Genomic DNA, 129,349 nt, shown 5'->3' with positions numbered 1-129,349 from the left:
AAAACATATAAAAAACATGATCTTTAACATCCCACATTTTGATGTTTTAATTTTTTTAAGGATATAAATGTACATATTTTGATTCCTTGTGAATAAAATATTTTTTAAAAGGCTACACAACTTGTCGGTTTAAAGGTAGAACAATTGAAACTCTTTCTCACAACATATATTCTCAATTGTAAAAGTAAAATTTACTCCAAGTGCTCCACTTACTATACAAGTTGTTTTTGCTATAACAATACAATACCACTCCGAAATAACAAATAAGTGCATCCTCCAAGATTGATAAACAATATTAATTAAACATGTCTACTTTAAATCTTGAAAAAAAAAATGTAAGAGTATTATTTTAAGAAATTGCAGGAGGGTGGATGTAATTTTCGCACACATAAATCATCCACTTTTTATTTATAAAAAAAGTGTTAAACTTTATTTTTTTTTTGTTTTTATAAGGTTTAATTAAATTTTACTAGGACCATAAAAAACCAATGCATGTATTTAAAGATGACTTAGAAGTGGATTTGAAAGAGATGACTAAATAGGAGAACTTTTAGACAGCTTGAGTTTGTTTACGATTTTACATTGCGAATTAGGAATATTAGTTGAATTAGTACAATTACATAACAGCTATTAAAAATGATTGAATTAGTGACTAATTATTAAACCATGACAATACTTTATTCTCATATAGACTCACTAATTTCATTTTTATATGAAAATTACTTATAAATTTTATTTTTTTCTACCAGTGAAAAAACAAATAAATTTACTTTTCAAAGTATATAAATATTTCAACCTCATATATGTTTGTTATTTACCGAAAGTTAACCAGAACAAAATGTAGTTTACTTTCATTCCCAAGCTACATAAAATACACTACAACACTAAAAAGAAAAGTTACTTATAGCAGTGGGTTTTTGTTGTCATCATTGGAACGCAAATTGTAAGAGAAAAAATATAAAGAGTTTGATAAAAATGAGTCATATATTGCTAAGAGTTTATATAAGGCCTTGTAACATCTAATGCTAAGAGTCGAATCCCACGCGATATATAAATAAATAAGAATGTATAAAATTTATTGACTCAAAGAAAATGTTTAAAGTATCTTTATTTATTTGCTTGTTTGATTATTTAGAAAAAAAAATATTTTAAATTATATTATTTTACATATCTAATCTGTAGAATCTGGTTAGGATATACTTTAATTATGACAATAATATTATGATAAAGAGTGGATTTTAAATCTAATTTAATCATGCAAAAATGATTTGTAAAGTGAGGTTTGTACCCACTTATATATTATAAAATTATCTTATCTTTAGTCAATAATTTTAGGGTTAAATATTAACTTTCAGTGAATTCTGGACTTAGTCCATTTCGAAATTTTGGACCAATTTAGTCTTTCAACTATCGAAATACGTGAATTTAGTACTTTTAATCAAATTTTGTTAAGTTTATTTAACATTTCAAGCAAGTCTCATAATAGTATTTGACTTAACATTAAAGCAAAAATGTGTCAAACAATATAAACAACTCAAATACAATCCTGAAAAGCATACGAAACATCAAATAAACTTAACAAAATTTGATTAAAAGACTAAATCCACGTATTTCAAAGAATGAAAAACTAAATTTGTTTAAAGTTTTGAAATAGACTAATTTCAAAATTTAGTGAAAATTAAGAGACAAAAACATATTTATCTCATAATTTTAACATGTAACAACTCTGGAACTTGATCAATTTCACAAACCACTCCTATATTATGTTTTTGTTTTTCATAATTTTTCTTAATAAAGTGACGATTCCTTTTACTTTATTTATGATTTATGTTGGTCATTCGGTCTCATTTGGTTTCGGTTGTGACAACATGGCATGATTCCAACATTAACTATTATTAATTTTTACATTTTAACCTAGTTATTGACACACTTAACCTAATTAACCTAGTCACATTGACACACGTTAGTCCAAGCCACAAGATACTAAATATGTTGCATACTTTCTAAGGCAGCCAATTGTGTGGTAGACACTTGGTGAGTTATGATTGGCCATGGCAAAAGGGTACCTTGGTTCTTGCCATATAGGGAAGAGTAAGTACACTGTAAATTCATGTTTGCTTCTTTTAATTGGATCCCTCTTACTCCTTCATCCAAAATAATAATATTTATATATTATATGCTCTTCATAGCTTCCCATTATAAAACTTTCAACCTACAATATATTATATTATAAATATATATAATTAAACATAATAAACTTCATACTATTATTCTTTCCCTTTATGTTTATGAGGAGATGGTTTTCAGTTATGTTAACATACCACATAATTTTAACAAATAGAATAGTAATCAAGTGGGGGTAGAATTCGTGGCCCCAACTTTAAGAATTATGAGTTAATGAAACCCTAACCTTAGTCTAAAGTAAATTAAACACGCATGAATGTACTAATTAATATATTCGCTATGTGAGGAAACCCTAAAAAGTAACTTCGGCGACGACAATGCTGACTTGTACTATAAAGATTAGCACAAAATAATCAACCACAAAGGTAAAATCAAACACAAAACATGATTATACATAACATAACTCACAAATGTTTGAAAATTCATGGAAATTAATCAGCCAAAACTGAAAAAGTTAGCCAGTTCTGAGACTCTGAACTCAGATCAAACAGGTGCTTATTGCTTCAAAGATGAATATTCCTATTCTTGAATCAAGGGAGAATGCTTAGTTTGGTGTTGGTGTTTGATTTGCAGGGAGAAGTTAACTTCAAAAACTGTAATTTCTCAACTTGCAAGAAACCACATAGACCTGAAGTATGTATATATGAAAGACAAGAAAAAAAAGTCTGTGTTTAAGGCACAATGAAATCAAGTATTATAAGACAACAAAGTTATTACATATTTCATATCAGGAAAACCTTAATTTGGATTCTTGATAGATTTTTTTTACTGTTCTTCTGTTCTTATTGATTTTGTTGTTTTAAAATACATAGAAAAGACTTTTAAAACATCATCGTGGGTATATTTTTAATGTTCGACAGAAGAACAACACAGAAAAATTCCATGGACTCTAATCTGTTACTGCTTCACTGTGTAAGCATAATTTCTGTATGCAGTTTGCAGAGTTGATCATTGTCTTTGATGATGATTATGGTGTAGCTGAAGGTTTCTATATCTATGCAAGTACCTTGTGATTGGTGCAGCATAGTCATCAAATCCTAGCGTAGCCAATGCCCAGCAAATGTCATCACCATTCACTGTCTTTCTCCTCTCCTTTCTGCACTTCTCCGAAGCTTCACTTGTCACAAAGCTTATGAACTCCGACACACATTCTTGCATTGTCTCTTTTGCTTCCTTCGAGATCTTCGCATTCTGCGGCAAAATCTGCTTCATCAGCCGACCAACATTGGCTATTGGCAGCAACTGGTCTTGTTCCTTCATGCTGCACTTGTCATGTTCCTTCGAGGAACTGCCTCCAAAGCTATCTTCCATTTTTTTTTTCTTTCTTTTTTGATTTCTCGATGCCCCAGAAACTGTTTTCACTGTAACACACCACTCAGAATCAAGGACCAGATCGAATATATATAGACGAATACGCATACATGTGTTAGGCACACACACATGAAAGTTAAAGTTGTGATCTGTGTCTTGTTATTATTTGTTTATTCAGACATGTATCATGTGAAACTGTGATGCTTTTAGGAATGAAAGAGAGATGTTCCTGTTCAACTGTTTGATAAAATTCACTTCATGCATATCGAGAATTTTTTTTTATGTTTAATTATGAATAGAATAAGTGAAAAAGACTAGAAAAAAAATAAAAAAAAGGACCCTTAATCCTGATCTTCTAAGTTTTATTTATATTCGTATCTGTTCTTAAAAAATAAAGTACTTGTATATATCCTCAAAACAAACAATTTAATGGATTTTATGGGGTCAAACTTATTTATGTTCTTGGGTTAAATATTGATTTGTAAAAGAAATACCATAAAGTCCATTTACTAAATGATATTGCCATTTATGAGATAACTCTGTAAACTTTTTTCATAAAAACTTACATTTTACTAATTTAATGAATATGTATTAATGTGAAAATATCACACGGCTAATTAATTAATGGTTAAATATATCTTTAGTACTAAACTTTTATGTAAAATTAAAATTTGTTCAAACTTTGATATATTTGTGTTTCGGTACACTCAATAAGTTTCACAACGTTTATGAGTCGAGGTCAAACGAAGTTTAAATACTCCCTTCACCTTTCGATGCACCTTTTAAGGACAAAACCGTAACGAAGCTAAAACGCTCCAAAACGGACAATACCTCAAAAACATGGTAATTGTTCCTAACGTGGTGGTTCTAAAACTTAAAAAATGAGTAGATAAAGTCTTTATAACCTAATAACTATGAAACATATACAATGACATTTGAGATTAATAGTCAAATTATTTACATTATTTGACATATTATCGTGTTGTATATAAACCATTAATTAAAAGTGAAGTTTATTTAATATTAGCAAATGGTAACCGTATGAGTAAGTTAATGGGGGGTTGAGATGGTGCTGCTCTGAACCAATTGAGGCATTTTCCATTTTAATTGGAAAGTAAATGTACACAAAGTCCAAGCCAAGAATCTTTGATTTGATTGGTTTGCAAGTACTGTTAGTGATGGTTTTGGGAGTGTTTGAAACAGTGAAAAGATGAATAAGAATTAAGAATTAGGCCTTGCAAGGGCCAAGATACAAGACAATTTGATGAGTAGTGTTGGCATGAAAGATAAACAATTATAAAGGATCAATTCCACCCAACTCAATCACCAATCACCACACACTAACGTGGTTTAATAAATGATTAGGAGTTTTTAGTGTGAGGCTTTTATTATTGCCCTTTCTCTATAAAGTTGATTCAATCTAACTCAATTCTGAAAAGAAAAAATTGAAAAATATTTATTTTCATAGAATAAGGTACACAGGTTATTTTACTATATTTTGTTTTATATGTTTTGATGGAGTTTACGTCACTCCATGCGTAAGAAATTTAGAATTTAAATAAGTGTCCGAGGTTATAATAATGATATACATTGTTAAAAGAAAATAAAAGTTTAATTAATTGTTTTAACATTTAACCAAAACTAATATATTTTGTGTAGATTATAATTAAATATCATTATATTGATTTCATAGTAATAGTAATAATTACTTTTTGATAAACTAATGATACATTGTTAACTTGTAATTTGATATGGGTGGGTAGTTCAACACAAGTTTGACAATAAGTTATACAACAATTTTAATTAACTATGTTAAAATAGGTTTGAGTTCGTCTTAATAAATTTATATCTATTTCAATCTTATAAAAGTTGATTTATAAAATAAAATTTAGGGTTAAGTATGTTTTTAGTTCTTGAAATTTCATCTAAAATTAGAATTCGTTCATGTCTGAAACTTCAATACATTTTGGTTCCTAAACTTTAAAAAGAATGAGTATAGTCATTTTTAACCCGTTAATTTTTTTTCAATGTGTTTGAACACGTTTCATGTTAATATTGAAATTGTTTACACCGTTTGACACATTTCCGATTCAGTATCTGCTGGAAAATGCGTTTGACACCTCAAAAAAAGTTAACGAAATTGGGTTAAAAAGACTATATTCATTGATTTTTAAAGTTTATGGATCAAAATTTATCAAGGTTTTGACCCTGGATGGATTGCAATTTTGGGTTAAAGTTCAAGGACTAAAAACATTCTTAAACCTAAAATTCATTATTCACTCATATAGTATAATTGATGACTTGTGCTAATTGATCTCTTTTTTTTTTATTAAAAATAATACAATTATTATTATACTTAGATGTTGAGAAATTAGAGAGGATTATTCTGATATCCAGTTTAGGAAAGGATATTAACATCACTCTAAAAAAATATGATAAGGTCAATAATAAGTCATCGATTAATTGTCACAAGTTATTCATTCTAAAAAGATCAAAATTTAATTCTTATAACTCAGAACTCCTGTAGGTAGGTTCTCATAAAGAAAAATCTATTTTTTTGTCAAATTCATAGAAATTACTTAGTAAATTTCACATATTTCAACAAATTTTAACTTACAACTTTGATACTACCATTTTAAACATAAAAAAAAAAACTTTAAAAGTCTGTTCTTTTATCAAACTAATAATCCATTTAAGTTTCCATAAGTAAATTTAACAAAATAAAATCTTTATAATATTGTAAAAAACGTTGTTACATTGTTTTGTAGTAATCCTAAATAAGAACCTTTATAGTAAGCCTCAACATGTCCTCTTAGTGTTGTGCATCTTCCTTAACATCTTCATTAACATTTACTCCCGTATAAAGATAAAGTCATCGCATTAAGGGTGAGCTAACAAAAGAAAGACAAACATCATAATCACAAACATACGTCAATAATAAAATAAAATCACTCACCCGACCATACATAATAACAATGCCTTTAGACATCATGCAATCTACTAGTTGTATCAACCTACCACTCACGAAATTACTATTTTACACAATAAATCATATCATCATCAACAATCCAAATCACACAATCCACCGGTGAACTCAACATTAGGAACAATTTTCATATAACTTTGTAACCCTTACATGCAGCTTACTAGTAACTACTTATCATTAGAACAATCATCCTTCCCTGCTCCTCACAAGCATTACGGACAAGGTTTCACTTTCCCTTCTTCCCAAGAGCTTTATGTGTGAAGTCCTCCCTTTCTGCATCTCAAGTCTTACGGATAAGATTCACTTTCCCTACTCCTCTAAAGCCTTACGAGAAAAGTAAACAGGTGTTATTTCCTCAACAAAGTCCACCATCATTATTACTACGCAGAGTTACCGTTCTCACTGTTCTCCTAAAGAGACTTCCAAACGAAGTCAACACTCAATCTCACTACTAGAAACTATCAGAGTGCCTCACCTTTTGTTGAGTCACCACACACATTCACAATTCCAAACAAAGATATATAACTTTATAACGTAACCAACAATACACTACTATTTTAACAATAAACAAATTTCCAACTTTTCAACAATATTTATTGAATGTAATAATATAAATTCGATTATCAAGTAACACATAAACCCATAAATAAAGCAACCACGAGATTAACGTCAATTAACTAAAATAATATTATTTAATTTATTATACATAATCTAACTAAAGAAAAAAACATGAATACTTTTTTATTACAAAACAAAAGTAAAATAAAAGTGATCAGGTGACTTAGTAGTTAGATTAAAGGAAATAGAGAAAAAAATCATGGGTTATATGAATCAATATTTTCTATATTTAATTAAAAGATAAAAATTATAAAAAAAACTTAAAGAAGACCCCTTAAATATTATATATATATATATATATATATATATATATATATATATTTAAAACTTATTTAATGGTTGTAGTCATATATAATGAATAAATGTTATACCCAAATGAAAAGTTTAATAATTAAAAAAAAGAATTAAATTATTATATTATTATGCTGTAACATATGTTAAAATATTTGTATATTTAGAGTTTTTGATAATAAAAATTATATAATAAAAATTAGATAGGTGTATAATTATGGATCTAAAGAATTATTTTAGGTAATGTTTAGATAGATGAATATGTGTTGAAATAAAAATTAAATATCAATGAAATGTAATAGTTGTCATAAGGATAAAAATTAGTACAATTGTTATAATGAATAATTGAATCATTAAAACAAATACAAATCGTAAAATAATTCCAAGAAAACGCCTAATCAATTACAAGAAAATGTCTTAAAAACATATATGTTTATCACTTGTTAATTAAATTCAATCATAATTATAATCATATAACTATTGTTTGAAACACTCTCAAACCAAGTTATAACAAAATTACTAAATAATATAACTATATAAAACAGATTTATGCATGAAGTACAGTATGTATAAGTCTCATATACATACTTGCTTTCTTGAAATCATTTGTAAATGTACATTTTCTTACATTAATTTAAGAGTCTTATCTCTTTAGTCAGATAAATATTTTAGAGATACTACCTTTGATTTTGCTCTAAGAAAGTTCAAACCTAAAATACCGACATGGCGTTGCTCAAAAAGTTCTCTAGTGAAGAGATTTTTTTAATCATAAACGAAAAAAAAAATGATTTCATTTAACCCTCGGAATAAAGTACATTAGGATTAAGAAGCTAGTTTCACATGATGCAAGATAAATTTATCGCGTTAAGAAAAACAACAAATTGCAAAACTAAATAGAATCGTAATGGTTAGTACTAACTAAAAAACACGTTTACATGAGCTGAATTAACAATCTCAGAGAAAAGCACACAAAAAAATAACACTATTTTTAGAATTTCTTTTTTAACAAAGGCACACAATAAGGAATGTAAAAACAGTTCACTTTGAGCTGATATTTATTTATTTTGTTCAATTTGATCTTAAGCCGATATCTGTTTTGAAATGCAGTTGTCAGCAGTTTTCTTCCCTTGTCACAAACTTGCTAGATGAAATTTCTGCTATGCATCTTATTATGAGAAGCACCAACATTTACTGCATGAAATGAGTTTTCGAAAGTTCCTGGAACATAATTCAGAATGAATTTCATGAAAGGGATAATTTAAGGGAAAATGTAAAAAAAAATATGTAAAAGGGAGATATTTTAAGAATATGTGTTAGAGAGAAATTCATTCTGAAAGTGTTATAGTAACGGCATCAGCAGTGTAAAGGACTCTTGGTGCACCAATTCTTCATCTTTTTACTCATTCTTCCATCCTTTATATGTGGTTCTGATGTAACGTTGTTCGGATACGGACACCGGTACAGATACGATACAGACACAAATATAGAGATACGAAATACAACTAAATTGAGAAAACATAGAACATGGGATACGACGTGTATATACATATTAAGTTTGCAACTGTCAACTAACACATTGTCAACTAACATAAAAAATAAATCTAATTTATCTATCTAATATCTAATATTCAAAAAGTAGTAATAGAATAAGATTTGTTCTTTATTTTAATCATCAAAATCATGTCAAAGATAAAAAAATATCTTTCAAATTAGACATAGTGTGTTTTACAAGTATCGTACGAGTGTCGGTGTCCGATACGTGTCGGACACGGAACGTCAGTTATGAGGCGTGTCGGAGCATCATAGGATGTAACAGAGTTCTCCTGGAAACAAATAAGTACCAAGGATCTCAATGATGAGTTGAGATGAATAACTAGTCGAGATAGTAAGTCAACTCCTCCTCATTTGACTAGACAATGCTGTGAGCATGAAGGGCTTGATTTTCCACTTGAAATCACTACTCCCAACTCAAATGTTTGTGCTAAGCTTCTTATGCTTCAAACATTTATAGCACCAAGTAGTTGAACTTAGATATAGCAAGCAGGAAGCAGATAAATTTTAACTCATGAGTTAACAATCTGAGAACTGCCTCATGCTGCACCAACCTCCTCTTTTCTTTGAACACTAACTTTTTCCTGGTACAGCTTTAATAGTTCACATGATTCCTCCTCAAAACATGTCACAAACCTTTCAAGAAATACCTGTTCAGAAACAGAAATTGGGGTAACAAAGCTGACCCTTTTCTTCAAGCCTTTAGCAAGTAAATGCTGGACAACAAGAGCCCTAGGAATGACTGTCTTTTCCATACTCAACCCGAAAATCTTCGGAAAATGGACAAGTTCCAAAGCATCCCGACCCAACTGATTGACCCAGAAGTTCATCACAACATTTATTTTTTTAATGGATGTCAACATAACGTGAGGGTGCCTCTTAAACGCTTCAGACAAGGCTTCATCCGACCAACCCCATTTCTTGAAGGTATCAACTTTCTCCTTCCACAGGGGAGGACTAATTCTTTTCATGGCCATCATCGCTACAGCAAATATTGCTTTTGAAGGATCAAACCCCAAATCCTTTACTTCCTTCACCAACTTAACCATATCATTTGAGGCAAACACCGCATGACTACGGTTCCCAAGCAATCTTGCAATGTTCGATTCTCTCACTCCATTCTCTTGCAGCAATCTGATGTTGTGTGCCAGAAGATTGCAGCGAGAGAACAATAAATTACCAAACATACAACCAATAGTCTTCACATCAGATTGCAAGAACTTATATATCAATTCATAGGTTGGAACTATCTGATTCTCCAGGCTTGGACCCAGTACTGCAGGGTACTTATTCACTAGGTTAACAATTTCAGAGCTAGATACACCCTTTGAGCTTAAAAATTCAAACTTTGGCAATACCCTTTTGCATGGGTCACAGGAAAGCAACCATGGTAACCTTCTAACCATAGATTTTATTTGCATATTAGAGAAACCGTGATTTCTGAAGAACCTGATCACTGCCTCGGGCTTTTCTGGGGTCTGAAAACAAATATTGTAGGAGCTAGATGTTTTGGAAGCAGATTCAGGGGAGAACCCAAAATTGTCAATGAGGTAGGATACAGCGAATGAGCGTGATTTTGAAGTGATCGTGCGGTAACTAAGAGAAAAGAGGAACGGGTAGTGGTGGATAAAAGGGTAAGGTAGTGTTGCTGTGGAAGTGACACATTTCAAGTACAGAAGTTTATTCAACATGGTGATGAGGTGAAAAAAAAAAAAAAAACCTAAACTTTTCAAATTGAAGAAAATTACTCAAGGTTGAAAAGGCAAAGAATTGAAGGACGATGATGTTACCTGAGAGCTTGGTATTTTTCTCCAAACCCTTTTTGAGACAGATACAAGCATTTGCACCAAACCTGATTCCCTCCTATTTTTTTCAGCTAGGGTTCCGATGGATTTCTGATCTTGGAGAGAGAGACAAAATAAGAGGTGTGTAGAGGTAAAAACTGAGGAACCCTAATTAAAAAAAAAGGTTAAATTATTCAATTGGTCCCAAATTTCGTATGAAAATTTGAATTTGGTCCCTCAATTTGAAAAAGTGTTAAATAGATCCATAATTTTGATAAGTTGTCTCAATGAAGCCCCTTCCGTTAAAATGGCAGAAACGACGTTAAGAGCACAGTGATGTGGAAATGGTAGACGGAACTGAACAGTGAAGTGGCATATTAAATGTGGTACACGTGGAATTTTGAAATGCTTTAATAAATAATTATTTTGTGAAAACTGTGTGGAAAGTTATTAAATGATGTAATAATGGGTGGTGGGAAGCTGAAAATTGAAGAAATGGGTGGTGGGAAGCTGAGTATAAAGAATGTTGAACAAATGGGTTGTGGTGGGAATAAGAATGTAGAAAAGACTACTGTAATGAGGTCTGTGGTGGCAGAAGAAATGAAGAAATGTATGAAGTCAATTGAAAACACTGCTGCTGAGGTCTGTGGTGGAATTGCCCTGTAATTCCAGTATTTGAAAGGTCTAAAAATCGGAGATGCATTAGATCGCCCATAGTTTCAGGTACCTCTTTAAGGTTAACACAACCACAAAAAGATAAAACGTGTAAGCACTTCAACTTAAATATCAACTCAAGCGTCAAAGTCTCACAATACCAAGACCAAAAAGATATCCTAGTTACAGGCAAAAATGTCCGTAGCCTTATTGCATCATATAAATTCTCGTACGTACTCATTACATGATACTCTGTAGTCATCATTAACAAATGAAATGTGGCGTGTTTCCTTCAATGTTCTCTTTGCTCTATCAACTCCAAACCTGAAACATATGTCACCAGAAATATATTTTGCCAAATCATTAAGAAGGTCGTGCATGACAAAACATGATTTCAAGCCTCCGCTGGATTGTTGAAAGAAGCACCTTGATAATAGAACACTATGATTCCACTACAAACACTATGATTTCAGTTGTTCGAAAGCCAACTTTCCAGCACAAAGATCCCACACCCTCACGATGCTTCTGCGAACCACTCCTTCGTCCAATTTCAAAAAACGCAGGAAAACCCTAGACGAACTCTGAAGCCCCAATTTCGCCAATGCCCTTTCTGTTTTATTACATCTTGATTACAGCATTTAGTAAATTCCAACAGCGTTTTTGGAAAAAAAAATTACTACAGCATTTAATAACTTTCCACACAGTTTTCATAAAATAATTATTTATTAAAGCATTTCAAAATTCCACGTGTACCACATTTAATATGCCACTTCACTGTTCAGTTCCGTCTACCATTTCCATGTCACTGTGCTCTTAACGCCGTTTCTGTCATTTTAACGAAAGGGGCTTCATTGAGACAACTTATCAAAATTAGGGACCTATTTAACACTTTTTCAAATTGAGGGACCAAATTCAAATTTTCATACGAAATTTGGGACCAATTGAATAATTTAACCTAAAAAAAAGAAAACATTATTTAATTATTTTATAATTTTCCAATCCATCAATAAATCTTTAACATGTTCCTCCTCTCTTTATTAAAAACTTATTATACAGAAATAAATATAACAATTATTATAAAATTACATGCAATCAAACTCCAATTTTTTTAATCATAAACAAAAAAGTTGGTTTTATTCAATGCTAGGAAAAATTATATTAGTTTGAAGCATCAAAATGGAATAATTATTTTTTTTAAATTAGAAAATGGCACAAGTCTTAAAAACATTTACAAAAATCGATAAGTTCTGCAAATTTACTATAACTTTATTTACAATAATTTTTTTAGTAAGATTAAAGTTGTACCAGATTAAAGTCATATAAGTTTAGTGTCAGATTTCAATTTATTATGATATAAATTGATTATGATATAAATTGAAGACTTGATACTTACAAACACAGTATAACTTTATTTAAAAGAAGTTTTTAACAAAATTGAAAGTAAACCAGCTTGGTACGACTTCGATTGCGTTATAATTTTATTTTTTTAAATTTTAATTAAAGTCATATAAATTTGGTATAGAATTTCATTTTATCGTGATATAAATTAAACTTGATACGATTTTAGTATATTATAACTTTTCAAAAATTTTAATTGAAATTGTATCACCTAGACATAATAAAATTGTATTAAAGTCACACAGCTTCTTCGTAATGAAGTAATATTTGACGTGACTTATCCATTTTTTGCATATTTTTAAAAACTTGCATCGTTTAGTAATTTAAAAACAAAAGGCTGTGTTTAACAAAGGCACACAATTAGGAATGTAAAAACAGTTTACATTAAGCTGATATTTATTTATTTTGTTCGATTTCATCTTAAGTGATATTCGTTTGAAATGCAGTAGTCAGCAGTTTTATTCACTTGTCACCAACTTGCTAGATGAAATTTCTGCTATGCCTCTTACTAAATTTCATAGTTTTAAACAGTCCAAAGAGGATTATGAGAAGCACCAAAATTTACTTTATGAAGTGAGTTTTCGAAAGTTCCAGAATGAATTTCAGGAAAGGGATAATTTAAAGGAAAATATAAAAAATGTAAAAGGGAGATATTTTTTGAGTGTGTTAAAGAAAACTCCATTCTGAAATGTGTTCTAGTAACAGCATCAGTGTAACAACATAATCGCTGGTGCATCAATTCTTTATCTTTTTACTCATTCTTTAATCTTTTATCTGTGTTCTGAAAATAGTGGACAAATGCAGCTAATAAAATAGAGTTCAGCTGCAAACAAAGAAGACAAGTACCAAGGATAGAGAGATGAATAAAAGTTGGAGTCTAAAATGCAGGGAAAAAAGTGGTATCACATACACAAACTTTCCAAACTAAGCATTCAAACCTATATCTAACCTGAATAAAACCAGAAAGATGACATCTTTGCACTTAACAGGCAACTCCTCGTGTAACTAGTTATTCTGATCTTAAGAGGAGAAAACACCCTCAACCATACAGGGACTAAGATGTCACCAAGTTTTTTTTTTCAAGGACCTACTTGTCTGAAAATAAGTGTTTATTCAATCTGAAAATCATACACACATATAAGAGAAACAACAAACTAACTAGTACATGTACAAGTAAATAGCAAAGTGATTATAATACAGTGCACAAAATTGACAATGAGTTTGCAGTTTAACTGACACTGTTATAAATCTCTGAGACAATGCTGTCAGCACCAGAGGTTTTAGTTTCCACTTGAAAATTGAAATCACTAGTCCTTACTCTTATGTTTGTCTTATTTTAAATGATGGGCCACTGTTTTGGGAGGCTTGGAGAGAGTCAATATATGAAATCATGTCCCTATGATCATAGAGTCTGTTTCTTTACCAAAACTGGATATGTGAAATTAAATCCAAAACTGAAGCAACAGGCTATGAGAACTTAAGTTATTACTCAATTCAACATCTCAACCATGCAAAGTTAGAAAGTATATTCATATGATTTGATGCACCTATCGTAATCCAACACTTCAATATTCATTAATCTTCTTCATCAAACTACAAAAGTAAAGTTCACCTAACCTACAATGCAGTAACCAGAAGAAATCAACATATTCCCAGCTAAATATTAGAGAAACATCTTCTCAATCACTCAAACTTTGTCTTCAATTGACTCTCCAACAGTAATGAATAAATGAAACATGGACCTTCATAATTTTCAAATATCACAAAGGTGAAGGACCTCTGATTTATATCTTTGTCTATCTCTCTCTTTTAAGCCCTATATAAAATTAGAACAGGAGGGTAGTGAATTCATATTTTTGTGAAAAGAACAACAATAGCATGCCCATGTTACTACGTTATATATAACAAAGACATATTCACCATCAAAATACAAAAAATATATATTTCTTACCAAGGGAACAACAGCATCATGCAGTGTGAGCAACGCTTCTAATGAGAATTCCATAAAGAATCTGTCCTTGTTTTTTCAGTCATTTATAAAGCATAGCAATTGACTACATCACTACTGTATTGTGAATTGAAGAATATACGTCATATATGATAAAAAAAACAACAGTTTCGACCCGGCAAAATGGAACAACTCAGTTAAATCTGTTGCTACTTCGACAAGAATAACAAAAGTACTTGGATGAGATGAAAACATACAACATGGTTAAATTTGTTCTCTTAAGTAACTCACTTGCTAACTGGCAGATTCTACACCGTCCTCCCTGTTTTCTTGGAAACTTTCTTTTCCTGATAAAGCTTCAACAGTTGAGAAGCTTCCTCCTTAAAACGCATAACATAATTTTTAAGAAACAACTCTTCAGAAACATCAAACGGGGTGGACAAGTTGGCACTCTTCTCTCTCAAACCCTTGACAAGCAAATACCGGACAACCAAACACCTCGGAACAATCCTTCTCTCCAAACTGAATCCAAAAATCTTGGGCATTTTGGCAAGTGCCAAAGGGTCCCAACCTAATTCAACAACCCAAAATCTCATGATCTCATTGATTTTATCTTTGGATGTCAACATTAAGAGGGGATGCTTCCTGAAAGAATCAATAACCATTTCCTCAGACCAACCCCACATCTTAAAGGCATCAACTTTCGCGTCCCACCGCGATTTCGACACAACCCTTTTGGCGTGCAAGGCAATGGCGAAAGTAATCTTGGAAGTGTCGAACCCCATTTCCATAACTTCATCAATTGCCTCACTCAAGTTAGTAGACAAGAGTATCGAGGGCCTCCTTCCGAACAAATAGCCGATGCCGGAGTCCTTGACTCCAACATCAAGCAACATGTCCACATTCTGCGCTCCAACGCTATATTGAAGGAAAGGTCTATTACCGAAAACACAATCAATGGTTTTCTGGTCAGATTGGAGGAACCTTTTCACCAATTCGAAGGAGGGGATCACGTTGTTCTTGAGGCTGGATCCCAGGATTCTGGGGCACCTATTAACGAGGCGAACGATATCGGAAGCTGAAGCACCTTTTGAGAGTAAAAATTGGAACTTTGGCGAAAGCCTCTTGTCGGCGTTGCATGCGAGTATGTTGGGTAACCTTTTGACAATGTTGTTGATGTGGGCTTGGGTGAATCCATTTTTGTTGAAGAAAGCGATGACTGAGTCGGGCTTTTGAGGGGTATCGAAGCTAACTCTCTGGGAAGCCTTGAGAGCGGTTTGTGGTGAGAAGCCAAGGGTGTCTATGAGGTAGGAAACGGTGAATGAGTGTTGTTGCGAAGTGAGGGAGAAGAGTTTCAGAGAGAGTGTTGAGGGAAAAGGGGTTGTGAGTCCCTTGGAATAGAGAAAAAGGGGTTTCAAGCTTTGGGAGCGAAACATCTGAAACAATGGTGGCGTTGAAGGAGGAATTTCTGATCTTCAAAGTGTGAAAATACATGGTACTGTAGGAGCTGATTAACATAGTGATTAGAGATAACTCTGGTGGTTTAGATAAATTACTTTCTGAGGAAAAGAGAAGTGTAAGAAGTTTCTTCAAAGAAAGAAGGTGTAAAGTTTAACAAATAATTCATAATTAAATTTTTTAGATTAATAATTAAAATAAAAAGTATTCAAATTAGAAAAGTAATAATTTCAACCTTAATAATTTTAAGGTGGCTTATTTTAATATATTATTGTATTAAGAAACTCTTTTTTATTTATTAAATTTTATATTATTTTTTATTTAATTTATCATTTATTTTAACTCTAATTTATATTTTGAAATTTTATTTCATGATTTATTTTCTAAATGTATTAATATATATAAAGATGATTTTAGTACAACAATTATATCTATAAACAAATGTTTCACTCAATCTAAATAACCTAATTTTCTACTATATTTTTCTTTTATTTCCTTTGACACTCTACCTCTAATTCAAACAAACCATCGTTTATGGATTCAGTGTACATTATTAGATTTGATAGATAATCAATTAACATAATGTTGAGATTATAGGATACCCATTCATCTTTTTTCTTTTTCTTTTATATAATAATAATGTTATATTTAAAAAAAAAAGTTTCAAATAATAAATAAAATAATTTCATTTTTTATTATTTTAAATAAAATTACTTTCCATTTTATTTTTCATCTCTTTTCTATGGTCTCGTATAAATAAAAGATAAGTAACAGGTGATTAATCTAAGAGAATAAAGTAATAATTAAGATAGTAAATTAAAATAACAATATGTATTTAATTTAGTAAAAAAATTATTTGAAATGTGTCATGTAAAATATTTTTAAAAATTTAACTAAAGGGTGTAGAAAAATTACACATTTTAAAAGACTTATCATTATTTTCATATCTTTAATATGATACTAAATTTCATTCTTTTTATTGTAAAGTAGTTTCTTTTTTACCTATTTTTTGTATTGTAAATTAATGAAGAAATTTAAATATAATTTTTAATAATTACCATAAAAAATCAACACATCAAATTATACAAGACCTGAATTTTATATTGAAATAAATTCTAACAAATAAAAGTTTGAAAACTTATAAATAAAAGTTAAATATTTTTTGTTCTTATTGTTTTCGAACTTTTTTACTTAAACTTTCTTTTATTTGAGAGGAGGTGAATGGATAGAGATTTTTATAGGTATATTAGATTTAAGTTTTGTTAAGTACATCATTTCTTGTCAAGGACATAATAAAAACTTATCTCACACCTGTTTTATGTTACCACTATGCAGCAAAAAAAGGACAAAACTCTTTTTCACGTAAACTGAATCACATTGAAGCTGTTCTTGCAAAGCACCATTAAATTATCAGAGACAGCAACATACTAAACCAGAACCAGCTAAGTTTTTTCTTCATCAAACCTAGTGAAGGAACTGCAAAACTGAAGAATGAGGTAAGCTATTCAGAAACACTTATCCATCCATAGTAAAACCATACAGACTAGAAAACTCAGAAATTAAATAGCCTACAATGCTATTCAGAAGCTGTCATTCAATATATTCCCCTGCTAACTGTCTGAGATACATTGTTGAATTGCCCTAACAAGGAAAAACGAATAATGGACCCAGATTTTTTTTAAATTACAAGGAGCTTTCATCAATAAGCCCCCTTAACCAAAAAGTTAGAAAATTTCTGGCGACAAGCCAAACCTAAAAAGGAGATCAATAAAAACTAGTAGCTAAAAGATCCATGGCAGTCCATACTCAAAATACACGGATGGCAAATGCATCTTTCTAACAAAGGGAACAACAAAACATGCTATTGTATGCTAGGTTACGCAAAAACATGGAATGTTACTATTGTAAAGAATTTGTGCTAAGCTTCTCCTGCTTCAATCATTTATAACCCACCAAGTAGTTGAACTTGGACAGCAAGCTTGAACCAGAGAAATTTGTAGTCATGAGTTAACAATTTGAGAACTGCTCCATGCTGCACCAACCTCCTCTTATCCTTGAACACTAACATTTTCCTGGTACAGCTTTAATAGTTCACATGATTCCTCCTTAAAACATGCCACAAACCTCTCAAGAAACACCTTTTCAGAAACACAAATCGGGGTAATAAAGCTGGCACTGCTTTTCCTCAAACCTTTAGCAAGTAAATGTTGGACAACACGAGCCCTTGGAATGATTCTCTTTTCCATACTCAACCCGAAAATCTTTGGACCTTGGACGAGTTCCAAAGCATCCCTGCCCAACTCATTGACCCAGAGATTCATCAAAACATTTATTTTTTTGATGGATGTCAACATACAGTGAGGGTGCCTCCTAAATGCTTCAGACAAGGCTTCATCAGACCAACCCCATTTCTTGAAGGTATCAACTTTCTCCTTCCACAGGGAAGGACTCGTCCTTTTTATGGCAATCATCGCTACAACAAAAATTGCTTTTGAAGGATCAAACCCCAAATCCTTTACTTCCTTCACCAACTTAACTATATCATTTGAGGCGAACACCTCCTTACTATGGTTCCCAAGCAATCTTGCAATGTTCGATTCTCTCACTTCATTCTCTAGCAGCAATCTGATGTTGCGTGCCAGACGATCCCCGCGAGAGAAAAATGAATTACCAAACATACAACGAGTAGTCTTCACATGTGATTGCAAGAACTTATATATCAATTCATAGGTAGGGAGTATATGATTCTTCAGGCTTGGACGCAGAAATCTAGGGTACTTACTCACTAGGTTAACAATTTCAGAGCTAGAAACACCCTTTGAGAGAAAAAATTCAAACTTTGGCAATACCCTTTTGGAGGGGTCACAAGAAAGCAACCATGGTGCCTTTCTAACCATATAGTTTATTTGGATATTAGAGAAACCGTGGTTTCTGAAAAACCTGATCACCGTCTCGGGTTTTTCTGGGGTCTGGAAAGAAATACAGTAGGAGTTAGATGTTTTGGAAGCAGACTCAGGGGAGAACCCAAAGTTGTCAATGAGGTAGGATACTGCAAATGGGCGTGAATTTGAAGTGGCTGTGCTAAAACGAAGAGAAAAGACGAATGGGTAGTGGTGGATAAAAGGGTAACACAATGTTGCTGTGGAAGTGACACATTTCAAGTACAGAAGTTTATTCAACATGGTGATGACGGAAAAAAAAAAAAAAAAAAAAAACTAAGCTTTTCCAATCGAAGAAAATTCCTGAAAATTGACAAGGCAGAGGATTGAAGGAAAATGATGTTACCTGAGCTTTGGTACTGAGTAACTCAGATTTTGAGACAGATACTGCTTCAAACCTCACTCCCTCGTATTTTTCTATTAGGGTTCCATTCAATTTCTGATCTCAAAAGAGAAACACGATAACAAGTTAACAACTGTGTATAGTTAAAGACCTAGAACCGAAATTTAAAAAATAAAATAAATAAATAAAAAAGACAAAATGATCGCACAAATGAATTAGAACATTTTTCTATAACATAACTTAAGGATTCAAGTAATGTATTAACCTAATTCTAAATAAAAATAACTATAACTAAATTTACACGGATTAGAAGGGTTCGTTACGTCTTATTTAATTTAATTTGTGAAAAATAAGAAATAAAAAAAAGGAAGACTTGAATTATGCTTTTAATTTTTTTTATTATATTGTCGTAATATTTATGTCATAATAGATTTGAGATGATGTATTAAATATATTCGTAAGTTTGGTTTAATTTTTTATCAGTTAAATAAATAGTTATAACATGCAATGTAATATCAAGAAATTAAAGACAATTAGTATTTTTTTTTACTAGTTTGATTGATTTATATATTGTATTCAATTATTATAAACCACTTAAACTCTAATAAAGATATTAATACTATAAATTACAAATAAATTTACTAATTTACCTTCATTGTTAATTTTACCGAATATTATATTAATCCATCCTTTTACAATTCTCGTCCACAAAACGCACCCTAAGGCATGAATTGGCTAGACTGCACAAAAACTAGCAAATTTATTATTCGAATTTTATTTTAACTGTCCATTTTATTTTATTTTTAGTTTGTGCGTTTTGTGTTTTATCTTAGTTTTGTAAGATACCATAAATTATAATAAGCTGGTCTCGTCTCATAATTTTACATTATATTTTTAAAATTCCAAGCTAAATCATGGATAAAGCAAGACATACGAAATTGAAATTTATCATTATTCCAATATATAATTCTTAAATAATTTCCCGTGACCGAAAAATATATAATTGTTAAACAACAATTAGATTACAAAAGTATTATATGACACAAGATACGTACAGTATGTTAGATATCTACGTAACATTGTTGTTTCGGTGACGGAAGAAAAAGACAAGATTCTTGTGATTGTACGGTGAATACTGGTATTTTTGACACTACTTTTTTTTTTTACTATCATTTGTTATTATTCTTCGTAACTATTTCCTTTCTCTTTTTTCTAAAAACATAAAAATTAAATTTTATTAAAACTATTTTATCTTTATACAAGTTGTTAAATGGTGTCGAACAACTTTTTTCTTGTACGTACAAATATTGTGATGAATCTGAGTGACCTGGCTGTTTACATCTTCCACCTGATCTAGGTGTTTCCTCCTTTGGTTTGTGATTCCTAAGTCGTTATAATTTGCTTCAGTTTTCCATGGAGGTGGGGTTAAACAATAAGAAACTCCCGGTACCCTTTGGGAATCAAAATGGCCCAATCTCAGTTTCTGAAGTGTTGCAAATGACTCTCTTGTGGCAGACATGGCTTCAAAGAACCGAGTGCAAGATGCCAAAGCTACAGGAATGAGTCGAAGCATTTCCTGGGCAGCAAACAAAATCATGTATGGCCAAAATTACTAAACATGATGTACTCAATGCTACAGAAAAATAGTTTGTTTTGCTCAAAATAAGAAATACTAATTGATCGGACTTGTAATTACTCATATTCTTGATGTACTCACGCCACACTTATATGGATGCATATTGTTTTAAGAATTAAGACAAAATGGAAAGAGAATGACCAAACATCTAATCGTGATTAGCTTATAACAAGAAAAGGAATGTAGAAGCCTACCCCCAAAACTGAAGGAGGTTCTTTGAAATTCTGACTCCACTGAAAATCTGCAACTGAAGCTGTCAAAGCACCGTAATCACTAGCTGCCTTCATCAGTAGTTCAGAGAATTGTTTCTGCAGAAATTAGAGAAATATATGACGAAAATTACAACGCCTGTCTTTGATTCATTAAAATTTTCACTAAAAAATAATTGAACATTTACATCAATCAATGGGAAAAGTAACATAGCCCCTCAATGAGTAATTTATAATGAATACCAGAGTCTTTTATTTCATATCTAACAGCTTCAAATGAAGTCACCATATCACGTTTTTCCGACAATGCTGCATTTTATAACAAGCTTTATTTAAGAGAAGTAGTGAAACTATCACATTATAGACTTCATCTAGCAAACTCAGAAATTAAACAAAATAAGATAATGTATAGTAGCACAACGGTTAAAAAAACAGACAAATACACGCACATGTGCCTATGCATGCCACTGGATGGCCAATCACTGATCAAATTAACTTTGTACAGAGTTATAGTGCATTAGTTTAATATTAATTTAACCTGATACTCTGCTTCAACAGGAATGCAATCAAGGGAATATGGCTGCTGCAAGCGAGCTATAATGCGGTCCTGTCAAATTTTGATAATGAAGTCATGTCAGAGAGCATATAATAGGTTGTCTAATTATAGCTAGATAACTTAAGCCCTAACTCTAACTGTTCATCAGGAAAGCAAACAAGAGGATAAGAAAGCATAAAGTGAGACTTGTGAAGAAATTTTCTTATTATTGTCTAAATGTTACTAAGTAAGCCTCTCAGGGAAGTTCATGGAATTTCGTCACTCATGCCCTTGCTCCTCTCAATTGATAAATGTGAAGAATGATGGACTAAACCTAGAAAATATGATTCTGATACACTAAGGCAGTGGTAGCTATAGGGGACGAATCTTATATTACCTTGTTCTGAATAACATCTTTGAGTATAGTAGTAATCGTGTCCAATGTCTCAGTCTTCTTTTCCATTTCACTCACATGAGTCAAATGTGCAACATTTTTGTCATCCTACAAATTTTACAAATATCAAGATGAGTATACATATATAAGTTAGAATAAAACGTCAAAAGAAGCCATTGGTTTTACTATGTAAACAATCAGAATGTCTAAGGCTAACCTTTCGACCTTGAAGTTCAACTTGCAAGTCTGCGATTTTTCTTTGGACAGTAGTTAGTTCTCTCAAAACCCTGATCAAGTCCTCGCCCTTTTCCCCAGTTGTAGGAGATGAATTCTGAAGTTCTTCCTGGAAAGAAAGAGAATGATGTGCCACAATTTGTCAAACAAATACTGAGAATTGAACAAAAAAAAATAGAGGATTGCTAGCAATGCACCCTTCTATTGGTCTATTGGTTAGAGTTTACTGAAAACTACAGAAGCATCAGTAAGGTTCATTTGATTAGTAAGACCCACAGAATTTTATGATTTTCAATAAATTCAAACTATTAGAGTGTTTGCTAACATTTTGAAAAGACAATATGGTACCTGGGATGGGGGAGGGGACATGGAGAAACCAAGATCAGCAGCAAATGATAGAGCATCGGGCATTCCCCCAATGCGTTTCACCGGCTTCCTCCCCACCCAACTTGATTCGCTTGCCATTGACATTTTCAAAAACTAACACAAACAGAAACATTTTTTTTTTAATAAAAAGCAGTAAAATAAACAGGCATTGAAAATTAATTTTGGGGAATTATAAAAGCCTCTAACAATGGTTTCTACAAACATAATATAAAATACGTGGTGGGTAAGACACAGTATGCAATATGGTACCTAAACCTAGCTTCAATTTGATGAAATCCTAACCAACGTGTTAAATGCAAGCTCAGTTGCAATCAATATTTGGAAAATAATCACTTCACTTAACAGCTCTTCCAGAAAACTGTGAGATGACAAGTAATGTTCCAGCACTTTTGTATTGAACTATATTGTCATGTTCAAACTATAATAAACCTTTTTTCTGTACATGCTCGGTTGGAAGCAGCACCAGATAAGGGCTTCCACCGAACCAGTTGTAAACACCATAGAAGATATTACTCTTTCTAAGATACCGGAGAAATCTCTGGACTCTATTAAAAAAGGCGAAATTCAATCATAGTTCCAATTGGCTCTGTGCATTATGGTGTATGGTGATGACGTGAAAAAAACTTAGGCTTTTCAAATCGAAGAAAAATCCTCAAAATTGACAAGGCAAAGGATTGAAGGAAAATGATGTTACCTGAGACAGATACAAGCTTCTGCTTCAAACCTCACTCCCTCCATTTTTCTGCTACGGTTCCATTCCATTTCTGATCTCAAAGAGAAAAACACAATAACAACTGTGTGTAGAATTAAAGACCTAGAACCGAAATTAAAAAATAAATAAATAAAAAGAAAAAATAATCGCACAAATGAATTAGAACATTTTTCTATAACATAACTTAAGGATCCAAGTAATGTATTAACCCAATTCTAAATAAAAATAACTATAATTAAATTTACACGGATTAGAACGGTTGATTACATCTTATTTAATTTGTGAAAAAAAAAGAAACAATGCAAAAAAGAATAATTGAATTATGTTTTTAATTTTTTATCATATTGTCTTAATATGTATGTACAGATTGTATCAAATATATTTGTAAGTTTAGTTTTAATTTTTTTTCTTTTTCAGCGGGATAAATAATTATAATATGTAATATAAAATATCAAGAAAATAAAAGACACTTAGTATTTTTTATATTAATTTGACTGATCATATATATTATGTTCAATTTTTTTATTTAACTTAAGTTATTTTTATTAGTTTAACTATAATATTATATTAAATATTTTTTGTCCATATACATAGTCTATCAGGCTCTCCTTACTAACTTTTTGGGATGAAACAAACACAATATTCTTAGAAAGTTTTCATGACAAAGAGAAAATTCAGTGGAGTTTTTTGACACATGAAAAATGGTTGTTGTTCTTGTTCTTCTTCAGGGTGGTCTTTATATAGGTTAAGAAGAAGTTACAATTGCAAATTATATGCTAGTCTTGGATAAACTTAGGGGACATTTCAGTTTTAACTTGAATTCCAATAAATATTTTAATGAAGTTCAAACTTCGTGCAATTCTCTTGAAGATGAAGCTTTAGAAATATTCTGAGTTCATGACAATTTTGCATTGTTCTTATCATTGAATTGATCAAGGATTACCCCAAGCCTGCACTTCTACAGTAAACAAAAGAAAGCATAACCAGAATCAAATATTAAAAGAAAAAAATCTAGAAGTTAGAAACCTAAGCAACAACTAAACTCGAATTACCCATGTTTGTTCAATCACAAAGTTAAAAGAGTAACAAGTTCTTGCAGCAAGATGATTCTATCATCTAAAATTCATATATTTTCCTCATCTTTCTCCAAGCAAAGAACTTGTCTCACATATGCCCTATCAGATTGACATGACCAGTTGACAACTGTGCCGCAAATAAGCACAAATTTTTTTTCACATCAATTGAAAGCTTTGAAAGCACCATTTTCAGAAGATAAGTTTTCTCCATATCAAACCTGATGATTGAAATTCATACTAAAGCAGGAAGTAAGTTACTGATCCCTAGTTAGTATGATCTCACTCAGACACACTTATTACAAGTGACCATACAAACTACAATATTCAATCACCAAAATAGTTAAAATATTCAATCCAGAAACCAAACCTAGAATGATTGGTATGTATACAAACTAATAACTAAACGGTCCTTGCCTGTGCATACTTAAATACAAGGATGACATATACACTTTTATTCCAAAGGCAATGACAAAAAATAAATCTTGTGTAAGCTAGGTTGCAGATAAGCATTGGATATTAAAGAATTTGAGCTAAACCTATCATGCTACAGTTACATTTATATAACGTCAAGTAATTGATAAAAATGACAAATGTGGTGGGAATTGCAGAAAGCAGCAGTCAACAAAGGGTCCATTCCAACCCATCAAAATGAAACAATTCATTTAAATCAGTTGAATTTAAACATGACTAACCCCAAGTTATAAGGGTTGAAGAAATACAAACTTCTAGAATCAGAGAAATTAGTTCTCGTAAGTTAACCATTTGATCATCCTCTTTTAGTCTTTGACTTGGTACAGCTTTAATAGTTCACTTGTCTCCTCCTTAAAACGCATGACATAGTTTTCAATAAACACCTTTTCAGAAACAGAAAATGGCGTAACCAAGCTGCCACTCTTACTCCTCAAACCTTTCTTGAGTAAATACTGGACAACAAGTGCCCTTGGAATGATCCTTCTCTCCAAACTAAATCCAAAAATCTCTGGCTTCTTGGTAAGAGCCAAATAGTCCCAACCTAATTGCTTAACCCAAAATCTCATAATCCTATCAATCTTATCTTGGGACACCAACATCACGAGGGGTTGCCTCTTAAACACTCTAAGAACCAATTCTTCAGACCAACCCCATCTCTTAAAGGCCTCAACTTTCCTCTCCCATCGCGATTTCGGAATGGTCGTTTTCGCCAGCAGCGCGATGGCAAAGCTCAACTTGGAAGGATCAAACCCCATTTCCTTAACCTCATCCAAAGTCCTCTTCAAGGCAGAACACAAGATTATAGAAACTCTCCTGCGCAACAAAAAGGCTATCACAGGATCGGTGACTCCATCATCAACCAAAAGTTTCACATTCTGCACCACACGATCAGTACCAAAGAAATGCCCACAAGAGCGTATGCAGTCCATAGTTTTCTCATCAGTTTGAAGAAACTTCCTCATCAGTTCATACGAAGGGACAATGTTATTCTCGAGGCTGGAGTAAAGGATTCTGGGGCTCCTACTCACCAGTTCCACAATGTCAGAGCGTGAGGCCCCTTTGGAGAGTAAAAACTCGAACTTTGGAAAAATCCTTTTGTGGGGGTCGCAAGTGAGCACATTGGGTGCTCTTCTAACGATGCTGTTTATCTGGGTGTTGCTGAATCCGTTGTCTCTGAAGAAGGCGATGACTGAGTCCGGCTTTTCCGAGGTTTCGAATTGAATGAATTTGGAGGCCTTGAGAGCGGTTTCCGGGGAGAACCCGCGATCGTTTACGAGGTAGGAAACCGTGAAAGAGTGTTGCTGTGAAGCATTTGAGGTGTGTTTCAGAGAGAGTATCGAGGGGAAAAGATTCTTGGGTTGTGGGGTTTGAAGAGGTGTTCTTGAGAGTGACTTCAGATAGAGAAGAAGGGGTTTGAAGCGTTGGGAATGAAACATATCCGAGTTTAGGAATTACCGAAGAATCTGTGATTCGAAGGGAGAATTCATTCAGCATCGCAGTTTTGTTCGCTGTGATTTGTAATCTTCATAATCCCAAATCACCATCAAAGTGATGTGTTTTAGGGTTTGTCTGTCTTTAGTCATATTTAAAATAAATAAATAAATAAATAAATAAAAAACGTCGATTGGCAGAATAAAGGAAATAAGTAAAAAAGAAGGGTAAAAGTATAAATTGCTTATTATAAAGAGATGGAAGCAAATATGAGAAAAAAAATATTGAGATTTTAAAGTGAACAAATATATTGAATGAAAAATATAATTGTATATTCTTTGAAAATAATTAAAATGTAATTATGATTGAACGTGCAAAAAGAATAAGAGTATTCAAGTGAAGCAAATACATTGTTTTCTTATTGTATAGTCTTTATTATTATTGAAATTAACTTATGAAGGAAATGTACAATTTTATATAAATCACACTAAATTATGGGACAAAATCTTATGTTTTGTTGAAAAACTTTACATTGTAATAAACTTTACATAATACTATAGAATGGTTATAAAGAGTATTAGTTGAGTCTCTATAAAACATCTGCACCAAAACAAGCCACGAAAACATCTTCAACATTAGGCTTACGCTATAAGAGGCATCACAAGGCCGCGTTTGGCGTCACAACACAACGATGGGTCAGGCATTTCGTCGAGCATCTGGAAGAATCCGGGCAGCATCCGAGGCTGACACCTCATCTTTCTCCAAGCCAAAGATCGCCGTTGATCGCCGACCGCCGCCCACGGTTGCCACCGACAAGACGGCGCAGATCTCGAAAGCCGCCGAACAAGACGTACTTCACGCCGGTAATTATGCCTCTCCCTTCCCGTAGGTTCAAAGTTTTTGGTTGGGAAATTAGAGCTAAAGGATTACGAAAAAATTGTTCCTTTAACATGATTTCGTTCTGGGAAAGCCGAAAAAGTTGGAAGGTGCCTTGGAAATTAAGGTAGCTAATGTGGGTTATCCCGAGACTGGGTTCTACTCTGTTGTGATGTTCTAGTACAAGGCTGAGACGGTGGGGGTTTCTGAATGTTATTTTTCAGTTTAAGGTATCCCTTTAGAGTTTTTTTGCATCCACGTGGGTTGGGTTATGCGTTATGGTGTACAAGCTTAGTTCAGCTGAAAATGGTGTAATGAAAAATGGTGTGTGTGTGTGGTGGTGGACGGTAAAATTTAGGAAAAGAAGTTTAACTGGATGTAGATTTTTTATTCTTCACCCATTTCTACTCCTCTATATACCAATAACCAGTGAAACATCTAAGGGGTCACTTTGTTTCAGAAAATGTTTTCTGTTTTCTGTTCTGGTATTTAAAAGTTTTAGTAAGAAATTGTGGAAATGGAAAATGAATTCAGAACACTAGTGCAAGTTGTTTTCTTTTAAAACAGGTAACAAAATCAAAACAATGTTACATTATTGTGATTAAAAGTGATGGTAGAAAATGAAATTGAAATACACTTTCTCAAACTAAACGACCCAGGTCTTCCATCCCACTCCATTTCCATTCTGTAATTTCCTCCTTGCCGCTGCTGATGCCATTAGATTTTTTGTGGTTTTACTTGTACCAATTATTTATCGATCAAAAACAAAAAAGAATTTGCTTCATGTTAATTTGAGTCTTTTTGAAATGTTCCACATATATATTGCTTATAATTTTGATGTTCTTGTGAAGTTTTATAATGCTACAGTGCTATTTCATAATGGTTGATTTCACTGTTATTTGGTCTTGGCTTAAGATGATCATCCTAGAGTTAATACGGACAACATCCTGGAAGAAAGAGATCCCAAATTTGATGCTATGCTTGGTCAAATGGTTGGTAGAATTAAATCAAAGCCTGGGGGGAAATCTGAGATGGGTGAGGTAATTTTATATCAAATTGTTTTTACTCTTTCTGTAGAATTGTAGTTGATGCAGAACTGTCATTACGGTGTATGTATTAACAGATAACTCCAACTTTTCAAATTGATTTATTGTTCACTCTTCCTATGAAATTCTTCTAATGCCGGATGTTGAGTATTATTAAAGTTTGTCACTGTATGTGAAGCACAAAAATGGTACTATTGGCATTGAACATCAAGGAAACCCATTTTTTCTATATTAGCGTGTTCATCTGCGGTAAAAAAAAAGGAAATCTGCCAACACAATCCTGCCTTTGACTGTATTTTATATGCCAATATTTGCATAAGATACTGCTATGTATACCTTTTTCATTATCAATCAATGTTGAGTATGGTTTCTGTCATTTGTTTACTCATGGTATTAGCATGGTAACATGGGAACTTGACAAATTTGATTAACTTTTGGAATGTGTTTGGACGAACTTATTTTAGAGAAGTAATAAACATTTTTAGTATAGACATCCAAAAGAATCATTTCTCAAAAATAATATTGCAAATGCAGTTTCAATGGTCAAAGTTTTACTTTTGACCTTTTAGTGCATATTTACAAAGACAAATTCACCTTACATCTAGACAATATTGTTACAGGCATTCGTGGTTGAGAAGTACAACAGGCCAATGCCCAAATTGCGAAACACAAAACCAGATTCTGGGCGCTATGAGGAAAGGCAGGTTCCTACTGGCACTTTGAATATTGCTCAGTTGCGCCATATCATCCTTTTGCACGAAGGCAAGGCTGATGATTACAATGGACGTATGAATGCTCACCAAATTGCTGAAAAATTTCAAGTCGATCTTGTTCAGGTTCAGAGGATCTTGCAATTCTTATCACAACCTCCAGAAGGTAGCAGTAAAGACAAGAACGAAGCACCTAGATAGATAATAGCTTTACTCACATTACTCACCGGTTCTTTCTTGTCTTAAAATGGCTCTTCTAAATGGATTTCAAGTGTGGACGAAGTCTTGGGCATTAAAAAATGTTCGAAAGAAAGGACAATGCCAAAAGGCCATAACATCAGGTTGCTTGTAATAGACTATATTAGCTGGTGCTTGTGCAGCCCCTATACTTAGATTTTAATGACATCGTCATATCAACAATTGAATTTGTACTTCTGACCGGAAAAATTAACCTGGAGAGCGTGAGTTGCAATAAGGGTTTTGAAACCCTACAGCTGAGATATTGTTTGTTGTTTTTGCATTACTTCACGACAATTAATAAAAACATGAGCAAATTCAGTTTTGTTCTTCCAAGATGCATATATTTGTAAACTCTAATATTTAGATTACTTACTATTAGACTTATTCCATGCAGAGATTGGTGTCCCTGCGTCATTAGCCTCGAATTTAATCATCTTGATCCTAGTCCCTGAGCATAGTTAATTTGAATTGGTTGCAAAAACAGTGCATATAAAACCCTCAAATTGTGGAAGATGAAGTCCGAATAAAGACAGATTCTGAACCATTTAGAATAAATTTGTAAGTAAAAATCACCTTAACAAGAATAATCCCACCAACAGCTAAAGCGCACCATTTGGTAAAAGGAAAATTGATGTCACCCTGCTAAATCTTAGCTTTTACTTGGCTGAAGATTCATCTTAAAACTGAACTAGAATCGTATCCACTATCTCAAAATTAGCATATACCTATTCCTATCCATGCGACGATTAAATGGATTAAAAAGAATGAGATAATGAAAATTTAAAAAAAAAAATCCCCTTCTCCTCCCCCTTAGTAAAAAATATCAAGTCAAAAGAGATTCCAGCCAATCTGATATCAATTCATACGCCACAAATGTTACAGCATTAGCTGGTGCAGCTTTAACAGTTGATGGAACTATCCCCTTATATAGACCAGCCCAACCCTCCATTTGTAATATTCGCTTTATGGCATCAAGCATATTGTTGTATGCACGGTGTTCAACCCGAGCTCCATATCTTGGATGCCTTTGTAGACCTTCAATCTGCAGAAAAAGAATGAAGATTCATAATTTGCTTTAGGGAGGAATGAGGGGTTCAAAATTTCATCATCTACCTGAAATCTTTTCTTGACTACATCAAGTGGATGAGTGGCGAGCTTGGCACATTTTCCTGCACTCACTCCACAGAGGAAAAGCTGAAAACTAGAGATGTTTTCTGTAGTAGAATTCGAATGTTGACGTTGATTCCACGCCTACATTTATTAAAAAACAGGTATCAAATAATTGCTCACTATAAAGTATGAGTAAAGCATATATCAGTTTTGTAAAGGAATCTTAATATAATGTACACCATATTTGTATACTGACATTTTACATAGTGAGTTATGATGATACTTATTGAAACAAAAAATCTCTACTTCTGTCAGTGGCCACTAGCAGTTATATTTAGTCTAGCAGAGATGCAAAGCTGAGACTAGGTATGAGGCATAAACAACATTTTTCTCGGACCAAAATTTAAAGTAACACAAACTGCTGCATATCTTCCTTGTCGTTGCAAATAGCCAGTGGGAAAATAAAACCAAACGAACGTTCAATACGGGCATGCCTACAAATAAATGAAATGTTGAATAGAAGAACTGAAATTTTACCATGGCCCAACGTTTAAATGTATCATAGGTGCCAAATTGTAGGGCTGCATATGGTATAATCTCAACTAGGGTTGGGGACAATCCAGCATACAAGCCTTGGAAGCCACGAGTCTGGACAATATCAACAAATGCTGTTCTCATGTTTGGATAAACCTGAACAATGGGAAAATATTAGCAAGCCATTGTCCCAAAATTGATTTCATGAGACATAAAGGATCACAACAGCCTCAAGCTATGCACTCAAAGCTAAAGTTATATAATCAAAGGCCACAAGTGGAAGTTTTCCTTTTTCCATGCCAAAGCTCTTGAGAAGCAAAGGTGGACACTCCCTCACCACAATTGGAAAAATGAATGATCACGAAGGAACTAATCTAAAAGCTTCAGCTGTTAGGTAAAGACACATAAATGAATTATATTACATCTCGCAAATTCCCCCTTAAACAAGAGTCTTTTAAGGTTTGAAGCAAGGACATGCCAAGCAAGGTTTGAAATTCAACCTTTTTATCGGAAGAATGGGGGTAACAGGGATAAAAATCTAGACCACTTGATCATAGAGATTGTAATACGATGTCATTGACCAACTATACCAAAACCTTAAATTATCAAGTGAATACACAAGGAATGGTATTATATCTTACATTTCTAGAAGGAATTAATATAAAAAGCACACATAAATATAAAAGTTTCAAGTAGAATGAACCGAGAAAGAAGAAGAAGTAAATGGACAGTGGAGGGTCTTTAAAAGCATGCCAGCAATTTTCTTCATTAACCTTCACAGTTCACAACTAGTATACATTACAGTAATTCAGTTCAAAACCATCTTGTAACATTGGACGTTTTAAAATGCTTATACCTTTGGTTCACCCTGGGAAGCTAATATGGTTCGGAGAAGATCAAAGGGATATGAACCTACAGTAGCAGCACTCCCAGCTATTGCCCCACTCATATAGGACAGATAAGGACTCAAATTCATGTGATTCTCTGCAGCAACAGAAAGCAAAGCAATGAACATAATAGACCTACAACAGGAAATGACCAAGTAATTAATAACTCTAGATTGCAGATTGACACGGCTTTAACCTGCCATAAAAATAATGAATAGACCTTGAACTATATATTCAAAGTTTTAACAACATCAACAAAAAAAAGTATGGGCAGACATACACCTATGAGTAAATTGCAAATTCATGTGTAGACACAGACACCAAGTAGGCATACCTGTTTTGGAAGAACCAGAGGCAAGAGTCTTCAACTTGTGTAGAACAGTAAATTGTATACTTGTATATGGCATAACCATGAGCAAAGCTGGCACATTTCCCCGCCAAAAACCCTGTAACATGACAGAATTGAGAAAGAGTAATACAGAAACTTTTCCCAAAAAAAAGTTGACAGGAAACTACCAAAAGATAGCAAGAACTCAAGCATTATATAATACACTGATCTCACCAACAGCTTTTTGGTACCCTCTTAAGGTAAATAGGAATCAGCTGCGGATTACTACAGAGAGAAGTGAATTAGGAGGAAGATTAAACAAAAAGTAATAGAAGCTGGGTTGTCCTACCCGCATCCCTTCTTCTCTGAAAATATCTTTGGTTGCTTGAAGCATGCCGGTATATTTTGAAGGAGTAGACAAATCCTTGCGTAGTAAAGTCCATGAAGATGTGGGTTCTAGTTGAACCTAACAATGAATGCGAATAACAACTTAATTCAGCTCAGGCTGCAATGACCAACCATGATGATGAACCCAAGTTCCCTAAGTCTCGCTTAAAAATTAAAAGATTAACCAGTGCAAACAAATCTTATTGTGCAATCCCACGTTAATGCAAACATTCCCGAGGCCACATATATTTTAAATAAAATGATGCCAACAACTCAGTAATACCAGATATATTAACTACACAAAATTCCAACCAGATATGACAACCATTGTTAGAGTATGTTTTGATAGGATCTTAAGTCTAACTCAATCCCAAAATTCATCTTGTGAGATAAAGGTTGTCCCCCCTTATATACACGATTTTGTCCCTGGATGTGGGGGAACTCCACTATGCTGTTCATTAATTAAACACCAAAAAATACTTTAAAGTGTCTTATTTTCGAGTGTCCTAAAGGACTTAGTTAAGAAGTTCGTAGGATATTTCTATTGAAATTCACAATATTGGAAATCCGAGTAGATATGCATCAATGTAATTTTTTTAAAGAAAATTTTCTATTTCAAACTCCCTCCTGTGTATCATCTTTTCAAAGATTTGTGTTCATGTTTAATTGTCATTTTTAAAGTTTAAGACAACATTAGTTACTCTTTTGTTATTTACACTCCTACCTTTTAATTAACCTGTAATCAGTTTATGTATGCATGGATTTATTGTGTTGTAGAAATGACAATGGTAACATAAAAAATCTTACAAATATAAATATTTTATGGAAATCAAGAAAAAGGATTGTAAAAAACCCTTAAAAGGACACTTAAAAAGGAACCCCTTAACAGCTAAGTTCACTGATTACCGTTTATCCATTTTAAAACCAAAAAGAGTTCGACTTAAAACACTTTCCAAAGCAGGGCAAGTATCCGGCAAATGAAAATCACACAGCAAATACACAATTGGTAAAAGAAACACAAGTCAAGGAAACCATAAATGCCCTCACTTCTAAAAAATAACTGACTTCAATTAAGGAGATATTTATATCAAAATTTACTAATATACTAACCTTCCAACTTTTTTAAAACATTGTTGTCATCAATCTCGTAAAACGAGCAATTAAAGATACAAAATGCAATTAAGTTAGAGACTTCCAGGAAAAAAGTTCAGTAAAAATAATTAAAAAGTGCTTACATTATAAAAAAAATACAATCTTTGAATTGTACAAACAAAAAATGGAACATTGATGATCAGAAAGTCTAACCTGAAACCTAATCTTGATAACATCGAGAGGCGACGTGACGGTCCTGGATACAGCACCGGAAAGAGCTCCGGCGGTGGCATCAATCGCAGCCCGTTTCAGCTGGCTCGGTTCCCCCTCCATTGCAAGAACACCCTCCAATCCCAACTACACCCTGCATCATCACAAAGCAAAATCCACTCACAAATAAACCATATAGTATAATAACGATCGTTAGGGAAAACGTTAGAATTTCCCTTGAATTTGGAAAAAGAGAAAGAAAGAGAGAGAGAAGGAGCGTGCCGGAGAGAGAGGAAGGGAAAGGAGGCAATGGAGACGGGAGCGGACATCGGAGACAGGAAAGCGACGGGAAATTCGTTGGTTGCCGCCTTATTTGAGTGGAAGATTCTTTATGGCGGCGACTTCTCCGCCTCTGTCTGAGGCGTTGCAAGAATTTTACAGAGTCTCAGACACAAACACGACAACTAAGATTAATGTTGTCGATAATAAGAAAAGGAAAAGGAAAAGAGAAAGAAAGAGAAGACCGTGGAGGTTTTTTTTGCATGCAGTGATTGGATCGAACACAGTGATTTCAGGATGATAAAATAATAATAATATTAATTTAGTTTTTGTTTTGTCTGGGCTTAGTTCAGATTTTTCTTTTCCATTTGTAGCTTCAATAGTTATTACTATTAGTGGAACAGTTACAAGATTTTTTCCTAACATAGATTTAGGATAATCTTATAATGAAGAATTAATCATGTAGGTATATAGAACACTATTTTTTAATTGTTATAATTAAAGGATATCTATTGACATTTAAGCAGAATATTTAAACTCAAAATTTTGATTAAGTTTTACCTACTCAATATCTGCAGGATTATCTGGCCACGTGTTCCACGAGTTCTGGTATGCTTTAAGTTCTTTTTTTTTTTATCATTTTAATACTCTTTTTAGTATTTTATATTAATTTGTATTTTTAATATTTTATGTTGTTTTGTTTAAATTTTAAATATTATTAAATATTTTAATTTAAACTTCAAACTTTCAAGTTTGGAAAATAAAAAATAGAAAACTTGAAATTCAACAATTGAACTTAAAAATCCAAGGTTTAATTATGTTTGAAGAATCTCATAAATTTAAAATTTTTTAATTTTGGAGAAATTTTCAATCACATTTATAGTAAAAATAAAATTAAAAAATTCAACGATTTTACATGTATCTCGTACGTACTTAACTCTAATTTTAAAAAAATGACAAAATTAAATTATTTTAAATAATTAAGATACTAAATTAAACTAATAAAAAATATAGAAATCAAATTAAACTAAACTAAAATTTAAGAAATCCAAATCAGTAATTATATAATTTTTTTCTATTGTTAAAAACTTTATTTCATTATAAAGTTTTCTTATTTTCTTAATGTTTGTTTTTATTTTAAAAATATTTTAATTTGTTTACATATATATATTTATATATTTAAAATTAGTTGTCTACCAAACATAAAAATTATTATTATTATTATTATTATTATTATTTTATTAATATTTAGTTATTATTATTTAATTGATTTTTTACTATTTATAAAAGGTAAAAATAAGAGACATGATTAAATATAATAATATTTAATTTTAGTTAATATAAATTAACTCAAGAGTTACTTTTATTAATTTAAAATTTTAACAAATCAATAACTATAATCTTTAGAATGCTATTAACCTATTTCTTTATTATTTTTATCTAATTTGATCTTTTTCCAATTATATTTTTTCTGTCATTTACTTTTTATTTTTATTAATTTAATTTATATTTATATTTATATTTTATTTGACTAACTTTACATAATTTTTAAAAAAAATTGTTAAAATTTAATTTCGTATTTATTTAAAAATAATATTATCTAATTTAATTGAAAAAAAAATACTTTTTAAATAAAAATATTCAAACATAAATCATATTATAATCGACTTACCTTTTACTAAACCTAAAGTTGTACTAAACTTAAAGTAGAAAAAGTTAATTTCAACTTAAATTCAAAAACAGACTAAGTGGTCACGGGACTTGTTACAATTTGTTTAGATTTGCATAATTTGCATTTGTTTTTTTCATATATATATATATATATATATATATATATATTTATTTTTTTATTCATTTTATTTTATTTTTAATAAAATATAAATTTATTTTATATATAAATTTAATAATATTACTAATATAATATTATTCATATTTAAAAAATATATATACACTAGTAACTACGTTTTATTTATTTATTTATATATATATATATATATATATATATATATAATATGAAAATTTTCATATAAGAAATCTCATGCATCGAACGGATGAAACCACTCATTAAAAAAAAGAGGAGCATTTTGTTTTTTTTTTTCTTTTGTAATTTTCACTAAACTTAAAAGGAATAGTTGGTGTCAAATGTAGAATTTTGTGGGATATTTTCTAAAAGCTATATTTCACACAAAGTTTTTTTTGTCACAAATAATTTTTAGTTCTGTTTCTGAGTATTTATTTCCCATAATATTGAAATTTGTGACATCAAAATATATCACAATATGTGTTGATAATATAAACTCAAAATATTAACATATTAATAATTTTCACCTCAATATCTATCACAGTATACATATGTTAGTACTATACATCATCCACAAAATTAACTCCTTTTTTTTCATATTTTATTTGTTTTATAACAATCTAACCATGTGTAAGATAGATTTCTTTATTTGAGTACACACTTTTTGAAATTTGTTCTTATACATAATTACTTTCTTCATTTATAAAATACATAACGGTAAACTTTATTGCAATAACCCATTATATTTAATTGTTATTTTGTAATATTTTATAGGATTAATACCTATTTTGTTTATCTAATTTTTTGAATTTCAAAAGATCCTTAATTGTTTATTTTTCCAATTCAATCTTTGAATTTTTTACAAATATTTAATTTAGTTGCTTTCGTGTTATATATATATATATATATATATATATATATATATATATATATATATATATATATATATATATCTGATTTCGGCCGAATTTGTAACAGATATGGGCCAAACAATTTTTTAATAAGATAATAATAAATCAAATATAATTGATGTTTATTAAAAAATAAAGTAAATAAAAAGGAAAAGGCAAATTGGATATTCACAAAATATGCTTCTGAGTGCAAGTTATTGTCAAATGGAAGCAAATGGAAGCTTGACAAGGATCCCAGTAACTTAAAACATGTCCACTATTCGTATATATCAAGAGAAAATAAAATGAAATTTAATAAATTAGAAAATAAAATCTGAAAAAGAATAAACGCTAAAATTCATATGAATTAATTGATTAGTTTCTTTTATATATAAAATAAATCTTTAAAACTTTTTATCTAATTAAATATAAATCCTTTTGGGCCTAACTTGAAATTCCGCGTCGAAGCCGTAGCCCAACCCGTGTATGGACATGCGCGCATGATGACATGACTCTACACACGCATGATACGTTAACTCTTCATGCCCGTTCCAGAATTAAGGAAAGGGCAAAAAAGTCTTTTAAAAAAAAATCAGATTAACCCTTTCTGTCTATTTAATTTGAGTAATAGACAGAGAATGAAATTGTAGATAAATATGTCATGCTATATTTAAATTCCCAAAAGTTTCTCTAAATATTTCGAACAATATTTCTCATCCATATCTCACTCATTAATGAAATATGAAACATATAATTTCATATTTCCAAACTACTTTGGTAGAGAAATTAAGTTGTGACTGAATGCACCAAATCAGTATCAAAAAATATTACTAAACAAAAAACAACAAAGCGACAGAAATGCGACATAAAAGGCCATACTTGTCGTTTTTTCTAATTTTAAATTTCTCTTATTTAGCAAAATATCTTAAACATTAAGCAAGAATTAAAAACTACACAAAAACGCTGAACCGCCTTGGAATAATAATAAAAATATTAATATTAATAACCCAACCCAAAAATAGCAAAACGCGTGATGATAAATAATAAATTTAAATCATAAAAAATTATAATTTAAAATTTTATCCACCTGGAAGGTTCCTGCATATCATTCTTGAAGCTTGTATATATATATATTTTCATCGTTTCAGTTGTGAAGAACAATACATAGCATTTCAGATTTTGCACCAAACAAAACTCAGATTTTGCACCAAACAAAACTTATCAGAAACTCTTGTTCTTCATCTTCTTCTTCTTCATCTTCATCTTGAAATCCATGGAATACAGAACCTTAGAACTCAACATCATATCAGCAAAAGACATAAAGAATGTTAATCTTTTCTCGAAGATGGACGTTTACGTCGTCATGTCGCTCACCGGTGACCCTTATCATCTTCAAACGGCAACCACCCACGTGGACAAAGACGGCGGTTGCAACCCCAAATGGAACTATCCGGTGAAATTCTCCGTCAACGAAGCGCTGGCAAAGGAGAACCGTTTGACCCTCGAGGCCAAACTCGTCTCCGATCGCACCCTCGGCGACACCATCATCGGCACCGTCCATGTTCCTCTCAGGGAGCTCGTCGACAACCCCGGCGAAGACGACGGCTTCCGAGACGTCAGCTACAAGGTCGTCAAATCTTCAGGAAAATCCAAGGGGTCATTCAATTTCTCTTACAAATTCGCCGAAAAGGTCTCTAATTCCTTCTCCGCCGGAAGGCTCTCCGCCGCCGCCGCCGCGTCAAAAACAGAAACGGAGCCAGTGATGGCTTACCCTCCTCAGACCTCCGCGGGAACAAGTGCAATTCCTTTCGGAACATCACATCCTCCGCCGCCGCCCAACCCGGCTCCACAATATGGATACCCACCCCAACAACCGTCTTACACCGGATACCCACCGGCTCAACCCGGATACGGGTATCCACCTCAACAGAGCTACGGTGGATACCCCCCACAACAAAACGGATACGGTGGATACCCACAGCAAAACGGTTATGGTTATGGATATCAAGGGTACCCCCAACAAGGTGGATATGGATATCCACCGGCCCAGAAACCAAAGAAGAACAATTTCGGAATGGGGTTGGGAGCTGGATTGCTCGGCGGTGCCTTGGGTGGTATGTTGATCGGAGATATGGTATCTGATGCTGCGGATTATGATGCTGGATACGATGCTGGATTTGATGATGCCGGTGGATTTGATTTTTAAATCTTTTCTTTATAGTTAGACGTGTGTTTTTATGGATTCCAGATTTCATTGTTGTTTTTTTTAAGGTTGAGTGACGATGTTTCATGATGCTGTTTTATCAGTATTTGTTTCATATCTACCTCGTTATTTGACTTTGTATTTATCTGGTATGACATAACATACGTACAGCTTTGTGATTTCCTCACTGTTCATTTCTATTCTATTCACAGATGAGATCAAGAAGAGGTTAATTATACGTATAGTTTGGGATATGATAGATATGATATTATGATATGATATGATGATAAAGGTGAACATTGTTTTCTGATGTTTTTGTTGGTATAACAAAAGATTGATGGTTTTGTTCGTACCAGTCTTTTCAAATTGATTTCTACGAAAGTGCAGAACATCAAATTTCATCTTTGATTTCTAGGAAACTTCCTTAATCTTGTTTCTAGTGTTCCTTCTACAAAACTAGGTGAAAAAAACGACAGAATTGAGAAAAACCATACTGAAAAACGATTCTGCAAGCATAATATTTGCAACCAATGTATTGAATTAGCATAACATTAGTTGGGTTCTGAATTTGTTATTGTTAGCAGAGAACAAAATCTTATAAAGCCAATATGGAAGATACATCTTTTTGATGGTATATATGAACTATAATAATGGTGCAGAGAATTGATTCCTTATCATCTTGAATACAAATTTAGAGTGAGGGAATGATTATCCCACTCCAGTGTTATGCTGACCCCAAGTTAGGTAAACAATAACCAGCACAGTACCTTATATTCAAATCAAAGCTATACTATGCTTCATAAAGAAGAATACATAGTTAACTTTGAGGAAAAACAATAGATGGGGCATGTTACTGTTACAATAATTGATGATAATGATGGATATTCAATTATTTGTATCAGAACATTGACAGTGTTTTCTTTTTCTTCTCACTGGGCAAAAAGATAAAATCTGTGTGAGTTTTGATTTACCTCTAGAGGTGCTAAACAACGAAATTCCATATCTTGGAATTGAAGCAGACGCATTCAAAATTCTGTGATCTAATAATGGTGATGGTGTTCCAATTTCCACCTCTTGTTATGCTCTGTCGATGTGAGAACATAGCATACGAGATTGTCTGAAAAGACTTGTCTGCTCCTCGTACAGGAACCTCATCAGTTTCCAATTGCCTAGGGGTGAATTTTTTTCTCCGACTAGAATCAATCATACAAGAATCATGGGAAAAATTAACATAAATGTCATACCCACACACACATAGAAGTCCATAAAAAGTTTCAGCTCAAATCCTATTGAAATTTTGATTCTAATGTTATGGAATGTCATGGTGTGTGATTCGTAAGTAGTAGGAAGTGTTTCTGCCGCGGTTATTTTGATAATTTGGTTCAATTTAAAAATTGATTGTATATTTAGTCGAGATAAAGAATAGTGTCTTTATGTTTCAGTTATGAACCGAGGTATATTTAACTTTTGATTTCGAAGTGAGCTGAGGTATAATATGTCTTAAAAATTAAGAAAAAAAAAAAACTGAATGGTCACCAACATTTAGCTACTGTGAGCAAAATATCACCATTGACTTTGACAACCATGTCACCAAAAAATGTTTCACCAACCATTATGTCCACGCATATGGAAAAACTCACACCAATCACTATTACAACCATTGCGTCCATGTACATGGAGAAACTCCGCACCTAAGATGAACCACCACAACACGTTTCTTCCACACGAGTAATATCTGAAAAACGAAACAAGTCTAAGTTTATGCACCATACCTTCTCGTTGCATATCTGCAACCAGCCACCACGCATGAACAAGAACGATGCAGTAGCAAACCACAATGTAACTTCACCATTAAACACAAACCCTAACTCATGCATAAACAAAGACAATGGAGGCAACGTCTGAGCTCCACACGTTTTGCAACAATAAAGAAGGGATGCGTGCTATGTAACAATGGAAGAAGGGAATCTACGCGTTTTGCAACAATTGGAGGCGAAATGTAATAATGGAGACGCTAATGCTACACCATGCGAAGAAGACGATCCAACAGTGCACGATTTTGTTTTTAACCTATATACCTCGGTTAAGTAGCACCTGCTGCATAAATGTAATCACATATGCCTTGGTTAAAATTGGACTGAGGCCTAAAAGACTACATGTCTTGGTTAAATGTCCACCAGAGACACAAAACTCTGTTTTTAATTTTAAAAATTGAAAATAGTAGGAAAGCATAAAAATTTTAGGACATATATGCCTCGGTTGTCTATAAAACCGAGGCATAAACATGTATATGCTTTGGTTGTCTATAGAAACGAGACATAAACTTCCTCAAATATTATAAAAAATGTACAAACTGCACAAACTGCATTAGTGTGTAGGTATCTCGCTTAGTGAATTTTTTTTTTTTGTTGACAAATGTTTGAAAAAAGTTAAATTTCAAATTAGTTTATTTATTTTTTCTTTGATCGACATGAAATCCAACACACTTTATGCATATAAATCTTGAATAAAGGAATAAACATAGTAGCGGTGAGATAATAAGGGAGATAATAAATTTAACAAATAACAAACATGAAACACTCTAATATTATTTTAAGAAATGAATTTATAAATACAATTCAATTTTATAAAATTTATATATTTAAATTTATCTTATTTTTAATTAATTTTAATAAAATAAAAGACCTGATATTTCATTAAAATAAATGAAAGAAATGTTTGAGTATGTTAAATATAAGATAAGTTACACTATTATAATTGGAGTACATGGAAGAAACATTCGTACATAAGGTGAAGAAAATGGAATTATAAAAAGGACGTTTGAAGAAATTATTAATCAAGTCATTTAAGTTCATTTTTTTAACTATAAGATAAGTTACACTATTTTAAGTTTTAATCTGTTTTTATCTCTTAATAGTTTTAATAGAAGTTGACCAGTGTTTCTCTCAATAGGATAAAATACAACAAAGAAGACTAGAAAAACAAAAACAAATACATAGCTTCTAACATTATTTTGATTTGTAAAAAAAAAAAATCAATGAAGAGAAGTGTCAACCATTTAAAATTAATTTAGTTAAAAGAAGCACATTTGCAAATAATAAAAAATGTTACATGAAATCATCACTAGGTATTTCTGCTATGTCCAACAAGCTATTCCAATATCACAAAAGTAAGTTTTAAACGTTGATTATAAACTAATAGGTCAATGTTGTGTTAATTATTTATTTTCAATCATCGTAAAATTAGCCATATTTAACATTATTAAACGCACACAAAATAAAAAATGAACTAATAAATTCATTTAAAATATAATGGAGTAAAAATAAAAACATATAAAATTGTGAGTTTTTTTTTTAAATTATTAAAACTGATACCTTTTAAACAAATAAAAATAGATGCCACACGATTTTTCTTCGCAAAAAACATGAAGAAAAGCTTCATATACCAATATGTAAAATAAAAGTGCTTTTAGGGAAAAAGCACTTTCCAAATATTAATTATCAAAAATATATTGCGCATCCGGGGAATCGAACCCCGGTCAGTACCGTGGGAGGGTACTATGATACCACTACACCAGATGCGCTTTTGTTTACCTTGATGATTTGATGTAATTTAGTATTTCAAATACATTATATTTTTAAGTTAATTAAATTAATGTTTTAAATCCAACGGATAACTAATTTAAGGAAATATAAACAATATTTTCTATTAATATATTAATTTTTTTAATATATATAGCATAAACACATACGCGATACCTATCGGGTCTGTGTGTATCCATTTTTTAAATATGCGTGTTATTATATTAATAGATGATAATATTGTAATGTTATTAAGTTAACATATAAATTAAAATTATATTTATTAAAAATAAAGTGAAATATATAAGAACAGACAAAAGAATAATCATCGATAAATAAAGAAGAAGAGAAGAAATAAAGACATCCGATTTTATAAAAAAGCTTGTTAAAGTAACTGTCAATTTTTAAAAATTTAATAAATTATTATATTTAAAGGATAAAATTGGTATTTTGAAATGTGGATAAAAAAAGGGAATCCATTTATATATTGTTATAGATAAATATAATTTAGAAAAAGTTGTTTTTCTTTTACAAAATACGTCTAATATTTTTTATCTCTTTTTTTATTTCTATATTACAATATGTATAGAGAGATATCAATCAAATGTTTGAAAAAAATAATACAGATATAATTAACATAATAATAATCGACGATCTTTTGAAATTTGTAAATGATAGTTAAGTAAAAGCAAAATAATTTCGAATAGTTGTCAGTAAAAAAAAAACAAAAGAAATATTATAATACCTTCTGTAAATTTGTCTTTTGTTATATTGAATAGCTTGAACTATGTAAAAGTCACCCATATAAAATAACTAAGAAATAAATTTATATCTTATTTAAAATTTTTATAATAAAATATATTTTCTTAAATGATTTATTCATCTTACATATAAGGTCGTGGGTTTAATTTTTATGCAAAGTCCAACCTTTAAAAATTTCTACAACACGGAAACAAATCATATGTTATCTTTTTAAGGATATACAAGAACAATTAACAGACTTGAATGCGGTGGAAGAACAATTAACAACCGTTAAATTAGTTTTAGGATTTAGGATTAAATATATTTTTATTCTGTTATAATAAAATTTGTAATTAGTCTATTCTTATAATTTTGTATCAATTTAGTCTTTCAATTTTTAAAATACGTGAATTTAATTCTTTTAACTAAATTTTGTTAAGTTTATCTGACATTTCAATTATATTTCATGATACTATTTTAATTGCTTACATCATTTGACACATTTAAGTTTCAATGTTAACTCAAATATTATCATAAAATATGTTTGAAACGTCAACTAAACATAAAAAAAATTAATCAAAATTACTAAATTCACGCATCTCTAAAGATAAATGACTAAATTGGTCAAAATTTTTAAAGAGAGACTAATTTTAAATTTTGCTGAAACTTGAGGGACAAAAACATATTTAATCCTTAGTTTTATTAAGATAAATTTATGATAATATAAGGATTGTTTGGGAAATCAAATCCTTGTTTTGGCCTTGGTTTGGTATTTTATTATTTTAAACAAAGGTATTAATATTTAAATTGTTTTTATTTTTAAGAAAAAAAAGTCTCAGAAAAAAGCTTTAATATGAAGAGATTAGTGATTCTTTTAGGTTAGGGACTTTATTCTGAATAGCATTAAAAACTCCCTCGTGGCTTCAATCCATCTTTGTTTATTCAAAGTTCATCATAAGATATAATTTATGGAACCAAATATTCTCCATTCAATAATTCTCTTTTCTTTTCAATCGCACAAACTCTCACCCATTCTTTTTCTTATTCCAAATTTAAAATATTAATTTATATGTATATTTGTAAAAGGATAACCAATAAAACGTTTTTATTTCAAGAGATGAGAATAATATGAATTTTAGTGTATATTATGTACTTCAGATATAATCTCAACTGCTATTCAATATATAATTAGTTATTTTCTTATTAATTTGAGTAATTTGTTTAATAATAATTATTATTATTATTATCAGAGTTAAATATATTTTAATCTTTGAATTTTAATAAAAAATTGAAATTTGTTTCTATCTAATATATTTTAATCTTCAAATTTTAAAAAAATAGATATAATTTTTCTATTCTAATTTCAATTATATTAAATTTTAATGTATTAAATGATATTTTAAATTGATATTTTAATAATTTAAAATTCATATTTTTGAATTACAAAAATTATATTTATTTAATTTTAAAGTTTAAGATAAAAATATATTAAAATTTAAAATGGAGACAAATTTTAATTTCATATTCAAAGAAATGCAGGATATTTAACTGTTATTATATAATCACGTATTGTTGCATTTATATATACATTTTTATTTCATTTAATTCGATATGCTTTATAGTGTTATTTCCTATTATGTATTGTTATATAATAATTGTTTTAAGAGAAAACGAATATAAAAGAAAAAAATGCTTGATAGTTATTAAAAAAATATAATAAATTTAAAAGTTGTATCTTTGCGGATTCTCAAAAAAGTTCTATTTGGAATTATATATACAACCAAAAATATTTAGAAAGAATTAAAAAAACAAAATTATTTAAGGAAAAATTACAATAAAGGTAATTACAAAAAATATATTCCCTTCTATTAAAATATAAAATTGAGTAATAAAAATATGATGGAAAAATGTAAATTCCTTCTACACAGTGTTATAAATATACTTAAAATAATTATCTAAAAATAATATAAAATTAAGAAGTCCTGTGAACTTTTCTTTTAGAAAAAAATATAAAATAAATTAAAAAAACGTTATGTAAAGTGATATCTACTTTATATCTAATTATATTATAAAGTCATTCCTAAAAAATTCATATTTTTTTGTCAATTTTGTTTTTCAAGAAATACTTATAATTTATGTTATGAAAAAAAAATTACAGAATAATTACTGTGAATTCTTTTACAAAATATTTTGTATAAAACACTTTTCGTAATAAATTTTGTAAAAAATAATTATCTATAAATGAATTACTTGTCAATTAATATTCCTAGAAAAAATAATAAGAAAATGTTTTTTTTTTCAAAATTTTCTTTAACAAATTTGCAAGAAAATTCTCATGTAATATGAGAATTTTTAGTAGTGAGCATAGACAACTTATATCTTAATGAATTTAATTCTAATTTATAATGTAATTTATACTATATTTAATTATCTTATTATTGGAATGTATAATTTAATTGTATTTAATTAAATAATTTAATTTGTATTATAGATAATTTTACTACTACTATTAAGAACAAAGCTTAAGAAAACTTGTATATAAGATGAATTACGCAACAAATTGAACTTTTAATAGCAATTTGAGGGGTTTAAATATCAATCTCTTTGAACATATGTAACATGGCCCAAATGGATACGGTCCAGTTTTGATTTTTGCTGCAACAGATACATGCTTAATGTTCTATAGTATATATAATTAATATATAATTAATGTTGAATATGTACCAACGAATCTTCATTACGTGTTTGGTTATTTTAAACTTTATCATTGGAGAATCTTTTGTATGTCTTCTATACTTTAATTTTTTTTTTCAAGTGTATGAGAATCATCCATAGTTTTGGTTCAAGATTTTTCTCGTATAAATATAAATTAATTTTCTTTAATCCTATTTTATTCTTCTAATATTTTCTCAAACATTTTTTTATAAGTTTATAATGCAACTCATAAAATCTATCTGTCTATAATTTATGTAATTATAAACATATGTGTTGTATTATCATATAAAAATTCAATATATTTAATATCTTACACGTTTCACAATTACTATTTAAAAACCAGCAGCTTTTTATTTTGTACGACAAAATTCGATTCGAAGAAGCTTGTGCAAAGAGATAGTGCTCATATTTTATTTGGTGAAGATACAATAAATGAAAAAAGAATGTCAATAAAAATATTTAGAATATTAAAAATAACCTTTTTAATAGAAAAATGTTGATGTCGTATTTTCATGTGTCTTTTAATACAATTTGTTATTAATTATTTTTAATATTTATTTAATATCATTGAAATTCCCTTTAGTAAATATGTAGCAGGATCTAAATATATTCTTTACTCAGAATTTAAAAAATAAAAAGGTAAGCATTTATGGTAGGTTGGTCCTTTTTTTATTCATAGGATTCTGCAGCAACTATTGTTTGTCATGTCATTCATCCATCACTGTAAGAAGAAGCATTCATTCTAACACAATTACCTTACACCTACATTCATGGCATGGAATAAAGAAATTTTAATTGTGATTAATTTATTAAGTTAGATTACTGTAGTAATTATATAAAAAAATTTATATTCTTCATCAATTAAAAAATTAATTATATCGTTTTTTACTTGAATGCTTATCTTGTTACTTAATTATCAATAGTTTGTTAATTTTATCATTTAATTATTTGCTTCCACCTTTGAATATCGAGTGTTTCAATTTTTATATATTTTACTGAGTTGATAAATGTGTTGGGATTTTCCTATAAAGTCACATCTTTGTATAATAAATTTTTACGAAATGGCTTTATTTCATTAGCTAGTGAAAAATTGTGAAGTTTTTATTCACACATGAATCTTAAAATAATTAAAGGACAAAATCTTCTATATAGGTTATAAATATTTACTTTATCTTTCACTAACAAGTTTCATTCTCTCTAATTTTGTTTTATAATTTTGAGGTTTGAAATTATTTTTTTATAAGGAGGTGATGGATAATAGAATTTTTTTTATTAGGGAAAATAATGTTATGTTTTTTATTATATATTGACTTAATTTCCGTTTGTTTCTTTATTTGAATTTTCTTATTAGAGGGAGACGTACAAGTATTTTAAGTTTCTGAAAATACAATTCAGTTTTTTAAAGTATATAAAAAATGTTTTATTAATAGGCATGCTATCTCCAAGTGAGAAGAATTAATTTCAAAATTTTCTTTAATTCGAATATTGTAATAGAGATGTTGAAATGTATTATTTTATTTATGAATGCTCGGATAATAAGATTATGATTATACAAACATGTGTATAATTGTTGGAAGTTCCTTAAAAGTTATATAAGATAAGATAATTATGTATTAAAATTGAAATATATTTTCTACTTCATAAAATTGGGTTTTTTAAACGATATGGCTCAAACAATGAACTACAATTCAAAAAGACAGAGTATATTATTAAAGCTATGGTTTATCGATTGTTAGTGTTATTATGTTTGTTTTGTGTAAGTGGAGAAAGTTGAAAACACAATTTCTTTCATCTTTATTTCACCTTTTACCCCAAACAAATCTTATAACTTTAAATTAAATATTAATTATTTGATAGTTTCTTTATTGCACAAATGGAAGAATATGAAACGAAAATCTTTCCTTAGAATGTGCTTGGATTTATATATATTTTTATCATATGGGTTATAGGGTTATTCGAGAGATTATGGTTCTATATATATAAAATATTAGTCTTACACATATAAGATATTTAACACTACTTCTATCCAAAATTTTAAGACAATGGTGTTATGAATATTTATTCTTGTATAGTGTTTAACTTTATTTTTTTTATTCAATGTGAACTTTTAACTCACACTTGAACTATTTCCAACCGTCCTTTATGAAAAAATTGATCCTGTCGTTCCTTATGTTTATCACTTTATTCTCAAAATAAATATATGCAAAGAACCCCTCATTCCATCTTTTTTATTTTCATCAAAGTCAATCTCAAACCTAATGAATTATAACAACATATATTAACAACCTAATGAATCTTATTCTTTTTTTGGAAAATTCCCCACCCTTCCTTTCACTCCCCCATTTAGAAAAATTCTGATATTTGACCCATAATTAAAAAAATAATAATAAAAGCAATAAGGTATTTTTGTGAGTTATTATAAGTCCTAGTAGAATGCAGAATAAGTTCAATTAGGGTGGGGTTTCGCACGACATGCAACTTGATTCTATTTGCTGCTAAGATATATGATAACTATCATTTTTTGTTATTTGTTGTAATTAAATTTTTTTTATACACCAACAGATATTGATTTTTTTAACATATAAATTAAATTATATGTATGTTAACATTAATTAATCAGTCAACGTGCAATATTATGAGTGTATAAATTAATTATATTTGAAGATAATATAGCGATTATATGTTATCATATATCATATAATTGCGATAACAAAGTTTAGGAATAACGTTATAAAGATAAACGAATTTGTTAAGCATCATCTCTCATTTGTTTTACTTGAATAATTTTTCAGCAATAATTTATGTAATATAATTTGAGTATATCAAACGTAAATCTGCAAACATGGTTACTCAAATACTTTATAATCTCCGATACTAAAACATTGAAATGTGACAATTAAATGTAAAATACTAATATTTCGGACAAGAAGAATTCAACTATTAAATATGAAAATAAAAACTGGTACGAGGTAAAAAAATAATAATAAACTACAGGAACTACATTTATTTAATACGAAAAAGGAGGATTGAAAGACCATAACTTTAGTTAAAGCCACAGTCCAGATTTTATGAGATCAAACACTCCTATGTTATGTCGCACCCTCTTTTTCTGATGATTTTCCTGCATATGAATCACGATGAGACAAACCAAATTAACCATAACACTCTTTTACATTTTCTCCTGCGATGGGAAGACAATGCTATATAAAATGGAAGCAAGTGTTCTTGTATAATGTTCTTAATATCTGTTAATCCAAAAATTTAGGACAATAAGGTTGTTGGATTTTTTTTTATGTTTGTTAAACATTGAACTTAAGTCTAATTCAATCTTAACATGTATTAAGTTATGAGTTAGAGTCTATCCTAACAAAATATGTTGTTTGTTGGATTTATAGTGTCACTCACTATTGAATCACCCATTAAATATGGTGTGTTAGAGATCTCACATAAACTATAAATAAGACTATTTCATATTATATAAGTGGATGCAAACCCTAACTTATAAGTTGATTTTGTGGAATTGAATTAAACTTAAAGTCTATTTCCTAACAATGTTACTCTTGAATTCCTAAAACGTAAACTATTATATGACATACAACCCTAAATAGCAAGTATTTTTAGAGAGTAGAACCTTTCTTTTAAAAGGAGAGGCTAATATGGAAGGATATATGTAAAGGATGCGATACATGGAAGTATCTTGTTTTTGTTAGATATAGGAGTAGGATTTTGGCTTTTCTACAGGACAATCACATGGGTTTGTTGTAAACATGTGTTGTGGGAGGATGTTTTCCATCTGCTGTGGAGCCGACCCTTTGTGATTCTCAATGTTACATTACATGGGATATATGTATACAAAGGTTGTTTTCAGGCTAAGCATATGTTCTCCAATAACTTTATTGTACAAAATCAATATGGGAAAATCACAAAAGTAATAATGCCAAATGTTGACACTAGCTTTTCAAGAAAGCTCAAAAGGGAAAACTTTGGGTCTGCTTCAAATTATCAAGTTTTGTTGCCACGTCACTCCTTACATCATTGCCCGCAATTGGTTTTATTTATGTTCAAGCTAGGTTGTTCAAAATAATAAAACAAGACATGGTTTTGAAATCTCGGAGTTGTGTCTCAAATGAATAAAAATGTTGCACTGTTTGGTGACTATGAGGTGCACTCATTGAGAATTGAGAGGATTACATTGTTACATGTTGCACATTTGTATTGTTACTTAAGTTAGGTGGACCAAGTCACAGTCAAATAGGTGATATCAATTATCTTATGACGATGACTAGGTGTACTAAGTCACAATCGAATCGTGATACATAGACTTCAATATTCTTAGTTAGAAAGATTTGTACGTCCTGACTATAAGTTAGCTTTTGACATAATGATAAATACCTTATCTGACAATAGATATGAGAACCAAAATATGAGATAAATTCCATAAAAAATTGTTACGGGTTATCAACTAATTGATAGAACATTAGAAACTAAAAACTCTTACATGGTCCTATTGGTGCCCAAGGGAATTTAAGGTAAATTGGCTAAAGGCGAAGCCCCCATCAAATTTGTGTCACTATATATGACAAATTAATAAGAATTTGGTCTTAAACATCGTAGTCATAGGACCGTGTGACACGAGGAGGAGATGGTTCATTGATGCATAGTCACGACCAAGATGTTGAATTCAATACAATGTGTGTCCTAAAGTCTTACAACTTTGATGGCTCAACTTTTGATTTGGTTGGAATCTAGCTCCACCTTTATTCATTCTCAACTTGTGTCCATGCATACTTTTTCAAAAAAAATTATTAATAGAAAAATATATACACTATTTATAATCCACACATAATTTATTGTCATGCTATACATACTATAATGCATGGTTAAATTAGAGCCATGATTTCAATAAATTTATAAATTATTTTCGTTGTTATATATTATATATCTTTTTATTCTTGTGGTAGAATATTATACATTGTTTCCATGAAATGAATTACAATAGTTGTAAACCAACAACTTCCTAATCCATTCCCTATAAAGAAAGTTGAAAATGGATATTGTTCATATATAGTCATTTTCAAAACCATTTCAACACAAGATTTGGCTTGATGGGTAGAAAAAGATTATTATTCCTTGTTATTGTCCATTGACCTCTTGCACCATAAATTATGTATTTTTTCTTCCACACTTCAAAAATTTGATAATATTTTTTCTTACTTTGTTTTACCTCACATTTTTATTTCTTTCTTTTTATCTATTTCTTTATTCCATGAACTATATGACACGATTTGAAGGACAACAATTGAACAATCAACATTATAATTAGGCAAACAAAAATATTAATTTACAGAAAGTAAAAATTGGACACCAAAAATAAATGCATGGAAAATCTCCCACACACATGCTTGTTCACACTTAATGATTAAAATCAATAGTCATCAATTTCTTTCATCTTTGGTCCCCACTCCCACTATGTTCTTCATATCCTCCCCCACAAACCATAGAAAAACTTTTTCAAAAGAGCATAATGTTGATTCTACTAGCATCCTCCTTTCTTTCTTATAAAGAAATTTATTCCATAGCCACATTGAACTCCAAATGACATTTTCTCACATTCTATCCAACATAAAATTTTCTTCACCAACACTTAATGATACAAATTAGTGATGGTAAATTATTTTTTGCCCCATTTAATTAATAAAGTGCTTAATTTTCTATATATCATGTGAATATGTTCTCCAAACTATCTTTGTATAAATTGTTCTCACACCAAGTTCTTATATTATTATAATTGTGATATTGTTTCTAGAATAATTTTCTCTTATAAAACAAAAAGATTCTCTTAAGTAGGGTAACAAAATTTTGGACTCAACAAATGGTTAAGGGAATCAAGATTCTCCCAATCCAATTAAGACCAAGGGTGATGAAATGAACTCCCAAACACCTCCTTCTTCCAAGCTTACAAAGCTTATAGCTATGTAGGACCCACCTTAGCTGTACTCACATCCAAACATTCATATACTCTATATAGTGTCCTTATCACCACCATGGAATATTTATTGCATATTTTCACATTATATTATATTAAAAAAAACAAAAAAAACAAAAAGCAAAATCTCATCTTACCCATTACTTCATTTCACCACTATATATATTTCAATACCTCATACTCCTATCCTCATCTTGCATTGCACACTCCTAAATACTAAGAGAGAAAAAACTCTTTGTTTGTTCTTGTTCAAGTTGTTCTTTTTGCGTCGAAGAATGTCTGGGGTTTGGGTTTTCAACAAAGGTGTGGTTAGACTAGTGGAGAACCCTAGCTCTGAGCGTAAGGTGTTGGTTCACTCTGCAAGCAATGAAATAATCACTTCCTACGCAGTGTTGGAGCACAAGCTGAGTTCATTGGGGTGGGAACGTTACTACGATGACCCTGATTTGCTTCAGTTCCACAAACGTGCCACTGTTCACCTAATCTCCCTCCCAAGGGATTTCAACAGGTTCAGGTCCATGCACATGTATGACATAGTTGTCAAGAACAAGAACTACTTCGAAGTTAGAGACATGTGAACTTGGTTTCTGTACCCTACAAAGTTCAATTCTTCATTTTCTGATTGATGTGTATTGTTGGTTTGGTTTTGGATTTGTGTCTAAAGAATGGGGACATTAATTTGTGTATTCTGTATATGAGTTTGTTCATGGCATAGAGTTATGGTTTGATATACGAGAATGATGAAGTCTGAGAAGTGGATTTGTGTATCATGATGTAAATCTATATTAATCATTCTAATCAAATTTTAGTTTTCATATACTTTCAATGTTGAATAGTCACATCAAGATATACTCTTTTCGATTTCATTTATGAGAATTACGTTTTTTTATTGAATTTTTCGTGTTCTTCATCATCAAGAAACTTGATAGATGTTTGAGTTTTTGATGGGATGGTATTTCTTAATCAAGTTTTTGTGACTTTTTGTTCTAATTTGATTTCTTCGTCGGTTAAATATCATAAACAAGTTTATTATATCTAAATTAGTTATTTGAATTATAAATTAGTATCTTATTTTATTACGTATATTATTAGGTGAAAAATATTGTAGCCATAAAACTTATGGTAGTGATGAAGGTCTTTTTCTATATAAATCTGAAAATATATATCTCACTCTATGTTGAGAGATAAGTGGCTTATTTTTATTATTTTTAGTGGCCAACATTTATCAATGGTAGATAATTGATTTTTTTAATTTTGGGATATTATAAAACTATTAAATATGATGTGAAACACTTGGGGAGAATCTGAATAAACCATTATCGACTTGAAAATTGTTTTGCATGACTATGCATGCCATGACATGGGAGTATGGAAGAATGAAAAGTGTCACGTGTGGGTGGAAAGGTTTTATGCATGTCAAGTTGACTTTTCCCTATTCATCAAGCCGCAATCCATGTAAGCATGGTATGTGCATGACATGTGTATGGAAAAGAATACCTATTTTTTTCTCTCTTCTTTTTCCTTTTTCAGAAAAAAACCAAAAAAATAAAAAAATAGAATGATTTTCCCCCTTTCTAATGTGACATAAGGAATAGTTTTGGGTAGGCATGGCATATCTCATCTCGTAAAGTTTTCCTTTTAAAATATCGTAAGAATTATTATAGGGTTTTGAACATTAATTAACAAGTTCAACTTAATCATGACCTAATTATTATATATTTAGTTTAAAAAAATTAAGGACAAATCAAATTTATTTTTACTATTAACTTTCTTTTTTAACATATGTTACTATCATCTTTTGTGCATTTGACCGATTTGGTAAATTTTTCTAGAGAAAAAAGAATGTGTCATGCATAATTTTTGTTGAAGTCAATACAATATCGTTTAGTAAAAATTGATAAAAAAAATGTCGTGGATATAATTTTTTTTTCTTTTAAACTATTCAATTTGAAATAGTTCAAAATATATTTATTATTTTTTTCTCTAATTAGAATTGTACATATATTTAAGTTATAGGTATTCGCAAATATGTTTATAAAGTTATTAATTTAAAAAAAATTGTAACTACATATAATTGGTTATATACTAATATCCATAATTATCTATTTTTGTGAAAATACATTAAAATGTATGTATACCTATTGTCTAAAAATTAAAATTATATATATATATATATATATATATATATATATATATAGATGATATAGATATAGATAGATAGATAGATATATAAACTTTAAAAAAATATAAGTGAAGGAATTTGGGTTGAGAATTTTGAATTTAAGGTGAATAATTGAGAACCATAGACATACATGAAGAAAAAAAAGATAAATAGGGATGAGAATAGCATTAAAGAGGATCAATCTCGACATGCACATCGCACCAACACGTGAATGCATTGCTTTTCAATTTAAGTTTAGAGCATGCTTCATTCATAGTTCTAGTATCTTATCATATTGCTTTTCTTTTTAAAAGTGTAAAAAGCATCAAATTTTAAGATTGATTAAGTTAATAAAGGCAAAAACATAATTGAAACATTATTTAGTATGTGTTTTTATAATAAAAAATACTCAAAAGTTTTGGTAAAAAAACATAAAATATACCCAATACCGATTTTTTTTTTTTTTGCTTACTTTAAAATTATGTTTGGTACTAGAAAGGTTTTTTTTTTCTTTTTTTGTTTCATGTATAATGACTTTTAGACATTATGGTTTCTTTAGTTTGTTAAAAATATTAATCATTTTTTGCCTTACATTGAATTATTTAATAAACAATAAAACATTTGTTAAACTCAAAAGGGTTAAATTCAAAAAATTTCTGAGAACAATTTTAGTGGGAGAAATGTTTAGAAATTTTACTTTTGAAACATGAAAACAAACATTTTCAACTTAGATATCGAATTATGTATATAAAGAAATGCAAACCTTATTTACAAATTGATCTTATACAATTGAGTAAAACTTAAAACAAACCATTATAGAAGAAAATACAAAAATTATTAATGAGACAATTTATTTAATTTATTTTTATTCGATATGAAACTTTTTAATTTATAATCGGTTTTTAATTCAAATATTTAAGGGAAAAAATCTCATACTTTTTTCTTTCACTTTCTAAAAAAAAGGCATCTTAATCTTCTAAGCTTTCCTTTTTACTTGTAAAGCATTATCAAGGCCATTAATGTACAATTAAATGATAATTAAACTCAAAGAAAAAATACTAAAAAAATGATATCAATTTAAAAAGTATATTATACTTTCGACTGCTATATTTCTGATTTCATCTAAATTTCAAAAGAACCAGAAAAATCATTTTTTAGATCATCCAATTAAGTCAATATTAACAAATCTATTCTGTTTTTTGTTATTAAATATGTTTTTGTCCCTTAACTTTTAGTAAATTTTGGAATTAGTCCATTTCGAAACTTTGAACTAATTTAGTCCTTCATTTTTCAAAATACATGAATTTAGTCATTTTAATCAAATTTTGTTAGATTTATTTGATGTTTCGTATGTATTTCAGGATTGTATTTGAGTTGTTTATATTGTTTGACACATTTTTGTTCTAATATTAAGTTAAATACTATTATGAGACGTGCTTGAAATGTCAAATAAACTCAACAAAATTTAATTAAAATGACTAAATTCATGTATTTCGAGAGATGAATGACTAAATTGGTGCAAAGTTTCGAAATTGACTTATTCCAAAATTCACTGAAAGTTAAGGGACCAAAAACATATTTAATTTTTTTTTTTACCAGATATGATTTAAAGTTATGATCTCCTGTTATCTTTATTGAGAATGGATGGAAGCATTTGTGATGAACATATATAGTATCGAATCCATCCATCAGAAATGATTTGAAATGTTACATTGATAAGAATATTTGGTTTGTATGTATTTGGAAACCTGCCATACCTGAAACTGCTTTTGCATGTATAATCATCATCATCATCATCATCTCCATGCCTCCATCAACCTATTCAAAAAAGCTTGAAAGATTCCATAGGAGATATGGTATAATTGAAGACCACAAAAGAATGGAAGCAATAAGATAATAAATTCCACATTGAGTCTCATCAATCATGCCAAAACCCTAAACACCATTCTCTTCATGCATGGGCAAGGTGCTTTTTTCTTTGAGTGGTCACTTTTCATGCTCAGAAAGGATCTTCCAATGAAAATGAAGAAGAAGAGAGAAGAAAGAAGAAAGAAGAAGAAGCAGAAGAAGCTCCATGCATGTAAAACTTCTACTTCTGTCATATCCATTAAGAATGGGCTGAGATTATTAGTTCCTTCTGTCTTCTACTCGCTTTGCCTTTTTGACTGAATCTCTTCAACATTGTTCTTCTTCTTTTCCAAACTTTGTGCTTTCAAAAGCTTCATTAATTATGCTTTCGATTCATGGAAGAGTGTGAAGTTAAGTTTTACTTCTCAGATTAAAAGCCAAAATCATTCAAACTGAAAAAAAAAAAAAGGATTTTTTAGTGTTTAAATGGTAAATTTGACAGATAAAATTTCATTAGATTTTCTCTCATGGACTAAAATGTAATTTTTTAATATATTTCACTACAAGAAAATGTTTCATTAATAACTAATTTTAATAATAAGAAATTAGTTAATGATATTAATTTAGAAAATAAAATATTATTAATTATTAAAATAATTATTATTATAAATAAAAAATTATAATTAATTATTAAATTGGTTACAAATTATTAATTAAAAACTAATTTAAAAATCATTATTTTTTGGTAACAAAAGTCTTGATAACTAATGTCTAGTGTCAATTGTTTTTATATCTAAAATTTTAGGAATTAAATTTTATAAATAATTTAGAGACCAATTATAAATTTTATTCATAATAATTAATAATTTTGTATTTTGTAAATTGTAATCTAAAAAAATATTCCTGTTGTTGAAGGATAACATTATTCAAATATAAAATTATATCAAAAGCAACTAAAATGATTATTCTTGTCTATGAATTATTATCGAAGATTTTACATAATTAAAACTAAGATTAACTTACAGTATTATACTAAATAAACAATGTAATAAAGATGTTGATTTTGTTAGACGAATTAATTAGAAGATATTTTACGCCCATATTATTTTTTTAACTTTTATTTTTTTTATAGCATTAGATCACGTGGCACATTTAATAATATTTTTATATATTAATATGAAATTGATTAATTATCCTTTTCCTAGTATGAATTTGTTTTGAGTTTTTCAATCCTAGAGTCCGGCTTAAGGCTATTTAATGTGATTTTTTATATGAATTTTTTCTATTACTCGAATGATTTTTTTTTTCTACAATAATCTTTTTTGCAATATTTTCTATAATTTTGGCAAATATAAAACCACTTACTCAACTATGATGAAAATTTATTCTTTTATATCATCTCACAATTTTTACAACAGTATTTAATATAATCTTTCCGGTTATTTACTTCATTAACGAACACTAGACGTACTAATAAATTTTTGGTTAAATATGTTTTTTTTCCTCAGGTTTCAGTGAAATTTGGTCTCTTCAAAATTTTTGATCAATTTAGTCCTTCATCTTTAAAAATGTGTGAATTTAATCCTTTTGACCAAATTTTGTTAATTTTATATGATGTTTCAAGCGCATTTCATGATAATATTTGAATTGTTTACATCATTTGACACAATTTTGCTTCAATATTAACTCAAATATTATCATAAGATGTGTTTAAAATGTCAAATAAACTTAACAAAATTGAGTAAGAAGACAAAATCCACACATTTCTAAAAATAAAGGACTAAATTAGTATAAGGTTTCGAAGATGGACTAATTTCAAAATTCACTTACTTGGAGGACCAAAAACATATTTAATCCTAAATTTTTTAACAGCTTTATCAATAAAATAAAAATATTTAAATGCTACCAACTTAATTAAGAAAATAATTAATATTTAAAAGATATTGTCAAACTTACATCATTCACTAAATAAGCATCCATTATTTAAAGAGAATCTTTTGTGTGTCTCCACCAATATAAACATATTCAAAGAATGACACATGAACAATTAACCTTCAACAGCCTTTTTAGAAAGTCTTCTGTGACACTTCTCTTCTATACTTTAATTTTTTTTTTCAAGTGTCTGAGAATCATCCATAGTTTTGGTTCAAGATTTTTCTCGTATAAATGTAAATTAATTTTCTTTAATCCTAATTTATTCTTCTAATATTGTCTCAAACATCTTTTTTATAAGTCTATAATGTAACTCATAAAATCTATCTGTCTATAATTTATGTAATTCTAAACATATGTGTTGTATTATCATATAAAAATTCAATATATTTAATATCTTACACGTTTCACTATTAATATTTAAAAACCATTAGCTTTTTATTTTGTACGACAAAATTCGATTCGAAGAAGCTTGTGCAAAGATATAGTGCTTATTAAAATAAATGAAAGTCTTTAGAATGTCAATAAAAGTCTTTAGAATATTAAAATAACCTTTTTTAATAAAAAATTCGATGTCGCATTTTATGTGTTTTCCAATTCAATTTATTATGATTTTTAATATTTATTTAATATCATTAAAATTCCCTTTAGTAAATATATGGCAGGATCTAAATATATTCTTTACTTATAGAATTTTAAAAGTAAAATGGTAGGCATTTATGGTAGGTTGGTCCTTTTTTATTCATAGGATTCTGCAGCAACTTTGTTTGTCATGTCATTCATCCATCACCGTAAAACAAGAAGGATTCATTCTAACACAATTACCTTGCAGCTACATTCATGGCATGGAATAAAGAAATTTTATTGTGATTAATTTATTAAGTTAAATTACTATAGTAATTGTATAAAAACTTATATTCTTAATCAATTAAAAAATTAATCAAAATCCTTTTGATTTAAATGCTCATCTTGTCACATAATTATCAATAGTTTGTTAATTCTATCATAATTGTTTTGCCTCCACCTTAAAATATTACATTTAGGGATGTCAACAGAACGAATAGAGTACAAGTAGTAGATCTTCCATATCCTATCAATTGGATCAATATCTGTCTCGCACTCCGTTATGCAGGTATCCATTTTTTAATATCTACGGATATTTACGGGTACCCGCGAATATTTACAAAAAAATAAAAAATAATATTTAATAACGTTTTTTAATCGTAAATTCAAATAGAATACAATACATAACATTCATAAATTTCAAACAAAATCCAAATAACTTATTTAAATAGTATTTACATAGTATTGAATACAATTTACAAATAAATGATTTTTTTAAAACTAATTGATAAAACAATAACCCATTCAAATTCAATATGTTAAATTTTTAACCATATTTTATATTTATTTTTTTAATTTAAATTAGAGTACAATGGGTACAAGTATCCATGGGTACGGATACTATGATACTTATATTTGTCCTGTTAACACGCAAGTATAAAAAATACTCGTACCGTTTATCCGTGGGTATCCATTTTCAATATTCATTTCTTATCCATTGCGGATTTTATCCACAGATACCCGCGAGGAGGGATATTTTTGACATCCCTAATCACGTCATTCAATTTTCATGTATTTTACGGAGTTGATAAATGCGTTGAGATTTTCCTCTAAAGTCACATCATTGTACAATAACATTTTACCATTGTATAATAACATTTTACTAGATGGCCTTTTTTCTTTTAGCTAGCGTAAAACTTGAAATTTTTATTCACACATGAATCTTAAAATAATAATTGGAGAAATTTTGTGGTGTGTCGGAAATCTCACATCGACAATAAATAAGACGATTTCATAATATATATAAGTGAATACAAAGTTCACTTTACAAGTTAGTTTTGTGGAATTGAATTAGACTTAAAATCTACTTCATAACCATGTTACTCTTGAATTCCTAGAAAGAAAACTATTATAAGACGTAAAGCTCATAACAAGTATGTTCAGTGAGTAAAACTCTTCTTTTAAAAAGAGAGGCTAATATGGAAGGATATATGTGAAGGATGTGATACATGGAAGTATCTTGTTTTTGTTAGAAATAGGAGTAGGATTTTGGCTTTTCTATGGGACAATCACATGGGTTTGTTGTGAACATGTGTTGTGGGGGGATGTTTTCCATCTGTTGTGGAGCCAACCCTTTGTGATTCTCAAGGTTACATTACATGGGATACATGTATACAAAAGTTGTTGTTTTCGGACTAAGCATATGTTCTTCCAATAACTTTATTGCACCAAACCATTATGAGAAAATCTAAAAAGTAATAATGTCAAATGTTGACACTAGCTTCTCAAGAAAGCTCAAACGAAAAAAATTTATGTCTGCTTCAAATCATCAAGTTTTGTTGCCACCTCACTCTCTACCTCATTGCTCACAACTGCTTTTATTTATGTTTAGGCTAGTTTGTTCAAAATAACAAAACAAGACATGGTTTGAAATCTCGAAGTCTTGTTTCAAATGAATAAAAAAGTTGCATTGTTTCAAGTTGCACATTTTTGTATCGTGACATAGGTTAGGTGAACCAAATCACAATCGAAGAATGTGATTCTTAGAGAAATGATTGTCATGAGAGATTGTTGCATGTGATATTAACTATATAATGACAGAGGTCAAGTGGACCGAGTCACAATCAAATTACAATGTTTAAATTGTTACGCTCTTAACTAAAGAGGGAAAATTATAACTATTGATCTATAAATAAGTACTCAGTGTAATAATTGACATAAGAACCAAAATCACGAGTTCAATTCTATGAAAAATTGTTGGAAGGTTAATCAACTAATTGACAAAACATTAGATATTGAAAACTCTCACGTGATCCTATTGGCACCCAAGGAAATTTAAGGTAAATTGACTAAAGGAGAAAATCCCATCAAATTTGTGTCACAATATATGGCAAATTTGGTCTTAAACATCGTAGTCACAGGACCATGTGACACGAGGAGGGGATGGTTCATTGAAGCATAGTCATGACCAAGATGTTGGGTTCAATATAATGTATGTCCTAAAGTCTTACAACTTTGATGGCTGAACTTTTGATTTGGTTGGAATCTAGCTCCACCTTTATTCACTCTCAACTTGTTTTCATGAAATGAATTACAATAGTTGTAAACCAACAACTTCCTAATCCATTCCTTATAAAGAAAGTTGAAAATGGATATTGTTCATATATAGTCATTTTCAAAACCATTTCAATAGAAGAATTTGGCTTGATGGGGAGAAAAATATTATTATTCCTTGTTAGTGTCCATTGACCTCTTGCACCATAAATTATGTATTTTTCCTTCCACACTCCAATAACTTGATAATATTTTTTTCTTACATCGTTTTATCTCACATTTTTCTTTCTTTCTTTTTATCTATTTCTTAATTCCATGAACTATAAGACACGATTTGAAGGACAACAATTGAACAATCAACATTATAATTAGGTAAACAAAAATATTAATTTACAGAAAGTAAAAATTAGACACCAAAAATAAATGCATGGAAAATCTCCCACACACATGCTTGTTCACACTTAACAATTAAAATCAATAGACATCAATTTCTTTCATCTTTGGTCCCCACTCCCACTATGTTCTTCATATCCTCCCCCACAAACCATAGAATTTTTTTTTTCAGAAGAGCATAATGTTCACTTGATTCTACTAGCATCCTCCTTTCTTTCTTATAAAGAAATTTATTCCATAGTCACATTCAACTCCGAATGACATTTTCTCACATTCTACCAACATAAAATTTTCTTCACCAACACTTAATGATACAAATTTGTGATGGTAGATTATTTTTGGCCCAATTTAATTAATAAAGAGCTTAATTTTCTATATTTCATGTGAATATGTGCTCCTAACAATCTTTGCATAAATTATACTCACAAAGTTCTTATATTATTATAATTGTGATATTGTTTCTAGAATAATTTTCCCTTCTTATCAAACAAAAAGATTATCTTAAGTGGGGTAATAAAAATTTGGACTCCACAAATGGTTAAGGGAATCAAGATTCTCCCAATCCAATTAAGACCAAGGGTGATGAAATAAACTCTCAAACACCCCTTTCTTCCAAACTTACAAAGCTTATAGCTATGTATGTCCCACCTTAGCTGTACTTACATCCAAACATCCCTATACTCTATATAGTGTCCTTATCACCACCATGGAACTTTTATTGCACATTTTCACATTATATTATATAAAAAAAACAAAAAGCAAAAAGCAATAAACAAAACAAAAAAAAGCAAAATCCCATCTTACCCATTACTTCATTTCACCACTATATATATTTCAATACCCCATACTCCTATCCTCATCTTGCATTGCACACTCCTAAATACTGAGAGGAAAAAAACACTTTGTTTGTTGTTGTTCAAGTTGTTCTTATTTGAGCCGAAGAATGTCTGGGGTTTGGGTTTTCAACAAAGGTGTGGTGAGACTAGTGGAGAACCCTAGCTCTGAGCGTAAGGTGTTGGTTCACTCTGCAAGCAATGAAATAATCACTTCCTACGCATTGTTGGAGCACAAGTTGAGTTCTCTAGGGTGGGAACGTTACTACGATGACCCTGATTTGCTTCAATTCCACAAACGTGCCACCGTTCACTTAATCTCCCTCCCAAGGGATTTCAACAGGTTCAGGTCCATGCACATGTATGACATAGTTGTCAAGAACAAGAACTACTTCGAAGTTAGAGACATGTGAACTTGGATTTTGTACCCTACAAAGTTCAATTCTTCATTTTCTTATTTATATGTATTGTTGGTTTGGTTTTGGATTTGTGTCTAAAGAATGGGGACATTAATTTGTGTATTCTGTATATGAGTTTGTTCATGGTATAAAGTTATGGTCTGATATACAAAAATGATGAAGTCCGAGGAGTGGATTTGTGTTTCATGATGTAAATCTTTATAATTATTCTAATCAAACTGTATTTTTCTTGTACTTTGGGTGTTGAATATTCACAATGAGATAAAAACTTTTATGAGGTTATTTATCATAATCACATTCTTTATTAAATTCTTCGTGTTATTCTTCTTTGAGAAATTCGATAAATGTTTAATTTCTTGATGGGGAGATTTTTTTATATCAAGTTTTGGTGACTTTATGTTTTAATTTGGTTTTTTGTATGGTAGAATATCATAAACAAGTTTATATGTTTATATGTGTATAAATTAGTATATTATTTTATTACATGAATAACACTGTATTATTAGGTGAAAAATATTGCAGCAATGAAACTTATGGTGGTAAAAAAGGTCTTTTTCTATATAAATCTTATAATATATATACCTCTCTCTACATGGAGATACTACAAATGGCTTATTTTTATTATTTTTAGTGGCCAACATTTATGGATGATAGATAATTGATTTTTTTTTTGGAAAATTATAAAACTATTAAATATGATGTGGAGATGGGGAGAATCTGAATAAACCATTATCCACTTGAAAATTGTTTTGCATGATTATGCATGTCATGACATGGGAGTATGGGAGAATGAAAAGTGTCACGTGAGGGTGGAGAGGTTTTATGCATGTCAAGTTGACTTTCCCCATGTAAGCATGGTATGTGGATGCCATGTGGATGGAAAAAAAATACCTATTTTTCTCTCTTCTTTTTCCTTTTTCCTTTTTCAGAAAAAAACTGAAATAAAGAAATCATAATGCTCTAATAAAAAATAATAACAAATTATTCTCTCAATTTCTGAATTTTACTTGGAGATAAAGAATTTGTGAATTTACTATAATGCTCTAATTCCTGACCACTAAAACTAAAAAAATCATAATAGAATCCTTAATTAAAAAATTAATTTTAGATTATAGAGCCATATTCATAACACATTATTTTTCTATTTTTTAAAGATAATTTGATGTGATATTTACTAAATTACTCGAACACTTGGTGAATTACGTAGAATTACGGTTAAGACCTGTTTTTACATAAAAAGAAAACTATGAATATCTTTTTTAAGAAGTTTTAGGAATATTTTCTTTAAGCTAGAAAATTCTGGTTTATCCCCTTCTTTCTATATATTTATTGATATAATTACAACGAAATTTGCGTGAAAAAGATACAAAAGGCACTAAATGATATCAAAAAGATCCATTTTATTTTGATCAACTTAAAATATTTTATTTTATTTATAAAATATTAAATCCTGAAAATCAATATTTTGTAATTTGTTCTAAAGTTTGGCTCTAATGATAGATTAAGCTATTTATCGACCAAATTCTCGCCCCCCCAAAAAAAAAATTATAGTTAATTATCTAAATCATTTTAAAGAAACCAGTTAATATTTCAAAGGACTTACTTATTAATTGTTAAAACACATAAAACCACTATTTTAATTTTAGCATTTTATTAAGTTTTGGGCCTAAAATAGTACATGGGCCCATTAGGCTTTTGACCAAGTTTTTGAGCACCAATGTTTATGAAACTTTTTTGTTATATGCACAACCACATAAGCTACAGTTCAAGACTCCCCAAAACAGGCTCAAGTACCAAAAGGCTTAAACTCCACAATAATCACAATTGAAGGTAATTTTTTGAAGGAAAAAATACCTCATTTATGGCTCCAAAATTTAACATAATCATACAATAACTTAAGAACCAATTCTAACTAGCACCATTAATTAAAAAATAACTAAGTGATAAATAGGTGCTACACTAATATTTATATTTATATTTAACACTTCTCTTGCTTATTAAGACATAATTGTTGTTGTTATATTATTATAAATGAGTTTATTATATATCGTACAAGAACGGTAAAATATATCATCTTTTAAATAAGTATATAACAAAAATAATTCATATCCAAGTTCACAAAAAAATATAACAAAATTGACCACAATACCGTTGAACATATATATACTACTTTAATATAATTATAAAAAAATTTCTTATTAACAACTAATTTTATTAACTAAAAATTATTAGTTCATAATAAACAATTTAGATACCAATTTACAAAATAAAAAATTATTAATTAATAAAATAGTCATTATTGCAAATAAAAAAAATTGTAATTAGTTTTTTAAATTCACTTTTAAAATTTAATTACCAAGGTTTTAACTACCAAAGAAAATTGGTAACTAAATATTATTTGTCAAAATTTTTGCTGCCAAAATAATTAGTTTCTAAATTAATCTCTAATTAATTAGTAATCAATTTAGCGATCAATTATAATTTTTATTCATAACAATTAGTTTCTAAATTAATCTCTAATTAATTAGTAACCAATTTAGCGACCAATTATAACTTTTATTCATATAATAGTAACTTAGTAACCAATAATATTTTATTTTATAAATTGGTCTGACTAAAAAAAAATTAACAATAACTTAAAATATGAGTTATAATGATATTTTAATTAGAGACTAAAAGTTCATCTCTAAATAAATAATCATTAGTCACCAAAAAATATATTCTCTACAGATCAATAATTGTTAATTTATGGAATAGATTCTAACTTAGTTAATTTAATAATTAATTATTATTATTATTATTAAACTAGTCTATATTTAATATTTTCTAGTGTTCCCATTGGTATTCCCTCTCCCAAAAGCATAAGAAAACTTTTTCAAAAGAGCACATTGTTGGAGTCTAGAGTGGATTCCTTTCTTCTTAAGAAAAAAACGATTCAACGTGTGTTTCCATTTCCACACCAAGTTCTTATATCATATCATGGTGCTTTTTTCTTCTGGAATCACTTTCTCTTCTTATAAAACAAAGATTCTCCTAAGTGGAGCTTTTATTACATGTGTGAAAAATCATATATTATATAACAAAAACTGCTATATATATGTATGTATCCACACCACACACACCATCTTGCATTGAACATTACATCTGAAACACTTAAAAAGAACACATACATTTGTTTGTTGCTGTCGAGTTTAAGAATGTCTGGGGTTTGGGTTTTCAAGAACGGTGTGGTGAGGCTATTAGAGAACCAACCTGGGTCTGAGTTGAAGAAGAAGGTGCTGTTTGACATGGCAGCCGGTGAAACCATTAGTTCCTACACAGTGCTGGAGAAAAAGCTGAAGGCACTGGGGTGGGAACGTTACTACGAAGACCCTGACCTTCTTCAGTTCCACAAACGCTCATCCATAGACCTAATCTCACTCCCAAAGGATTTCACCAACTTCACCAACATTCACATGTATGACATAGTCGTCAAGAACCCTAATTGGTTCCGTGTTATGGACATGTAACAGTACTATGAGGGTGTTCTGTTTTCTGGTTTATATCTGCATCCAGTGTTGCTTTGATTTCAAATTTGTGGTCTTCGGTGGTGTGTGTTTGTTTGTGTCTATGTAAACAAGGAGAGTTGAGTCAACTCTTTCATGTTTTCACTTCTGAAAGGAATAAGTTGTTCAGACCTAGAGTTTGAATTTGGTGTGGTAAAATGATGAATAAATTTAAACGTTTGTTTTGTTCATTTTCAACTTAATTATTTATATATATATATATATATATATATATATATTAATTATTTACAATATTAGTAATTAATATAATAAATAAATTATTTATTAGTGTAAGTCAAAAGTCCTTAGTAATAAATATCAAATTTCTCTAATCACTTTTTTTCGACATGGATTTTCTTAACAAATTTTAGTGACTCCATAAGAAGGTTTACTTTGTATTACATAATCGTTTTGACCATAAATTTATAAAATAGGATTATTGAAAATAAATTGGGTTAAGTCGTTATAGGGAGGACGATACAAAAAACAAAGTCGTTGTAGTAGTGGAGAGTTTCTATTATTATGGACAGTGAAGTCGTCGATTTCACTTTTAGTTTTTTTTTTTTTGTTTAACGTTGCAGATTTATATATTTTTTATCAAATTTTTAACTTTTCAAATGTTTTAACCTTGCAGTTTTTATATTTTCTTTTTACAAAATTTTGTTAACAATAGAGATTAATCAATGTTAAAATATATTAATGTTTATTTTTAATTGTATTCCAATTAATTTTTTATTTTTACCACTTATTGTTCCAATAAAAAATAAATAAAAGTGCGACTTCAATGTTCACATGAAACCGGACTACTATACGACGATTTTGTTTTTTGAAAAAAAAAAAAGAAACTGATTGGGTAAAAAACGACTTCACCTTCAATGTTGTATTCACCCTAACAGCTCCACCTTTGCAACTTGACTCTATTTTGCAACAAAAATTTGCACACACCATTTTTTACAAATTAAAGTTAAAATTGATAACAGATATCAAGTTGATAACACTTCTTTTTTTGTATTTTGAAAAGACAAATATTACAATTGTATTGTTTGTAGATCATGTAATCTATTACATGGTACATAACTACACATACATTCCCCTCTCCATCTATTCAAGAATTTCCAAGCACATATATATATATATATATATATATATATATATATATATATATATATATATATCACTCACTATCATCCACCAAAGATTGTACATCATCTCAAAAAATCCTTCAAGCAGTGCTAGTTTGTACAGTCAAATCCACCACAAATAGAAAGCCAGATAACCAATACCAGAAACAACAAAATTCCCAGAACAACTAGTTTAATTTTCATGTTCTGATACCACATCTTTCGATGGACTTGTGCTCCTTGTTTTCTGAAATCTTGAGCCTGAAAATTAGAAATTTCTCAGCCTCGAAAGCACGAGTTAAAGAAGAACAAAAATCATCTATCTTAGTCAACTTTATTCACCTGTGAACGCAATGTCTCTGTCTTATCTGCAAGAATAGTTAGATTTTCTCCTCTATCAATGGCCTGAAAACACAATGAAAAAAAAAAATGTCAAAAGATAATACTATCTTGTCCAAACTTGCAACATCAACATATCGTTTATCTGGCTTGTGAGGAATTCAAGTGTAGAGATAAGAGTCCTACCTTGTCTATGTTTTCTAACATAATACTCTTAACTTCTGAAACTTGAGCCTTCACTTTTATTAGCTTTTCAATCTCTTCAGCATGATCGATTATATACTTCATGTGTGCTTTCATAACTGGTCTGCAAATGTGCATCCATATTATTTAACTTTCTATACAAATTATATGTCTCCGAGCATTAAGATATTCGAAACATCATCAAATATTTAGAAGAGAAGTGAGTGTACCCAAACTCCTTGTTCAGACTCTTAGCAATAGCTGTATCTGCTTTTCCACCACCATATTTTTTCTTAAAGTCTGCTTTCACCCGTTCAAGGAAAGCAATAGAGATCTGTTTTCCAACAGATTCCTTAGCCACAACACAATATGCTGCAATTTACAGAGTTTTAAATCTCAGAAATTTGAAAACCACAAGATTTCAAAACAAACACACTCACATGCATCAATCTAGAGGTTGCATTATTGGTTATCTATACAAACAAAATTAGGCACTATTTGTTAGAAGTGGGCTTAAGCCTCAACCCCACAAAACCGTCCAAGAAAGTTTACTAGAATAGACTCTAATATCATGTTAGAAGTGGGTTTAAAACCTAACTCAATCTTACAAAACCAGTTTGTAAGATGAGGATTGCACCTACTTATATATTATGAATTGATCTTGTTTCTGGTCGATGTGAGACTTCCATCATCGTTGGAATTAAAACATGCAAAGTCTTCGGTTGCGCAAAGGAACATCACAGACAACTACGCATTCATAAGATTAGGCTTTCTATGAAGACTTTCTGTTGCATCAATACCTCTAAAGGGTAGTCAAAATGATCAGGTTTGCATGTATATTACGAATGTACAATTATTTCTTTAGATGAGTGTCATCATCACTCGCCAAATGGAAAAATCAAACACTTGAAGCATAGTAGCAACCCTTAAACTGAACTTAACCCAGATTCTGCTTCTCACCGTTCATTAGTTGCTCCATTTCAGCAATCAAAGGAAAAATCCATAAAATTTGCGAAGAACCCATAAACAAACAAAACCCACCAAGAAAACTAACTCAAAAGAGAAAAAAACCCAAAAAAGAATAGGATCAAGTCACTGGGTAGGGGACATTACCATAACCATCCTCAACCAGAAAATTGAAGGTGTGATGGTCACAGTTGTAAGTGAACTTGTTGTTGGAAGAGGAAAGCTTGTGAAGACACTGAGCCGCAATGGCAGGGAAGTTTCCGGTGAACTCCGTGTACTCGGCCAACACCACCGTCCCACGAGCCACGAAGCTATAAATAAACGATTCCTGACTCATCGCTCCACAACTGAGTCCACTCGGAACTCAGAGAAACACAACACAGAGCTTTCTCTGCTTCTTCCACTCTGCAATTTCAAGGCCACATTTCCATAATTCTCTTTTCTTCTTTTCACTTTTCCATCAAGAAAGAATTTCCCTTTTCTCTTCATAAATTAAGGAATCACAAGTTCAATAATAAGCTTTTGTTTTTCTTTTCTGAAAGCAACCTTTTGTTTTTCAAGTAAGCAACAACTGTAACAAATACTTTTGTTCGTTTATCATCATCTAGTATTGTAAACTTTTGTTACAAAAATTTAATCAATTCTATAAAACAATAAATATTTTTTACCTTAAGTATTTCTGACAAAGTTAATTCCAGTTAATAACACAACAAAGACTATTTAGTCTAACATAAACATAAACAAATCTTCACCATTTAATAATATCTCACGTCGAGTAACGTTGTTCAGTTCATAATCATCAATGAAAATGAAACCTTTGTCTTTGTCGATTTATTATGTTGAGCTGTAATAATCGAATTGACTTGGAGTTTTGACTGCTTGAAAGAGTATCAATGGAGATCAAATATACGACAATTTTTCTCTTTCGGTGCAGTTTTAGTTTAATGTTAATTGAGTTTAATAGTTGTATTTTTTTAGGTTAAATAAATGAATTTAATTAAAGTAAGTAGAAATTAAGATTATTAAAATGTCATGAATTGTATGATTATGTTAGATGTTAGATTACCTTTTTGCTTGATGTGGTTGGGTAAGAGTACCTTCATGATGCGCACAAACTTCCCTAATTATTACTTGAATGCGTGCTTGTGTTTATGTATATATATATATAATATAATATAATATTATTTTTGTAATTTCCTTTTAATTAAAGTAAAAGTTGTTCTCAAGACAGATATTGTATCACAATTTTTATATCACACATATGTTCGTTCATTTGTTTCCTTTACTTGTGAAAGTCTCTCTCCAGTAAAATATATTTATTTAAAAATAATTTTTTTGAAATTTTTTAATCAATACAAATTATTGTCTAAAAAAACTATAACCAGCATTGAGGTCATAAAGTTAGGAAGGAAGAACATATTATGTAGAACAAATATTTAAAAAAGGTAAAGAAAATAAAAGATTAAATATGATTTTAGTCACTAATTTTCATGAATTTTAAAATTAGTCTATTTTTAAACTTTGGATTAATTTAGTCATTCATCTTTCGAAATATGTAGATTTAGTTTTTTTAACTAAATTTTATTAGATTTACTTGATGTACGCATCTCAGTATTGTATTTGAGTTGTTTATACTGTTTGACACATTTTTACTTTAATGTTAAGTTAAATACTATTATGAAACGGACTTGAAATGTAAAATACACTTAATAAAATTTTATTAAAAATACTAAATTTATGTATTTCGAAAGATGAATAACTAAATTAGTCCAAAATTTTAAAATCAACTAATTTCAAAATTTAGTAAAAGTTAAGGAATCGAAAAATCATTTAAAAAAAATAATGGAAAATGAAGAATTATACAAACTTAAAAAGTAAAACAAGTAGGACAATGTTAATGGTGTGAAAGATGAGATCGTAAGCAAAGTAAATGTGAATTATAGAATTTGGAATATTATTATTGATGGGATCATAAGAGAATTGAATATTATCCTAAACAACATTTTAATCAAATACTCTATGAAGTTTAATTAAACCAAACGAAAATACATAAAAAAAACCTATATAAAATAAAATATAAAAATAGTAAAAAATATGTGTTCCGTAAAATAAAGTTGGAGCAATAAATAAGGAAGCTACGCAACTTGGTTGTATGTATATTTCCAAATCCCGCCCAATTGGATCTGTTTATCCTTGTTTTTTCAAAATTTGTGCTCCTTTGTTGTCTGTTGGTGACTTTAACGTTGGTGTTTCTTTCTAGAGTCTTGTTCTGCCCTCAACACTCACCAAACCACGCTCCTCTTCAAATTCATATATACCCAGACAAACCCTAGAACAACAAACAATTCCTCTTCCCCCAAATCTTCCATCACATCCTCAATGGCCAACTCAGATTCCTCTCTTCCTCTATCCAACGTGTGTTTTCTTTCTCTTTCATCATTTATCAAATTCAACCTTTTATTCCAATCCTCAAAATCCGTTCTAATTTTGTTTTCGTTTTCAGAAGAAGGAGAACGTCACTCCCGTTACGTCTAAAATCGCGGTATTTTTTTTTCTTTTTTTACATTTTCTTTTTATTCGTAAAATGGAACTCCCAACGACGTTTGAATCTTCTTTGTATTGTTCCAGGAACTTAATGAATCGAGATCGGAGCTTCTCGGAAGAATTCAGAGTTTGAAGCAGGTTGGTTTTTTTTCTTCTTATTTTAGTGCATTGTTTGTTAGCTATGAAGATTATAGTTCACTATTCTACCTGCTGTTTTGCTGCTGCTGCTGCTGATTTTTTTTTTTTTTTTTAATTTGTTTCTTCGGATCTATCTGTAGGATTTGCAAAGTTGGAGGTCTAAGTTGGATACACAAGTCAAGGTCTATCGCGATGTAAGTGATGATGATGATGATTGATCCATGTTTGCGAAACACTGCATTTTGCTTTATAGTGTCGTCTGAAAAAGATTCATGTGCTTCCTTCCCTTGGAGTTCTTTGCGTGTTTGGATGTATTCTTGTTTAGTCTGTTTCTTTTGAAATAGAAGAAATTAAATGATTGATTATTCTGGCATAGATAATCTATGGCTTAATTTATTATATTTAAAGAGATGACAGGTTATCACTAATGTTTAACAGTTTTTTCTTTATTTTTTTAGATGTTATGTAAACTTCTTAATTATTTTTTTTTCTCTTTGTAAACACTTATTTTGCCGACCTGGAATTCAGGCATAGTTTTGAACTGCAGTTTCGTCTTGATCTTTGACATTCTGGTAAATTGCTGTTGCAATATGGCTGTGGTGAGTAAACACACATTTTCATTGGAGCCACAATTGCGATTGCAACCCACAATTTAAACCATGATTTCGTGTATTTTTTAAGATGACATTTTGGGACTGAGTTGTATCTTTCTGGATGAGGATGACTACATATCGCACGACAGCATTCAACTCAGTTATAAACCAAAGCTTCAAGAAAATATTTATCAGGATGTCTCCCTTGACAAATTCCTGCGAAGTTCTTCTTGGTTTCCCTATTCTTGTTTTTTAACTGGATTAAAATTCATGCAATCCACTCTATTTAGTGGTGCCAAAACCTACTCTTTTCAGTTGCGTGTCTCTTGTGGTCTTTTTTGTACGTGTCCAAATTATCCTATCTAATCTTCTGTCATCTTTTTCTCAATCATTGATGAACTTACTGATTTTCTTTTCTGTATGTCTATAATCATTATGTATCTCGTTCTTTCAGTGTGGTTACACATTCTTCTTAACAATCACATTTTTGCCACTTCCACCTTTCTCTCATGCTGTTCATTTAAAGTCTAGCATTCCCTATCACATAGGGTATGTTTGGGCAAACTTTTTCATTCCTTTGTTTCTGCCTGTGTAATAAATTCCAATTTGTATTGTCCTAATTCACTTCTATTTTTTGTAAGCCATGCTTGTTCCAAGAAAAAATCCAAGTCCCTGGCCCTTACTAATTTATGTTGCAAAATGCAAGACTTCCTTTGTGATGGAGAATGACTACGAAAGAACCAGGAACTTTCTCAGGTTTCAAAAGTTGTAATTTTTTGGGATTTGAAAACACTCAATCCTCAGAATTCAAACAAAGTTACCTTTATTTTGATCTCTATTATTTCACTGTATAGGACTATGTTTTTATCCTATGTTCTGTTCATTCTTCTTCCTTAGATCTCCTAGTTCACATTATGCTATTTTTTTAATCTAATTTGTTAATATTCTTTTTCTACTCATTCCGCCATCATCTTCCATTGTTTAACTTTACAACTATACTCTTATTGCTTCTACACTGATGGTGATTATGTGCGTAAGCGTGACTTCTTTTTATCTGAAATTCCATTTTTTCTGTTTTCTTTGTGTTTCTGTCAACTATTGCTTGTGTTTTCCGGGTTAGCTACTATGTGTCACACTCTGAAGTTGATAACTTCGCAATGCATATTTCTTATCATATCCCCATATCTGTATATCTGGTCTTCCACTGTTTCATGCATCGTATGTCATGTCCTTGATAAACACAGGGAGAAGTAATTTTTGGCACAGTTGGTAGTAGGACCGATAAGTTAGTTAATAAACTCCTCTAATACTATCCACTGCTTTTTAAACAATTTGTAGCACAAATAGACATTTACTAAAAAACTTCCTATCCTAAACTGAAATCCAAAGTGAAGGAGGTAGTAGTCAGCAGAGGTAAAAGGAGTATGTTTGGTTTATCGCAACCAATCTATCCCACTCTCCGTTAGTACTATAGATATAAAATATATTCAAACAAGGAAATTTTGCTTGGAAAATTATTTGTTTGTTTGAAATTGGATCTGGAATTCCTCTTTATTGGTTTTGTAAAACCTGAGGGCAGAATGGGTTTCTATTTGCTTCATAGTCTTTAGCTGGTTTATTAATGCTCATGTTTAAATTTATTGGATAGTTTCTTTTTTGGTTAAAATATGTTTTGTTCGATATACATGAACATGACCCTTGTTTTCAATTTGGTCTCTGAAAGAAGGTATTCAGCTTAGTCTTTATCTGCACAATTATTTTGTATTTTCACGTCCGTTCTTGTCTGTGAATGTTATAACTGTCTATGAGACTCTTAAGATTTATAAACTTCAGACATGAAATTGCAAATGAGCATGACATAAGTCCAAATTTTTATTCGATCACTTGTATCTGTATACATTCTAGATGTTTAACTCTATTCCTAGGTGTGAAGGGGGTCCATTTAGTCACCTATATTTGTTCATGCTGTAAATGTCCAATTCTGGGTTTGAGGGGGTGGAGAGGGGGATTCAATATCCACTTGAGATAAAGCTAATACAGTCTTTACTGGACGTGGACAGCCCTTACCTTTGACATTGATTCTATGAAGTTGAATTAGTTCCTAATCACAAATTCCAAGAACATGTATTTTCAGTCCTTATAAGTAATATTCAATTGGGCCATTATATTTCATAGTAGTTTCACCACTATTTCTTGGTTTTAGTTGACAGGCAATAAGAACTTTGTGCAATGATTACGTTGATATTTTTTTTTTCTATTGGACCAAGTCCATAGTGTGTATTAAATGTATATGCTATGTAGGACCTAAAGTATATTTGCTTCTTCTCTAAGCATAGCAAGTTGGTAAAAAACTCATTTATTGGGTGCGTATATACATTTAAACTTCAGAGTAGAACAACCAACAAGAAATCTGTAAATGTGCATATACAAGTCATTTATTTGCTTACTATTGTAAATGAAAGGATTTTTCATGGTCTGTGGTTGTATTTATTATTATTTTGCTTAGTTCAGTTAGGGTTCACATTATGTGGTTATAACTAAAGATTTAATGAACAATAGGTTACTCGTGTTTTTCTGGTTATATTGATACGTGGGTGAACTCTCTTTTTATCATAACTGGTTTGGATATTACTTCAGCTTCACTCTAATGGGTTTTCATTTGTTCATGCAGGAGCTTTCAGATCTTAAGAAAACACTTAATGTTGAAGTGGACCAACTTCGATTAGTAAGTGTGCTTCTAAATTTTTTCTGTCAAATAAGTTTTGTTGTGTTAAACTTTGTTTATGAAATCAAAATCAGGAATTTCAAGATTTGAGGGCTACCCTTCAGCAGCAACAAGAGGATGTTACCGCTAGTTTAAGAAACTTGGGGGTAAGTCTTGGGAGAATCATTTGACTCTACAACTTGTGGGTCTTTTGTTGAAAAGTTCTTCCCAGATTACGTTGTATTTCTGTTATTAAATGCACCAACATCAATGAATGATTGCAGCTTCAGGATGCCTCAGACGTCAAGCATGCTCCGGCAGAGGAGACAAAGATTGAAGAAGTTGAGAAAGAAGAACATGAGGTGGTAGCAGAAGATAATAGCAGCAAAGTAGCTGAAAATTAAACGGCCTTTAATTTGGAGTATTTGGTACTGCCAGTGTTACACCCTAGATAAGCTGAATGACTCTGTAGTATTGTTAGATATTTGATGTGTTTCATTATTACTATTGGCTGTAATACAGAACTTAAATCAATGGTAAATTTCCCGTTACCCCTCCTAATCGATATTTACTTGTACAAATTGCGGTATGCTTTTGTTTGCTTCTGAATTAGATAAACTAGAGGTTTTCAAGACATAGTAGTTTTTGTCATAACTTTAGCAATATAAGTCGAATGATTTTAATAACTTGAGTGCAGGAAGTATGGTTAAATTCATCATTGTTTTTATTTATTATAAATAAATCATCATTGTTTAGTAGAAGGTAGTCTCAAAATTGTGATTATGAAAATATCAAATGTTTGTTGTCAATACAGAAAATCGTAAAGGTTATACTTTTTTATAGTATTTTTTTAAAGATACCAGCTCACAAAGCAAAAAAGCTCTCAACTCTTGATAGGTGATTTATTGGGTTTACCTACCATATTACTATTATAAGGTCTTAACAAGCTTACCTCATGCTTTGGAAAAGTGCAGTTTTGGATGGGAAGTGAACTATGGCTTTTGTCTAGTCCTAGTCATCCTCCAATTCTCACCATGGTAAAACTCTGCTGTAATTGTATTACCTAACCAGACCTTTGCAGTAATATTTCAATTATATATACCAAGTTTAGAATTTGTATTTTTACTGCCTTATTTCTAACACAATACTATATTAATGTTTCAAAACATAAAGTCACAGAACTATTACTGTATTTTTATTCAATAATTGAAGGTATTGAGATAATTTCTTTACAATCCTGCATGCTGAACAGTTGGAAAAACTTCAACGCAACAATATGTACTAAAACAGCAACATTTACCACAAATATCTAGTTTTGATAGATAACTACAGTGAGAGTTTTGGTTTTCATATGGCAAATCAATCTCAGCCAGTGTGTCAACTCTTACCTGAATTATGTGCATTGCTTGAGAGTTGGGTTTTAATGTCATTCTCAGGTGAAAATACATGACATGCTGATTTTCCTCGTGGGAAGATTTTGATGTGGCATGTAGACACTGGAGATGAAAGAACACTGTAACCAATGTTCAAGGGGTTATGTTAAATTTCCTCTCATCTTGCAGTGGCTTAGATTGGACATTTTCCACCTAGATTTTGCTGCAATCACTTCCTTCATGGATTACTTGATAACAGACAAGTCTATTACTTTCCTTGGCAGTAGATTGGGTGAAATGAATTGGTTGATTTTTGTTCAAACTATAAAGTAATGAATGACCCCTTTTTTTCTTCTTAATTGTTATGCAGGACACATATTCTTCACTGTTTTCTTTATCCTAACTTTTGGTTCTTCTTGATAGTTCACATTATTTATTGGTTCTATGTTGCCTTCTACAATAGAGGAATCCCCCAAATGTCAAACTATGAAATATTAAAATAGTTCTCAATGAAGATAACTTAGTCCTAATCCAACTTGGGCCAATAGCTAAGAACAATCTAAACTGTAAATTATAAAATCTGAAACGATGGTTACTATTATTCATAATAAGACATGATAGAATGCCCATTGATTTATGAAGAAGTTAACAAAGTTGCAAAAAAGAATCTTTTCTATAATCATAACAAATAGCTTCCTCCTACAAACAACAAACTAATATCCTGCAAATGAAACAAAAGCCTAGTACCATTTATAAGAGACAATAAAACAAACAACAAACAATGCAAGCATAGAAAAAGAAACCGTGGATTCAATTATCACAGTACACGAGTGCCTATAATAATAAAGTAAGGCTCACTATTTTTCATAGTATCCTACTCTCCTTTTAAAATTTACAACTACAACGACAACAAGAACCGAGATATTTTCACACATTTTCGTTTCAGTGTTAGCTGAAAAAATTCTATGAACACTAGAGATTTTAAAAAAATTTGTACTTGCAGGTATCTGCGAATAAAATCTGCAACGGATAGAAAATGCATATTGTAAATGGATACTCATAGATAATAGGTACGAATATTTTTTATACCCGCATATTAACAGGGCGGGTATGAATATCATAATATTTGTACTCGTGGATACTTGTACCCGCTACACTAGTTTAAATTAAAATAAATTAAAAAACATGACTAAAACATTAACACATTAATTTTGAATAGATTATCTTTTATTTATTCGTTTTAAAAAATATTCATTTTTTTGTAAACTGTCATTCAATACTTTTTAAAAGGATTACTTGCACTTTGTTTGAAATTTTTTAATGTTATAAACTGTATCTTTATTTGATTTATAGTTAAATATCAAAATTTTCTTTTGTAAATACCCACATGTATCCGTGAATATTAAAAAAATATATGAATACACGCATAATGGATATCCGTAACGATATGAGTACAGATACGAAACGGATATTTATTTAACGAGTAGGATACTATTACTTTTATTCTATCTATCACATTGAAATTCTTAATTAACACGTAAAAAAATTAATATAATTGAATTAAAAAAACTATATTTATTATTTTTAAAATTTGAAGAACAAAATATATTAAAATCAAATACCAATTTTGTGTAAAAGTTAGAAAGTTGGAGTAGAATCATGCTCTATTGCAAAATAATGCAGTAGGAGCAGTGTGCCCTTCTGTCATTGTCACATTATACTTTGATAGCCATTCATCTTTGCCTGTACACTTTGCTCCCCAACAGAGTGCACACTTCCAAGTACATTCTTGGCATTTTCTCTTATTTCTTTTTCATGCCCCACTTTCACTTCTCTTTCTCTTCTTCCAACTCTTCAATCCCTTCAATCCTTCAATTCAAGTTTCAACCACTTTTTCCACTTCCCTCTCTCTCAATCTCTCAATGGATGCAAAACCTCCTCAACTTGCTGCACAACCTTTCAACTATCAGGTACTACTACTACTACCTACCACCTTACCTCAATCAAAAGACTCACAGTAATTACTGCATGCGTAATCTCACTTTTTTCTTCTTCAAATTTGTCCTCTTTGATCTTCTAAAACTAATCATTTAACTCTCTTTGTTTCTTGTCCTAGACATGGTTCTTGAAAGTTTCAATCCACTGTGAAGGTTGCAGGAGGAAAGTGAAGAAAGTTCTGAAGAGCATTGATGGTACTACTATCTCACACTTCTTTGAGCAAAAAGCATGAAAGCAGAATTTTACACCACAAAACTCATGAAAGTAGTCGTACTCCACAATTATATGCTACAAAAAATATAACACAAATCCAGCTTCAAATTTCGTTTATTCCAACTCTTTTTTCGTACACTTTTTCTTATTCTACAGAAAGCATTCTTCTTTTCCCATGCAGGAGTATTACACTGTTGTAATTACTCCCACATAACTAGGAAAGAAGAAAAAGTTTAGATTCATTCTGAATTCTAAAGAGAAGGTTCCACTTTGTAGGTGTTTTCACTGCAACAATAGACCCACAGCAGAACAAAGTAACAGTCACTGGAAGTGTTGCTGTTGAGACCCTTCTCAGGAAGCTCGTCAGAGCCGGAAAACAAGCCGAGATTTGGCCGGAGAATGACGGAAAAATCTCCGGCAATGGGCAGCAGCAGCAGCAGCAGAAGAAGAAGAATGAAGCAAGAGAACTACAGAGGGTGGAAAATTACAAGGGAACTAAAAATGCTTCTGCCAAGTTTAACAGTGAGAAAAAAAACAGCAGCAATAACTCGCCGGGAAAGTCCCCCTCCGGTGACCAGAGGCCGTCGGAGGGTGGTCGGAGGGAAGGTGGTGGTGGCTCTGCTATGAAGAAGAAGAAGAAAAAATTGCAGAGTGGTGGTGGGAATGCAAACATTGGTTTGAGTTCGGTGGAAGCAGCAGCAAGTACCGGTGCACCTGCACACACTGGATTGCAGTTTCAGGATCTGGGCCCAGTGAATGTGAACCCTACACGTCAGTATTTGCTATTGTATCCTTCTTACTACGTTCCATCTTCACCCTACACGTGTGCTGGTGTTGACCAAGATTGGCATCACTTCCAATCACCACCGTTGGTTTCCTTTGAGATATTCAGTGATGAAAACGTTAATGGGTGTTCTGTTATATGAGACTTGAAAGTAAAGAGAGTGTTGCATCGTATGGATATTATTATTATATGGTATGGATATTATTATTATATGGTATGGATATTATTATTATTATTATTATTATTATTATTTTATTTCCTAGATAGTTTACTATCCTCCTGCAATTACAAAGTTTACACTTTTTTTAGTAAGAAAATAAAAAGAAAAAAATTATAATTTTTTTCTTTTATTACTCTTTTTAATGGCCGTTATTTGTTTGTTGAAATGCATGGAGATTCATTAATTTAGAAATGAGATATTATGAAATAAGGAAAGGGGAATGTTTTTTTTTTTTTACACTTTTTACTGCATTTAGATGTGTCTAGAACAAATTGTTAGATTCACACACATTGAAAACTTGAAGGGTATAACAAAATCCTACACAATGTATGTAACTTGGACCACAAAAAGTTATATAGTTTGATTTCAGAATATACCTTGATATGTGTGTGAAAAAAGAATACAATTATACACAGCATTGTATATCAGATCAAAATTTGGATATTGAAATAGTGTATTATTTGAACATGATAAGTTCCATTTACTATACACCTATTTGTGGCTAGGGCATGATTTGTGCTAAGTTTTGGGAACATGTAGGTGTTGGAGAACTTTATTTGTGGAGCAAAAGTTAAAATTCACTGAAGACACTTTTTTGTCTGGTCTAAATTAACAGCGAGAACGGCATTAATATAGGCACCTCTCGTTACTTTTTAAAATTCCAACTTTTTCATCTTTTACACAAAAATATTATTCAGAGAATAAGTTTTTGTTAGGATAATTTTTTTCCAAAGATTTGTGATCTAATGATAGAACTATAATAAAGAGATGTTTGACTACATTTTCTGTCATTTTGTCCTTAAGGATATTACTTAGAATCAAATATATTTCTAAGTTAACACTTAATGTTGAATCGAAAATGTATTAAATTATGTAAATAATTTGAATGTTATCATATAAAACACGATCGAAACGTCAAATAAACTTAACAATATTTTGTTAAAAAAATTAAATACACGTATTTATAAAGTTTAGAGAATAAACTGAGTCAAAAATTCAGTAAAAAGATTAATTTATATTTTTATTAAAAATTAAAAAACAAAAACACATTTAATCCTCTTGATTGGCTTCGCTAACTTTATGCATGTTTGTATTACTTATATTCAAGGACTAACATTTCAAGTTTTACTTACCTCTGGTCAACCTAGATTAATCTAAAGTTAAACTTTGAAATAGTAACTTCAGAAACAAAAGTAGTTTCTATAAAAAAAATTGAATTTTGAAGTTGAGTAACATGATAAGAATGTTACAATTTTTCATCAAAGATTAATGTAAGTCTTTTGTTTCTTTCCACTTTGATATCAACAAATTATATTACTCAGTATGCAGATTCAAAATATTTCATCACTTTCTATCAGTAAGTACAAAAAGAATAACTACGAGGAAACCAAGATACTGCAGATTTTCTGCCCGGGAAGGTCCCGAAAGGCAAAAAAGTGAAGCACTTTCATTTTTTTGCATGCTTAAATTTAAATTCTTTACTTCTTTTCATATATTCAAGCATGCATGTTTCTCAATTTCAAATATAAAGCAAAACCAACTAATAAGAAAAGTATATGAAGTAACAATCTTACTCTAGTAAAAATATAAAGCAGTTATCTACATTTTTTTCGAAACAAAAGCTAATTTTCATTGATATTATATATACAAGGAAACCATTTCTAAAATTCATGTTCCAGACAAATAGGAAAACTACAGAAAAATTTTGAAATACCAGAGAAACCAATGATTCTAAGTTCTAAAGGTCTAATGTACACTTTGAACATCAAAACTTCCTAAGAAATACCACTTAACCAATATGTTCATCATCTAAAAGCTTCAAATGTAAATTTTTCTTTGGTCAGTCTCTAGGTGCAAATTGATGCTTTTGAAGTCCGTTGATTCATGCCAAGGAAGATCACCATTACTGTCACATCATCATGGTACTTCCTCCTCCTCCCATCGGGAACATTCATCAACTCCTCCATGCTGAAGCCTGCAAGAGCATCATCACTTAGTATAGTAACTAATCATAAAACAACATGAACTCATTCATGCAATGGAAATCAAATTTAGCATGAGATCTTGAAAAATGACCTGCAGAATCAGCTGCTCTTGCAACTAGTTGCTCAATAAGAAATTTTGCTGAATCACCAAAAGGATTTCTCAAGATATAAGACTCTACAAGCTGTACTGCTTCATCATTACTGAAGAAGTCAAATAAACCATCACTCGCAACTATAACAAATTGGTCAGAATCTGAGATTTTGTGCACATTCAACGACGGATCAGTTGAAATATATGGTGGGCTTGTAAGATCAGGAACTCGAAGGATTCCCATTAATGCATCATTCAGAATTTTCTGTAGGGAAGAACAAAAGGAAAATCAAGTCCTTTTGAAATAATTGGTGTTCATAAACTAGCAAACTCAATAAATGTAATGAACTTCCATCCACTCATCATTTATATAGCTAGGATATCAGTACAGGGTTATTACATCTTTTTATAATATCCTATGTGTGCAATTTCTTCTTCAAAAGAGAATCACAACTCAAAATCTTTTGGAACCTTGTTGTCTAAAATATAAAAGAAGAACGCAAACCTTTTTCAAGTACCCTGCTCCTAAAGCTCGAGTAACCTTCAGTTTTCCCTTCACTTTCCCTGCTACTATGGTTTTAGGATCATCTGGATGATCAGCAAGAACTCGAGCTCTTTCGGCTTCATTGTCAACAGTGTGACAATCCGTGAGCTGGATAGCCTTCAATCTTTCATTCCCATTCACTCTGTTATCTGTACAACATGTCGCCAATACGGCTCTGCTGTCACCGAGATTAAGTGTATACAAATCATTACCATGAAGAAGCACAAGCAAAACACAAGATCCAATAGAAACTAAATCTGGACGTTCCTCCATTTCCTGCTCAACCATGCATAAGAAATCATTCTCAACCTGACTAAGAACATGCTGGAGACCATCAAGTACTGTACTATGTGAGAATGATTTAGGGGATGCTTCTGACTTGGAAGGTGGAGTAATGTTTGCAAAACAGTCAAGACCAGAATTGTTTCCCTTAAACTTTGAAGGAGATTGATGCTCCTGAAGGATAAGACTATCATCATCCAAATTATATGGAAAGGATTCACCCACAGCCACATTGTCAGAAGCTTTTGTGAAATCTGGTTCAAAATCACAACTTAACATATTAAAGTAAGATACAATGGTGTCGTAAAGGGTACCCGCCAAAAAGTCGGCTGCATCTCTCCCATTGAAGCCATCATAAATTGCACAGAAGAGCCATCCATTTTCTTCAGAACAAACTGCTTGAACTCTATCTTCACCAGCCGCTCCTCCAGCAACTTGAACATCCATTGCATTAAGAAAACCTTCAGTTCTGGAAGGAGCACTCATAGATTTTAATGAACAGGAGTCATATTCAAGCATGTTAGTAGGAGTGGAAGGGCTGCAACTTAGATTTGAAAAACTACTATGGACAGATGATGATAATATGTCCAACTTTGGAAAACTTGACGAAGAGGGTACTGTTCGAAACGATTTAGGAGAGTCCAAACTCGGAAGGATTTCTTCTCCTATTACGCCATTGCAGATATTTGTGTTGGCAAGTGTAGCATTTGCACTTAAGGCAGCACCGGATAAGCAAGAGAAACTGCTTGTTCTACTGATTTCTTTGCAAGGTATACCTCTACCACTATTGCATTGATAGCCAAAACTTATTTTAAGTTCACCTTCAGGGCTATGCATGCTTATCTCCTGGTTTAAGAATTCCATTCTCAACACTATCAATATTACATCACTGGCACAAAAGTAAACAGTATCAACACACAACATGTATCAACTCAGAGCACGATACAAGAGAGCAGCTAAACTTGACCAATCAGACATGCATGGATAATGAAGATAGGTTTCATACAAAACTAATCATGAAAATCCATATAGGGTTGTATAGTCAAAGATTATGCTCGCTGTGTGTGTTTAATTTGGTATAAAAAAGCCGTTTGATTATACAGAAAACGTAAAACACAAGATTTTCCAGATTGCAGAAACAGCGCTCAATTCATATACTTTATTAATGCCACAATAACAGTTCTTTAAACAAACTTAGAGAAGTTGTACCACACACCGGACTAGCAACCATTAGTTCAACAAAATAACATTATAACAAATAAACAAATAACACTCAAATAATATAATCAATTTGAAGTAAATTCTTCAAGCATTGGAAAAGAGGGATAAAATTAAACATAATTATATACCTAAAATTTTATTAGGAATTTGGCTGAAAACCTTACAGTATCAGTGTTGGCTTCCTTTGTATGCTAATAAAACATATTTGTACGGGAAATGCATGGCTGAACAAATGAGTGTAAACATTTTTAAGAGTTCCTCAAATATTTATTCATATTTACCATATTTAGGAAATAAAACTTCAAATGATTATGCCCACCTAAGAGGATTGCATGCTTTAGAATATGAGGAAGGTTCATAGCACCATGACAAGGAAAACAACAAGATAAACTAAATCCTGATGCCAACACAAATAATTTACAGCAACAGGAAAAGGAAAAGAGATTCAATAAAATAAAATTTAAGCTTTATCCTGTACACTTATTCATCCTCAAACTATTTCTGGGACAATTTGCATGTTGTTAACTTTTACCATTTGGCTCCGACAAAAAATACCAAATTCTTTTAACGTTAATGATTAAAGAAGAACTTCTTCATGCCATCCCTTCTCATCAAGCCCCCCAGAAACAAGGAAAAGAGGAAGAAAGATCACCAATTCATTATCCTTTGTTCACAGTACAAAAACATGCAAAATTGTTGAGACAACGAGCTTGTTTATTTCCAATCTCTCTCTCTCTCTCACACACACACACAGTGAAGCTTCAATGACAGTGGCAGACAGTAATGATAATAGTCAACGTAAGAGTGTAATTGAAAAAAACAAACACTAAGAAAAAGGGTACATTCTTGCATCAGCTCACATCCAGTGATTCTCTCATCTATTTTGAACGTGGGGAAAGATCAAAATCAAAACTTTCCCCTAGAATTCCATTTGGGCATTCCTCATTTTATTTGTTTTGCAAAACAAACAAAACCCAGAAGAGAGGAAAAGACGTAGAACAAAAAAAATCTGCGCAGACACGTGAAATGAAATAAAAATAAAAAGGAAAGGGAAAAAGGCACTTACGACCAGAGAGTGAAGGAGCTGAGAATGCAGCTACGGAAACGAAGAGTGTTGCAGAATAAAGAGAAGGAGAAATGGTGAAATAGAAGAGAAGAGAGAAAAGGTGAAGGAAGAATGAGTGTTGAAAGGAAAGGAAGAAAAGGAAGTGGTTGGAAATTCGGATGGTAGAGAAGAGAAGGGAAGAGGAGTGATCTTTCATGGCTCACGTTTCGGTCTAGTCTAAGAAACCGGGTTCCTTCTCTTTTTTTCCTTTTTTCTCCAAACACTTCAAACTTTTCTTTTTCTCTTCTCTTTATTTCTTCTAATTTCCAATTTTTGCAATGAAGAGCCATATTATCAATGGGTATTGATATTATAATTTAATCATAAATTACTATATATGATAAATTTGTTAGTCTTTTTGTAAAATAACTAATGACGAATTGTTGTGTTTTGGTAATACAACATTATCATTTAATAAGTTCAAGAAAATCCGAAGCTAGATAAAAATAATAATTTATTTCTAATTTTTATACTATCAAGCATGGATAAATTGATATAGTGTTGGTTTAGTTTAATTGGTTATTTTAAATGTAATCATAATGTACAATGAGATTATATACTTGAATATTTATTTACATGAATATAATACTTAGTTTTTTCTTTTCAATTAAGGGATCGATTATGTAGATTTTTTTGTGTTTGTTGGTTTCCTCCCCAGTTTCTTTTAACCAACTTATTTGGTATCTTATTTAAATCCAATTGCATAATTATATAATCAACCATTATTTAAAGTACAATAAATATAAATGATATGACTGTATATGAAATTTTCTGTAAGTTCTCATCAACATAGTTTATACGACACAAGTTGACCTTTAAGCAAACTGTACTAAATGTGATGTAAAAAATAAAGTTAGACATTTTTTATAAATGGTTTCAGAAAAAAAAAATTATTCACAAATTAAAAATCAATTTTTCTCATTAATGATATCTTTTATATTTCTTTTTTAAAATACTCAAAGTAAGTCCAAAATTATAATTTATATTTAATAAAATAACATAATGTTTTTATAAAACAAATGGAAAGAGAAATTATTTTAAAATACATTCTACTTCTCTTACGTGAATGCTTGAAACTGTTTCCCAATGGATAGTATTTGATTTTGTAAAAAATTCTTATTTGTTATAATTATTAAACACAAATTTACTTATATATTACGAAAAAATTGCAATAATAAGATGTGGGACCTATTAAACTTATAGCTTTCAATAAAAATTGAATCGATTACTAATGTGTCAACAAAAATGTGTTAAAGGCTAAATCTTATAAGCGAATTGTTGGTATAAAAATATTTAGAACAATGGTAACAAATTTTTGGTATGATAACAATTAAGTTTCAATTGTTTTACTTATGCTTAGTAAACAACACGATTAAAAACAAATACATCACATGGTGTGCTCACTTCTGTGAAACTTGAAATGTGAATTCCCTTGATGTTATTTGTGGCTTTATGTTTCATTCGTTGTAATGATTGAATGATTCAAAAACAAAAAACATTTTTGTATATACATTCCATTTTGGGAGTGTAATTACTAGTAACAGAGATTACGGACGAGTATACTTTTGTAAAGAAAAGTATTGTTCATAGAAATCAGTTTATGAGCATCATTTGATTACCAAAATTCTCCACTAGTGATTCAAGAAGAATACTTACCAAACATTTTGAAAACCTCAACAATTAAACATTCAAAAATTAACTTCATAACCTTCATCTATGGTGTTGTAAAGTCAAACTTAAAAAAACTACAGCAAGAAATAATCTAAGATTGAAATATAAGACAACCGAAAACTTCAACGCATTGTCAAAAAAACAACCTTAGCTGGGGTACCAAGTACCAACGAAAATTCAGAACAAGTATTTGCTCAAAATGACAATCATAATCCTCAAATATTACTAGCAAAGGTAGAAATCAATACATAACAAAGTATCATGGTAGCCTACTGTTGCTTAACTTCAACTTTCTTCTTCTGCCACAAGCGATCTAGGGCACTGTCAGCATCACCCTGTAAATTACGAGCAAAACATGCATTCTTGGTAAATAGATAAAATATAATCATTGAAACATGAAGTAGTTTCAACACAAAATTGGACCTGAACATAAACAGCAAACACGAAATTCAACATATTCGTAAAATGAAAAGCAACCAGCAAACTGGTAAACAAAGTCATAGTTCATCATACTGCACTGCATTAATTTTATCATCTTCAGACCAATGAAACGAGAGAAAAAAAAATACAGATGATCTGTTTGTCAGGATTTTAACGGCTAATCACCCAGAATACATCTATGCAGGAAACAAATTCTTATTGTTTTCTTTTATTTTCAAGAATGAATCCATGCCAAGGTATTTTTAGGTTGACAGATCAACTGGACATAAAAGAATTATTAACAAACTAATCTTTATGCTAAATTAAATACTATTTACAAGTACATCCAATGCCTTCAAATAAATTGATATCACCCGTATAGCTGGTCCGACAGAATACTGAGCAACAAAACCAGATTAAATTTACAAAGTATAGTGTTAATTTTCAATTCTAAGCCTATAAAACCAACCCCAAGAATTTCACCAAAGAAACCCTAATTTTCAATACGCATTCACGAACCACACAATCAATACAATAAAACAAACAAAAAGTAGGTTGCAAAAAACTACAAGAAAAGAAAACAAATCACTACTATCAACTGGAACAAACAAAAAACATAACTAGGTCAAAGTTCACACAGATATTTATAAGTACAAAAATAATAAAAATCATAATAAATTAGACATGAATTCAAAAAGCAGCTAAAATGAAGACCTGAGCACGGATGAAGCCACAGAGGGCAAAGGTGGAGAATTGACCATTGTAGATACCATTCTCATCCACATGCCCAATGTTAATCTGAACCGAAGCATGGTCTTTCGCGGTAATCAATCTGTTTGTAGCAGAACTGCAGCATATTCACAAAATCGATTCATGCACCCAAACTCAAACAAATAAATCAATAATAAACCGGAAATTCTCAAAAATAAATAACGGAAAAAACAAAACTACGGTGCATACCACTTCCTAGGGATGTAAAGCTCAGTGATCTGTCCTTCCTCGTTCTGCATCTTTGGTTGAACTTTGTAAAAACTCCTTCACAGAAATCTCTATAAACATGAATCAGATTAAAACAAAGTAGTAATGATAAGCATTACGAGGAATTTTCAAAGAATCAGGAAGAAAGAGGGACACATGAGAAGAAGCTCACCAGAGAAGACGAGGAACGAATATGAGAGCCGTAGAGGAGGGTTTGTGAGCGACACGATGGTTATTATAAATCCAAAAACCCTAGTTTCGTTCTCTGTTGGGCTGGGCTTAGAATTATATGTCTTCAAAGCCCAAATTTAACATTGAGCACTAAATTTACCATAGACTAATTTTTATATTCAAAATATTCTAAAAAAAAGGGTAAATTACAGGCTTCTCAGCTATACATGGTTAATTTAGTCTTTAGAAAAAATGAAAAATACTATTTGAAGTATTAATATGTAAAAAAATACAAAATTGATTTCAAAATATTATAGCTTGATTATAAAATAATCTCTAATTTATTGCCAAATCTGGCCCTAAAATTATATTTTAATAACAAAATAATTTATTAACTTAACCATAGAGGATAATTATGTGAATTTTCACACATTTTCAAGTTATAAAAAATATTTTTTTTCCAAAACTAAAGTGATACATTTTTACATTACTAAATGAGTTATTTGCACTAAAAAATATTAAAAAAATGTGCACTCGGTTACGTTTTTTCTTTTACCTGTATCATATATATATATATATATATATATATATATATATATAATCAATAATATTTGTTTGACACAATAATTTATAAATTTTTATATTGAAAACATTTAATATATTTTATTTTAATTTTAATTCACAAAATAATAATCATGTTTTCGAAATTTTTTATATATATTATATTTAATATATATATGTATCTCTTATTGTTTCTTATTATTTTTAAAATAAGTGTATTAACTTATTAAATATGTGTTGTATAGATTGACGTGTATATGAATCATAATCGATAACAATAATTTAGTTGACGAAAAAGCATATAAAAAAAGATAAATATATAAAAAGACAATTATAACTTATTCTTTTCAGGTGAGATAAAAAAAATTATCACAATTTGTTGAAAGTCATTTATATAAAATATAACACGTTTTTAACTTTTAAACATACAAATCCAACATGCCATTTTATTAAATGTAGTATTATTAAATAACAATCATATTTTACGAAAATTTCCCTGTAATCGTTCTGAACTATTGACTTGTTATGCAAAACATATTTTGTCATATAATAAAAAGAAAACTAAAAAATTCCATATAATATTTGTAATGAGGATGGAATGAATTTTACAAACATTTTATTCTCATTGACAATAGCTAACACCACAAGTAGAGACATAAATCTATGCTTGGATGCATACTACTTAATATTTGATAACAAACAAAACATAATTTTTTTAGAATCTAAATGTTCAAACTGACTCACCCAAAACCATAAAAATCAATCTAATACAATTTTGATCACAGGATTTCTTTTCCTGTGAAATACGTAATGCAATCACAAGGGAAGAACGGCGCTGACTATGAAAGATAAAATTCAGTACATTCTACAGGAATGCGAAAATTAAAGAGATGTTCAAGACTATTTGAACCGAATGAAAAGAAATGCATAATTCAGGGAAACAGCTCACCAACCCGTGGAGTTTGAAATGAACCATGCCAAAAACATTAACACTGATCTATGCTGAACCATTCAGCTGTTATTTTTAAGGATTTTCTATTTCAGGCTTCAACTCACGCAAAGGAGATTTCTCTCTCTCAGTGACTGGAGGAGGTGAGCTCTCCAGACCAATTTCTGCTCGGAGTTCATTGATGTTCTGCTCCAATTCCTCTATCCTACTACCCATCTCATCGAGTGCATTGGAGTTAAGAAAACCAGTAACCAAATAATTATGATATATATCTGACATAATTTTCCCTAATAAGAAATTAGTAACATTGTAGATCAAAGGATATTCTTTGTAATGATGGAGTTTGACATCGTCTGGAACCTGCTTTGCTGCAATTAAGACATACACATGATAAAACAGTGGAATGATTTCATTTATTTGTCAATGGAAATTTTCACAATCAGACCCAACAACTTACCATCTGCTGAAGAAGATTTTGTACCTGCAAGGAGCAGCAATTCATTTAGGAAACATACAGCAATTGATTATTTGAGAGAGAATGGTTGAATTCATCAATGTATTGTTTGGATCAAGAAAAAACTTGACATACATCAATTGACTCCACTCATTTTTTCTTAGACAAAGTGCCTCTAGCACATGTTAAGAATACGGCATAACCACAGAGCATGGGTCCTTAGATAATTTTAATGCAGACTTTCCACTATGATGAGAATATTAGGATCACCTTAAAATTATATCCTATTAGAATTTAACCCTACACAAAATCATGAAATCTATAGGTAGCCCATTTTTATTTGTCCATCCACGGTGGAGAAGAGAAAAGTTGTAAGGTACTCACAAAAGCTGTCATATCAGCAGTGCTCTGTTTAGTGTCTTCTGCATCATGTCCACTCTGCCAAAGCAAAAATGGTGAGATAATACGGGGTAATGCCACATTGTCAATAATGGTTATATATTCCACATTAAAGAGAATTTAGTTTCATAAAAATAATGATGGAAAAAACAAAAACCAGCCTTCATACTATAAAATTGCATAGATGAGCTCATCTGCATATGGTTAACAAGAATAGTATTACCAAAGTTCAAACGCGACAATATTCAACTTTCTGCTAAATGGTTTGATCAACTTCATAACCACCAATATAACATCCAGGTCTCAAGCACTGTTTAATGAATAATTTGCATCTTAGGCAATAGTTTGTTAGTTAGTCCTGCCCATCTCTCAGAAACCCCACCCCAAGCAGCAACCAAACACAAATCCTCAGACTAAAATTATTCATAATCAGGGAATTCTCTGCACTCCAAAAGAAAGAAGGAATCACGTCTAAAGCCAGAACAAAGCAATCCTTGTTCTTGGGGGAACTACAATATATACACCGTCTGTTACTAATACAATGAGGGTTACCACGCCAACAATCAAACACGACACGAACTTCCAAAATTAAAACTGAATAAATCAAAATTAGAAAGCAATATTACCGCCTGCTTCCAAACATCAAACTAAATTCCTCCGAAATGGAAAACAGCTTCTTCAACTAGATGTTTTTCTCATTTCAAAGGATTTTATTTATCTAAATGAAGTAAGACTAAAGCAACATTAATAGTTGACCCTTTTAAATTTGTTATGTTTTGCATCAATGAATGAAATTACTTACTTTACCTTCCAAAATAAGTTGCTCAGTTGAATCCCATCCTAAAAGCTAATCAACTAAACAAAATAAGAGAATATTTCATAAATTTAAAATAAACCACAAGCCAAATCCAATAGCACAACTAAAAACATGCAACTACTAACGAAAACAACAACGCTGTAATTTATCCCGATACCACCGCATTTCAAAACATAGAATTTGAAAACCCACAAATCCGGAATGAAAAGGTAACACTGACGCAAAAATCACGAATTCAACTATTCGCCCCTCGAAGAGTGGGAAAAAAATAACAAAAAAGAGTAGTAATTTTGATCATGATTCAATACCTAGGGTTTCTGTTTTCGGAACTGAAAGTGGCAAGTACCATTCTCTTACGTTTTCTAGCGTTTATCGTTTTCCAAACGGTGAAATTGTTGTTAAAAAGGAAGAATTTGCAAGGAAACTACAGCTTACCATGTTGGAGGCGATTGAGCGTGCTGAATTGATTGTTGCAGAAAATATTGAAATCTCTCTGATATTGTGTTTGAGTGTTCAGGGAATGTTAGTAGCCTTGAGATTCAAGAAAAGGAAAAGCAAATAAAGCTCCTTAAATTCAAATTCAAAGTGTATTGCTCGTTTTACTCTATCTTCACACTTTTTTGGTTTCCAGTTTAGTCAAAAACCGAATGCACTATAATTAATTTGAAATGAGGAGGGTACACCTTATTTTAGGGAAAATTATGGTATGACGATTTTTTTTTTCGTAAACAGAATTAAATAAGCCAATTTTTATTTTTTTAATCAAAATGAAACAATAAAGTGATATTTTATTTATCTAAATAGATAGTTTATTAAAAATTTGTCAAATGTTTTTATCAAATTATCATTTTTCTAATTTTAGAAACTAAAAGACACCTAAGAAAAAAATAATGTCATTAATTCTCTCGCTTCTTTTTGTTTTTCTTTATGAATAACAAATAAAACAAGTTTATAATACATAAATCGGTGTGAATCTCATTTTCTAAATCGGTTTTGTAAGATTTAGTTAAGTTTATAGTTCGCTTATTGACATGATATCTCATAAGAGATCTCAAATCGACTAGAATAAGGTGAGTTTATAATATATAAGTGGATGCAAATATCATCTTACAAGTCAAATTTATAGGATCAAGTTACGTTTAAGGTTCACTTTCTAACATAATTGGTTATAATATTTGATAGCAAAAATATTTTTGTTTGTTGGGTTTATCATATCGTTATTATATCACCTATTAATATCTAGTCTTACATTTGATATGTATATGCCTAAGCTGACGATTTTGTAGGATTGAGTTAAGTCGATTTTGTAAGATTTAGTTAGATTTAAAGTTTTGTTCTTAACATGCATTGGTTATAGTCTTTCCTAACAAGATTTGTTATTTGTTGGATCTACTGTGTCATTCGCTATCAGATCGTTATTGTATTACTCATTAATGTCTAGTATCACATATGATATGTACATGCATAAACCAATAGTTTTGTAGGATTTGGTTAATTTGATTTTGCAGTGTTTTGTTAGGCTTAAAGTTTATTTCTTAACATGCATTGATTATAGTATTTCTTATTGAGATTTTATGTTTGTTGAATCTATCGTGTCATTCACCGTTTATTAGTGTTTAGTTATATATATATATATATATATATATATATATATATATATATATATATATATATATTATTTTAATAGATTTTTGATTTGATATTCTTTATATATATCAAATTAGTTTTGATATAATTTGAAAGATATTGGAATTAATTTTGATATGAAATTAATTTATGAAAAGCATTTGAACAGAGTCGATGGATTATCGGTGGAAGTAAGTTGACATGTTCATAAAAAATAAAAAATAAAAAAATTGAAATATATATTGTGAATAAAATGAACTCATTTGAGAAAGTTACTAAAAGTTTGTTTTCCTTAAATACCTTCAGTTGAAAAAAAGGAAAGGAGTAGTATTTGTTGAATGATGCCTTATTCCTACCTTCGCTCCAAAACACTCGTTCACCAATTTAATCTCTATCCTACCATTGCCATGACTCTTCTCCAATTTTGCTCCGAAAAAAGTTTCCATGGCTTCTCAGACCTTGCACGACGCAAAGAAATCACAAGCCAGAAGAGCATTACGGTCCCTAGCCATAGGCATCGCAGTTCCCTTCACCCTAACACTCACCATAATCATTCTTTTCGGTTCAGGACGAAGGTACAACAGCATATCAAAGCCCTTCTGGTTTGCACCACTATGGTTCATTCACTTGGCTTCCTTAGGTTCATCTTTCTTCATGGGTCTTGCAGCATGGTTAGTGTGGGCTGATGGTGGCTTCCAAGGAGAAACCGACGCTATGTCGCTTTACATAGCTCATCTTTCTCTCAGCATCGTTTGGCACCCTCTTGTTCTCATCATGGGTGCTTATTGGCTTGCTTTGCTTTCTTGCATCGTCAACTTTGGCACCCTCTTTATGTGCTACTTGAGGTTTAGAAAGGTTAATCCTTTTGCCAAAGATCTAGCCAAACCTTGTTTGGCTTTGGCTTTGTATCTTTCTCTTGTTAGCTTCAAGTTGATGTTTATCTAATTATTCAATTCATTCAGCTTATCCCTTTATGGATGGATTCTCGATTAATTCTCTTAGGTACAGAAACATGTGTAATCTTCAAATAGTGTTGTTACCCTTATTAAGTCTCGTTCGTATCAAGCATTAGTTAATCGCTTTTTTTTTCCAGATATCTCAAAAACTTTTCTCCTCATTTTTTATCCTACGAATTCTTTTGTTTGGCTTGTTCATTTTCATTCGCACAAAAATAGTTTTTGCATTAGATGTTTCGAAGGTTATGACAATAAGAAGAAAGAACTATAAATATTGTGTTAACTTTGTAAAGAAAGTTAACACAATAACAATGTAGTTTCGATGTGTGTACTTGTGCATTACAACAACAAAAAATCCTTTAAAGAATAAAATAGGAATAAAAAATAATTAGAATGTTAAAAAATTTCAAGTATTTAAGTCCCAACCATGATCATGATGATCCAAATCATTTTTTCAGAGTCTTTAAAGAAGTATCTTTTTGGTTTGGAACATTGTTGATCATTATATACAAAATAAGTCTTTTTCATCACTTGTTTCCCAAAAACTAATATTGAAAAATAAGAAAGTTTTGGCAACCAGTAAGTTATTATATAAAAATAAATAAATTTGGCAACTAATAAGTCAAAATAACTAAGCAGTGATAAAAAGTAATGCACAAAATTAAAAAAAAAAGTTTCAGTTAAAATATTCGAACATTGCCGTAGTATTAATCACGTTATATATACTTTCCTCTTTCAATATTAGAAATTTTATCATGATAATAGTTTATTTATAATATATACATATTTATATATATATATATATATATATATATATATATATTCATACAGAAAAAAAGACACGTCTTTTATTTCGTGTGTGACAGTAAAATATTACTTTTGTCATTGTCGTTGCAAAGAAAAGTGGGATCATGTACTAATTACTGAGCTAAGAGTCCTTCCTGATATTACAGTGAAGGTGGATCAATACATTACGATATTATCAATTGTTTACTCAGACCTTACGAATGTTCTTCGGTTTAAACTATGAAACATGGTTGACATGTTATATATTGCTCCATGATTGCTTAATAGATCTGTGAAATCCTCGCTGTGCACTCAAAAACTGAAAACGAAACTACTAAAATAGTGAGGAATACACACATTGAATTCATTGCCTCTTTCAAAAGCTTTCTCCAAAGCAAATCAGTTTCACACACACATAACTCTGCAAACTGTATTACTGTAACTGTTCGAGATTGGATCAAAATTATCATCTTTAACAATCTAAGTTGCGGTTCCAAATTCCAATCATTAACAATGTCTCGTGTAGTGAAATCTCAGACAGAACAGTCCCAACAAAGATTGGCTCAGAAGCAGAAGAAGTTGCATCTTAACAAGAGATAGATTCCTTCCTCGAGCGCTCTACCAACAAGAGGGAAAGATAACATAGAAACAACAACAAATTCACCCAGAAATAAAGAAAGGAATTATTCTGAATCTGACAATTCTTCATTAATCAATTTATCCACAAAATGAACCAACAAAATCCAGGAAGAACAGACATAGAAAAGAAGGGCATTTTTTTTCTTTTCAAATAAATCACTATAACTCAAAGGCAAAACAAATTAAAGATTACAATTTTTTCAATACTATCATCATCATCATCATCACAGGCAGCTACAAAGCAGAGTATTGTGGCAGCAGATGGATGAATATCAAGTAGCAGTAGTATGAATTAGAAAAATGAACCAACATCACCAAGTTTGGACTAACTCCAACTTTGGCGTCAACCTCAATTTTTTGTGGTCACGGGGACCACAGTTGCAACCGCATCAATCATATATTTCTGCAATTTCCGAAATCGCGCTGACAAAATGCAATCTATGAGCTTCATGATCAAGAAGAAGGAAGCTTGATAGCTTTGAAATCAGGGTGAAGCAACCCAAGATCATCCTTGATCTCAAGAGGGTTGCTGGTATCATTCCTCACTTTCTTCACCCTACGACTACCAAGGGACTTATGAGTGAAGCCATACATCTGCAAAATCTGGTTATCCCCAAAATTATAAGCCCTATCCATCTGCTTCAAGCACCTCTCTACAGGGTAATCCCCAAACTTCCCACAAGGCTTGCACCCCACAAAGTGGGTCACCAAAGGCCACCTATGATCCCCAAGTCCCGGGTGATAATTCTCAATCATCTCCTCATAACGGTCCACCAAAATCCCCCAATACCCGTGCAAGTAATAATGATTCTCAAGGTAAACCTTGTTACCCCATGTTTCCTTCCCAGTGGCCAACAAATAAACCATTGCAGATTGATCATCAGCTTCAAAAACAGGCCTATTCTTAAGCTCCCTAGTGAGCACTTTCCCAGCCTCATCCCTTATCTTCCCTTTAGGCCCCATAGGAGCCCAAGCATCAAGAATATCCAAAGACCATTGACAATTCCTCAACAGAAAACTCCCAGTGTTCAACCCAATCCAATTCTTCTCATCATACACCATCTCATTCCACCCGTGCATAACAAAGTTTGAATCTTTGTACCTCTCCCAGGGAACCTCAAAAGCCATGTCGGTGAACATTGCATCACTGTCCATCCACCAGAGAAACTCCACTTCAGGGTGTGACAGTAAAAGTTTACGAATCAAGGGAAGCTTGGCCCAAAACCCTGCCATCTCAGCGTCCAAAAGAGCCATGTTGTAGAAAATCTCAATCCCATGAACCCTGCAATAGTCAATCTTGTTCTTGATCGATTTCACAAGGTAGTGATCACCGACCGGGTTTTCACACGGTTTGGGGGACGAACCGGTCACTAAAAGTACACGTGGCTTGTTGGGTCGGATGAAGTTAGGGTACTCAGGGTTGGCTCGGAGCCAGGCTCGGCGCTGTTCATCCCAATCGGAGATTTTGGGTCCCAGAGTGTATGGAGCATTTGGGTCAGGCTTTTCGTCCTCCGCGAGAGGCTCGTCCACGAGGATCTTAGAGAGATCGAAGGTGGCGTAGTTGTTAGGGTTGGAATCGGCGTTGGAACCGGCTTCGGGTTTGGTTTCCTCGAGGACGCGGCGGGCGCGGGCGGCGGAGATGTGATGGCGGATCTCGTTGAAGTCCTGCTCCGGCGTACCGAACTTGCCAGCCCCGATTGTGCCGCGGAGGACGACCACCGTGAGGAAGAGGCAGAGGAAAGTCACCGTACTGTGCCGGCACGCGCGCTGAATCTGCCGCACGCGCCGCATCCCCAGGCACCGCTCCAGCATTGTCTCTCCGAGTCAACTCGGCGGAATCGTGCGCGTTTCTCAGATGGCGATTCACAAGCGGCGGAAGGAAGAGAGAGTGAAGAAGGAGTGTGAAGAAACGCGTGATTAATATTTAAGATGCTACAAAACATATTATGTCGGTGCAGGACAAGTGTTATGCCATCTTTTACCTGTCTGTAAACTTTTGTCTTCAATTAAGGCTATGTTTCTACCACTTTCTTCACACTATCAATTAAATAATTAATATAATTTATATATATATATATATAGAAAAGTATTATTACATTTTCGTTAGTAAGAAATTATATTTATTATATTTTTTAAGATTAAATATATTTTTATCCCGAGTTTTAAAACTATTTTCTTTAAAATTTTATATTAATTTAATTTTTTATTTTTATAAATTCATGATTTTAATTTTTTTTATTAAATTTTATTAAATTTATTTAATATTTTAAATATATTTTATGATAATATTTGAATTAATAATAAAATAAAAATATGTTAAACGGTATAAATAATTTAAATACTATCCTGAAATATCAGATAAATTTAATAAAATTTAATTAAAATAATTAAATTTATATATTTTATAAATAAGTAACTAAATTAATTAAAAAATAAGAGATAAAATTATATTTGACCTTAATTTTTAAAATATAAACACATTAATAACTCGCATTAATTGTAGTTTGAGCGCGTGGCATGTGTCATGTTGGGTACAGCTAATAATGGCCTGGGCCTTAGGAACATGCATTCCCATTTCGCTTAATTTGGTCCATCGTGTTGAAAATAGTTTTTTATTTTATTATTTTCAGAGATTATGCTGGGATACAACACAATTCACACATATATAGTTATTTTGTGTATGAAATTATTATAGATTTTTTATCAATAAAAGTGAAATACAATTTTCAGCATTGTGTCTCATATTCATATGAAGGAACTTCTAATATAATTTTTCAACATGTCTTCCATATATTTATGTTAATATTGTTGCTTAAGTTTTTATTTTATTTTTATAAATAACTCTCTACACTGTAGTCTACCACTTTTTTTTTTTCCTTATCAAATTCTGACGAAGCAATGCAAAAGGGTTTCTATAAGGATCATAGTTTAAGTTCATATAAATATATATAAAATATTATTTTTGTTTAATTAATTTCGTTTGAGTTATTTTTAGTCCGAATATATATATATATATATATATATATATATATATATATATATATATATATATATATATATATATATATTCATTGAAATGATGTCAAACAAGAAGAATTTAAAAAATCATAACTACATTCATCAATATCAATCAATTATAATAATATTAAATATTTATAATTTCTTTATTGAAAAGTGTTGGAACACGCTAATGCACATAAGAATTGCTTTAAATATAGAAAACTTAATTTTGAGTAAGAAGGAAATTACAATAAGTTATAATTTAGGCACTAAAAATAAATGTAAATGAAGTCCTTATGTAATTTATTGTTTTTATTTGAAATTTAAGGACACTTTTTTATATAGTTTATTGTTTTTGTAAGAGAATTGTATATTTTATATAATTTGTTTATTATCGTTAAAATTAGACAAAAAATTAAGAATTCATGAGAGAGAAAAATATGTAGAGAGCTTGTGATATAAGTGTTTTAAGAGGGATATAATTCAAAACTATATGATATTAAATTACAAAGATGTGGGATAAAATTAAAAAGAAAATACAATTTTGATACTTATAAATATTTGAGTTATAGAGCTTAAACTTTTTTTCAAATAATTATTTTTTATTTTAGGATGTAAAAATCCCTTTAAATAAATGGAATGTATCTTAATTTTAGTATATTAAGTTATATTAAACATTCATTTACACTTAGGAAGAAAAAAATTATCGAATGAATAATATTGTGATTTTATATATTTTTATTTATATTAGTTTCTTAGAAATATTTTCACTTTTAAAAATATTTTTCAATTTTGAAAATTAGTTTTTATTTTAATTTAGAAAATCAAGATTAAGATATTATAAATATTTATATTTTATATTTTGTTATATATATATATATATATATATATATATATATTATACAAATAATATAAGATAACAATTTTTTTTTAATATATCTTATATTTTTCTTATTTTTCAGATTCCTAAAATTCTCAACATCCATAATATTTTATTATGTAATTATATTATCTTAATATTTTATATTATTATATAATTTTTAAAATTTTATAAGTTCGTATTAAATTTTTAAAATCAAAATGCAAACTTAAATAAATATTTACTATATATGTATTTGTGTATTAAAGTTTACTTTTATTAGATATTAAATTTATTGATATTTTAAGTAAGATTATTATATAATTTTAAAAGAGATCAAAATAAAAAAGCAATTGTTAATGAAAATTATTTTGGTAGAAAATATTCTTAAAATATACAGTAACTATTGTTATATTTTATTTGCAAAACATAGTTAATAGTAAACTACCTATGTTATATTTTAAATTAAGAAAGTAATTATATTTTTAAAATGTATTTTATTTTAATTTTAATATCATAATTAATTATACTATAGATAATATGTTGCATTTATTTTAAGAAAAAAATAATAATGTTCTTTCTTGTATTTACATTTTTTATTGGCGATATTTTATTATTATTTAGTTAGTTTGAATTTACTACTATTTTAACGTCTTGTCATAAATACAGACTAAGGTGTTGTCATTAATACAAATTATTGTATTCTTTTATGTGTTTGAATTTGGTTTTATTTTCATCATTAGATATGACTCTAATAATCTTGTAAATAATTTGTGGACATAGTATATTATATTGTAAATCGAGTGTAATAAAATTTATAAATTAGAGAAAATATTTTTTTGTGACTACAAGCATATTATAAAGTATTATGTTACTTTGTGTAATACGAATTTAACTTATAAAAAATTATTTTTGAATATGTTTGAATCTAAATAGGATAGTTTAAATTATGTTTTATATTTAGGTTAAATATGTTTGAGTTTTTAAAATTTGTAAAATTAAATTTGTTCTTTATTTAAAATTTTGATATATTATAATCTTCAAATTTTAAAATTAATAAATATATTTTTTTAATTTAATTAGATTATTTTGTCTTTTAATATGTTAAACATGTTTATTAATATAAAAACAGAAATAATTATGTTAAAATTTTGTACAAAAGCAGATTTTAATTTTAAGGTTTTAGAACTAAAAATATATTTAATTATTTATATATTGATAATATTTTATTTAAATTTTGATATTTGTTTTGATATTAATTCCGTAAGAAATAATTCAGACTTAAAGTTTTTATAAAGAAAAACATACGATTTAATTAATAAAAATAAACAAATATTACAATTTTCATTATCTTCCCGATTCTATTAATGCTTGAATACTAAATTTTACAATTTCTATTTAGAAAAAACACGTTTAAAATTTAGGAAATTTTAATATTTTTATTTAAATAAAATATTTCAGATATCTCCAAATGAAAAAAATTACTTAAATGACAAATAAATGTTACTAATTAAAAAATGACAACATTAATGATATTCTCTCTTATTTTTTAATTAATGTTTGTCAAAATAAATCAACTCATTTGAAAAACATTTTTTTATGTCAATCGATATTATTTTTAATCATTTTTATGGTGATGATGCTTGGGGAGGGTTTTAACATTTAAACGAGTATCGAATAAAAAATCCTCTCAATATACAGTGGTAAAAAAAATACTAATTAATAGAATAACACACGCGTTCATACATTTTCTTAAATAATTGATTTATTTAAGCAAGAACTGATTATATTTGACGATAAAAACTTTACATTTGCAAATAATAAATTAAATCGCGTGCATTAACAATCAATTATATTCTTTTAAAATGACTGATAGATTACTTGAGCAATGATAATAAATTATAGTCAATAGTAATGTATTATTTTTGTTATTATTTTTGTTAGTGACCCCAAACTCTTCTAAAGAGATTTTTTTTTTCTCATTCATCAATACATTTTATCATTTTTGAAGTAGAGTTTTGTACTTTACTCAAGATTTTGAATGTGTTAGATTGAAAACATGGCTTTCATTTTCTTCCTCCTCCATAGATGCACCCCTTTCCTTATTATTCTTCCTCCACCATCACCACCATTGACATTCTCTTTCTCTTCACCCACCTCTCAATGTTCCTTCTTTCATCTTTACCAATCTCCTTTCTTCTTCCTCCACCTACGAATAATAATGTGGGGTGATCCATGGAGGTCGTTCCATAAGTCCACAACAAAAAAATGTGGAAGGTCAACTATTGTAACTTTTTGATCCGCTTAAACCCACTCTACATAACTTGCAACACGCGCAAGTCAATAGTGGGCTGACTCACATTTGACTTTCATAGCTCGCGTCAACTTAAATTATTAAAATATAGCAGCATTCGCACAACATGTTGTGTGTGTTTCTTATAAACAACATGCTCATTCACGTTTCTTTCTCTGGTCTATCTAAAAGTATCTTACACGGGTCGCAGATCGGTCTACAAACCTATGAGCCGAACTTCATGTAGGACGAGTAAGCCCGACCTACTTTTTGTGGGCCAAATGCAGGACAAGTCAAAACATAGTGGGACGTTCTGCATAGCCATCATTCCTCCATCTTCACTTCCAGTATCTTCCTTTCTTCTTTCAACTCCATCGATGCACTTTCCTCCCCCCACCTCTACCGACCCAATCATCACCTTATTCCTCCACCATCTTTCCCCCAATTTTTCACCTGTTTATCCTACACAAAGACACTATGGATTGCATATTTGAAAATGTAAAATAAAAAATGCATTGTAGAATCCGAAATACATATTTTATATTTTAGATTGTGCGATTCAAAATACATTTTTTATTTTTGCAATCCAAAATATGTAATTTGAAGTGCATTTTTTTTATTCTAAACTATACATTTCAAAAGGTGTCTTAAACCATGTATTTTGAAACTTAAAATAAAGAAATATGGTAAAATTTTATTTTTCAAATGTATGGAATGTTGAAAGTGGAAGCTTATCATCATACCCATGTGGTGTTTTTGACAATGCCTAAGTCAATAATAGTGTCCCAGTTTTGTTACTAGCGGTTACTTAAAATAAATAATTAATGTATAGAATAATGGTGTCTGTCTAGAGTTGACGTAAGTAAAGCTTAAAACTCTTTAAATCAATCAATCTAATTGTTTTAAGCATTAACATAAATGAATAGGACAAATATGAAGTAAGAGAAACTCTCTTATAATGACTTACTTATCTAATCAATTAAGTTGTTTAGTAGAGCATCAATTAATTGGACTCTTTTATATACTCCATAATTGATTGGATTGTTTTTCTAATCAATTAATCTTAGTATCAATGTTTCTTTTTTTAAACCAACATTGATTCACATTTTGAAACACAATTATATTTGAAATTTAAGACAACTGAGAGATTGAGAATGAGTAATTATTGAGTGATTTGATATCACACTGTTGGATTTTGAAACATTCGCCAATAAATATTCAAAATGGATATGATTTTGAGAGTTTTGACTTGACACTACGATTGATTGTAATTTTTCACACCAAAGGTGTATTCGTTTATTTCTTTCTTTTGTGAACTTCATTTCTTTATAGTGTATTCACTATGTAGGCGAATAATTAATTGTAATTGTGTGAAGCATCATAAGTGATGATAGTTATTTATTAGTGTATTGAATTCTTGGTTCATTAGAGTATAGAATTATTTAGGAACACTTATAATTCTCTAAACTCTATCGAAATAGTAAAAATCTTTTAACCTCAAATGGTTTAAAAGAAAATTTGACGAAAATTTAATTTTGAATTGAACTAGTGTAAAATTGTTGTCCTTTTTCATTGTTTTCTTTAGTGGTCTAAAGATAATCCATGAAAACATGCATTTGTCAATTCATTAAAATTCATGTTAAAGACTAATAACAAAAAACTATTTCAAATTTGCTTAAGAGATAAAATTTTTGAAATACTAATTCACCCACTTTTTAATTGTGTATATTGGACATATCATTTTTAATATGGAAGTGTAGTATGAAATTATGAAGGTGAAAAAAAAAATTGTCATTGAAATATTATGTAATTTTTTATATATTTATTATTCATTTTGATGATATTATCTTAAATTCTTGTTGGTCTTTATAATCACTGATAGTTGCAGTTAATTATCCTCATTATCAACCATTTTAAGGAGAGATTTTTAAAATCTCTTTAGATTAATTTTTAAACTTTTTATTTTTTTGTTTTTATTCATTATTTTACATAAATAACAATGGTTGATAAAAAAACAATTCTAATAATTTAGATCACAAAATGAATTTTATAGATATTAATAAAACCCAGTTAATATCAAGAAAATGTAAAATTAAAAAACCTGAATATTCAAATATGAAGAATTTTAAATTTTTAGCTGTTAAAAATAAAATTTAGTATTTTATAAATTTAAATAATTCAATTACTCTTATAAAATTCTATTTTTTTTTCTACATTGTTTTGCACAAACAGCCTATTTTATCATAAAACACTTTAAATTATTTATAAAAATAAATTATTCCCTTAAAATCTCATGTTATTAAGCTTTTGATTATCTGTACTAAGAGATGTAAAAATGCAAACAAACTTTTTTTCACGAGATAGACTTAGGACCTTGGCAATTATTTTTTGTTTCTTATTCACACACTACGGTTCCAATACTCTATAGACTCTTGTATATTACTTTTAAAATTTTTATTATTTTACATTTTTTTTTATAATTGTAACCGTGTCATGTTGTAAGATAATTAGACAGAGTTTAAATCAAACAATCTGAACAATATATTGTAAATTGCAATTCTAACAAATGTGGTTTAGTAAACATTTTATTGATTTGATTGATTTAAACTCAACCATGAAATAAACTTGAATGATTCAATTTAATTTTAAAAATTTAATAAATCGATAAAAAACATTGTACATTGTGAAAGCATCTATACAATAATAAGATTTTGCTAAAGACTAAACTACAAATGTTGGCAGCATGTTTCTATTAGCTTAAATGTTATTTCGAATGCTTTTATATTTTTTATGTTCATTTTATATTACATTTTAAAAGTTGTAATTTGTAATTTATGTTTTAAAATTTTGATTTGAACGTCTTTAATTAACAAGTTCAATAGACTAATATAAGTTGTTGACATTAATCATAAATTTGTCTAGTCAATCCATAAAAGTATTTTCTTGCACAATAAACTCATTATAATTTTTTGTTTCAAAACTCTCTTCAAATTCTATTTATCATAACTAATGAAAACTCATTTTTTATAATAATAAAAAAATTAAATATAAATAGTAAAAAAAATATTTATATATATAAATACTTTTTTATTATTTACATTAACGATTTGACTATTAGGTAGTATAAAATAACATTTTTTATAAAAAAACCGGTATAAAACTCTTAATTATAAATTGTTTTATGAAGCTAAAAATATACTTAAAATTTAGTCATATGTAAATCTGATTTTTAATTGTGAACAGAAGAATCAAATTCCTGTAAAATTATATTTTTTTTCAAAAATTAATTACAAAAACATCTAAAATTAAAAAAAAAGAAAAAAATTGGAATCAAGCTATCCTAAGATCAAATTCCAATTAATTTTCTAATATATATATATATATATATATATATATATATATCATAATTTCACATTGCAAATTCAACTCTTCATAAATGGAATTCTAAAAAATAATTTCCAGACATATTTAAACTGGACAAATAATCTCCACATACTATTTTTTTTTTTGTGCTGGATGGATACATTTGCCTACATACATCAATTTATACATACATAACATTAAAGTAAAGTAGATTAAGACACAAGACTCCTCACTCACTCACCCTCTCCAACACAAGGCAATTACACCACCACACACTGACACTCACACAAACACACTATAAAACCCCAAACCCGAAAGCAGAAACTCTTTCGTCCTTCAACCAACTTCTCTCTCTCTTGGTGGCGGCTCTCAGCTCTCATAACCCCAAACCCTAGCTTTGTTCCATTTCTTAAATCAAAATCATGTACACGTAGTTTCATTTCATCTTTCTACACGTTATTTATTTAATTACGACGAATACACACCATAATTATATTATTACACACGTATAAAATCATAGACAGAGGTTGAGGTTGGAGGAAGAAACGAAAATGGATTTGGTGGAGCAGAAGAGGAAGCAGCGAGAATTTGCGTTAGCGTCTGTGTCTGAGGTTTCTTCCTCTTCTTCGTCTGCTTCGCCGGGGGTTGGTGTGTTTGCTGGTGACCGTCTTCAAATTCGGAACGAATCTAACCATATTCTTCTCAGTGTTCATCTTACAGATTTTCAGGTTGGTTTCTGTTTTGGTTTTTTTGGAATATCCCTAGATTATTTGGTTTGTCGTGTTCGCTTCGTGATGAAGTGTGCGACAAATGGTGTTGTGATAGTGATGTCTCTGTTTTTGTTGCTGTGTATTAAAATGTTGTTGTACGTTGTCGTGGTGTACAGCTATTCAGGTTAGGTCCTATTGAATCAGTTTGCATGGTGGAAGGGTCTGATGACAAACAGGTACACATGTGTAAAACACCTTTTGCTATCTCAGCTGGTGTTGTTTCATCTGGCTTGCACATTATGAGTTTTGTTATTTTTTTTTTTGGTTTAGAAGATTTGAGTTTCAAATAATTGGTATTATGGTAGTACTCCGGTATTCTGTGTTTTTTTGTCATTAATTGTCATCAATAGTGATGTTTATGCTTGTGTTGGGTGAGGTTGGTACGATTGCTTAACTCGCTGATGTACTGTCATGCCATATAGTTATGTATGCCTTTTAACTGTGCTATTTTTGAACCAGACATCTTATTCCAGTGGAGTGGCTATACAGTTTAGAAATGAGGAAGAGAGTGAGGCCTTCCATTGTGTATTCCAACAATGGAAGAAGGATTTCAATGTTCAAGGTGCTGTTTTGGAAATTTGTGTAAACCTTCTTGTAGAATGCTATTTGACAAACTCTGTTGTTGATTTTGATTACCTCGGTCATCTTTGGTTTGCAAAATAATATTTATAAACCAACTGCATTGTTGCTGCTGTTGACAATTGTGTTAATTTAGATGAAAGAATTTCATTATTCAATGTGATTTTAGATTTTCTGAATGGTTAGATGGTTTAATGGATGTTTAAAGAACTTGTAATGGTAGTTTGTAGTATTGAAATGGTACATGAAGTTAATGTGGAGTAGGGGAACTTTGGTTGTTGGATAACTAATGAAAGGGATAGTTTCTTATTGTAATACTTTTTAGTTTTGAATTGGAAGCATTGTTTATGTTGTATAACCTTTAGGTTCTTTCTTTACAGTTAGCATCTTGTTTGTATTTTGTAGTCTTAATTAATTTGTGTAGGTTAAAATATTTGTCATCTTCCACACGAATCTTTATTTTTAACTGCATGCATGCTTACATTAGATATTTATTGGCAATATAGTATAGTTGTGTAATTATATATTTGATTTTTTTAATGCAGCAGGAAATTTACCGAATGGAACTAATGTAATAACTTCTAAAAGCAAGTTTGACGAGAAGATAGAGTCATCTTCTGCAAAAATGTATTTTCATTATTATGGACAACTTCTGCATCAACAAAATATGTTGCAGGACTATGTGAGGACAGGTTACACATAATTATATTCTAGTGATTTTATATTTAGTTATTTTATTTTTTGACTTCTACCTATTTTTTTACAGTATCTGTAATGCTCTTGTTTTTCTTTAGGAACCTATTATGCTGCGGTTATTGAGAATCGCTCAGATTTCATGGGCCGTGTAGTAGTTGATGTTGGTGCTGGTAGTGGAATTTTGTCATTATTTGCTGCCCAGGTAGTTTAACTATCTAAGCTGCAAAGTCTATATGCCATATGAGATTGCTTAAAAATTCTGTGTGACGTTCCTGTCCAATCTTTCTTCCAATTCCAACACTTGGTATGAAGTCCTTATCACTACTCAACATTGGACCATGACTGGTGCAGAGGACTAAAATTAAAAATATCACATGGCCTGACTAGCTGAACCAACAAAGAAACATTTACAAAAGAAATAGAATGTCAAACATTTTATACCTAAAGGGGGAAACACTTGAACTCCACTAAACTTGACCTCTTTTGCAAACAGACTCTCAAAACGTCAATTTTGGTCCTTAATGATACTTGGACTTTACTTACTTTTGGTATATAAACAATTTAATTTCAATTTTATCTCAATTAATCTTCAAAATTTACTATGGATGTCAGATTTCCTATTTCACAGTAACACCATCACTTTGATGTGGCACTCTGTTTAACAGAAGCAATTCTCATGCTTTGATTCTTTTTACTTGTCATGTGACACTATCTTATATGTAATATGCATGTACTATGTTAACTGGCGTAAACATTTTTTTATTTGCTTTCTGGAGCAAGGGAGGCTGATGAACTTCCAGCACATTGATGTGGGACAAGACAAACAAATTTAACCATTTGTATATCCTTAATATATATATATATATATATATATATATATATATATATATCATTTGAATTCTAATAGGTATAATTTTTTGGCAAAAATTTGTTCCACCTTAGTTTGTAAGTAATATGAATATGAATTACCAAGGCTTGCTTCCGCGAGCACATAATGTTAGAGATTGTAACAAATTAATTACATAATAATCATAAATATTAAATATGTCATTATAATAATTTCTACCCCCTGCAGCAATGAAAAATCAATCAATTACTCCGTAAAGTACTCTGGAATTGCAAATGAGTTTGTAATTAACAATCTGAATGCCAATAGATATTCACCGTGACTTTATAAACTTCTTTAAAATTGTAATTCCTAGATTTCTGCTCAAAGCTCAAAAATAATTACAGTTCCCTGACAATGAAAACGAGTCAATGACTAATTTTGTTAAGTTTTAAGGTTTGGGGTGTGCTTCTTGACCCCACATAATACTTTTTCAAGAAGTGGGTAATTTCTCTTGCTTCAAAAAGAACAATTCTTAACCCTAGACAATTATCCTACAAATGTGTTGGTGGATAACAAAAAGGCTGGTACTATTATTTTCTTTTGTAAGAAATGGTGTGTTTGTTCTGTCTTGTTTCCAGGCTGGTGCAAAGCACGTTTATGCTGTGGAAGCATCTGAAATGGCAGAGTATGCACGGAAACTTATAGCTGGGAACCCAATACTTGGTCAACGAATTACAGTAAGATTTTTCCATAGTTTCCTTTAGTAGTCATTGTTCATTAGTTATCTGATTGTTCAGGGCTATGTGAAGTGATATGTTTACATATAGGTTATTAAAGGCAAAGTTGAGGATGTTGAACTGCCTGAGAGAGCAGATATTCTGATCTCTGAGCCCATGGGTAAGCTTATGTTTTACTTTTGTGAATTAGAGAATGATCTTGATAATCCATCAAAGTAGTCCATAGTGCAGGCAGGGTGCTGCAATAGAGTTGCCCCTTGCTGCTCCTAAGGCATTTGTCACAGAGCACGGGTTGCAAATGCTCCTACATTGTTCCCTTGGTAGACAAGGCTCTATGACCCCCACATGCTCTGTAACCATACGCAGTCTGTCACTGCAACAGCCTTCATGACCTCCCATTCCTCCATCTGCTTTCTCTTTGTCTATTTCATAGATAGGGCCAGCACTAACAAATAGTTGTTGTTTTTTTTTTTTGTTTTTTTGTTTTTTTTTTATTTATCTCCTGTTTTGAATTTTTGGGCCTCGGTCCGAGTCAGACATCTTTTTTCTCTTTTCGTTTTTAATGTAAAGCATACCATAGTGTATAATATAATTGACCAAATAATAGTGATAATAAATAATATACAAAAAACTATTTAAAGCATAATATATAATAGACATTTAAATATAACTTTTAAAGCATAATACGTAATACAATATTAGTTATTTTGGAGCTGGCCACTCTTTTCCGCTATTTGCAATTGACTACTGTGTGGTCCATGCATAAGTTAAATTTTGTCAATAGATTTTTCCGCCTTGTGGTGTTGAGATAAGTTGTCAGGAATTTGGAAAGGCTGAGTGTTATATGGGGATCAGCTGTTAATAATTTTGTTCATAACTTATTAGTCAGGGAGGTTTCTCTGTTGTTGCGCAGGCACCTTGTTAGTCAATGAAAGAATGCTGGAGTCGTATGTCATTGCAAGGGATAGGTTTCTCACCCCTAATGGGAAAATGTTTCCCAGTGTAGGAAGGTACTTTGAAGCAAACATTCTCTACTTCTTCCCCTTTTATGTGTGACGCTATTAAGCATGTGACAATATGATTTTACAGAGGTAATTTGTTGGGATAATTATCTTCCAATAAGGACAGTTATTCTTTGCCCAATATGTCTTATTTTGCAAATAAATGGTTGGGATTTATGTTTGCAACCCCCCTCCCCTCCACCACCTACAAAAAAAAAAACGCTTATATTCATATAAGAATTATTTTTCCTCCTAACCTTGAATTATAATTATTACTGCTGCAGGATTCACATGGCTCCCTTTAGTGATGAATATTTGTTCGTTGAAATTGCTAATAAGGTGTGCAATTTTTTGCTGTTTTACAGACTCATTAATTTCTTAGACCTTGCACTTCTTTTAGTTCTTTGATGTAACTGAATTACAGTACTCGAAAGATCCTGCTTTCTAAAAGAACACTTATTTTGGCTTTGTAGAACCCTGTTTGTTGGATGTTGGTTTTTAAATTTTGGTTCAGACTTATACCATTATATAACATTCTTTTAGTGATAGTCGATAAGAGAAATTATCCTTGTTTTCAGACCGTTGTATTAAGCCAATTATTCTTCTTTCCTTAAATTCATTGATCAATATTGTATTATTTTACCTGTTCAGGCACTGTTTTGGCAGCAACAAAACTATTATGGTGTTGATTTGACGCCCTTACATGGGACTGCCTTTCAAGGATACTTTTCTCAGGTATCCCTCTAGCTTGGTTTAAAGAAATGAAACGAAGATTTCCAACTGGTCCATTCCAATAAGAGTAGGGGTGTATTTGGAACACGTCTAAAATGTTTGTTGGTGATCCCCTTGCACATTATATGTGATATCTGTTTCTGGAGATTATAGGACTCAGAATTCACTAGACACATTAGTTTGTTTTGTTCACTTAGACACATGAATGCATTTTTCATGTTTGAATTGCAACATCACCTGTTTTTCATACTATTATGCGTCAAATTCATGGTTCTAGGACAAATATATAGCATTTGGCATTTACATAGCAAGCTGAAAATGCATTTCAATTGGTCCATATTCAGCTTTACATTTAGTTCTGGGTTTTTTGTTTATATTTTCCCTTGTTACCTCTAGTTTTGACATAATCCTCTCTTGTTTTCTTCCCTTTCTGCCTATTGCATTCCCGATGCAAGCATTCCATTCTGTCAAACTCATTGTCTCTTAATAAATTGGCACCTATTTCTATTATTTTGGTATAATATTTACATGCTTATTGAAAGTTTGTGTTAAGTGACTATAGTTTAAATCTAAGGGTCAAATCAGGATCTGCTTTTGTTGTAAGATAATTGGAGTGTCTGGCAAATAAGTTGAGTTGGAATTATATTTGTAATTCTCGTAGCAAGCTGAGGGATATACTGTTATTTGGATTTCTAGACTTGCTATTATTATTATTATTATTATTATTAATTATATGGTTTTCTTTCATTATTTTTGCATTTTTTAATAATCATGTATGTATTGTATTTTTTTTGTCTGTAATGCTTCAACAATAAGTTGTTATGACTTTTGATAATGAATATTTTTGGAGTTGCCAATATTTTCTATGGATTCTGAATTGGTAACACTAGTTATTAAAGATTGTGCGTCTACTATCTCAGGTCTAATCCTCTTTTTGTCTTGAATTCCTTCTAACATACGCCTTGCTAATATGCGGTTCTTGTCTATCATTGTTTATTTTGAGTACTTTGTTGGTCTCCGTAAAGATGCTCCAATAGTTGGGTTGTGGAAAATACAAATTAATTAATGCCAATTGGTGGTGTGGTGCCTATTGTAGATGTAGAAATAGTTAGTATATCTAGGCAATCATTGCACCTAGCACCTAGTTGTAGCCTTTAATGTTTTAACTTCCCTTGTATCTCCTTTATCATCTATATAAATATCAAGAACAATAGAGGGTTCTGATTAAGCCCTCAAAATATTTTCACAGTTTAATCTCAAGTTGGTATCATAGCGGGTCGATCACGCTCTGGTTTTTGTCTCATATGGTTTGCCATCATCCGTCATTGTTGTACGTGGCTGACCACCATTAGTCATCGCGGCTGTCCAAGCTTAGTTCATCTCTTTCTAGAACTGCCCACTGTCCTTTTGAACTACCTAACACTGTCAAACAACATTTCCCACTGTCTGTCGTCGTCTGCAGTCGTCTGCCATCGTTCGCCGTCGCAGTTCTGTCCGGAAACCATCGGATCTGGACAACCTCTTCGAGCGACAACCAACCCTGCCGGTGCCGAAGGCAGACTCGTTGCCATGCGCCTCCACGCGCGTCATTTCCTTTCGCTGTAGCTAGGTTCGTCATCGCGCCACCTCCATAGGTGTTGCTGGAGCCTCCTTTGCCCGTTTTGACCTTCAAAACTCAGTTCCGGTGAAGTCCAGACGCAACCCTTGTGGAAATCTCCCTAGGGAATTCGAAAATCTTCATTGTTTTTCGCAACTCCTCTCTGTTTTTTTGTTCCCTTGATCAGATATGGCCACTGGAGGTACTGGGAGTGCTATTTCATTCTCTGAAAGCCCCTGCATTACTTTCGAGAAGCTAGACGGACAAAATTACCTCTCCTGGTCCGCTGTTGTTTAGATATGGTTCCTTGGTCAGTGACATCATGACCATCTTGAGAAAGACGAAAGCTATGTGCCTGAAGAAAAAGCAGAACAATGGAAGCAAGCAGATTTTCAGTTGTGTGCCCTGTTGTGGCAATCCGTGGAGCCAAGACTTTTAATATCTCTTAGGGCCTTTAAGTCATGTCACTCGTTTTAGAAGAGGACTCAATATATATGCCAACAATATCCAACGCCTATATGATTTGGCGGACAAGTTAGCATCTCTGAAAATGACCAACCATGACATGATCTCTTTCATGAATGAAGCACAATCAGTCGTGGAAGACCTGCGGATGTTTCTAAAAGTCAACGCTTCAGATGAAATGAAGAAGCTGGACAAATACTATATGGTGATGATTCTTCGCGCCATTCATCCAGACTTCAATCACATCAGAGATCAACTTCTGACCTCTCATGAGATCCCAAAAGTCCCAACACATGAAACTCTAAAATCTCCTGCTCTAGTAGAACCATTTGTTATGGCTGCAACTCGAGTAAGAGGAGGATGTGGACCTAGAGGAGGTGGGTGTGGAGGCCGTGGACGTCCTCAATGCATGTATTGCAAAAGGATGGGTCACACTCAAGAAAATTGTTACTTACATGATTTTCCTTCCAAAAATGCCAATGTCTCTTAGGTTGAAACTACTGAGTCCAAGTTCACTAAGGACGAGTATCAAGAGTACATACGTCTCAAGTCCAACAGCTTGACACAGTCATCTCAAGTTCCAAGTACATTAACAACTTGCATCTCTCAATGCATGGAAAGTCACAATTCACGGGTAATTGATTCCGGTGCTTCTGACCACATCTCTAGTAATACCTCCTTGTTCTCAACCATTTTATTTCAAGACAAACCTAATTTTATAACTCTTGCAAATGGCTCTAAAACTTCCTCAAAGGGAGTCGGTCGAGTCATCCTGTCTCCCTCCTTAAATCTAAAATTTGCCTTTTTTGTCCGTAATTGCCCCTTCAATTTAATTTCCTTAAGCCAATTAACCAAAATGTTAAACTGTTCAGGAACCTTTGATAACAAATCTTTTGTTATACAGGAGCGTGGTTCGGGAAGACAGATTGGAGAAAGATATGAAGCAGGAGGATTATATCATTTTGGATCTCGTCCACGAGTGTCGTGTTGTAGCCCATAGTCCTAAAATGTTACATGATCGGCTTGGTCACCCTCATCTGTCCAAGTTAAAAAAAATGTGTCCTGAACTTAGTGGTCTTCAGATCTTAGAATGTGAGTCATGTCAACTAGGCAAACATTTTAGATGTGCCTTTCCTAAAAGGTCTCAATCACAATGTAAATCTAGTTTTTCTATCATCCATTCCAATATTTGGGGACCTAGTCGTGTTTCGTCTTTTGATTTTAGGTATTTTGTTACTTTATTGATGAATTTTCAAGATGTACTAGGGTTTATCTTATGAAAGATCGTTCTGAATTGTTATCCATCTTCACATCCTTTTTACACGAAATCAAGAATCAATTCGATCAAGTAATCAAAACCTTAAGTGACAATGCCAAAGAGTACTTCTCATCTGCTTTGTCTGTTGTTTTAAGTTCACATGGTATCTTGCATCAGTCCACTTGTGCACATACGCCACATTAAAAACGGTATAGCAGAAAGAAAAAATCGACACTTGGTTGAAACTGCTCGTACACTTTTGCTTGGTGCCCACATTCCTGTCCATCATTGGGGAGATGCCATCTTAACTGCATTTTTTCTTATTAACCGGATGACGTCCTCCTCTCTCAATCATAAAGACCCTTTCTCCATCTTGTTTCCGGATAACCCTCTCTTTCACATTTCTCCTCGGGTTTTTGGTTGAGTATGTTTTGTTCACAACATGTCTCCATGTCTAGGTAAGCTTTCTGGTCGTGCTCTCAAATGTGTCTTGGGCTATTCTCGACTCCAAAAAGGGTATCGGTGTTACTCTCCTGAAACCAAGAAATACATGTCTGCCAATGTTACATTCTTTGAATAGACCCTTTATTTTTCTTCCTCTGTTCAAGACGCTCATGTCATACAACAAGTCCTCCCTATTCCAGTGGTTGAGTCTCCTATCTCGGATGTCTCTATCAACTCGAGTCCTCATCAAAGTCCTCCTGAGCCCCATCCCCACTTACTGATACCCTCCCGAGTCCCAACCTCCAACACAGGACTCTGACGGATAGTCCAATTATCCATGAATTTGGTGAATCCCCGACTTCGGATCCTTCTCGCTCGTCTCTTGCTCCCATGCCTCCTGATGAAGGTGATTCCAGTTGGCCCATTGCTCTTAGAAAAGGTATTCGTTCCACTCGGAACCCCTATCCCATTTATAATTTTCTTAGTTATCACATATTGTCGCTTCCCTGTTGTTCTCTTTTATTTTCGGTGTCTTTTGCTACTATTCCGAAAAATGTGAAGGAAGCACTTGATCAACCTGGATGGTGACAAGCCATGATTGCAGAAATGCAAGCTCTTGAACACAACAATACTTGGGAGCTCATGCCCCTCCCATCGGACAACAAGGCTGCTGGTTGTTGATGGGTATATGCAGTTAAGGTTGGCTCTGACGGTTAGGTTGATAGGCTCAAAGCCCAATTAGTTGTCAAAGGGTACACTTAGATTTATGGCCTTGATTATTGTGACACTTTCTCTCCCGTGGCGAAAATGACTAATATTCGCATCTTCTTTGCAATGGCCGCCATTCGTCATTGGCCACTTCATCAATTGGATATCAAGACTGCTTTCCTTCATGGTGATCTTGAGGAGACAGTCTACATGGAGCAACCTCCTGGGTTTGTTGCTCAGGGGGAGTCTGGTATGGTGTGCAAATTGCATCGTTCTTTATATGGCCTCAAACAATCACAACGTGCCTGGTTTGGAAAATTCAGCTTCATTGTTCAAAATTTTGGGTTAAGACGCAATGAGAGAGATCACTCAGTCTTTTACTCACATACTTCTTCTAGGAAATGTATCTACCTAATAGTATATGTTGATGATATAGTCATTACAGGAAAGGATATTGTTGGCATATCTCAATTAAAGGAGCACCTGTGTAGGCGTTTTCAAACCAAGGATTTGGGAAACCTTAAATACTTCTTGGACATTGAAGTGGCTCAGTCTAAACATGGCGTTGTAATCTCTCAAAGGAAGTATGTTCTTGATATACTACAAGAAACTGGTATGATTGATTGTAAACCAGTAGAGAGTCCTATGGACCCAAATCAAAAGTTAACAACTGAAGAAGGTGAATTATTCTTTGACCCTGAGAGATACAGGAGGCTGGTCGGAAAACTAATTTATCTCACTATTACAAGGCTAGATCTATCATTTGTAGTTGGAGTGGTTAGTCAGTTTATGCAGTCTTCATGTGTTGGCCATTGAAATTCTATCACTTGCATTCTAAGGTACCTAAAAAAGGCTCTCGGGCAAGGGTTGTTATATGAAAATAGAGGAAGCTTTCATGTCTTTGGATATTGTGATGCGGATTGGGCAAGATCTCCTATGGACAGACGATCTACTACTGGATACTGTGTATTCCTTGGAGGTAATATTATTTCATGGAAAAGTAAGAAGCAAAGTATAGTAGCTATATTGACAGTTGAAGCTGAATATAGAGCCATGACATCACTAACATGTGAACTTATATGGGTGAAGCAATTTCTTCAAGAAGTTAATTTTTGTGACATCCAGACTATGAAGATGTATTGTGATAATCAAGCTGCTTTCCGCATTGCATCAAATCCAGTGTTGCACGAGAGAACAAAACATATAGAAATAAATTGCCATTTTGTTCGTGAAAAGTTGTGGGATCGAATGACCAACTCGCAGATATGTTGACAAGGGGACCTCAGATTGAGTTTATTTGTTCCAAGCTTGGTACGTACAATTTGTATGCTCCAAGGGGACCTCAGATTGAGTTTATTTGTTCCAAGCTTGGTACGTACAATTTGTATGCTTCAGCTTGAGGGGGAGTTTAGAAATAGTTAGTATATCTACTTAATCATTATGTGTAAGTTAGGAGGTTGAGTGTGGATAACCTGTGCACCTAGCACCTAGTTGTAGCCTTTAATGTTTTAACTTCCCTTGTATCTCTTTTATCATCTATATAAATATCAGGAACAGTAGAGGGGTCTCATTAAGCCCTCAAAATATTTTCACTCTTTAATCTCAAGTGTAGAGAAATGGTAGAATCTAATCAAGTGCTTTAGATGTGCATGATGAAAGATCAGTAGGAGCAGGATTTAGAAGAAAAGATTTGATGAGTGTAGTAGCCCTATTGTTAGAGGTAGAGGGAGACTAAGAAAAACTATAGTTGAAACCATTAAGAAGGATTAACCTTTCCTGTTAGGAGATTAACATTTATAAAAACTATAGTCCTTATAAATGGTGTCTTATCACCATGATTTGACATTTTTACGATTTGTTTAGTTTTTCCAATCCTCAAATCCCATGGGCAAGACTAAGATGGGTAAATTGAACGTGTCAGCTTTCTGTTTTTCTAGGATCTGTGTTGTTTTCTGAATCCTTTAAGGATCCCATGTGCGAAACAGAAATGGGTAGAATAGAATGAAAATGTTTCTCAACATTTTCTATTACTAGCCTTTTGCTTCTAGGGATTTCTACGAGTGTTCCATTATGGTGCTTTTTGTCAAAGGAGTAAAATTGGACTGCTATGGTTTTTAAAATTTATGTTGTGGTGAATAAATTTATCATATATTCTCTTCTCCATGCAGCCTGTGGTGGATGCTTTTGATCCAAGGTTGTTAATAGCTGCTCCTATGTTCCATGTGATAGACTTTACCAAAATAAAGGTGAGAACCTTCTCAGTTTTATTTGGTTAGATCGTTACTTTCCAGAGATCCTACTGGCTGATAAATACCACTTTTCGTGGAACAAACTGATATCTCCATCGTAGTACTCCAGCTAATACATAGCCTATACCACCATATTTGTGACAGGAAACTTGTTAATAGAAATATGTGACCTGGTAGTTTGTATCCATCAGTTAATCCTTTGAGCCTATTGCTGGATCGCGGTTGTATTTCTTCTTGATTATATCGGATCAATGTTTAGAAAGAAACATCCGAGTGTGCTCAAATCATGTTTCATTCTGTAGGAAGAAGAGCTATATGAAATTGACATTCCTCTCAAATTCGTAGCCACTGTGGGTGCCAGGCTACATGGGTTGGCATGTTGGTTTGATGTACTGTTCAATGGAAGGTAATCTTGCACTTCTTCGTGATACATTTTCTGTTTTTTCATGCATCATTGCTTTGTTATTGTTTGCATCAGTTAATTTGTCACTCAATTATTCTAAATCCGCAGTACTGCTCGAAGGTGGCTTACCACTGCCCCTGGTTCACCTACAACCCACTGGTATCAGTTACGCTGTGTTCTCTCACAGCCAATATATGTTGTGGCAGGGCAAGAAATCACTGGCAGGATGCACTTGATTGCCCACACTGCTCAGAGTTATACAATCTATTTAACATTGTCAGGTTGGTAATTGTGTGTTTTTTTTTCTAATTTATTACTATATTATATCTTGCACCATGTTGTGGATGAACAAATTTCAATTTTTCATTTAGCTAAAACATGGGGCCCTGGTGCTGAACAAGGAGGGATTCTTCAAACATCATCCTGTAAACTTGATCTGAAAGAACCTTACTATAGAATGTCCCAACCTCAAGCTTATCCATTAAACCAGGATCAGCAACCTCAAGTACTTCTACCGTCACAGGTATTGAATTCATAATCCAATATCTATTTTTTAACTTCTTTCTGCAAGCTTATTGTGAGTATAAATCTATGGAAGAAATGTAATCTCTTCCTGTTTACTGCACTAGTTTTTTTTTTTAACAGTAAGTTTGTTTGCCAGGATATAAACATCCAATCTCAAGATTTGGATGAGGTGGAGATGATGCAGCAGCCTTCGCCCAAGTCATGTGCTCAAATTGACTCGCTCATGCAGACTGCATAAGTTAATGAATACTTTATGCTTTGTAACATGAATCAATCTGTTAGGGGTATATGTCCGTCTTTATTTGGATATACCCCTTCCTTGTACATCGATGTTTTTTTCTATCTATTGTGAGTGATTGTGCTGCAAAATCCTGTATTCAATTGCATCGTAATTTATCCAGCAACACATTGCATTCTCAAGCCTGGTAAAATTGTGAGCCTCATTATTTCTGAGGTATTGCATCTGGCTTTGAAAGGACATGTCAGGCTCATAGGGGGGGCGTTATTTTTTGTTAACTACTTAAGTTGAAAGACTTTTTTGCTCTTGATTGCTAATTGGAAGTGAAATTTTTTATTCTAAATTATACCCTTTTTTTCCTCTGTAATTTTCTACACTGAAGCTTGTCAAGCATACCTTGGTAGAGTAGGAACAACCTTATAATAGACAACTCACTTTAGATACACATTTTTCTCACTATTTGCTACTAGACTCTGCTGGAGTTGCTGACCTTCCATCTCCACTACCTAAATACTTCTCTACATATTCAATATATTTTAACAAAGAGAGGTCCAAATAAGCCTATTCATAATTTTTTTAAGTGTCATCATGTCCCTAAATTGTACAATAATTTGATTTCTCTACAAAAATTGAGTATCTTTCATGTAATGTTTTTATAATAATTCTTGTATTTTATTGCACAAGAAATCCGATGGGACAATATACATGCTAGAGAATGGAAGACCAATGAAGATAAAACTCAACTATACCAGTGTTGGTTAGGATATTCATTGACACTCATCATTTAAGAATTCAATCTCGAGTTATGAATAAATAATGCACGTGAATTAAATGAAATGGAATATGAATGAAAGATGGAATGCAATGCATGTTATGATCATATGCACGTTATCAATGATTCATTTTACAGAGAAAATATCATCTTGGGATTACAAAATCAAAACACATGCTTATGGAGATGCAGATTGCTTTGCCATGAGTTCCTGGTAGTGGGTCAGGTAAGCGTGTACCGTTAAAAAAAGCGGCGGTCGATAGTATGAAATATGCAAGTACGAAATATTTTGTGGTTAGCTCGAAAGAGAAATCTCAATGTAAAGAAAGGACTCACACTTGAGGACGAGATTGTTGGAAAGTGTGAGTTTAAGTTCCACATTGAATAAAAATGAGAAAGTTGAGCCCTATATAAAGATGAAGACCATAAATTCACCGTCTTAAGATTTCTCATTGATGTTGTATATTCCCGGTAATCCTCATCTCCATAAGCATATGTGCTTTGATTTTGTAATCATAACTTGCACTGCATTGATAACGTGCATATGGTCATAACGTGCATTGTATTCCATCCTTCATTCATATCCATTTCATTTAAGTTTTTATTCCTTTCAGTTTTCTTCATTCCATCTTAGTCTAATTCATGTGCATTATTTCTTTTCACTTTCATTCCAATTCACGTGCATTTCATTTTTCTTAGATCTACACATGCATTGCATCAATCATTTCCATAAGCTAAACTTGACACTAATCATTTCCTTGGATTCAATCCTGAGTTGTGAATGAATAATGCACGTGAATTAGACTAAGATGGAATGAAGAAAACTGAAATGAATAAAAACTTAAATGAATGGATATGAAATGGAATGCAGTGCAAGTTATGACCATTCGCATGTTATCAATGATTCATTTTACAGAGAAAATATCACCTTGGGATTACAAAATCAAAGCACATATACTTATGGAGATGCATATTGCTTTGCCATGGAGTTACTAGTAGTGGGTCAGGTAAGTGTGTACTGTTAAGAAAAGCGGCGGTCGACGGTACGAAATACTCAGTGGTTAGCTCGAAAGAGAAATCTCAATGTAAAGAAAGGACTCACACTTGAGGGCGAGATTGTTGGAAAATGTGAGTCTAAGTCCCACATTGAGTAAAAATGAAAAAATTGAGCACCATATAAAGATGAAGACCCATAAACTTATCACCTTAAGAAAAGCGGCGGTCGACGGTACGAAATACTCAGTGGTTAGCTCGAAAGAGAAATCTCAATGTAAAGAAAGGACTCACACTTGAGGGCGAGATTGTTGGAAAATGTGAGTCTAAGTCCCACATTGAGTAAAAATGAAAAAATTGAGCACCATATAAAGATGAAGACCCATAAACTCATCACCTTAAGGTTTTTGATTAAGAGTGGTATCAACCCCTGATAGTTGAACTCATGTCTCATTGATGTCGTATATTCTAGGTAATCCTCATCTCCATAAGCATATGTGCTTTGATTAAGGTGATATTTTCTTTGTAAAATGAATCATTGATAATGTGCATATGGTCATAACGTGCACTGCATTTCATCCTTCATTCATATCATTCATTTAAGTTTTTATTCATTTCAGTTTTCTTCATCCCATCTTAGTCTAATTCACGTGCATGATTCCTTTTCACTGTTATTCCAACTCACTGCATTTCATTTCTCTTAGTGCATAACATCAATCATTTCCATAAGCTAAACTTGACACACATCGTTTCCTTAGATTCAATCCCGAGTTATGAATGAATAATGCACGTGAATTACACTAAGATGGAATGAAGAAAATTGAAATGAATAAAAACTTAAATGATTCATTTTACAAAGAAAATATCACCTTGGGATTACAAAATCAAAGCACATATGCTTATGGAGATGCATATTGTTTTGCCATGAGTTCTTGGTAGTGAGTCAGGTAAGCGTGTACCGTTAAGAAAAGTGGTGGTCGACGATGGTATGAAATACTCGATGGTTAGCTCGAGAGAGAAGTCCCAATGTAAAGAAGGGACTCACACTTGAGGACGAGATTGTTGGAAAGTATAAGTCGAAGTTCCAACATTGAGTAAAATGAAAAAAATTGAGCACCATATAAAGATGAAGACCCATAAACTTATCGGCTTAAGGTTTTGGGTTAAAAATGGTATCAATCCCTCATAGTTGAACTCATGTCTCATTGATGTTGTATATTCTCGATAATCCTCATCTCCATAAGCATATGTGCTTTGATTTTATAATCACAAGGTAATATTTTCTCTGTAAAATGAATCATTGATAATGTGCACATGGTCATAACGTGTAACGTGCACTGCATTTCATCCTTCATTCATATCCATTTCATTTAAGTTTTTATTCATTTCAGTTTTCTTCATCCCATCTTAGTCTAATTCACGTGCATTATTCCTTTTCACTGTCATTCCAACTCATTGCATTTCATTTCTCTTAGAGCATAGCATCAATCATTTCCATAAGCTAAACTTGACACGCATCATTTTCTTAGATTCAATCTCGAGTTATGAATGAATAATGCACGTGAATTACACTAAGATGGAATGAAGAAAATTGAAATGAAAAAAAACTTAAATGATTCATTTTACAAAGAAAATATCACCTAGGATTACAAAATCAAAGCACATATGCTTCTGGAGATGCATATTGCTTTGCCATGAGTTTTTAGTAGTGAGTCAGGTAAGCATGTACCGTTAAGAAAAGTGGTGGTCGACGATGGTATGAAATACTCGATGGTTAGCTCGAGAGAGAAGTCCCAATGTAAAGAAGGGACTCACACTTGAGGACGAGATTGTTGGAAAGTGTAAGTCTAAGTCCCAACATTGAGTAAAAATGAAAAAAATTGAGCACCATATAAAGATGAAGACCCATAAACTCATCGGCTTAAGGTTTTGGGTTAAAAATGGTATCAACCCCTCATAGTTGAACTCATGTCTCATTGATGTTGTATATTCTCGATAATCCTCATCTCCATAAGCATATGTGCTTTGATTTTATAATCACAAGGTAATATTTTCTTTGTAAAATGAATCATTGATAATGTGCACATGGTCATAACGTGTAACGTGCACTGCATTTCATCCTTCATTCATTTTCATTTCATTTAAGTTTTTATTCATTTCAGTTTTCTTCATCCCATCTTAGTCTAATTCACGTGCATTATTCCTTTTCATTTTCATTCCAACTCACGTGCATTTCATTTCCTCTTAGATTTACTCATGCATAGCATCAATTTTCATAAGCTAAAGTTGACAAGCATCATTTCCTTAGATTCAATCTCGAGTTATGATGAATAATGCACGTAAATTAGACTAAGATGGAATGAAGAAAACTGAAATGAATAAAAATTTTAATGATTCATTTTACAAAGAAAATATCACCTTGGGATTATAAAATCAAAGCTCATATAGCTTATGGAGATGCTGATTGCTTTGTCATGAGTTCTTGGTAGTGGGTCAGCTAAGCATGTACCGTTAAGAAAAGCGACGGTCGACGGTACGAAATATTTTGTGGTTAGCTCGAGAGAGAAATCTCAATGTAAAGACTCACACTTAAGGGCGAAATTGTTGGAAAGTGTGAGTCTAAGTTCCACATTGAGTAAAAATGAGAAAGTTGAGTATCATATAAAGATGAAGACCCCATAAACTCATCGTCTTAAGATTTTGGGTTAAAAATGGTATCAATCACTCATAATTGAACTCATGTCTCATTGATGTTGTATATTCCCAGTAACTCTCTCTCGAAAGACTCAATATCTATGAGATATAAAAATTCTTTCAAATATTTCTTTGATTTTTGGTTTCAGGAAGAGGAAACCAATCGATAATTATATATAAGGAAATTATACATTACTCTGCATGAATGAAATGTTATTTCAATATTGCTACTCAACAAGGTATCACTGAATATTAAAAAATTGACACTCATGAAGAAACATGAGCTGAAGAACAGTTAAACTAAGAGAGAAAGAAAACATTCCTTTTCAGGGCTTAACTATTTTCATCATTGAAAGTGCGTGAATCGGTGGCAATTTGGATTGGCAGAAGCTCTGCCACAACTCCATCTTCTGTTCTGCGTCCTTAGTCAGTGCCTCATACACGTCAGTTGCAATACTTCGAGCTGCATCTCTTGCCTCTGGAAGTCTATCATTCAGCAAATCAGCTGCAACTTCAATCAGTTCAGCCAAAGAAAACTGTTCCATTTCTTCAAGACCCTGCTCACATTCACATAACCTTAGAACAAACAGTGCATAGACACAAAAACAAACAACGTTAAAGACATGAGCTTGTAATAATGTCTACTCACCATCTTTGAGACACAGTTGGAGAGAGAGACAGCAGCCTTGGCCCTGACCCTAAGGTTTTTGTGACTAACATATACCCTTAGTTTCTGAAGCAGAGGAAGAGGGGTCATGGAACTAACCATTGAGCCAAGTGCTCTATCAGCTTCTTCACACACAAACCTTTTATCTTGGGAAGCTTTTAGCAGCAGCTGCAGCAGCTGTTGATGTTGAACCAAACAACACATTCCAACCCATTAGATAACCAAAAAACAAAATGTTTAAAACTTATCTTAGTCATTGTGTGAGAGGTTTAAGATTTAAGAACAAATCCACAACATTTTTACAAATTTAAGAGCTAAAACCAATTTTTGATCAAAAACACATTTTCAATGAACCCTACAAAATTTATCCTAGAAAAGAGATCACATAAGAAAAATCTGAGTCCAAGTACCAGGCCATCAAATGCATCAGAGGTCTCGGGGTCAAGCAACTTGTCACCAGAGGCGTTGAAAATATCAGCCGCAGCCATAATTGCGGTTTTGCAAAGAGCACTACGAGGGTTCTTCATTGTCTTCGCCACCACCAACACAATATTTCCCCTGCCCACAACATCATTACATTAATTCCTCGAAACCCAATTGCCCCCACAATCAAAGCTCAAAACTTTAAAAGAAAAATATAAATTTAAACAAAGAAAAAGAACAATGAATATAAATATTCCTTACAAGATAGGGAATAGAAGGGACGAGTGGAACAACGCAAATCGCCTAGCATCGTTCAGCGACTCACAAACCTTGATCCAGTTTTTCGAATTCAAATCTTCAATCAAACTCTGCATTTCCAAACATTTTCACTTTTAAGATAAAATGCTCCAAAAAGATTGAATTCCAAATCTTTAATCGCACAACGAGAGAAAGAAAGGAGAACAACACACACAAACCTGAATCTGAACTTCGGGATCCGACAAGGGTTTAAGGTTGTCGGAGGAGACATAGTCAACAGTGGCATCCCCTGATGAGGGCAAGGGAACTTGGTTTTCGCCATTGACGGCAGCAGCACGATCTTGCTGTTTCTGGGTTGCAACAGCAATCTTGGGTTGTTTTTTGGGTCTCTCTGGGGTTGTTGTTGGGAGAGCGTTGTCGATGGGTCTGAGAGCCATTGTGAGTGTTGCAGAGCAAAGAGAAAGATGATCAAGAAATGAAAGTGAATGAGTGAGTGAAAGACTTAATAGATTCCAAGAAAATTTAATTCCTTCTATAAAAATCGCAACTTTTTGGGGCTCAGGTCTAAAAATGGAAAGAGACGTTGGGGTTTTGGTTCGTAACGGTAACATTTTTAAATGCCAATGTTTGTTTGAAAGTGAAACGATGTATGATATTATTAGAGTTCGAGAGCAACGTATGTATTTCAATAACCAAAAAAAGTAGAAAAGAAATAAAAAGTTTGTTTTTGCTTAAATTGACGAGTGAAAAGGAGAAATAAATTAATTGAATAATTAAAACAAGTTTAATTTTTTTTACAAAAGTAATTTAAATAAAAAAATTTAGTTGACCAATCTAAGTAATAATTTATTCTAAAATTTATTTAAATATTATTTTTTCTATTAGTATTAGAGGAGTTATGCTTATAGGATATTAACTTTACCAAGCTTATGATTTGAATAAAATCATTTAATAAGACCCCATTTAGAATGTTTAAATATTATTTTATTAACTTTAATACGTGAATCATGTAAAGAAAAACAATACTATAACTCTATGAACAAAAACAAAAAATTTTCTTTTATAGACTAAGAGGGATAACACAGATAGATTTATGAATCAATAATTATTATTTTATGTTGCTTTTAAATATTATATCATTTATACAAAAACTATTTTTTTAAAGTTAGTTACTTATTACCTTCTTGATTTATACCTTATTGTGATTAAGAATGTTGGTATTAGTTAAATTCATTTAATGCTCTTAATTCCATAAAATAAAAAAATTGTAATTCTCAAACTACTCTTAATTATAGTCATAACAAATAGTGTTCAAATTTGAATATATAATTATTTTAAAGACCATATCATTAGTAACATAAATAGTAGAACAACATTGATAATCTTAAGTAGTGATTCATAAATATAGGAGAGGGAAAATAACTTCTAAGAGCCGAATCAATGAGTTTGTGCATAGTGTGAAGGCAAATTATTAGCTATATTCATGAATTTTTTTGAGAATGAATTTTGGAATCATATTATACTTTTAGAAATGAAATTGATTAAAAGGTTGCCTATAGCAATCACAACAATCCACTTCAAGTGGTTTGGTTATTATTGGTATAAACATATGTGAATGGGCTTGTTAAAAAGACAAGAAAAAATGAATTCACATGGACCAATATTGTTACTATTAAATTTATAAAAAACAATGATAATGAAATAATAATAATATATTATTATTATGAGAGTTAAATATATTTTTAGTTTATAAATTTTATCGTGAAATTGAGATTAGTTTATGTTTTAAATTTTGATATGATTTGGTTCTCAAATTCTATAAATGAATTTACATAATCTTCCTAACTCAACTTCATTGTATCTTTTTTACATGTTAAATTGAGTTTTAAATTGAATATTTGAGTTGTTTATCCCTCTTTGATACATTACAACTTAAATATCAGTCTAAAACTTTGTTTTACATACATAATTGGGACTGTATTTTGTTTAACATACATAATTGGACTGGATTTATTTATTTTTTGATATTAAAATGCATTAAAGTTTAAAAAAGAGAATTGAATTTTAATTTTAGGTCCTAATTTAAGGATTAGGAACATATTTAGTTATTATTATTATTTTTTAATATTATTTTTATTTTGCATTTGGATTGGATTGAAGACACGAAGTGGTGTGAATGGTTTCCCTTTCTTTTTTATTTGGTGTAATGAGTGTACGCAACATCTTCAATATAAAAAAGGAAATAAGACAGACACATAAATGTTCATAAATTTTTCCTCACTTTCACACGTCTTAAATATCATATTATATCAATAAATATTGTAGCATCCTGATATATTATGCATATAGCAATCAATATTATTATAAACTATATTATAAGAAAAAAACTAATTAAAAATATATGTTAAAAATTGACCCAACCAATTATATTTTTCATTTAATAAATTGTGCTGTAAATGCTGTAATAATATTCATATATATTGATCTTAGGTATTTTATATAGTTATGATGTCATAGTTATTAATATTAATGTTTTATTTATTACAATAGTAATTATTTAAAATTATTACTGTACGTTTTAGTTATTTTCACTTTTTTTTTTTCTTTTTCATTTCCTATTTCTCATCCTACTAGTTATTAAAGACTCTGAATATGTGGGATTTTGAGTCTTTTTGAAATATTAAAAAAGATACAAGTTGGTATTATTATTCCTTTGTGACACGTGAAACCGAGTAAAACTTTTTGTACCTATCACTTTAATTTTGAGTGTGATGAAATTCTATTTGCTTCACAAAATCCAAAAATGGGAGCGAACTTTATTATGTAATCAATTATTGCCATTTTCGTTTGTGGTTTCCTATACGTTTGGAATTTATAGAATGGGTTCATATAAGACTAATTTATATTATAATTTTCATCTTTTAAATTAGTATTCTGAAAATAAGTTTAATTTGAATTGATTTTTAAATATGATATTAGATCTTTTTATATTGAAATTTGTTGAATTTATTGTACCATAACTTATAGTTATTAGATTGCTTATGAATGTCGAAGGTATTAGTAGTTTATATTGATTACAGATAAAATTATTTTATAACATATAAATCAAAATATATGTCCTATCGAAAACATTTTAGCCTTTCTTTTAGTTAGATTTTCCTACAATTATACATAAAAATAAAACTCCCTTAGATCTATTAAAAATTACATTTTTTTAGTTGGGATTAATTATTAGTAAAATTAGATATATTTTATATGACTCGCCAGAATTTAAGATTCAAAAATAATTTATCATATGTCCATCACAAATATTTACCTAATTGTTTTAATTTATAGAAAAAGATAAAGAATTATTTGTTCTTTCATGAAATAGTTGGAGTTTCAAAATTATTACAAATCTTGTATTTAACTAAAGATTCCAAATGATAGAATTTATTAAGATAAAATATATTGATAAAAAAATATTAAATTATTTTTTAAATACATAAAATTAAAAAAATTATATATAATTTTTTTTACTATAAAAAAAATCAGAATTATTATAAATCTTGTATTTAACCAACGATTCCAAATAATAGAATTTATTAAGATAAAATATATTGATACAAACAACAAATTAAATACATAAAACTAGAAGAAATTATGTTTATGCATAAAAAGTTTTCAGCAGTCTAGGACCCAAGTGCATGGCACGTGACACTGAGTAGTAACACAAAGCTTAGTAAAAAATAATAATATTTTTTATGCAATAAAAAATATTTAATATAGTGCACGTGACGATATCTTTTATTTTAATTTGGGAAGAATTTTCGTATTGATATAGATTCTGTAGAGAAGACAAGTTACACCAACAACTTCACTTTTTAGATTTTTTATTTAAAAACTATTTTTTTACACATATTTAAAAAAAATTCAATCCTACAATTTTAGGGATGAAAACGTTAAAAGTAATACACATCGGGAATAAAAAGATTAAAAATAACATATATAACAATTAGAAGAGATTAAAATAGTATTTTTAAAGATTAAAATGAATAAAAAAATAAAAATAAGTTTCATATACTTATAAAGACTAAATAGATAATAATCCGAAACAGTTATTAGACAATTTGGTATTGTTAAGTTTATATCTCCCCGTTAATTTCTATTAAACATATAATCCTTTTTTTTTCAAATTAATTGATGTTTTAGTACTTTAAAAGATCATGTTTTTAGTGTATAATAAAATATATAAACTTCTACTCTAATTATGTTGTTAATAATTTTTTTAAAGATTAAATTATATATTTACGAAAATTAAAAAACTAAATTAAAATGTCTAAATAAATTGGAATTTTATTAAATTCATTTCGTAACATTCATTTTTTAAGAGTTACACTAACTTTTAAACATATCAACATCATTACACAAATTAAATATATATTTTTTTCTTTACAAATTTTTGAAATATTATTTTTTGCTTTTCAAAAGTAACAAAAAGTAAATACTCTTCTTTCAAATTTTAGACACTCCAAGACGATAGAAATTAAGAAGGTAATTGAGTACAGAAATAAAATAAAAAAAAAACGTAAATTTTTTTTTCAAGATTTGTTCACATTTTAGAAATAATAGAGAAAAGAAATATAAAATAAAATAAGTGAAATAATAATGACAAATAATAATCTCATTCTCTTTAATTAGGTAAAAAAACTAAAATGAATAAATAATAATAAAATTTCTCAAAATACTACGTTTAAATGCAAAATAGTAGTCTATACATTTACGTTCTAGTTTATGATGATATATATAGACTACTATTTTCTTTTTGTAAAGTAAGTTCTGAAATAAATGTAGTATGGTATATTTATTTAAAAGAGTTACTCAATTAAGAATGAAAACTCGTTACCTTCAAATTTTAGAACGAAAATTAGGTCAACTTTTTTATTCCAAGTTTGATTTGAATTTTATTGACATATTGAATCTTCTATATCTCTATATCTTCTGGAAACACCAAATTGAATCGAGAGAATTTGGTCTCAGGAATTATTTTGTTTCGTAAGATTACGTTAGTTATCTAAACCGGTTTTTGTCACAATCACATAGAACATGACTTTTATTACTCATTATTCCTAAATTGATATAGAATATAGTTTTTATGTGCCAGTTCTATAATTCACATAAAAAGTAAATATATACAATATTAACTTTTTGTGCGAGTTTAGAAATTCACACATAGAAAATGTTTAAATACAGTTTTATTAACTTTCATAAATACAACTGACATAAAAAGTTTTTATTTTCTATGGGCTTTAAATATTTTTTTCGTATTCATTTTTATAGTGTTTATTGCATATAGTCTTTATTTTGATAGAATATTTAAAATGGTTTTCATTTGTACTGAATATTTAAAATGGTTATCATTTTTGCAATTCGTGTTTTATTTGGTCTTTTTCTGTGACGTCGTTTAAATCAATAATGGAACACTGTACATATAACACTGCTTGTATTATGTTGCATTGGAGTGTTATGTGTACTGTCCAGTGTGGTAATTTAGAAATCATGTAAAATATCA

The 129,349-nt window shown here is 30.8% G+C and overlaps 18 protein-coding genes, 1 non-coding gene and 3 pseudogenes across 26 annotated transcripts; 8 read left to right on the top strand and 14 right to left on the bottom strand.

The window, feature by feature from the left end:
* Positions 1-2,645: 2,645 nt before the first annotated feature.
* LOC114164543 (nuclear transcription factor Y subunit B-5-like) lies at positions 2,646-3,540 on the bottom strand. Its single transcript, XM_085667208.1, has one exon. It carries the CDS (start codon positions 3,493-3,495, stop codon positions 3,133-3,135), a length of 363 nt encoding a protein of 120 aa, XP_085523334.1. The 5' UTR covers positions 3,496-3,540; the 3' UTR covers positions 2,646-3,132.
* Positions 3,541-8,921: 5,381 nt separating this feature from the next.
* Positions 8,922-10,849, bottom strand: LOC114162568 (transcription termination factor MTERF15, mitochondrial-like). The gene has a single exon (XM_028046498.2). It carries the CDS (start codon positions 10,630-10,632, stop codon positions 9,481-9,483), a length of 1,152 nt encoding a protein of 383 aa, XP_027902299.1. The 5' UTR covers positions 10,633-10,849; the 3' UTR covers positions 8,922-9,480.
* Positions 10,850-14,702: 3,853 nt separating this feature from the next.
* Positions 14,703-16,288, bottom strand: LOC114162639 (uncharacterized; annotated as a pseudogene).
* Positions 16,289-17,735: 1,447 nt separating this feature from the next.
* Positions 17,736-19,475, bottom strand: LOC114162339 (uncharacterized; annotated as a pseudogene).
* A 967-nt stretch (positions 19,476-20,442) lies between these two features.
* Positions 20,443-22,947, bottom strand: LOC114196117 (AUGMIN subunit 2-like). The gene is made up of 6 exons (XM_028086648.2): positions 22,822-22,947; positions 22,457-22,582; positions 22,243-22,347; positions 21,849-21,917; positions 21,296-21,409; positions 20,443-21,041 (listed from the first exon to the last, which is right to left on the bottom strand). Exons 1-6 carry the CDS (start codon positions 22,942-22,944, stop codon positions 20,709-20,711), a joined length of 870 nt encoding a protein of 289 aa, XP_027942449.1. The 5' UTR covers positions 22,945-22,947; the 3' UTR covers positions 20,443-20,708.
* Positions 22,821-26,685, bottom strand: LOC114196115 (uncharacterized; annotated as a pseudogene). The gene is made up of 3 exons (XR_014984331.1): positions 25,341-26,685; positions 23,555-23,624; positions 22,821-22,953 (listed from the first exon to the last, which is right to left on the bottom strand). The product of XR_014984331.1 is annotated as an uncharacterized LOC114196115 (transcript).
* Positions 26,686-27,146: 461 nt separating this feature from the next.
* On the top strand, positions 27,147-29,755 carry LOC114163375 (dynein beta chain, ciliary protein). Its single transcript, XM_028047650.2, has 3 exons — positions 27,147-27,413; positions 28,342-28,466; positions 29,093-29,755. Exons 1-3 carry the CDS (start codon positions 27,242-27,244, stop codon positions 29,381-29,383), a joined length of 588 nt encoding a protein of 195 aa, XP_027903451.1. The 5' UTR covers positions 27,147-27,241; the 3' UTR covers positions 29,384-29,755.
* A 185-nt stretch (positions 29,756-29,940) lies between these two features.
* Positions 29,941-34,538, bottom strand: LOC114163374 (mitochondrial thiamine diphosphate carrier 2-like). 4 transcript variants are annotated; one of them, XM_085666891.1, is made up of 9 exons: positions 34,253-34,538; positions 33,974-34,124; positions 33,779-33,812; positions 32,631-32,747; positions 32,288-32,399; positions 31,923-32,088; positions 31,070-31,222; positions 30,536-30,673; positions 29,941-30,464 (listed from the first exon to the last, which is right to left on the bottom strand). In XM_085666891.1, the coding sequence occupies exons 2-9, from the start codon at positions 34,091-34,093 to the stop codon at positions 30,246-30,248; spliced, it is 1,059 nt and encodes a 352-aa protein (XP_085523017.1). In that variant the 5' UTR covers positions 34,094-34,124; positions 34,253-34,538; the 3' UTR covers positions 29,941-30,245. The 4 variants fall into 4 exon arrangements, with proteins under 4 accessions (XP_085523017.1, XP_027903449.2, XP_027903450.2 ...); XM_028047648.2 differs by lacking the exon at positions 33,779-33,812 and having other exon boundaries at positions 31,923-32,050; positions 34,253-34,535; XM_028047649.2 differs by lacking the exons at positions 33,779-33,812; positions 34,253-34,538.
* A 3,543-nt stretch (positions 34,539-38,081) lies between these two features.
* Positions 38,082-39,324, top strand: LOC114164570 (protein SRC2-like). Its single transcript, XM_028049289.2, has one exon. The coding sequence runs from the start codon at positions 38,214-38,216 to the stop codon at positions 39,144-39,146; it is 933 nt and encodes a 310-aa protein (XP_027905090.1). The 5' UTR covers positions 38,082-38,213; the 3' UTR covers positions 39,147-39,324.
* A 3,331-nt stretch (positions 39,325-42,655) lies between these two features.
* TRNAG-CCC (transfer RNA glycine (anticodon CCC)) lies at positions 42,656-42,726 on the bottom strand. Its single transcript has one exon. It is a non-coding gene; the product is annotated as a tRNA-Gly (tRNA).
* Positions 42,727-52,371: 9,645 nt separating this feature from the next.
* Positions 52,372-52,985, top strand: LOC114164455 (flowering-promoting factor 1-like protein 3). Its single transcript, XM_028049131.2, has one exon. It carries the CDS (start codon positions 52,442-52,444, stop codon positions 52,742-52,744), a length of 303 nt encoding a protein of 100 aa, XP_027904932.1. The 5' UTR covers positions 52,372-52,441; the 3' UTR covers positions 52,745-52,985.
* Positions 52,986-62,491: 9,506 nt separating this feature from the next.
* LOC114164762 (flowering-promoting factor 1-like protein 3) lies at positions 62,492-63,124 on the top strand. Its single transcript, XM_028049520.2, has one exon. It carries the CDS (start codon positions 62,561-62,563, stop codon positions 62,861-62,863), a length of 303 nt encoding a protein of 100 aa, XP_027905321.1. The 5' UTR covers positions 62,492-62,560; the 3' UTR covers positions 62,864-63,124.
* A 2,856-nt stretch (positions 63,125-65,980) lies between these two features.
* LOC114162351 (flowering-promoting factor 1-like) lies at positions 65,981-66,605 on the top strand. Its single transcript, XM_028046208.1, has one exon. It carries the CDS (start codon positions 66,067-66,069, stop codon positions 66,376-66,378), a length of 312 nt encoding a protein of 103 aa, XP_027902009.1. The 5' UTR covers positions 65,981-66,066; the 3' UTR covers positions 66,379-66,605.
* Positions 66,606-67,411: 806 nt separating this feature from the next.
* On the bottom strand, positions 67,412-69,544 carry LOC114164365 (vesicle-associated membrane protein 724-like). 2 transcript variants are annotated; one of them, XM_085666333.1, is made up of 5 exons: positions 69,171-69,544; positions 68,288-68,429; positions 68,061-68,181; positions 67,878-67,940; positions 67,412-67,782 (listed from the first exon to the last, which is right to left on the bottom strand). In XM_085666333.1, exons 1-5 carry the CDS (start codon positions 69,358-69,360, stop codon positions 67,729-67,731), a joined length of 570 nt encoding a protein of 189 aa, XP_085522459.1. In that variant the 5' UTR covers positions 69,361-69,544; the 3' UTR covers positions 67,412-67,728. The 2 variants fall into 2 exon arrangements, with proteins under 2 accessions (XP_085522459.1, XP_027904809.1); XM_028049008.2 differs by having other exon boundaries at positions 67,420-67,796; positions 69,171-69,540.
* Positions 69,545-71,174: 1,630 nt separating this feature from the next.
* Positions 71,175-75,563, top strand: LOC114162508 (uveal autoantigen with coiled-coil/ankyrin). The gene is made up of 7 exons (XM_028046426.2): positions 71,175-71,438; positions 71,527-71,565; positions 71,652-71,705; positions 71,846-71,899; positions 74,970-75,023; positions 75,098-75,169; positions 75,287-75,563. The coding sequence occupies exons 1-7, from the start codon at positions 71,403-71,405 to the stop codon at positions 75,404-75,406; spliced, it is 429 nt and encodes a 142-aa protein (XP_027902227.1). The 5' UTR covers positions 71,175-71,402; the 3' UTR covers positions 75,407-75,563.
* A 2,719-nt stretch (positions 75,564-78,282) lies between these two features.
* On the top strand, positions 78,283-79,632 carry LOC114164643 (uncharacterized). Its single transcript, XM_028049381.2, has 3 exons — positions 78,283-78,345; positions 78,492-78,567; positions 78,863-79,632. Exons 1-3 carry the CDS (start codon positions 78,298-78,300, stop codon positions 79,510-79,512), a joined length of 774 nt encoding a protein of 257 aa, XP_027905182.1. The 5' UTR covers positions 78,283-78,297; the 3' UTR covers positions 79,513-79,632.
* Positions 79,633-81,205: 1,573 nt separating this feature from the next.
* LOC114162850 (putative protein phosphatase 2C 40) lies at positions 81,206-85,015 on the bottom strand. Of its 2 annotated transcripts, none has more exons than XM_028046830.2 (4): positions 84,780-85,015; positions 82,172-83,381; positions 81,667-81,931; positions 81,206-81,565 (listed from the first exon to the last, which is right to left on the bottom strand). In XM_028046830.2, the coding sequence occupies exons 2-4, from the start codon at positions 83,354-83,356 to the stop codon at positions 81,438-81,440; spliced, it is 1,578 nt and encodes a 525-aa protein (XP_027902631.1). In that variant the 5' UTR covers positions 83,357-83,381; positions 84,780-85,015; the 3' UTR covers positions 81,206-81,437. The 2 variants fall into 2 exon arrangements, with proteins under 2 accessions (XP_027902631.1, XP_027902632.1); XM_028046831.2 differs by having other exon boundaries at positions 82,172-83,338.
* Positions 85,016-86,610: 1,595 nt separating this feature from the next.
* On the bottom strand, positions 86,611-88,188 carry LOC114164859 (small ribosomal subunit protein eS21). Its single transcript, XM_028049629.2, has 4 exons — positions 88,060-88,188; positions 87,870-87,958; positions 87,624-87,756; positions 86,611-86,824 (listed from the first exon to the last, which is right to left on the bottom strand). Exons 2-4 carry the CDS (start codon positions 87,917-87,919, stop codon positions 86,759-86,761), a joined length of 249 nt encoding a protein of 82 aa, XP_027905430.1. The 5' UTR covers positions 87,920-87,958; positions 88,060-88,188; the 3' UTR covers positions 86,611-86,758.
* Positions 88,189-89,307: 1,119 nt separating this feature from the next.
* HSBP (heat shock factor binding protein) lies at positions 89,308-93,310 on the bottom strand. Its single transcript, XM_085666299.1, has 6 exons — positions 93,221-93,310; positions 91,224-91,268; positions 90,407-90,460; positions 90,026-90,049; positions 89,894-89,936; positions 89,308-89,792 (listed from the first exon to the last, which is right to left on the bottom strand). The coding sequence occupies exons 1-6, from the start codon at positions 93,308-93,310 to the stop codon at positions 89,644-89,646; spliced, it is 405 nt and encodes a 134-aa protein (XP_085522425.1). The 3' UTR covers positions 89,308-89,643.
* Positions 93,311-95,289: 1,979 nt separating this feature from the next.
* On the bottom strand, positions 95,290-97,198 carry LOC114163331 (xyloglucan 6-xylosyltransferase 2-like). Its single transcript, XM_028047577.2, has one exon. The coding sequence runs from the start codon at positions 97,055-97,057 to the stop codon at positions 95,699-95,701; it is 1,359 nt and encodes a 452-aa protein (XP_027903378.1). The 5' UTR covers positions 97,058-97,198; the 3' UTR covers positions 95,290-95,698.
* A 7,820-nt stretch (positions 97,199-105,018) lies between these two features.
* On the top strand, positions 105,019-118,334 carry LOC114163071 (putative histone-arginine methyltransferase 1.4). Of its 2 annotated transcripts, none has more exons than XM_028047136.2 (15): positions 105,019-105,488; positions 105,647-105,706; positions 105,990-106,092; positions 106,658-106,801; positions 106,904-107,007; positions 108,273-108,371; positions 108,462-108,531; positions 109,285-109,381; positions 109,657-109,711; positions 110,024-110,107; positions 116,745-116,822; positions 117,128-117,231; positions 117,337-117,509; positions 117,600-117,751; positions 117,890-118,334. In XM_028047136.2, exons 1-15 carry the CDS (start codon positions 105,312-105,314, stop codon positions 117,989-117,991), a joined length of 1,602 nt encoding a protein of 533 aa, XP_027902937.1. In that variant the 5' UTR covers positions 105,019-105,311; the 3' UTR covers positions 117,992-118,334. The 2 variants fall into 2 exon arrangements, with proteins under 2 accessions (XP_027902937.1, XP_027902935.1); XM_028047134.2 differs by having other exon boundaries at positions 106,655-106,801.
* A 4,218-nt stretch (positions 118,335-122,552) lies between these two features.
* Positions 122,553-124,305, bottom strand: LOC114162774 (ARM repeat superfamily protein). Its single transcript, XM_028046748.2, has 5 exons — positions 124,017-124,305; positions 123,802-123,908; positions 123,528-123,675; positions 123,100-123,294; positions 122,553-123,007 (listed from the first exon to the last, which is right to left on the bottom strand). The coding sequence occupies exons 1-5, from the start codon at positions 124,233-124,235 to the stop codon at positions 122,777-122,779; spliced, it is 900 nt and encodes a 299-aa protein (XP_027902549.1). The 5' UTR covers positions 124,236-124,305; the 3' UTR covers positions 122,553-122,776.
* Positions 124,306-129,349: the final 5,044 nt, after the last annotated feature.

The sequence above is a fragment of the Vigna unguiculata genome, chromosome 9, assembly GCF_037176805.1.
Source record: "Vigna unguiculata cultivar grain cowpea cultivar isolate G323 ecotype 2 chromosome 9, ASM3717680v1, whole genome shotgun sequence".
Classification (NCBI taxonomy): domain Eukaryota; kingdom Viridiplantae; phylum Streptophyta; class Magnoliopsida; order Fabales; family Fabaceae; genus Vigna; species Vigna unguiculata.
Note: the sequence above shows the minus strand (reverse complement) of the source record. Positions and strands in the feature narration are given on the sequence as shown.

What these genes read in the sequence shown, in the direction of transcription:
- LOC114162774 (XM_028046748.2), bottom strand. Translation starts at nt 124,235, where the DNA reads ATGGCTCTCAGACCCATCGACAACGCTCTCCCAACAACAACCCCAGAG. An exon ending in TCCCTTCTATTCCCTATCTT is followed by an intron (nt 123,676 to 123,801) that starts GTAAGGAATATT and finishes TGTTGTGGGCAG; the next exon opens with GGGAAATATTGTGTTGGTGG. An exon ending in CCAACTGTGTCTCAAAGATG is followed by an intron (nt 123,008 to 123,099) that starts GTGAGTAGACAT and finishes GAATGTGAGCAG; the next exon opens with GGTCTTGAAGAAATGGAACA.
- LOC114164455 (XM_028049131.2), top strand. Translation starts at nt 52,442, where the DNA reads ATGTCTGGGGTTTGGGTTTTCAACAAAGGTGTGGTTAGACTAGTGGAG.
- LOC114164643 (XM_028049381.2), top strand. Translation starts at nt 78,298, where the DNA reads ATGGATGCAAAACCTCCTCAACTTGCTGCACAACCTTTCAACTATCAG. An exon ending in CACAACCTTTCAACTATCAG is followed by an intron (nt 78,346 to 78,491) that starts GTACTACTACTA and finishes TTCTTGTCCTAG; the next exon opens with ACATGGTTCTTGAAAGTTTC. An exon ending in AGTTCTGAAGAGCATTGATG is followed by an intron (nt 78,568 to 78,862) that starts GTACTACTATCT and finishes TCCACTTTGTAG; the next exon opens with GTGTTTTCACTGCAACAATA.
- LOC114164570 (XM_028049289.2), top strand. Translation starts at nt 38,214, where the DNA reads ATGGAATACAGAACCTTAGAACTCAACATCATATCAGCAAAAGACATA.
- LOC114162568 (XM_028046498.2), bottom strand. Translation starts at nt 10,632, where the DNA reads ATGTTGAATAAACTTCTGTACTTGAAATGTGTCACTTCCACAGCAACA.
- LOC114162351 (XM_028046208.1), top strand. Translation starts at nt 66,067, where the DNA reads ATGTCTGGGGTTTGGGTTTTCAAGAACGGTGTGGTGAGGCTATTAGAG.
- LOC114164543 (XM_085667208.1), bottom strand. Translation starts at nt 3,495, where the DNA reads ATGGAAGATAGCTTTGGAGGCAGTTCCTCGAAGGAACATGACAAGTGC.
- LOC114196117 (XM_028086648.2), bottom strand. Translation starts at nt 22,944, where the DNA reads ATGTCAATGGCAAGCGAATCAAGTTGGGTGGGGAGGAAGCCGGTGAAA. An exon ending in TGTCCCCTCCCCCATCCCAG is followed by an intron (nt 22,583 to 22,821) that starts GTACCATATTGT and finishes CTTTCTTTCCAG; the next exon opens with GAAGAACTTCAGAATTCATC. An exon ending in AAGATGTTATTCAGAACAAG is followed by an intron (nt 21,918 to 22,242) that starts GTAATATAAGAT and finishes AAAATTTGACAG; the next exon opens with GACCGCATTATAGCTCGCTT.
- LOC114163374 (XM_085666891.1), bottom strand. Translation starts at nt 34,093, where the DNA reads ATGGAGGGGGAACCGAGCCAGCTGAAACGGGCTGCGATTGATGCCACC. An exon ending in CTTCCCAGGGTGAACCAAAG is followed by an intron (nt 31,223 to 31,922) that starts GTATAAGCATTT and finishes CCCATTGTTCAG; the next exon opens with GTTTATCCAAACATGAGAAC. An exon ending in CATTTAAACGTTGGGCCATG is followed by an intron (nt 30,674 to 31,069) that starts GTAAAATTTCAG and finishes TAATAAATGTAG; the next exon opens with GCGTGGAATCAACGTCAACA.
- LOC114164859 (XM_028049629.2), bottom strand. Translation starts at nt 87,919, where the DNA reads ATGCAGAACGAGGAAGGACAGATCACTGAGCTTTACATCCCTAGGAAG. An exon ending in CTTTACATCCCTAGGAAGTG is followed by an intron (nt 87,757 to 87,869) that starts GTATGCACCGTA and finishes AATATGCTGCAG; the next exon opens with TTCTGCTACAAACAGATTGA. An exon ending in GTGGCTTCATCCGTGCTCAG is followed by an intron (nt 86,825 to 87,623) that starts GTCTTCATTTTA and finishes CGTAATTTACAG; the next exon opens with GGTGATGCTGACAGTGCCCT.
- LOC114163375 (XM_028047650.2), top strand. Translation starts at nt 27,242, where the DNA reads ATGGGTCAGGCATTTCGTCGAGCATCTGGAAGAATCCGGGCAGCATCC. An exon ending in ACAAGACGTACTTCACGCCG is followed by an intron (nt 27,414 to 28,341) that starts GTAATTATGCCT and finishes TCTTGGCTTAAG; the next exon opens with ATGATCATCCTAGAGTTAAT. An exon ending in GGAAATCTGAGATGGGTGAG is followed by an intron (nt 28,467 to 29,092) that starts GTAATTTTATAT and finishes ATATTGTTACAG; the next exon opens with GCATTCGTGGTTGAGAAGTA.
- LOC114162850 (XM_028046830.2), bottom strand. Translation starts at nt 83,356, where the DNA reads ATGGAATTCTTAAACCAGGAGATAAGCATGCATAGCCCTGAAGGTGAA. An exon ending in GAGCAGGGTACTTGAAAAAG is followed by an intron (nt 81,932 to 82,171) that starts GTTTGCGTTCTT and finishes TCTTCCCTACAG; the next exon opens with AAAATTCTGAATGATGCATT. An exon ending in AAGAGCAGCTGATTCTGCAG is followed by an intron (nt 81,566 to 81,666) that starts GTCATTTTTCAA and finishes ATGCTCTTGCAG; the next exon opens with GCTTCAGCATGGAGGAGTTG.
- LOC114163071 (XM_028047134.2), top strand. Translation starts at nt 105,312, where the DNA reads ATGGATTTGGTGGAGCAGAAGAGGAAGCAGCGAGAATTTGCGTTAGCG. An exon ending in TTCATCTTACAGATTTTCAG is followed by an intron (nt 105,489 to 105,646) that starts GTTGGTTTCTGT and finishes CGTGGTGTACAG; the next exon opens with CTATTCAGGTTAGGTCCTAT. An exon ending in GAAGGATTTCAATGTTCAAG is followed by an intron (nt 106,093 to 106,654) that starts GTGCTGTTTTGG and finishes TTTTTAATGCAG; the next exon opens with CAGGAAATTTACCGAATGGA.
- LOC114163331 (XM_028047577.2), bottom strand. Translation starts at nt 97,057, where the DNA reads ATGCTGGAGCGGTGCCTGGGGATGCGGCGCGTGCGGCAGATTCAGCGC.
- HSBP (XM_085666299.1), bottom strand. Translation starts at nt 93,310, where the DNA reads ATGGAAACTTTTTTCGGAGCAAAATTGGAGAAGAGTCATGGCAATGGT. An exon ending in AAAATCTTCTTCAGCAGATG is followed by an intron (nt 89,937 to 90,025) that starts GTAAGTTGTTGG and finishes TCTTAATTGCAG; the next exon opens with CAAAGCAGGTTCCAGACGAT. An exon ending in AAACTCCATCATTACAAAGA is followed by an intron (nt 89,793 to 89,893) that starts ATATCCTTTGAT and finishes ACTCCAATGCAC; the next exon opens with TCGATGAGATGGGTAGTAGG.
- LOC114162508 (XM_028046426.2), top strand. Translation starts at nt 71,403, where the DNA reads ATGGCCAACTCAGATTCCTCTCTTCCTCTATCCAAC. An exon ending in CCGTTACGTCTAAAATCGCG is followed by an intron (nt 71,566 to 71,651) that starts GTATTTTTTTTT and finishes GTATTGTTCCAG; the next exon opens with GAACTTAATGAATCGAGATC. An exon ending in AAGTCAAGGTCTATCGCGAT is followed by an intron (nt 71,900 to 74,969) that starts GTAAGTGATGAT and finishes TTGTTCATGCAG; the next exon opens with GAGCTTTCAGATCTTAAGAA.
- LOC114164365 (XM_028049008.2), bottom strand. Translation starts at nt 69,360, where the DNA reads ATGAGTCAGGAATCGTTTATTTATAGCTTCGTGGCTCGTGGGACGGTG. An exon ending in TCTGGTTGAGGATGGTTATG is followed by an intron (nt 68,430 to 69,170) that starts GTAATGTCCCCT and finishes TGTAAATTGCAG; the next exon opens with CATATTGTGTTGTGGCTAAG. An exon ending in CAGAGACATTGCGTTCACAG is followed by an intron (nt 67,797 to 67,877) that starts GTGAATAAAGTT and finishes TCTAATTTTCAG; the next exon opens with GCTCAAGATTTCAGAAAACA.
- LOC114164762 (XM_028049520.2), top strand. Translation starts at nt 62,561, where the DNA reads ATGTCTGGGGTTTGGGTTTTCAACAAAGGTGTGGTGAGACTAGTGGAG.